Here is a 118,950-nt window from a genome sequence, read left to right as displayed (position 1 = left end):
AGGTTTACTCTGGATAAAAAAATAATGTGATTTTGAAGCGGATAAAAAATGAATTTGAAATGATGCTCCATAGTAATGATGAACATCTTATAGCTATGTTTTTTTAAATGTTGTTATAGATATATCTGGAAAGTGAATATGTATGATCAATGGACAAGAAATTTTGCTTACAATATGTTAGAGCAATGGAAAAATGTGTGGATTAAAGGACTGAAATTCACATTGAATTATGTAACCTTAAAGAGAATTTTTATAAAATGATGTCCCTTTGTTATTTAATGCCAGATAAATTATCAAAAATGTATAAGGGTGTTCTGAATGTTTATTGGAAATACAGGTGTAAGGAGTTCATGCTTATTCATTTCTGAATAATGGCCTATTGGTTTGGTTTTACTTTATTCACAGGTAAATTCTATTTAATTCAGCAGGCTTTTTAAACAATGGAGTGATTATTGGAGCTATGTTTGCATGTATTCCAATGCCTATGCAAATAGGAGTCAAAACACAACTTTTAGATTCTTAGAAAAGGATTAAAAACAAAATGATTGTTTAGAATAGCTTTGATAATTAGAAATCAGCCATATTAGATTCTATTGATGTATGTTCTATTATGCTGGCTGTTTTAACTTTCTTTGGGGAAAAAGAGCTGTGGTGGCGCAGTAGTTAGAATGCAGTACTACAAGATACTTCTGCTGGCTACCTGCAATATGGAAGTTCTAGTCTCACTTGCTCGAGGTTGACTCAGCCTTACATCCTTCCGAGGTGGGTAAAATGAGGACCCAGATTGTTGGGAGCAATATGTTGACTCTGTAAACTGCTGAGAGAGGGTTGTAAAGTGCTGTGAATTAGTATATAAATCTGCTATTGCTAAATGATCAGGCATGTTAGTTTTTGAGACATTCCTTGCGATGCATTTTGCAAAAGACATCTCCATCCAGATGCAATGGATGATACCTGTAGGTTGCGAAGATCACAGTAAATGGAGTAAATGGATGCTATATCTGATGAACTACTACTTACTTCTCCTACTTGCAGCAGTTCCACAATGAATGAAGTAAATAGTACGAGAGAGTCCTTAGTACTCTCTGAGCTGGGTTGTTTTCTTGCAGACGTTTCATTACCAAACTAAGCAATATCATCAATGCCAGTAGTGGGTGGGATTTGCTCTATTTTACAGTGGCTTGCCCTGTCATTATTTATCAGAGTGATGTTGGTGGTCTCTTGATGAGGCTGTTGTTTATCTGGGTTGAGCAACCTAGCATTGAAGATCTGTAAAGATTCTCAGTCATCCAGGTCATGATTGTCCCAAAGGTGCTTTTTCAGGAGGCAACTGGACTTCCTTGTTTTTTTCTTTTGAAGTTTCACTTCTCATCCAAGAAGCTCCTTCAGCTCTGACAGGATAGTGAGGAATGGAAAGATTTGGAATGGATTTGAAATATTTCCATTCCCTACTATCCTGTCAAAAGTTGAAGAAGCTTCTTGGATGAGATGCGAAAAAGTGTTTTCTTTTTCTTCAAAAGAAAAAAAAAAACCAAGAAAGTCCAGTTTCCTCCCGGAAAAGCACCTTTGGGATAGCACTGAAGATGTTACCTAGCTGGGTAGGGTATAGGATCTGCCAGAAAAAAAGCACACTGGTGTCCCAGCCAGAATAACTATTCCATCCATGCTTTGCTGTTCAAGAGTGAGAGATTGTAACTGAAAAATTGAGGTCATTTGTACTGACCAGCAACATTTTAGGCTTCTGAAACGAATGAAAGTGCAATACTGTGCTGTGTAATTTTGTATGGAAGTATCCAGAGCTATAGAAAGTAGAACCAACGGTTCCACCACAAATGCGTGTATGACAAAAGCGCGTGTGACTAAACCGCGGTGACAAAACCGCGCCGTCAAAACCGTGGAGACAAATGAGCGCTGAAGCGCGCCAACAACAGCACGCCGACCGAAGCGCGCTGTAACATAACCCTAAACCTAACCCTAAACCTAACCCTAAACCTAACCCTAAACCTAACCCTAAACCTAACCCTAAACCTTACCTTAATTTAAATCGCGCTTCTGTCAGCGCGCTGTTGTCAGCGTGCTGTTGTCGGCACGCTGTTGTCGGCGCGCTGTTGTCGGCGCGCTTTTGACATCGCGGTTTTAGCGCCGCGGTTTTGTCGGCGCGCTTTTGGCGTTCGTGGTTATGTCGTGCCACGGAACCAACAGCTACCTAGATATTTTTTTTAAGAAAAACAAGTTCCAACTTAGCATCAGCTGAATGATTTTGGATCAGTCAGTCTCTCTCAGCTCCACCTACCTCATAGGCCTCTTTTATGGGGAAAATAGGAAGAGAAAGGAATATTGTTCATGTCTTCTGCCTTGAGTTACTTCAAAATTAGAAAGGCAGGATAAGAAATCAAACAAACAAATAAGATTCTATTTTGCATTTCAGCAATTGAAAACTGATTGTTGAACAGGCTAAACCAGGACTTTGTCACCTTTGACTTTGAATTGGGTGGCACTGCCCCAGAAAGATCCAGTCCATAACTTAGGGTTTCTCCTGGATTCATGACTCAAAAGATCAGCTGGCAGTTGTGGCTAGCAGAGCCTTTGTACAGCTTTGTTTGTGCACTAATTGCGGCCTTTCCTGGATCAGGATCCCCTGCACTCAGTTGTTCAATCCCTGTTGATCTCGCGATTGGACGATTATAATGCACACTCCATAGGGTTACCTTTGAAAAGCATTTAGAAACTACAGTTAATGCAAGTGTGGCAGCATGGGCAGTTTTGGGGTCCCCAAGAATGGCCCTTGTAACAGCACTGCACCACAAGCTGTATTGGTTGTTGGTCTGCTTTCTAGTGCAATTCAAAGTATTGATGATCGCTTTTAAAGCTCTTCATGGTCCAGGTTACTTGAGAGTCCATCTCACCCCACTGGGATTGGCCCATCCTACTCTTGCTGGCAGAGGAGGCATGCTGTAAGTCCCACAAGTCTGAGAATTCTGGCTGGACAAGCGTCCAGGGGGAGGGCCTTCTCTACTGTTGCTCCTGCCCTCGGGAATATCTTGCCTTTCAATGTGATGTTGGCCCCAACCCTCCTATCCTAAAAACGTGTCTCTGCCAGTTGGCTTGCAACCCCAATGGAGATAGTTGATCAAGTAACAACAGCTCCCACCTCCCCCATCTATGTTCCTGCCTTCTCCAAGTGTTCTTAGATGTTAATGTTTGATTTTAATTTCTATGTTTAATGTAAATGCATAGACATATTTTAATGATTGTAAGTTGCCCAGAGTTATCCTATAGTAAGATTGATAACCAATATTTTATAAACAAATAAATGTGTTTCTCTACATAGTAGTCCAGTTTATATATTTTAATTAAATCCTTTGAAGATATGCATTGGTGCTGAAGCCTAAAAGCTGGTACAACCTTAAATATGTATATGGGTCAATTTTTGAAATAGTACAAGACTATTAGTGGGCTTATCCCCAAATAAGAAATGATCGTGTCTATCCAAAAAACTGAACTATAAACCATGGGTAATAATCAGTGGCCTGTAACACTTATATTTCTATGATTTGTTAAAAAAAACCTACATTAAAACTTCATGTTATGATCTGATTCACATAATGTGCAAAAAATACATGAGCCAGCTATCTTAGAATGAGTGTCTTGTGCAAAATTAGAATCATTGGGTAAATCATGATTAGAGTACATAGGTAAACCATGGTTAACTTACAGAGTTCTGATTTAATTTTGCCTTAGTTTGTAAATCACCATTTACAAAGACAGCATAAGGATTTTAAAAAAATTAAATGCATGGGTTATTTGTCCCATATTAGCATAAAAAGGAAGATTTTGTATGAATCGGCAAATAATTTATTTTATTTTTATTTATTTATTTAGAATAGGAATAGAATAGAATAGAATAGAATAGAATTCTTCATTGGCCAAGTGTGATTGGACACACAAGGAATTGTCTTTGGTGCATATGCTCTCAGTGTACATAAAAGAAAAGAAAAAATACATTAATCAAAAATCATAAGTGATAGTCATAGGTTACTAATAAGCAATCAACTCATACTAGGAAACAAAACAATATAAATGGTAAAGATACAAACAACATGGTTAAAGTCATAAGTAGGAGGAGATAGATAATAGAAAGGATGAAAAGAATAATAGTAATATAGTCTTAGTAAATAGTTTTTCAGCGTAATGGGAAATAGTTGTTTAGCAGAGTGATGGCATTTGGGAAAAAACTGCCTTATGTCTAGTTGTTCTGGTGTGCAGTGCCCTACTAGAGGTTGAAAGAGGTCAGTACTATGTAAACTCAAATAATATTGTAATATAGTGATTGGCTTTAAAATAGAACATTGAAATATTGAATAACTACTTTAAAACAAATACGTATATTAATACTAGGATTTAATAAGTTAATGTAACAAATACCATTACTATTATTATTTATTTGTGTCCCAAAATGAACAATACCCAGATGCCACACTGTTCCTGTATTGATGTTGATGTATATTCTAAAAAAAATCCAAAAAACTTGGGGGAAAAAGATCCCAAGCTTTCTAATATGATGCCTTAATCACTAAACAAAACTGTTGTACAGATTTCCCTTGACTTATTATCACAACTGAGCCAAAATTCCAGTTGCTAAGCAAGATCTTAAGTGAGTTTTACCCCATTTTATGACCTTTCTTGCTATAGTTGTTAAGTGAATCACTGCACTTATTAAGTTAATTACACTATTGTAAAGTGAATTTGGCTTCCCTATTGAGTTGGTATGTTAGAAGGTTGCAAAAGGTGAGCATATGACCTGGGGCATTGCAACCATCATAAATGTGAGCCAGTTGCCAAGTGTCCAAAGTTTGATCACTTGACTGAATGAATGCCAAAATGGTCAAAAGTGTGCAAAACGGTCATAAGACTTTTTTTTTCACTCCCATCGTAACTTTGAATGGTCACTAAATGAAAGATTGCAAGTCAAGCACTATTTGTATTTATTGGAGCTGAATTTGATCTTAATCTGCTAATTGTAGTGTTGAAAGTGGGATGGGGGTATCAGTCTGCACCTTTCAAAGATTGTTTCTCAATTTTTAAATTTGAATATTCAAAATTTCAATATTATGGAAATATGTCAATGAAAATTCTAAGTCATCCAGGTGTCTGAAAGTTGAGTCAAATAGCAAAAAATCAAAAAAAGAAAAGTCCAGTTGCCATGATTCAACTTCCAGATATTATTGAAACATATTATTCCGATTCAGATGAGAATCCTTTTTAAAAAAATACTGTGTTCACTTAAATTTTGCCCTTGGGGGAATATTGAAGGTACATCTCTTACAAGATATTGCAAAAATAAATAAATCATGGAAGTCAGCTGGTGAAGTTTGCAATTTTATCTACTTGTGTAGAACCCCTTTTTGCCAGGGCTGCCATGGATACCTAAAAATAGAAGTTGTCACTTGTGTGATACATTGCGTGAACCTAATACCGTTTCTGTCATCTTTTATAGCTGGCAGGGGGAGCAATAACAAGGGATGTTCAGGAGGAAGTGGAATATGCAGGTGCCTCATTTGCGTGTGCAGGTGAATGCCTACGCATGACCCTCTCTCACCCCGCACATGGCGGATTCTATCAATTGGCACAGGCAATTAGATCGCCTGCGAACAGAACTGTTCAAGATCGTAACCCCTCAGTTTCGCATGGCATTCCGGGATCCGTCGTTCTCATACGGGCCCATCCGTGGCACATCCGGTACTACATCTCCCATCATACCGTGCGCTCTACTTCCTAGTCGATCCGAGGATCTCTGGTAGTTATAGTACTCTCCCTCCATACTTTGCTAAAGAGCCACGCCAATCGCAACTACACTTCCCAGAATGCTTGTCGGCCTCTCTTGTCCCACCCTTCTCGGTTACCCTCCCCGCCGTAAGGCCGATAGGAGTAAAATGGCTGCTACAGAGGCCGGGCCCGAACATTTTCGACGGCGATCGCCGCGCCTCCTGGTTTTGTGCTGAGGTGGGCGGGCGGAGGGGCCTAGTTTCCCGGTGGAGCCGGGTAATTACGGAAAGGATTTGGGAGGCGTGTTGGGAGAAGAGCAGATCTGATGATCGGAGCTGGGGGTGTAGAAAGCGCCATTGTAGGAGAGGGAGAGGTTGGGTGTACGCAGTGCAGGAGCGAGCACTAGAAGGGTATGAGGCATTTTGGGGTGACGCAGGAGAAGGTTGTGGGGTGAACCGTTAGTTAAGATGGGGGAGGGGAGGAAAAGATTGGGGGAAAGCCAGGACTGATCAGGAGATCATCTCACCTGGAAGTGGAGGTAGGGCACATACCGTAGTAAGAGGGAGGGGAAGCCTTTGGTGGGCTCCCTGATTTTTGGGGGTATCTCATTTCGAAATGTGGAGAGGAAGAAAATGGTAAATGGAGTGGGAGGTTGGTGTTTATGATTTTTGGGACTTGCATATCTCTGGGACAGGTCCCATTGATCATATCACCGTTTATCTGGGAAGGAAGGGGGCATGAAAGGGGAACATACCCCTTAATTTTGTGGTATGTGTTTGGTATGGAGGACAAGCTGGATTTGGGGCCTGTTGGTCTGAAGGAGGTGGGTGGGTGGGTGGATGCCTTTAATCCCTCAAACAATGAGATTTGATTGGGAGCAGGGATGGGTAACCAGAAGCCTCCATATTTATAGAAATTGTAATTTAAAATATATATAGAGAGAATAAGCCAAATTACTATGTGTGGTTGAATAACTTTTGGCAGAATTCTTGCTATGGCATTTGCCAGGGCAGAGATTGTGGCAAGAAGGGGATTAGGATACAATATGGCCATAGAAGAGAATAATGCTGAGCACAGGAAGCTGCCTGGCATAAATCAGATTGTTTAATTTGTATGATTTATTTTTGGCTGAGGTTTTCAGGTCCTCAGCAGCCTATCTATCATACTTTTTCCCAGATAAGCATGAGATTAAGTAAAAGATCTTCTGTATGCACAATGTTGCTATGGTTAATATAATAAATTATATGAAGAAATGAGGTGCAGCTCTGGTCAAAGATACTTCTGATATCTGAGAGTTGTATTAGTACAGGAGGTTTAGTAATGAAGTATCAAATTATTGATAACTTAAAAACTGTCAGGTTGAAAGCGATCGGAAAACCTAAAATGCTGATCAATATAAAGTATTGTTAATAGGTGACAGAGAGTCTTATTAAATGGTTGGAATAACATATCTTGAACAAGGTGAGATCAGAATACTGGAATTCCAATAAGCACTGAATACAATGGGCAGATTTATGTGTGATCTTAGCTTGAAATGCAGAAAAATGGAGGATCAAGATTTGGAAAGGGTAAAAGATAATAGGAAATGTTCCCTGGAGGATCTTAAAGAAATAATACAGAGCAATGCGGGAATGAATTTTTAGAAATAAATAAACTGTAAATTAAGGAGTTGGATAACTGACTTGCTAGGTATATAAAATAAACATGGTTTGAAGCTTCTTATATAGACCTTCTGTCATAGGATGAAAGTCTGGCAAAGCTCTACACATCTGCCAGATAACTGGTTCATTAAACATAAAGAATTGAGAAATAAAAAACCTATTTGGAGCTAGTATATTTTTCCTCATTAAAGGTGAGAAAGTCAAGCTTGAATATCTTCATAATTCAGAGATTCAAGAAAAATATTTTGCTCTCTAAGAATTCAATTTTGAAGCTGTTCTCTACCAGGGATACCACAACTTCTTGGGCTTTACTCCTATTATTTTCAGAGGGCTTTCCTACTATACTATGAAAATTGACGTTCAATTTTCTAGAGGCATCTTTTTAAAAGAGCAGTGGACCAAGCCTTGAAAAAACAATTGGGGACGAAATGGACAAATATTGGGAAGTTAAGTGCAATTGCAGGATTTATAAAAATAGAGAAAATGCCTTACATAAAAGAGTGGTATAGCAGAGGAAAATTTGTTGGATGGATAGTTACAATGGGAAAGGATTTAGTACCTTTTGATATAGATGTTGTAATATGAAAAATTAATCAAGAGACCATGAGCATTGAAATTTAACCTCACTGTTCATAAAAGCAAAAGCTGTTTCCCTTAATATATTTTATTTGATTGTTGTCTGTTTAATCAGTTCTGTTCTAGCAGCTTACCATGACATCAGATTCAAGTCAGTTGCTCTGAATCTCCACTGAGATCCTATCTCAGTAGTCTTATATATAAGACAATGGATACTTACTTCACTCATTATGGCAAGGGCACACAACTTATCTTAAAGACCACCAAAATTTTGCATAGAATGGTGAGGGCCATACTTCAAAGGTGGGTATTTGTTTTGAGATGGAAGTTCAGGTGCTGAATAATAGAAGGCTATCCTTTTTTCCATAGGTACCTGCTTTACAAAGCTAGGGCTTGTATATAAACAAGCAGTTTTAAATAAGTTTCCCTGCTTTGGCTAAGTCTGAAATAATTGTCTGGTTTAAAGTTGCCAATGAGGTAAGCGTTTGATACTCTTTCCTAGTGATTTTCAACCACTTTGTTTGGAAAACAATTAGAAATACCTAATTAAGGATACATTTTTAAGGGACCAATAATTATTTTATAATTTCATGTTCCTTATTGCTTTCATATTTATGAACAATCTAGATCCTGTTTTGAATGATGGGTTTCAGGCAAGTTTTTGGGAAACTTCTGGGAGCTGGTTTGAAGTTCAAATATCTAAATGTACCTTGTGCAAAATTGAGTAGTGGCTTTCCCTCAGTACAAATAGAAATAAAAATACAAATAGAAGAACTCCTTATAATACCGGTACTTAAATCTGGACTCTCATTAATCCCTTGTTCCTCTCAGCTTCTAGGATTTGTATCGCTGCAGACATGGAAGAGGAAAATCAGCGCTCACCAGTCAGGGAGGGTTCTGCACATAGTGGTGAGAAGCCAGCCAGTGAACCTTCCCTTGATTCGGATTGGGACCAATCAGGCACCCTGTGTATTGGCCACGTTATCATTTTGGTAATAGCCGCTCTAATTATTAAGAGATTATGGGATGGCATGATGGATGGGGTGTTTCTTACTGTTGCAGCATAACAAACTCATAGTGACAGGGAAAGGGAACAAAAGAAACTGGTTCATATTAGAGCAGTGCACAGGGTAATTTTGTTCAAAATTAATTTGTACTGCTGCTGGTACAGACAACATGGTGTTCTTTATATTATGTAGTCACAGGTCTTTTAAATTCTGCAATAAACATGACTATTCCTTGTACTGTTGATTGTAAGTATTATCTAAGTGTCTACAAACAACTTCATTTATAAAACATTTATTTCTTAGATTGTGACATGACAGTAAAGTATTCTAGCACTGGAAAAAGATGCAGTAAACTAGAAAATGCCATGACAGGAAGCCGTCATATCTCCTTATCATCTTAGAAAATCTATGCATCATCTTTCATTTTTTATCACAAATTAAAAGACTGTTCTGCATTTGAGAGTTAGTAAAAAATGAACTTGATATGATGCCTTATTTTGTTCCTTTTAGCATTGCAATTGCAGCATCAGGTATACCCCAATAGTAATTTTTAAGCCTCCTAAAAATTGAAAAGCAAACATCAAGTTGTACAAAATATTTGGGGAAAACAACCTTATATTTCTTATCTCAAAGCTTAAGACTTTTTTGAATCTAAGATTTTCAAGGAATCAGATGACACTTCATTGCTTCAGATGACACTTCATTGCTGCAATAGTTAATCAATATTAAACAGTTTGTCTCATGCAGCATCTTAACATATTGCCTAGATTATCAAAAAGGAACAAATCTAGAGTTACTTATTTAAAATCCATTGAAACAATGAATTTTTCAATAAAAAATAAACACATTTGAACAAAAGGAAATGGAATTTTGTTAATCATGCTGAAAATTAATTGATTTCAATTGGCTGTCTCTCTAAATTTCAATCATGATCCAGTCAAATAGGTAGAATGTTTTCCTTTTTCTACAGTATTTTATTAAATACTTATATTAAAAATAGATGAGAAATAAATAGCTAGAATTATACAAATCTAAAAGCTAAAGCATAGGTGTAAGTATAGATAGATAAACAGGATGGTTTCTTAGTATTTTTCTGTTCTTGAAAACAGCACTTCAAGGTATTAAAGCAAGAACAGAGCAGCATGAGCTATTAATCAGACTTTCAGTTCTCAAAGTAATATGTTATTTTTGATCATTTATTTTACTAAATGTAGGTGCTACAGTCTGATGATTGTTTTGTCCATGGTAAATTAAACAGTAATAAATAATTCCTAAAATTTTAACAATTTTAAGTTAATATGACTCCACCATTGAAGGACATGTTGATAACTCAAATCTAAAATGTTAAAAAAAAGCCAATTTTCAAAAAAGAAATAATTACTCTGGTAACCAGTCTGATTCCAAAAGGAAACACTATTCCATAGTGTTGCTGCCATGTCTGAGAAGTTGGATTTTCATTAGGTAATTATAAATTGAATGTGTGATTACACTGTAAAATTCAAAATGTTTTAATAAACACTCCTCTAAGAATACCAACAATAGCTAAATAGCAGTATCATTTCTATTGCATCTTAGTAGGTTATCATAGTGTTTATTCTTTAAAGTAGGTTAACTGGGAAGGATACCAATCATAATCATCCAGTGACTTGATGGTAATTCAAATTTCTCTTGCTTTATTTTATTTTCAGTTTTTGAACCAGCATGCAAGAGAATCTCTCTGAATATTTTGTAATAATTGGATTCTTAAATGTTTACGTGATTTCATCACTGTTTAGATTTTATTGAAATACATGTGAATAATTAAATGCAGATTTGCTACATGCCACCTACCCAAGGTAATTTTAAAATAGACATAAACATTGTGCTGCTTTCTTCACATTGGGTTTCAACTCCCAGCAATCCTTGCCATTTTAAAAAAAGGATATATGGAGGGCACCATGTTGCCCATCTCAGCTTTTCCTGCTCCTGAGGATAATCATTTGAGTTTCTTTAATATAGTAGAAAAAGCTTCATAAGCTCAGTGGGATATATCCTGAGTATACTGAGAGATGTTTTGTTTTTAATAATATATCTGTTCTGTACCTAAAACATACTAAATTTTGACTAAGTTCAAAAGAATTTGTGAAGTCCGTATGGCTCTTCTCCCAGCTTTGTATCGATTTGTGTTCTCTAAATAAGCAACCCAATTACTGATGGGGCTTCCAAAGCAATGTAGAATGGGCCTTTTTTGATATATGGTAAATAATGATTTATCTTTTTAATACTAATTTTTATTAATGTTTACAGATACATAGCTAAAAAAACCAATACAAACTAAATAATAATAATAATAATAATAACAATAACAATAATAATAATAGAAAAAGAAAAAAGTAGAGAGAAGAAATAGTAAAAAATATATATTAAGAAATGACTTTTCCCCTTGGTCATGACAAGTCAAGCAATCTCTGTAACTTATTACTTTCTCTCATTCTATAAAAGCTTAACCTTGATCACTAATTCAACTTAATATTCTTTCCTATGTTTTTAACAGTTTCGATTTTTAATTCTTCTAAACAGCATCCTAGAACTTGATTTCCTTTCATTTTCTCTTAGTTGTTTTTCAGAAATTTCTTCAAAACTTTAACATCTCTCTTTTGTAAATCCAAAATAAGAAAGTTATTCAAGTCATCCTTCTGGTTTGTTGTTTATAACCCCTTTTAATTATTAAGTTAGTCTGCTTCATTTGCAAATCCAGTGTAGCATCTTTATGTCATTATAATAATTTACTGTTACTTTGTAACTGCATATTTCCTTTTTTTTTTCTTTACTCAGCTCAAGTGTGTATTTTTCTAATATTTTAAAAAATACAGCAACTGCCTCTTATGCAGGAAAAGAAATTTTGGAACAAAATCTCACTATACACTGTGTTACTTGGCTATCAATCTGTGTCTTGCTGTTACTTTCCCAATTTAAAGAATTTTATCACAGTTAAATTGGATTAGTTTTCAGGTTTTTTTATGATCAAAGATTATTAGAACTAGAAATGGGCTCCTGGTTTTAACTGTATTAAAATAAAGTTTCAATGCATGTCTGAAATATTTGCTTCCAGGGAGATGTTTCCTGGAAATAAACTCCATTTTAAAAATTAACTTTTAACTAAACTTTTTAGGAACCTGTCCTGAACAAAATGTGACCATGTTGCAAGTACTTTTAAGTGTATCCAATTCAGTGGGCTCAAAACACAAAAGAGCCAGTGCAACACGCCCCTAATCAACACACACACACAGAGGTATTATTATTCACTATTACTCCATTCTTCCCCATTGCTGCTACTACTCCAACTACTACTCATAAGTACAGGTGATCCTTGACTTACAACTATTCAATTAGTGACCATTTGAAGTTACAATAGCACTGAAAAAAAGTAATCGATGATAGTTATGATTGTTGCAACATACCCATGGTCATTTAATCAAAATTTGGATGTTTGGCAACTTGCTCATAGAGCAAGAGATGGCAAACCTATTTGGCACCAAGTACCAAAAAGGGAGTGCGCATGTGCACGCTTGTCTGGGCCACAACCTGGAAGACGAGTGCCCAGGATGCATCCGTGCACCTGAAAATAATGGGCTCCTGTTTCCAGCATGCACATATGCACCGGCCAGCTAGTCTTCTGGGTTTCTGGCACACATGCACATGCGGTGATCAACTGTCCAGCATGCATGCACACGCAAGAAAATGGAAGAGCAGCTCTTCCAGTTTTCACATTGCTGCATGCACAAAAGCCAGTTGATCGTCACATGCACATGTGTGCCAGAAACCCAGAAGAGGAACGGGCAATGCTGCACGTACCAGGTGATATCGCTCCGGTCATGTGTTGCCATAGGTTTGCCATCACAGTCCTAGAGTCATGTGATCACGTTTTGTGATATTCTGACAGGCAAAATAAATGGGGAAGCCAGATTCATTTAACAACCATATTACTAGTTTGACACTGCCGTGATTCATTTAACAGCTGACAATAAAAGTTTTAAAATGGAGCAAAATTCATTTAACAACTGTTTCACTTAGCGATGGAAATTTGAGGCTCAGCTGGGGTTGAAGTCAATTTGGGGTTTTACTGCTAAAGAAAATTCTCTTTCTGGTTGTTTTATTCATAAACACACCTCTCCCCCCACTCCCCCAACATACCATCACACCAGCTTCAATTTTTATAGTCAGCGTTGTCCTGCTGGCTGTGTAGAGGTCTTAAAGAGACAGAATGAAAGCAACACAGGTGCTGGCTCTTTTCTGAACAGGCTGCCCTCTCACAGTCCTCTAAGCCGCTTTCACTTTATCTTCCAAAGAAAACAGACTATCTTGGCATAAGAGTGCTTGTGCTAAAAAGAATACCAAAAGGAACAGACCTGAAATCTTGAAGCAGTAGAGTAGATCAAGTGGGCAATTTTATATCTTGGTTAGGCATAAAATGCAGTTCAAAATTAAATCAATAGTATTAAAGCAGATTTTTACTGCAACTGTCATGGCTACTAGAATTTTCGTTCATTTTTGTGCTGAACAGAACATATGGAGTAGATTAGAATATAGAACATAAACCATGGAATAACAGAGTTGGAAAGGACCTTGGAGATCTTCTAGTCCAACCCCCTGCTCAAGCCGGAGACCCTATACCTTTCAGACAAATGGTTGTCTAGTCTCTTCTTAAAAGTGTCCAGTGATGGGGTACCTACAGTTTCTGAAGGCAAACCATTCCACTGGTTGATTGTTCTCATTGTTATAAATTTTTTCCTTAGTTCTAGATTGCTTTCTCCTTGATTAGTTTTCATGCGTTGTTTCTTGTCTTGCCTTATGGTGCTTTGGAAAATATATTGACCTTAATCTTTGTGGCAGTTCCTTAGACATTGGAACACTGCTCTCATGTCTACCTAGTCCTTCTTTTCACTAGACTAAACATACCCAATTCCTGCCACCGTTCTTCATATATACTTTAATCTCCAGCCCCCTAATCATCCTTGTTTTTCTTTGCACTCTTTCCAGAGTCTCAACATCTATTTTATATTGTGATCAAAACTGAATGCAGTATTCCAAGTGTGGTCTTACTAAAACTTTGTAATGTGGCACTAATACTTCATGTGATCTTGATTCTATCCCTCTAGTAATGCAGCCTAGGATTGCATTGGCTTTTTGGGCTGCTTCTATACCCTGTTCGCTCATATTTAAGGGATTGCTGGTAGGATTCAAAGATCCCTTTCACAATTACTGGTATTGCGCCAAGTTTCACATAGTCTATACCTATACAATTGTTTTTTTCTTGCCTAAGTATAAAACCTTACTTTTTTCTACATTGAATTTCCTTTTGTTAGTAGGGCCCAGCATTCAAGTCTTGTCGAGATCCATCTGGATTTTGAGCCTATCTTCTGGTGTGTTGGCTATTCCTGCCAGCCTAATGTCCTCTGCAAATTTGTTGAGTTCCCCTTTTATTCCCTCATCTAGATTGTTTATGAAGATATTGAAGAGTGCTGTGCCAAAAATGGAACTTTGGGGTATCCTACTGCTTACTTCCCTCCATGAGGATGTAGTTCCATTAAGGACTACACATTGAAAACAGTATGTCAGCCAACAGTTACAAGTCCATCTGGTGGTGGTGCTGTCTATCCCACATTTTTCTAACTTACCAAGAATTAGGTTGTGGTCTACTTTGTCAAATGCCTTACTAAAATCTAAGTATACTATATGCACAGCATTTCATTGATCCACTAATATAGTCACGTTGTCAAAGAATGAAATAAGATTTGTTTGGCATGATCTGTTTTTGACAAGCCCATGTTGGCTTCCAGTTATAACTTTGTTTACTTCTAGGTGTTTGCAGATTTATTGCTTGATTATCTTTTCCAAGATCTTCCCAGGTATTGATGTCAGGCTGATTGGTCTGTAATTTCTTGGATCTGTTCCCACCACCCCCTCATTTTTGAAGATGGATACCACATCAGCTGTTTTTCATTTCTGTTGAGTTGTAAAAGGTCCAGGTCTGATTAAAGATTGAAGATAAACTAAAAAAATTTTTTTGGATAAGCCCTAGTTGTCTGAGCAAAATTCCTATCACCTAAAATGAATATTAATTTACAAGTCTGACTTTAATACAGATAGTCCTTGACTTAACAACATTTGTTTAGTGACTATTCAAAGTTAAAAGGACGTGGTGGGTCAGCAGCTAAGATGCTGAGCTTGTTGATCAGAAAGTTCGGCGGTTCGAATCCCTAGCGCTTTGAAGCGGAGTGAGCTTCAAAGTTACAACTGCATTAAAAAAGGTGACTTAGGACTGGTTTTCACATGACTGTTAGAGTGTCCCCATGTTCACATCATCAAAATTTGGGCACTTGGCAACTGGCATATATTTATGACAGTTGAACTATCCCAGCGTCATGGGATCATCATTTGTAACCTTTTCGGCTTTCTCCCGACAAGCAAATTGGGAAAGCCAGATACTCTTAACAATCGTATGATTCACTGAACAGTGATTCACTTAACAACTGTGGCAAAAAAGTTATAAAATGGGGCAAAACTCACTTAAATGTTTTGCTTAGCAAATAGAAATGTTCGTCTCAATTGTTATTGTAAGTTAAGGACTACACGTAGAAGAATTTAACTTCATTAGATTATGTAAATTGTGATAATGTTCCATTCCTTATAATACATATGTAAATTTCAGTTCTGGTAGTTTCTTGCAATACAGTAGCTGATGTTTGTTTTATAATTGTGTAAAGAGAACCTTAGGAATGAAAATGAAAATTACTTGTTTATGCCTTTTATTTATTTTGTGTGGTGGGTGTATAAGATGTTTGTCCCTTTGCATTTGTGTCTCACACAATTCTTCCTTGTAGAAGTGCTTAGTAATCACTATAAAATATGTTGATTATATTTAATTGATCTTTTGGCAATTGCCATGTTTGATATTTCACAGTAACTGATAACTGTCTCTGTCTCCTGTCTTCACAGAAAGCTTTGCAGCAGGCTGTGGGCAGCGGCTTAGCAGGGGAACTGAAAGATCCAGCTAGTGAGAAAGGTACTAGAAACTAGAATGGCAGGGTGATATCAGCATCAGAATTGTTTACCTACATCATTAGACTATCTATAGAAGGCCATAAAGTTAGCGCTGTATCTGCCATAAACTGTCAGACCCTAGAAGGAAGTGCATATCTTTTAGGCAACCCAAAGTCACTTTTTTTGTGAAATGAGCAGTTATGTAAATTGGTTTAATAATTCAATCTTTCAAATTAAAATGTTTTCTCAATTACTGTATTACCTTAGATATTTTTAAAAAAATGTTTGATTTGTATCTGCATTTCTCAGTTTTTTCAGAATGCTTTCCTCATACCACCCAAATACAAAACAATCAAAATAGTAAATCCAGAATGCAGAACTGTTGTCCTCCAAATATGCTGGATTTCAGTTCTTAGCAATCCCATCACGCATGGCCATTGATGAAGAATGTGGATACTATGTATCTCTGGTGTAAAGGTGGATAATTTCTTTGCATGAAAGCCAATATATGAAGGGTTTGAGAAAAAATCTGCCTGGCTGAGACATGCAGCAGCTCTATATAGGTAGTCCTCAACTTACGATCATTTGTTTAGTGACCATTAGAAGTTATAATGTCACTAAAGACAATGATTTATTACCTTTTTCACATTGTATTAGCATCTCCATGGTCACATGATAAAAATTTGGACACTTGCAATTGGCATGTATTTATGACTTGTTGCAGTGTCCCGGAGTCATGTGATCACCTTTTGTGACTTTCTGACAAGTAAAATAGCAATAGGGAAGCCAGAAACACTTAAGAGCTGGGCCATGAACGGTCTTAAAGTAGGACAAAACTCAACAACTCTCTTTTTCAGTAACAGAAATTTTGTGGTCATAAGTTGAGGACTACCTGTAGTCATTTTTATAACATTTTCCCAACATGCTCAAAGCTTTCACCATCTGTCACTTTGCCATTCTTACATAAAACAGATACTACTTTTTCCTTATTACAGATAGCAAATTGAGAGATAACATCTTATTTCAGGCCATTCAAGCAAATTTGTGACTGCATGGATTTGGTGGGTCTCAATATACTGGTTATAGTTTTAATGGTGACTTAAAGGTCATTGAAAAATTAAGTGTAACTAATTTGTTGTTAAGCAATCTTGGTATATACATTCTTTTTAAGAAACCAAAAAGAAGGTACTTGTGCATACCTGAAGCCAGCTGATTCATGCACTATCAATTGATATTCTTAATATGCAGGCACTATTTAAAATTACATATTATATGAAGTCAGTTGTATTATGACATACTATAGTCCAGTGGTCCCCAACCTTTCCAGCTCTGTGAACTGGCAGCAATGGCGGGGGGGGGGGGTGTTTACACGCCGCTGGTGCAAATGGAGCCTTCCGCACTTGCTTGTCACTTGTGCGGCCTGGTTGCCAACAGGCTGCAGACCGGTAACTCTTCCACGGATCAGGGGTTTGGGACCCTTGCTATAGTTGGTTACAAAATGTACACACTTTGTTTTCATTTCCAAATGCAGAATGCAAGTGCACAAGTCAAAGTAAATGGTGTTGGAATTCTAGATCTGAAGGTTTTGGAGGAAGCTGGCTGGGAACTGGGGACTCTGCCTTGGCCTATGATAGAAATGGTCCAATGGGTGAGGTATGTGGCAATCTCGTATGATTATTCATATTATGATGTGGAACATATTGATAAAACAAACATATCTAATTGAAGAGCTTTACAAGTACCAGTCATTGTAATAGATTACAGATATCCCTGATTCGACTATAGATTTCCTTGACAAACAACCATTAGTTTAACAACCATTCAAAATTATAATGGTGCTGAAAATAAAAAAAACGTATTCTTCAAAGCAACTCTGTGGTTTTGTGATCAAAATTTGGGCACCTGCCAACCAACATAGATCCATGGTAGTTGCAATGTATTGGGGTCACATGATTGCCATTTGTTACTTTCCCAGGAGGTTTGTGGCAAACAAGGCCAGAAGGGAAAGCCAGATTTGCTTAACCACCATATAGCAATAGTACTTTGACTTACCGTATGTTTTGGGAATATAAAACGCACCGGAGTATAAGACGCACCAAGGTTTTGAAGAGGAACATTTTTTTAAAAAGGGTTTTGCACTCTGCAAACCTCCCAAAACTGTTCCCCCCCCCCCAAAAAAAGGCATGAATATCCTTTAGGGAGCTTGCAGTGCTCCTGGGGGGGGGGGCAAAAACGAGCAAAAAATGGGCCATTTTTCACGAAAAGGGGCTTGTTTTGCGTAAAAAAGGGGACATGGTTAGCCTTTAAGAAGCTTATAGAGTGCTCCAGGGGGGGGGGGAATTGAGCAAAAAATGAGCCATTTTGGGGAGGTTTGCAGAGTGCAAAAATGGGCCGTTTTTTGCTCATTTCTGCCCTCACCAGCCCCCAGGAGCTCTCTCAAAGCTTCCTAGAAGCTATGCATGGCCATTTTGATGAAGGGGGAGAGGGTTTCAGTAGGCAAAAAATGCTGTATTCAATATATAAGAAGCACCCAGATTTTCAGCATCTTTTTTTGAGGGGAAAAGATGCGTTTTATACTCCGAAAAATACAGTATATACTACTTCACAGAGCTTTACAGCCTTCTTTAAGCGGTTTACAGAGTCAGCTTATTGCCCCCAACAATCTGGGTCCTCATTTTACCCACCTCGGAAGGATGGAAGGCTGAGTTAACCTTGAGGCTGGTGAGATTTGAACTGACAAACTGCTGGCAGCCAGTGATCAGCAGAAGTAGCCTGCAGTACTGCACTCTACTGCCTAGAATACAGTGCCACCGCAGCTAATGTCATTCACTTAATGACCATGGTGATTTGCTTAATGAGTGCGATAAAAAGTCATAGTACCGATGCCACTCACTTAATAACTGTTATCATTTGGTGACAGAGCTCCAATGCCAATTGTGGTTGTAAGTCAAGGACTACCTATACAGGCACATCCATGCAAGTTTCATTTTCCAAGTCATTTCTTTTGAATACTGGACTTGTTTTCTTTGGGTGGAAGGCTTCATTGTATACAATACAATATGCAGGTGTACTATGGTGATAATAGACTAATTTGGTTTTTTCACATCCCCTTCTTTTTCACCATAGAGAGGATATAGGGGGCTCTGGTTTATTTTTGTGCTGATGATGCCAATTTCTGTTCTTTCAGGTTTTTCAGGCTCCTCCTCCTGGTATAATGCCTACCTTTGCTGGAATATTGAATTATCTGGACTGGTCATATCATATGCCCCGGGAAGTCGAGAGCTCCATAGATGCCCAGGCGGTTTAGTAAGTGGGAATCTTCTCAAGCTGCGATCTTGCAAGAGATGAAGTGCATGATGCCACTGAAACTATGAGATGAACTATGACATCTTGGAAATTTAATCTGCTTTCAGAAACTCCAATAAACTGCCTGGAGGGCTATGGTACCATTTAAAGGGCTATTGCTGATCAGACATTTAAAAATGTAATAAATTAAACATGTTGATATGATGGAGTCACCTCCCCCCCCAAACAGATGGACTGGAATTCCCATTATCTCAGCCTGTGGGTCTTATCTGTCCCATCCGTCTGTATCCCATTATGGAGTTATAATCTGACACATCAGGTCAATACAGTCACAGGTTGGGAATAGACTGTAATAGAATAACAATGCTTACTAAATAAATTCAGAAATGTGTGTTATATAAATCAAAGGGCCATTTCGGAATTATTCTAAAAAGTAATACTGAAGAAATGGAATGGCAATCCTGACTGTATTCTACAGGCCCTTAAAGATCTGGCTCACTGACATTTTGGGCTGAGGTGCTTGGAGCTTCTGCTGGATGCATGATGTTTGTTTTATGCCATCTGTTAAAAGGTTTATGTTTATATTGTAATTTTTAATATCTCTTTGTTTTTCAAATCTGCTGGAATCAGGGAGTGCCTAAATAAAACAAATAAGTAATAGCCCTTGATATCAATAAGTGATTTTCTGTATCGGTAATAAGGGTTTGAATGGAACCTGGAACCGTACCTGCCGTATTGTACAGGTAGTCTCAAGATATGACCAGTCACTTAATGGCAGTTCAAAGTTATGACAGACCTTCCCAAACCTACATATAATCCCTTTCAAAGTTATGGCTGCTGCAGTGGCCCTGTAGTCATTTGCCTTATGACTGACTCACTCCAGCCACCCACTTTCCCCCCATCCCGCCCTATTGAGATCTCACAGCGATTGGGCCTGTTCCCTGTGCCTCTTGGAAGCAGCTGCCATTTTCAGAGTGCTGATAGTTCCTAGTGGAAAGGAAATGAGTTGCTGCTTTTAAAGCTTTCTACCCTGATCAGCTGATGGTTGGGAGGCTGCAAAACTCTTCTGGTTCTTGGGAGGCTTTGGTGAACCGGCTAACTGCACGTAAAGGCAGCAGCTTCAGGAGGAGCTTCCCAAAATAATTCCCTCCCCTACAAACCAACATTTCTTCAGTAAGAAAAAGGAAAAAAAAACTTGGGGGCAGCCTTGTTGCTCTTCCCCTTCCGTTTGTACCCTTCAATCTCTGCCCTCCAATCTGTAAGTTACTTATCTTGGTGGGTGACAACACATGCAGCAAATGGCCAGCTGCAGCAGAAGGTGAGTCCTTGAAAAGCTGTTTTTCTGCTTACCTGACTCCCTTTAGAACCTCGCTAGGACTCCTCTAAATCAGGGTGCATGTTTTGTGTTCTAGCTGCTGAACTGAACACTGAAAGCAAAATTACATAACTTGCAGACTTTGCCACCCTCCTTCCAGACATACAGTAAATTCAGCAAATTAGGTGGTTAAAAGGGGTTGAGGCAGACTAGAGAGAGGCCCAGTTCAAAGTATGGTTTCATTGCCCAAATACAGAGGCTTGTTTGGAAGCCTCTTTGGCTCTGGAACATGGTGTTGGGGTCTAATTTAGCTGATCTCTTCCTCCCTGTTAGGCTGCTTTTGCTGCTTGTCTGCCTCCTTTATGAACCCAGCTGCCCACCCACCCCATAAGGTACCCTATAACCTACTTAACAACCTGCATGTCAGTGTAATGGGGGCATCAGAGAGAGCAGAGAACACGGTTGTTAATCAAGACTATCTCACTTAACAGCCACCCCCACTTGTGACTAACAGACCGATTCCATTTTAGTTGTAGTGGAATACTACCTGCACTGTGATCTTAGGAAATTCAACCAAGGTGGAAAACCTGTTGAAGCACCTCCTAGTTATGCTGAGATGCATAACCAACATTATTCTTCACATGTACTAGAGGATTTAAAAATCCTCTATGGAAGTTGCTCAAAATTTAATGCTTTCCAAGTTTCAGAATTTCTGACTTTTGGCTAGGCTAGCAATTGCTTATGAAACATCTGGGTCAGGGCTGTGTTCTGGCTGCTGCTACTGCCGGTTTGCTCAGGGACGCACGGCACCCATGTGCCCGCTTGATGTGTGCTATGCACACATACACAGTAGTAAAGAAAAAAAAAACCAAGATGGCAGCTTTGAGAGAACCAGTTCGGGGATGTGGCAGGCCAAGTTACTATCCACTCGGCTGAACCGGTCCGAACTAGTAGAAACCCACATCTGATTTGGGTTGTTTTTTCCCTGGAAGGTGTTGATTATTAGGTTAAGAACGGGTGAAATCCCCCCGGTTCAGCCGAACTGGTAGGGATGATTGTCCCTGGTTCTGCAAACTGGTAGTAAAAAAAAGCTTCCGAGGATCACACGGCTCAGTTGTGAACCGTGCAATTGTGGGAAGCTTTCTCCCTACTTTTTAAAGCATTTTTTCCCTGCCTATTCGCTCGAACTAGCAGAGAAAAATGCTTTAAAAAGTGAAAAAAGTTGACCATACCCACCCAGTCACACTGGTTAAGAACTTGGGTATTGTGCCAGGTTTTGGTTATGAAGATTTAGTATCGTTTTAGAATTGGGGACCATGGTTGCATCCTAGTCACTGCAAGAGAAATACTTGAGGCAACTGCTTCTGAAAAGAGATGTTGATTTGCTGGATTGACTCCCATGTTCTGATGGAAAGTAATTTAGGTTGCAATTGCTTGCTTTCAATTGGTTTTTATGATCACAACCTTTATAAATCACTATTAAATAATTTATGTATCTGATACAACACCAGTTAGAAGAAAAGCCAAGAGAAACTGGTTAGAAAATCTGAGGTCAGGACCAGATTTTTAAAAATCTATTTGTATCCTGCCTTTATTATTTTTACACTTCTCAAGACAGTAAACATACCCAACACACCTTCCTCCAATTTTCACCACAACAACCTTGTGAGGTGAACTGGGCTGAGGGAGGTTAACTGGCCCAAGGTCACTCAGATGGTTTTCATGGCTAAGGCAGGACTCAAATTAATGGTCTCCCCATTTTTAGCCTGGTGTCTTAAGTAGTAGACCAAACTATGTCTCACCACTTAAGAGTAAACTGTTCTTTTGTAATATTGTTCTTGTTTGGTAGCAACAACAACATGCTCTAAAGCAATGTTCTTAAATGTTGGCATCTTTAAAATATGTGGGCTTCCACTCCCATGTTTGCCAGGGAATTCTGGGAATGGAAGGCCACACATATTAAAGATGTTATCTTTGAAAAACACTGGTTTCAAAGCCCAGTAAAGAAGAGCAATTACCTGATACACAGATCTGGATTTGAATTTCACAAGATGCTCAGGGAAGACCCTCTCCTGTAAACAGCACAAGGTAGCTAGAAGACTGACATAAATCTGCCTTATTACTTCGTTGGTGAATTTCTGATTTTGCCATTTGTTGACTTTAGATGCTCATTGTATCTTCACTCGAGCAGCTTCAATTGCCTCTTGCTTTCTTGCATCTCAAGAAGCTGGAGATTTCAGCCAGTTATTATATCTATGTGTTCCAGGATGCTGTTGGTTGCAAATCCTAATCCTGAAGGCATACGTAATGAGGAAGGAGATAGATTTTAAGTACACAAGGTCAAAATATCTTATTTGACCTGTAGAGGTCAGTGGAGATGTAGCTGTAAATTGATCCAGCTCTTCAATGAAGTTTATAAAATGCCACTCTTGGTAACTTTGTGCAGAGTAGGGCATAAGTTCCTATTTGCTGATTAGGCACTATCCTTAGGCTTCTATGTTTGCTAGGATCTTAAGTTATATAGGGTTTCTACTTTTTTGAAACTTTAATATAAAGACTAGAAAGCAAGAGACTCTGAGTTCAAGTCCTGCCTTAGCCATGAAAGTTAGCTGGGTGACCTTGGGCCCGTTACTCTCTTTCAGCCCACCCACGTCACAGGGTTGTGGTGCAGAAAAGAGAAAGAGGAAGTTATGCTAGGAATGTTATGGCCTTGAGTTGTTTGTAAAAATAATAAAAGTGGGCTATGAATAAATAAAATAAACACGGGCTCTCTGAAAGGACAAATAGAAGGAATGTCCTAATTTTCTTTATTTCTCAACAGTGGAGATGAAGATATAGAGGAAGTGGAGCTGGTGGCTGAAGTGCGACTGGAGGACATCGGTGCACTCTCAGGCATCTCCAGAAGGAACCTGTCCTGGAGGAGACAAAAGGCTGGTGGGTGGGCTTGCCTGTGTGTGCATATGCAAATGAGGATAGAAATGCAGGTAGCCCTTGACTTACGACCGGTTGTTTACCAACCATTCAAACCACCCCAGGAGTACATATGATGCAGTTCCAACGTTCTCATGACCACCTTCACTTCCTCTCGTGTGGCTGTATTTTGGATGCTGAGCAAGCGGCCCATATTTTTGGTCACTTGCAGTGTCCTGTGGTCACATTTCCACATTTTACAACATTAATTTAATTTCAGTTTTTGGGAAAACTGGTCCATGGCAAACCATTGGCTCATTTTATGACCATTTGTTTTATGACTGTCGCAGTTGCTTAATGAATGCCCCCCCCCCCAAATAAAAATGTATAGTGACCTGCTTTATGACTGTCATGACTTAGACTGTGTTGGGTAGACTCTATTATGGTTATAAGTAAAGGACTACCAGTAAGGACAAAAAAGGAAGGGAGGAATCTTCAGGCCTTCTGTTCATGCTCATTTTGTTGATCTGGCGCCAACAATTTTATATTATGGCCAGGGAAACTGGGCTGGCAAGCCTAGATGTTAGACAAAAAAAGTGTTAATCTTTTAGTCCCTTTCTCCAGTTGAGAGCTGTGTATGTTTTGATATAAGGAGCTAAATTTTCAAATACAGGTAGTCCTTAACTTACAATCACAATTGAACCAAAATTTCCATTGCTAAGGAAGTCAGGTATTAAGTGAGTTCTGTTCCATTTTATGACCTTTATTACCACAGTTAAGTGAATCACTGCAGTTATAACTTAGTAATACAGTTGTTAAGTGAAACTGGTTTCCCTATTGACTCTGCTTGTCACAGGGTCGGAAAAGTGACCACAAAACCTCGAGACACTGCAACTATCAAAAATACACGCCAGTTACTAAACATCTTAATTTTGATTATGTGACCACAGGGATGCTGCAATGGTTGTAAGGGTGAAAAATGGTCATGTCACTATTTTAATGTTATAACTTCAAATGGTCACTAGATGAATAATTGTAAGTCAAGGACTAACTGTACATTTAGTCCAGATTTTTTCTTTTACATGAGGAATCTTCCAGAAATATTCAAGATGTGTCCTGTCCCTGATCCCTCAAATTTCCCTGCCTGCCAGCCTAGAATCTGAAACTACTTCTGCTGGTGAGAGCCTGTACAGTAACATTAAGTCCTAGTGCTGCATAATCCAAGAACTGGTTTGTAAGAAATTAGATCTAGGCTGTTTAGGAGCAGCTTGTATAATGGACTAATAGAACACAACAACCTTCACCAATGTGGTGCCTTTCAGTACTGTTAGACTTAATAATGTTTGAGAAACAAGTTATAAGAGTTAATTTATCTTATAATGCAGATTTCTTTGTAAAAATGAATTTGGTGTGTTTCTGATAACTTCATTTGCTTTTACAGCTTGCCTTGGATCATCTTCCCCCTGCTGGAGAGGAAGTAGAGCCTCCCAAATTGGTCACCCTTCAGTTTCAGAGCAACCCTATGTTCTAGACCCACATGGAATTCTGCCTGTGCATAGAACAGACAGGGCTACTTGGACTTCTGATTTAGAGAGAAGCAAGGTTTTGCAGTCCCCTAAAGCAGACAGGACTTCTTCACCCTGTTTGGCCATGACTTTGGGAATTGGCATGGGAGTCTCTACTGGGGGACAACAACGTCCACAAAGTACTGCTGGTCGAGAGTCTGAATCTCAACAACGGTCTCAGCCACCACCTGGTAGCTCCCTGGATAAGGCTGATTCCAGCACCTCTTCTTCATCCTCTTGCTCTTCATCCTCCTCTTCCATGTCCTGCCATCAAGGCCTGCCTGGTGAAGATGGTGGTTCTTCCAATCCCTGCCCCCCCATTCACTCCCCAGACTTAGATATTTATGACCCTTTCCACCCTACTGATGAAGATAATCTCAATGGTGATTTTGGCTTCGGGGATTCCCCCCGTAAAGAAGCAGAGGGTGGGCGGCATGACCAGAAGTACGATCCCTTCGATCCCACGGGCTCCAACCCCAGCTCCTCTATTAGTACTCCTTCACCAGAGGAGGAGGAGGAGGAGGAAGAGGAGGAGGAGGAGGAAGACGACGACCATGACCAGCAGCCCCCTGATATGTCACATAGCATCAGCCGCATTTCAGAAACATTGGCTGGAATATACGATGAAAACAGCTTGAGCCAAGATTTCCCAAGCTCAGAGAAAGGACAAGATGATTCAGAACCAGAACCAGAACCTAGCAGGGGCTATGAGACTGAGGCAACATGCCCTGCTGAGAGTTCTGAGGGCAAAGGGCTTTCTGGTGCTGATTCCACCCTGCCCGAGGAACTTCCCTCAGATCAGGGAGACTCTAAAGCTCCGGAACCATGCCGCCGGGTATTCGTGGTGGACTTGGCTCCCAAAGGATGCCTGGATGCTGAAGCCAAGACTCCACTGGAAGGGAAGGTGTCCTTAGAGGTGGTGACGGTTGGAAATGCGAAGCTGAGAGGTGGAGATAAAATGTCCAAAGGAGGTGGACATCCTCGGGCTGGGCGCAGATCATCAGTGGAATGGGATGGAAGTGGTGGCGGTGAATCAGAAATAGAAGAAGGCGAGATTGTCCAGCCAGAGGATGAGCGGTATAGTCCCATTCGATTGTTTCGAAGTAGATGCCGGCCAGCTGAGCCACGAACTCTCCGGGTGGTGGAAGGAGATGATTTCTTATCACTGCATGCAGACTCTGATGAGGAAGGAGCCTTGCAGATTGATTTTAATGAAAACCAGCCGGATCCACGTTGGAAAGGTGTGGATTTGAGACGGAAAATCCTAACCCAGCGGCGAGAACGCTATCAAGCTCCATCCCCTCTGCCTCCTCCACCACCTCCACCTGCCCCCAAACGCCCTGCCTCCAAAGCTCACTCTGGTTCTAGTTCAGGTTCATGTAAGAAATCAAAAAGAGAACGCAAAAGATCAAGAGAATGCAAGACATCGAAAACCAAGGAGACATATGGCTCTTCCTGGAACCCAAAGAAGAAATCAAAATCACGCTCAAAATCTAAAGAGCGTCGACATTCACACCACAGGACCTCAAGGTCCCGCTCACATCACCGAACGTCTCGCTCCTGGTCCCCTTCAATTAGCACCAGCCTATCTGCTGTTGGATCCTCACATACCTCAGCTGAACGGCACAAAAGCGGGCGGTCTAAGTCAAAGGAGAAACGCCGTGGCCATCGTTCTCGGTCACGGAGCAGTAGCCGTGCTCATCGAAGTAGGCACAAAGACAAACATCGTGGGGAAGGTGGCAGAAAGAAGAAGAAGCGCTCTCAGTCTCGCTCACGTGAGAAGCATCTCTCCCATCGGTTATCTAAGGACAAAGAGCGAGAGGTCCACCTTCTGGAGGAGCCCAAGCCTGAAAAAGCTTTGATGGAACGACGGAGAGATGCAAGAACTGTGGTGCCACCTTCAATCCAGGATCTCAATGACAACGATCTCTTCACTATCAAAAGGACCATTACTGTCAACCAGCAGGAGAAGATGGAGAGACTTTTGGAGACACCGGAAAGTGCTAAGAGAGAGGTGCTTTATGATTCTGAGGGCATGAGCTTTGATGCTTGCTTTTCAGATCGTGAGCCTGCTGAAGAATCCAAATCTAATGCAATGAGGCTAAATCCTAAGGAGGATGCCATTCCATCACGCAAAGATAAAAGGCCCGAGGAGGACATCAAACAAAAGATATGCAAGGAAAAGGAACGTAAAAGGGCCTATCTGGAGGACCGCCCAAGCGCCCGTGAGAAATACAAAAAAAAGCTGAGGGAGGGGCCTCCTACTTCAGAGCAGCAAGAACTGCCCAAGATAGAAAAAAAAGCCAGAGCTGACAGAGACAAAGCAGGGAAAAAGATCAAAGCTGGAAGTCACAAAGAAAGTAGCAAGCTGGGATCTGGTCGGAAAGTGAAGCTCCAGTCCAAGGTAGCTGTGTTGATCCGGGAAGGGGTGAGTAGCACAACATCAGTCAAGGAAATGGGTTCTATTGGTGTAAAGTTCAGCAGAGACAAGGAGAGCCGCTCACCATTCCTCAAGTCAGAGGAGAAGGTGTTAATGGTTGGGGCACCAGCAGCAGGCCAAGGTGAAATAACTGATGTCAAAGAACAAGGCTTCAAGCCCAAAAAAATGAAAGGACTAAAAACTAAAATGGGGGTGAAGAAACTGAAAGGCATCAAGCCCAAGGGTGCCTCAGAACCCAAGAAAAAGAAGAAACTCAAAGTGAAGACTGGGCTGAAGAAATCCAAGGCTGATAGCTGCAGTCAGGGTGCAATCAGCCCTTTGAGGGTCAAGGAGGAGCCTTCATGGTCTGGGTCGGAAAAATCGGGGGGTACAGCCAAACCACCAAGTCCTCAGCCCTTGGCCCCAGGCCAGGAACTCACACCTGATTCCCAGACAGTAGACAGCAGCTGTAAGACACCCGACGTCTCCTTCCTTCCCGAGGATCCCCCTGTTGAGCAGCCCAGGGTGCCAGCTGATGAGCCGGAAGCAGACAGTTTGTCTGAACCCAAAGAGGAGCAGCTACTGCCGCAGCCACTCCATCAGCCCCGTAGTTTGCCCCAACCCCCTGCTCCCATGTCATGGAATCTGCAGGGGGGAGTAGACTGCACTAGTGGTGTATTGGCATGTAGGTATCACGGTGGTGGTGTGTTTGTGTGTATGTGTTTATGTTGGGGGAGATTCTGTTACGTAAGGTTTTGTGGGGGGCGATTTCAATTTATTGCAGGTCAATTTGCAGTTTGCAAATCTGAGACCAAGTTAGGTGTTCCAAAAACAACATTCCTTTTTTTTAAAAAGGAGATTTATTTTGTGGGATTTATTTGGATTTATACTTAGAGATTATGAAAAGGCTGATTGATCAGATTCAATTCAGGCTTGGGTAGCTCAGATATTTTTTGCTATTGATTGTGATCAAGTGTTTTTTGCTATCTGGAAAATCCCTGCAATAAAAGCTTAGGAATTCGCACTGGGAACTCCGTTAACAACATGAATTACAAAAAACAAGCTGAAGAAGGAGAAAGTTAATAAATACTTCTTCTTTCCTCTTACCAGAAGTTCCAGATCCTTTATAACACTTTTTGTTACAAGTACTGAGTGCCCTTTTTAGAATGTAGTTTTGACAATCACTAATGTAGAAATGATGAGTACTGAGCTCTCCCTGTTGGAAACTGACTTAAGAAATAGTTGTTTTTTGATTGCAGAATAGTATGATCCTTATTAAGGTTTAACTCTTCGTGAAGTATGATATTCAGAGGATCCCCCAGTATCCTTAATGGGATCTTGAAACCTCAATTAAATTGACAGACTGTCATGCTGGGAAGAGGGTGGTTAATAGGGATACACAGCACTTTGAATGCAAACATGCTTCACAGAGTTGTGGGCACCTTTTCCTGGGCTTGCATGTTATTTGTGTAATCCCACCCCCACCCCCACCCCCACACAAAAGCCACGAGAGTTAAGGAAGCACACCCATGCCTGCTCCAAAGCAACTTTTTTGCATGCTGTTGATATAGTTTTAATTCAGGCATGTATTCTTTTAGGATCATGCAGCTAAACATGATTTTATTAAAAGATACAGATTTTTTAAGAGGGAAAAAAATTGTATGCTGATAAGTGTGGTGTCTGTTCTCCATTTTCTTTAAAGCATCTTTTTAACTTTGGATTCAAAGTATTGTATATCCTTAGCTTTTAATTTTTACAAGTGTTTCGGTTTTGCTTTCCAAGCTGAAAATAGGGCAAATTAAAGTGCAGTGTCTGAGATGTGGTGCTTGTGGCAATGGGCTGTAAACAGATTTAATAAATAAAATAATAGAATGCCCTGCCTTGGCTGTGATTTGTATTGCAAAATGTAGTTGGAGGTGGAGCATTAGGCACTTGATTATCTGTTTCCCACTCCCATGCTTTGGAAACTTTGTCTAAGACTCTTGTTTCTTACTTAGTGACTGCCCTGCTCTTCAAGATGGAAGAGGCCAATCTTGCAAGCCGGGCAAAAGCCCAGGAGCTCATTCAAGCAACCAATCAGGTAATAACACCAATTCTGAAGTTTGAATTATTGGGTATGAATTTTGAATGGCTTGGTTGCAAAATGCGTTCACAGCAGGTAGCAGGTTTTTTTGGGGGGAGGTGGGGGTGTTGTTCTCAACTTTCAAATTCTTGAAAGACCAGGCTCCAGCAATTCTCCTTGAAAACTTGATAAGGTTAATTAGAAATTGCTGTGCTGGAAACCTTGACAAAAATGGGTGTGAGATTCTCAAGGATGTGTAACTTCATCTTGACACAAACAAGGCTGGCACTGGGAGGAGGGGGGGGAGACAGGGGCAGCTTCAAAGCCCAAAATACAGTGTACCGCAATTCCCTGTACAAGCAAACCTGTTTGATGTCTGGCAACAAGGTTGTCCTCGTTATGGAGAACATCTGGTTATCTTATCTTACCTTTAATGCTTTTTTCCCCCTGGTTCTCATGGCTGCAGGGAAAGTTTAGAAACCTGTGGGTAGGTAGGAGGGGGGCTTTTTCCCTTAGAACCTAGATGAAATGAGCCTTGGCATTGATCCACCGCTCAGGGATCAGAGCTGTTTTTATCTAGAATAACAATTTCCCCCCACTTTCTAAGCTGGCCACATGATGAACTCTGTAGCTTCAACATGTTTTCTGAAACTTAAGAGAAAAACTTTTATGTGATTTGAAAAATCTTCCTTTTGAAACCAACATGCATCCAATTAGATTAATAACCTATTTTAAAATATAATAAATGCACTATTGAAATAGCCCTCCAAATCTTGGTGGTTTCTAGGTGTGTTGAATTCCAAATTCTGTCATTAGATTTGCAAACCAGTCTTTTTGCAGGATACTGACTGCACAAGATTGATGTCAGGTACATTTTACTTTGAACTAAAAGAGTAGCTTTCCTTTCCAGATAAACATGTGAGGCACTGTGCTAGAATTTCTTCTTGTAATTACATGGCATTCAGGAGCGATTTCACAATTAAATTCTCAGAATTTTGTCACAGAAGTGACAAAATATACATTCCTTTTCTCTTTCCCCTGAAGTCAGAGCTATGGTCAGAATTTGATATTAACAGCTACATGGAAGGAAGGAAAGGACTCCCTACAGATTTTATTCTGCTGATCATTGCCGATCAGTTCGGAGACTACAACTGGTCCAGAATGCAGCTGCGCGAGCGATACTTGAAGCGTGTCCGGAGACCGATGGGAAGCCAGTGCAGCTCACGGAGGATAGATGTAACATGGGTGTACCTAGGTACACCCATGTTATATCTATCCTCCGTGAGCTGCACTGGCTTCCCATCGGTCTCCGGACACGCTTCAAGGTGCTGGTCATTACCTATAAAGCCCTTTATGGCCTAGGACCTGGATATCTCCGTGACCGCTTCCTGCAACATACCTCTCAGTGCCCAATAAGATCGCACAGGGCGGGCCTTCTCCGGGTACCATCAGCCACACAATGCCGTCTGGCGGCCCCCCGGGGGAGAGCCTTCTCTGTTGCTGCCCCGGCCCTTTGGAACGAGCTACCCCTTGAGATCCGGACCCTTCCCACTCTCCTGGCCTTCCATAAGTCTGTTAAGACCTGCTGTTTCGGCAGGCCTGGGGCTGTTGAGCTTGACTGAACGTCAGCCCCATTATAACTGAGTGCATGTTGTGTTTTCCTGTTTTAAATTGTATTGTTTTGTGTTTTTAATATTTTTAATATTTTAATTGTTTTTATGTAAGCTGCCCGGAGTCCTTCGGGATTGGGCGGCATACAAATCTATTCAAATTCAAATAGGGGGTGACACTGATCTTTGTTTTGAGGCCATTTAGCCAGCGCTCTCTTATAACTTTTCTGCGTTCATGTGGATAACATGACATTACAGAATATTGTTACCTTTGCCATCGAAGTCGACCGTTGACTTTCCTGAACGGTCCTTCTATGTGTGCTGCGAGGGGAATCCAAGCATGGGTTAACTTTGTCCATTAGCCTAGAGACTGAGTTATGTAAATTGGTGACCACGCCTCCTCTGACTGGATGGGTCAGTTTTGTACGAAGTCAGCCATTTAATGATGTATAACAAGAACAATAACAATGATGGCCGTAGCCCAAACAGTACACAAACATGTCAGAAACCAAAGTCACAAACTAGGTAAAGTCAGTCATAGTCAAGTCACAAGTCAATGAAGAGTCAGTCAATGTAAAAAGTCACGACAACCCTGACCAGCCGAAGCTGCGGGCGGGTTTGGATTCCCCTCGCAGCACACATAGAAGGACCGTTCAGGTAAGTCAACAGTCGTTCTCCTGTGTGCTGCTTGGGGAATCCAAGCATGGGACATGCCAAAGCAATTAAGATCCAGGGCGGAAGCTAGGTTGGCCAGGGTCTCCCGCGGGGGGGAGCACCTGTTGCAACACACACTGCCCAAAGGAAGCCTCAGCCGAGGCATACACATCAACCTTGTAATGTCTGATGAATGGCGATGGCGAAGACCAGGTAGCCGCTCTACAGATTTCTTCCACTGAAGCTTGCGTGGCCCAGGCCACCGTGATGGCCGCACTCCTGGTAGAATGAGGAGTGATGCGCCTGGGTACCTGTCAAGATTGGGAGTCATAAGCAAGAGCGATGCACGCCTTCAACCATCGACCTATCGTATGGGAAGAAACCTTCTGCCCCATGGATGATGGCTGAAAAGACACAAAAAGCACTTCCGACCGTCTGAAAGATGCTGTGCATTTCACGTAGCCCCGAAGAACCCTGCGCACATCCAGGTGATGCCACTGGCGCTCCTGCGGATGAGAAGGGTTGGGACAAAAGTCCGGGAGGACGAGTTCCTGAGCCCTGTGGAACAACGTGTTGACTTTTGGTAGAAAGGCCAGGTCCAAACGAAGAACAACTCTGTTGGAATGGAATATACAGAGGTCTGCCCGAACTGACAATGCCGCCAATTCTGAAACCCGCCTGGTTGATGTAATAGCCACCAAGAACACAGTCTTAAGAGTCAGTAGTCGAAGACTGATGGAAGTAATAGGTTCGAATGGAGAAGCCATAAGCGCTCTGAGTACTAAAGTCAAATCCCATGTAGGGTAGCGGTGCACTGTCGGAGGCCGGATGTTGGCCGCTCCTTTCAGGAAAGCCTTGACTTGCGAATGTTGGGACAAGGAACGACCCTGACCTCCCCCAATCACCGTGACCTGCCCGCGGAGCGTATTGGGTGCCAAACCTTTGGTAAGTCCAGATTGCAGGAAGTCCAACACTCGGGGCACCGAATCTTGGAGAGGATCCGCCCCAGTCCGGCGGCACCACCTGCAGAAGGCCTGCCAGGTAGCCTCGTAAATTCGAGTGGTGGAGGGGCGACGAGCTGCTTGAATTGTGTCGAAGACCTCGCTGGAATAATGAAGGTCAGTCAGGATAGTCCGCTCATGTGCCACACGGCTAATTGTAGCAACTGGGGGTTCGGATGTATGAGGACCCCTTGGTTGAACCGGATCTGATCGTCCAGAATCCTCCACGGGCGCGAGATCGACAGGTGCACCAGGTCGGCATACCAGGCTCGCCGGGACCACATCGGATTCACCAAGAGGACCTCCGCTCGTTCCGACAGTATCTTCTGGATGACCGCCGGAATCACTGGTAGAGGCGGGAAGGCGTAGAGAAGGCCGGCTGGCCACGGGGTGCGCAAGGCATCCACTCCCTCCGCTCCGGGAGTCACGTACCTGGAGTAGAACCGGGGCAGTTGCGCATTGTGGGGCTGCGCAAACAAGTCCACTTCTGGATGGCCGAACCGGCGGGAGAGCTACTGGAAGAGGTCGGGGTGGAGCTGCCACTCCGCATGATCCACTGTGGCTCTGCTCAGCCAATCCGCCTGGACGTTGGAGTCGCCCGAGATGTGCTCCGCCCGAAGGGACAACAGTCTGGATTCCGCCCAGTGATGCAATTTCTCTGCCTCCAGCATGAGGGCCCTGGAATGTGTGCCCCCTTGGCGGTTGACATTTGCCTTGGAGGCCACATTGTCGGTCAAGATCAGAACGTGTTTGTGAGTCACAATGTCCTGGAATTCTCGTAGGGCCAGACAGATGGTCCGCAACTATAGCCAATTGATTCTGTTGGACAGCTCCCGGTCCGACCAACGACCCTGCGCCACCCGATCCAGGGCATGGCTGCCCCATCCGAATAGGCTGGCATCCGTCGTAATCTGGATGCGGTCTGGCTCCTTGAACGGGCACCCCTTGAGGATCTTGGAAGACGCCCACCACTGAAATGATCTGAGGGGCTTGGGTGGAAGACGGACCTTGAGTTGTGAATGACTGGTGTGGGACCTCTGATAGGGAAGCAGAAACCATTGGAGTGGTCATGCATGAAACCTGGCCCAGGGAACGATGTCGATGCAAGAAATCATCTTCCCTAACAGTTGAGAGAGTAGGGCCAGGGGCACAAGCCGTAAGGCTGACACCTGAGATGCCAGCCGCTGGATGCCCTGTCGCCTCTCCAGGGACAGGAAAACTTCACAGGTGATGGAATTGATGATGGTCCCTAAGTGAAGCAGCGATGTAGTTGGCTGCAGATGGCTCTTGGGAAGATTCAGCACGAACCCGTGCCTCCGCAGGGAATCCATTGTTACTTGAAGATCCCATAGGGCTTGTTCCCGGGACGGTGACAGGACCAAGATGTCGTCTAAATAACAATTCACTCTCACCGGAACTGAGCGAAGTGAGGCCGCCACCACCGCAAGGAGCTTGGTAAAGGTGGGGGGGGGGGCGACGAAACACCGAAAGGCAAGGCCCAGTATTAGAAATGATGGCCCGCAAAGTGGAAGCGTAGAAAACGTTGATGCGCCAGGTGAATGGGCACATGGAGGTACGCCTCCTTGATGTCGACTGATGTCATCATGTCGCCTTGGCGGATGGATGCCAGAATGCTCTTTAAGAACTGCATTTTGAACCTCTGATACTTGATGTACCAATTGAATCTTTTCAGATCTAGAATGGCCCGCCATCCTCCTGAATTTTGGGGGACCAGAAACATAATGTAGTAAAACCCTTGGCCTTCCTGCCCTTTGGGAACCTGTTCTATGGCATTGATGGAGATGAGATGATGTATTTCGGCTTCCATGAGGCGCCGCTTTACTGAGCATCCGGGCACGGGACACCTGATGAACCGTCTTGGGGGGATGGAGAGAAATTCCAGGGTGAGGCCCAGCCTCACCACCTGAAGGGCCCAGACATCGGACGTGGTTTCCGCCCACTGATGAGCGAAGGCCAGAAGACGCCTGCCCACTGGCTCCCCCCCCCTTGGGAGTCACCGGTACCTCAGAAAGGTTCCCCGAGCCACGAGGATCTCCTGTTGGAGATCCATCTGGTGCTGTTTGGCGCCCCCTATCTCTGCCCCCCCACGGTCCTGGTCCTTGTTCTGCGACTGGTGAAAACCCCTGTTGTAATGGGGAATGAAGGGGGCCGCTGTGTATCCAGAGTAGCCTCCCCGAAAGGACTGGTATCTGTTATATGGCTGCTGCCTTCTGGTATTGCGCACCCCCAAGGAGGGGAGAACCTTGCGTTTGTCCCTGGTCTCTATGAGTATGGGGTCAAGAACGGATCCAAATAAGGGCCCGCCCTTGAAGGGCGTGGACACCAGGCGCCATTTAGACTTAATGTCGGCTGCCAATGGCGGTGCCACAAGAGGCGACGAGATGCCACATTGGACACCACAGCACGAGAAGCAAACTTGGCAGCATTGAGCGTGGCATCCGCTGAAAACTCTAAAGCAGCCATAATTTTAGTAACGTCCTGGTGAAGACGCACTTCATCAGGGGCCAGTCTCTCCTGCAACTGCTTAAGCCAGAGCACAGAAGTTCTATTAAAGAACGATGCTGCAGTAGCAGCACGTAAGACCCAGGCCGCAGCCTGGTGGGTCTTACGAATAACTGTCTCAGCCTTACGGTCTTCAGCCTTCAGACCTTCAGAGATTTCAGACGGAATCAGCCAGGGGAAGCTAGGGCTGCTACTGGCTGATCCACAGTCGGAAATTGCAAAATGCCTTCCAAGTCAGGGGTGGAAGTGTACAGCTTCCTGTCCCCATTACTGGGCGGGGTAACCGCAGTTGTCTGGTCCCATTGCTTCTGAATGAGATCCATGAAAAGCTTTGGGGAAGGAATCACTTCCTGCAATGAAACTGGTTCAGCAAAGAGGCGCTCAGTAGTGTCCAGGCCTACAGCAGAACTGTCTTTGGGAGCTACCTCTCCCATATGAGTAGTGGCCTTAGCTTTAAATAATAAGGACTTGAAGAGTGTAGGCTTAAACAGACTAGAGGAATTGGGCTGATCAAAGATCAGGCCCTCATCATCAGAGAATTCCCTATCTATCAACTACCCTTCCTCCACCAAGGCCGAATCCTCACTATAAGTAGAGGGAAGGGATGAAGAGGGCCCTGCCTGCAAATCAGGAAGATCCCTTTGTGGGGCTGGGAGAGAGGGCCCACCCTGGGTGCTAACAACCACCGGGGCCTGATTCCTACGAAACAGCTCAGCATCCACCCCCCTGGATATAGCTGCAGATATCATTTGGTAAAGGTCTGGGGATAGGCCCTGGACATCACCTTCCATAGGCCTTAGGCTTGCAGCAGTGGGAGTAAATGTTGCAGAAGGCCCAGCACGTGGCATAGAGTAGGCCGGAACAGCCTGGGCTCGGGCATTACTGTGGGGAGTTGGATCCCCAACCCCCCTGTCCCAGTTTCAGAGATAGCAGGTAAGGAACGATCAGGTGGCCTGTTGGCTGTGGAGCTGGCGAAATGCGCTGAGGTAATAGCGTGGGGGGGGGAACTCTACCCTCCCCAGAGGCTTTAGATGTTGCCTTAGATTTATCCTTCTTCTTGTGATCCTTATCCGGAGCCCCGGAGGTCTCCCTGGGCCTCTGACTGGTGGCCCTAGAGGCGGCTCTGCCAGGCCTTGAACTAACCCCCGCTTGGACAGCACTCTGATTATCAGTAGAGGGCTCAACTGTACCTCCCAAAGAAGAATGATCAGCCATTGCAATGAATTGAGATGCGCAAAGACTCAAAAGGCACAAAGCACAGTGTTCACTGTAAGGCAAACAGACCGCGTGGTCAGCAAAGGCAGCAGTGAAACAACTTCTCCCTAAGACCCACAAAGCCGAAGTGAGGGAAGTGGGAGGGCCGATGAATCAGTAACTGCGAGGGGAGGCAACGCCCGATCTCAGCAGCGCCTGTGCAAAAAAATGGCCCCAACATGGCGCCCGACTATCAAGCTCCAAATTCAAATTGCAAGCAGCGAAGCAACTGCCGTCCGAGAACCCCAAAGTGGGAAACAATGCAGCAGCAGCCGCCGGCACTTTCCCAGTGCGATCAGCGGTCCGCAGAGGACAAACCGCGCCGCAAACGGCGGGTGACTCCCAGCGGCAAGAGAAAAAGCCGTGCCACGAACGGTGGGCATCTCAAAGGCTCTTAAGGCGGCGGGGGCTCTTAAATTCCATCGTCGGTGCCAGCCGAAGCCTTGCGCTGCGAAATGAAGACCGAGCCCAAACAGAAAACAAAGCGTTTGCCACCCAGCCGCCTGCAAAGGCTCCAACCACCTGCGGGTAAAACTTAGACCCAAACGGCTCCAAATGCTAGTTACATACCTGAGCAACAACAGCGAGCACAGATGGACCTGGCAGGCAGCGAACTGCCGCCTTTCCCATCGCAAAGCTGAATCCTCCACTAGGTCAATCGATCTTGCAAGGAAATCCAACATGAAGTATAAATTTGTCTCAGTAGTCTGGAGAAGAATTGGTATACGTCTCTTCTGGCTGGACTGAGTTAAAAAACTGACCCATCCAGTCAGAGGAGGCGTGGTCACCAATTTACATAACTCACTTTCTAGGCTAATGGACAAAGTTAACCCATGCTTGGATTCCCCAAGCAGCACATAGGAGAAGGTAATTATCTACTAGTACTTTTTGAATTGCTAGGTGGGCAGGAGCATAAGTACATGAGTGTTAGGAGGAATTTTCAAACAAAGGACTCCATATTAAGAGTGAGATTTCTTAAACAACCCGGAAGTATTTTATCAGGATGAGGATGCAACATCTGATATCCTTCACCCTTGACCATATTAGCAGCTGATAGGAATTGCACTAGCAACATTTGGAGGACTGCTGATTCTCCCTTCCCTTCCCTCAATTTCAATATTAAAAGAAATGTCAACTCTGCTGACTAATTCTGCAATACCCAATTGTACCCAATGGGATCTTCTTGCGTACCCACAGAAGGAAACTGACATGTCATTGTCACTTTTTTGTACATAGGCAAGTAGACTTATTTATCTGGGAGTTTCAATTTTGAAGTAATGAGATTATAATACTCTGCTCCACAGTATAAAAAATATAAAACATGGAATGTGTTACAGTAATTCTGCAGCAGGCTAAGAATGTTATCTGTCTTAATCCCAAAACAAGCCATTTCAAGCATGTTTTGTTTATTCTCTTATTCCAGATCTTGACCCACACCAAGCCCTCAGCTTCCTTAGCTCCTCCTCAGCCACCAGCACCACCTACTCATCCGCCTGCCTCACATCTATCTGTCCCACCCATTTCCTACCATTTGCAAGGATCAATGCCTCTAGGAGGTTGTGGTTCAACTCCTGGCACCCCTACGGGGGGATTGCCAGGAACTTTGAGCCAGGCTTCAGCAGGTCCTCCTTCTGCTGGCATTTTTGCTTCTTCCTCTGGCACCGATTTGGGCAGTACCAGTTCTGAAGGGCGTGGAGACAGTGATAAGGTAAAAGTCTTTGGAGTGATCTTTTCATACTTATTCTGCAGCTCAGTTAAGAACTCTATTACTTCTCTGTGTCTAGGCTGGGGGGGGGGAATGGGCAGCTGGGCAGTGATTGCTTTGTTGCTAGAATCTGTTCTATCGGAAGGGCACAATGTGAGGCTTCACAGCAGCATGTTTCTCCACCTTCCCTCATAGGCTTGCTTGTAGCTTCCAGAATCCCAAAAAGGATTTTCAGGGTGATTGAAGGGAAAAATTATTAAATACATGGACATTAATTATGGACACATTTAGTTTTCAGATGAGTTAAATTTAGTTTTTGTCCATGTTTTCTCCAAGACTCATTAATTTTTTCCCCTAGACCAGTGATGGTGAATCTTTGAGAGACTGAATGCCCAAACTGCAACCCAAAACCCACTTATTTATCACGAAGTGTCAACATGGCAATTTAACCTGATTAATAAGGTTTTACTACCTAAAATAATGATAAACGCAAAGTTCAGCTAATTGTTCTAAAAATACGTGCTAAATACACTTTTATGCCCTTTCATTCTTTTCCTGCTTTTGAAATATTATATTTAGCAACAATAAAAAAGAAAAACTTTTGTAATATCATTTCTTTTTCTCTCTTTCCCTCCCTCTTTCTCTTCCACCCTCTCTTCCCCCTTTTTTCTCTTTCTCTGCCTCACTGTTTCTCTTTTTCCCTCCCCTTGTGTTTCTCTCTCTCCCTCCCTTTTTCCCTCTTTTTCTCCCTTTTCTCTCTTTCCATCCCTTCCTTCCTCTTTCCCTCCCTCCCTCTTTCTCTCTTTCCTTCCTTCCTTCCTCTTTCTCCTCTTTCCCTCCTTCCACTTTCCCTCTCCTTCTTTTCCTCCCCTTCTCTTTCTCTTTCCCTCCCTTTCTCTTTCTCTTTCCCTCCCTTCCTCTGTTCCCCTTCTTTCCCTTCCTTTTTCTTTCTTTCTTTTCTCCTTTCTTTTTCTCTCTCTCCCTCTGTTCCTCTATCTTTCCCTCCCTCTCTTTCCCTCCCTTTCTCTTTCCCTCCCTTTCTCTTTATCTCTTTCTTTCTCCCCTTTCTTTCTCTTCCCCCCTTCCTCTTTCCCTCTCTTTCCATCCCTCTCTCTTCTTCTCTATCAGTGTTTCTCCCTATCTTCCCCCCTTCCTTTCTCTTTCCTTCCTTCCTCCTTCTCTGTTTCTCTCTTTCCCTCCCTTCCTCTATTTCCCCTTTGTGTTTCCTTCCCTCCCACTCTCTGTTTCTATCTCTCTCTTTCCCTGTTTCTCTTTCCCTACCTTCCTTTCTCTTTCCCTCCCTCTTTCCCTCTCTTTCTCTTTCCCCTCTTTCTCTCACTCTTCCCCTTCCTTCCTCTCTTTCTCTCTCTCTTTACCTTCCTCTCTCTCACCCCTGCGGGGGAGGAGAAGGAATCCTTGAACTGGTGCTGGGTGGTGGGAACCTGATGTCCGGAGCCCAGAAGCAGCACGCCCATGCTCAGCTGGTCACTGGAGAGCTGAAGACCAGCTGGACAGTGGGGAGGCGGGGCATCCCAACATAGGCAGCTCTGCAGGAAAAGCAACTGACACGTGGGAGGCGAAAGTGAAACCACAACGATGCTGGCTCACATTGTAGCTCCGTGTCGTAATGGGCTTCAGGAGGTGAATGGGACCCCATCTCCTCATTGTGAAGTGCACTAAATTTCACTGTGCTGCACAAGGGGCAGGCCATGGAGGCAGCAAAAGCAAATGCACCATGATGGAGGCTGTTCTGCACATTTTTTTTAGTCCTGCAAACAATGGTGAGAATCGTGATGTAGAAAGACAGAGAGCTGGGCTGGCAATGGCGCATGTGTCCACATGGACGGCTCTGAGTGTTACCTCTGGCACGCGTATCATAGGTTCGCCACTACTGCTCTAGACCCTACTGCACTTAGCCTGAGAAAAGTGATTCATCCCTGCACTTGATACCACTGCCTCTGTTTGCAAGGGGTCTCTGGAATCATAATCACAAAACTATATTTACAAGAGGTCAGATGGTCACCAGACTTCTTGGAACAAAGAAAACCATGTCCCTGTTTTCCAACTGGTCAACTTTGTAACCTTGCTACCAAGGACTGACAAACTTGATCATCATAAACCAGTGGTGTGAACCTATGGAAAGAGAGAGAAACAGAGAGAGGGAGGGAGGGAGGGAAAGAGAGAGAGGGAGAAAGGGGGGAAAGAGAAAGCGGGAGGGAGGGAAAGAGAGAAACAGAGGGGGAGGGAAAAAGAGAGAGAGAAACAGGCAGAGAGAAAGAAAGGGAAAGAGAAAGAAGGGAAAGAGAAATGATATTGCAAAAATTTGTCAGTGTTGCTAAATGTAATATTTCAAAAGCAGGAAAAAAATGAATGCATAGAAGTGCATTTAGCATGTATTTTTAGAACAATTAGTTGAACTCTGTTGTTTATCATTATTTTAGGTAGTGAAACCTCAGTATTCAGGTTAAATTGCCGTGTTGGCACTTTGCGATAAATGGGTTTTGGATTGCAGTTTGGGCACTCAGTCTCTTAAAACATTTGCCATCACTGTCCTAAACGTATTTCCTGCTTTGCTGTCATGTTGTCTTGCTTATTTCTCCTACACTGACTTCCTTTGAACGCCTTGCCTGTGTTCCCTGCAGTATCTGAAAAAGCTTCACACCCAAGAGCGAGCCGTGGAGGAAGTCAAGCTGGCCATCAAGCCCTACTACCAGAAGAAGGAGATCACCAAGGAAGAATACAAAGACATTCTGCGCAAGGCTGTCCACAAGGTAAAGCAGTGGCGCCATAGAAGAAGGAAACAAGAGCAAAAATGTGAGAAAGCAGAGATGGCAGAGTATTATGGAAATCACTTTCTCTTCTTCCTTCTCCTCCTCCTCCTCCTCCTCCACCCTTTTAGATCTGCCACAGCAAGAGTGGTGAAATCAACCCTGTCAAGGTGAATAACTTAGTGAAGGCCTATGTGCAGAGATACAAGTACTTTCGAAAACATGGACGGAAGATGGATGAAGAGCAAAGGCCTCCCAAGGAAACGGGGGGACCGGACAAATCTGGCTTGCCCATGCCCCCGCTCTGATCTCCACTGAAGGAAATGAATCACAGCAGCCCTTCTTTATGCAAATTGGCTTGGCTGAGCTCCCCAGCCCTTTCCCCATCACTGTATGGGGAGAGTGGAAAGGGGGTTGGAGCGATACATTTTGTTTTGGAAGGGTGGCACTTGTAGAGTACAGTTCTTGTGCATCTGCTACCTGCCCTGGAAATCTCTTCCCTTGCCTTTCCTAAACACTTCCACAGATTTGGCTACAAAATTGACTTGCGTTTTGCTCTGTAAATACCGATGGCAGAGAATGGGGCTAATTTTAAGTTTCATCACTCTCGAGCACCCAGGATAGCAATGGGTGGATGTTATTCCTCTGACACACCTAGTTTTTACTCATTTAGCATGTTTTTAATTTGATGGTGTTATCTTAGCCCTCTCTCGTCAACGGTCATGAAATGGCAGCACCACGGTTGACGTACAGATGGCAGTTTCCTGTCATACGGGACAGGCAAACACCCCTTATTTTCTGCTTCCAATTGTAAGTTTGTCTGTCATACTCTTTCCCACCCTGTTTATCTTCATAAAACTGCATTTAGCCATCTAAACTGGGCGGTGTGTCCTTGATCTTTTAGCAATGTGGTTCTATTTCTTTCACAAGGCAAGTGGATTGCATTTCTAACTATTATTATGAGGGTGTTTTCTTCTCCAAAGGATACCTTTTTGATGGCTACTGAGTAGACATTAACTTATTTGAGGACTGTTAATTTCTCCCCTATCTTATAGAAGGACTTGGCATGCTTTTCAGGCTTTAAGTGCCACTATGCTATTTCATGTGAGATTTCAGACATCAATTTTTCTTAGGTTTAAAAGTGCTAAAAATCCCATGTAGTGTTACGTAATAATAGAGGGGGTTTCGGAGGGATTTTAATTTAAACAAGCTGGCACAGACACATAATGAAATCTTAGCATAGCTCTCCATTTTGCCAACTATAGAGACAGATCAGGTTTCTGTTGAGATGTCAACCCAAAATAACAGATAAATCCGAGGCACCCAAAATTGTCTGGGTGAAAGGTAGATTTACATTAATTTGATGCTAATTTTATAACATCTGTAGCAATTCACATCACTTGCATAATGTTAAGCTATTTGTCTCAATCAGTTTGAGATAAAAGCATGCAAATGATGTAAATGGCAATGATGTATTCATATTTAACGAAATGTTGAGGATAATATTCCTTTCCAAGTTGGGGCATTAAAATGATTTTTATGTATTTGGAGGGTAAGTAACTGCCATCTTGTGGGTGATGTGGGTAATGCATTGGTAATCCAGGTATTTAATTTTAAATAGCACTCAGATTTGTATTTTTAGCTGTTCATGGAAATACTTTACTAGAGGCACCTAAGTTCTCCATAGTAAAATCCTGTGTCTGCGTGGTGTAGTCCAAAGTCTATGCTTGTCTGAAAATAGAAGTAGTTCAGTAGAAAGAAACTCAAATTGTGAACAGAAAGGAAAATAAAACCAATAAAGGTGAAAAGTAACTTGAGAAGTGAAAAGGGTAATAACTGCAGTGCGCAACTAGACCTGTGATAGAGTAGGCAAACATTAGGACAAAAAGGTAAGGGCAGTTCAACCGGAAAATTGGTGAGCTTACCATGGCATCTGGGTCTGCTTGCTAGAAATCATTGGACTCTGAACAGTCACTTTGGAGTTGCTTCATTTCTGAAGGTCCCATTTTGAATAGGATTCAACCAGGTTGCCCATAAAGCCACTTTTATTTGTAATATTAAGAATTTACATACCAAAGAAATATATCTACAGGAATTAGGGTAACTAGATATCTAATGAAATGATAAGGGTGGCTGAGGTTTTGTAAATATGGGTTAAGAATGTGGGGAAAACATCCTGGCAAATTGCAGGGTGGTTTGTTTTCGTTTACAGATTTGGCCCAAGTGCATAAGAAGCGTTAAGAATCTTAGTCAAAATTACAATAAATATTTTCTGAAAGGGGATTCAAATCTTGAGATGGAAAACTGGGAAATTTCTTGTATCCATCTTCAAGCTGTGCAATAATACATCTATATTGTACATCTATATTTACAACTGGTGAGAAAAAAAGTTCTGAATAATGTTCTTATCCTGCTCAAACATACATTCTTGCTTGGATGATTTCATCTGTTGGGGAAGTCAGGGAGACTAAGTGAAATGGCAGAGGGACTGACTTGTGGAAGAGGACTACTGGAAGAAATGCCTCGTAAAGCTGTTGAGAAAAGGGATACTTTGAAGGGTACTATGGATATATGAACATAAACAATCATGTTGCTTTGCCAATTTGGATCAGACATTTGCAGCACTTACAAGGAATGGCAAGAAATTTGGGGTTTTTAGAACAGGAAACATAAAACTTGGGAAGTGAACATAGAAGAAACATACACATTAGTGGTCCAGGTGCTTTACCAAGATTATATGATGGATTATCCTGCAGAATTTGATTGGCAAAAGATTGGTATGGATAAAAAAAAAATTCAGAATGTTTAATGTTTGGAATTTACTTCTGCAAGATAGATGCCTTAAATCTCCAGGGTTGGGAAGTATGATGCAGTTATTCGGTCTAATAGAACTGCTGTCCCCATACTTTTTTACTGTTTCTACTTGTTAGTAACTCTTGCTCCTCCCTTTAAAATTATGATGGGTTAGAGGTTGAAGCTAGGTAGAGACCAGTCTTTCCCTCAAATTTAATTTACAATTAACTATATTTATTGTACAATAAATTTTATAGAGCGCCACTGCTGTAGTGATTAGGGTGCTAATCTAGAAACCAGGAGCCCGCAAGTTCTAAACCTGCCTTATTACACCCAACCGTGTGACCTTTGGGCCAGTCATTCTCTCAACCCTTAGGAGGAAATGGTAAACCATTTCTGAAATCTTGCCAAAAAACCTGCAGAAATGTATCCAGTCAGTCAGCAGGAGGAAACATTGACACTTAAAAAAAACAAAAGCAATGGACATGTATAACCTGGTACATGCATATATTCATTCTTTTACATAGCTGGGTAGATTGCTTTGTGTTATGGGAATCTGATCATAGATATGTCCAAACAAGCTAAGAAGCTTTAAGATAATTTTATCCATTCCTGTGGTTAATTTACAAATCCTGGCCTGTTAAGGTGCATTCAACCATATTTTTAAATTTATGCATAACATGTTTTCTTCATGGCTTAGTGATGTGCCAAGTGGAGTGACTGTTCTTCAGTCACAGATTAAGCTAGGATTCTTGGCAATGTGTAAATGCACATTTCCTATGCAAATGCAGAATTAAGAACTAACCAGGAAGAGCTTTACTGCAGTTCTCAATCTTCCAGATGCAATCAACTTTAATTCCCATAATCTCTAAATGACATGGGTCCCTGGGCTATGTATTCTGGAAGATGAAGTTAAACACAACTGGAGGATGCCATATCAAAATTAAGCAATGAATAATAATAGAATAATTATACTTTGAAATAGTATTAATTTGAATTGAGAAAGGCAGTCCCCACCCATCCTTCCATGAAAATCTGAAGATCTGGCTGGCTGGTTGGGACCCAATGGAGTTCCACACTGGAGGTGGCTACTGGACTAATAGCTGACACAATCTCCTCCCCCTCCCCTGTGCATCCTGCTTCCTCCCTGCCCATCTTTTAATTCATATTGCTGCACTTCATTGTTTTACAATAGTTATATTTAAATTTGTTTTATAATGTTATGGTCTATTGTTGTAAACCACCCAGAGTAGCCCTACAGCCACATGGGCGGCAAATTAATCATAAATAAATTTTAGAAGGAAGCAAAACGAAAATTCCAAACATAGGAATGCATCTGGGATATCAAACTCTATTTCATCGAGGGATGCATCAGGATTGTGTTTGACCTTGCAGGGCCAGGGTTGGGCACGGCTAGCTCGACATCAGTTGTGTAGGGGATGCTTGTGGCCTGAGTGCTCTGCCAGAGAAAACAGGCTCCTGAGCTCTGTTTTTGGCTGCAAAGGCTTCTTGCAACCATCTGCCAGCAAAAATGGAGCTCTGTTTTCACTGGCAGAGGCACTGCGGCTGGTCCTTTGCTGTTTCCATGGTAGCCCCACAGGCCAGATCTAAGCACCCCATGGGCCACAAGCGGCCCACAGGCCTTGAGTTTGACACCCGTGAAATACACTGAACAGGAAACGGCTAATTAGAACAGGTAGGCAATAGGACCTTCAAACACATTGGACTATGGAATCCGACAATCTTGGGATTGTAATACACAGTTTCCAATATAGATGAGAAAGTAGTATCAAGTTGAGAAGCAAATGGCAAGAGTAACAAGAGGATTAAATACTGATTTTTGGTAAGACTTGATAAGGGCTCAAATAATAATGGAGCTAAACATTACTAGTTTGACAAAATTCCAACAAACAAACCCCTAAGTCTTTAAGTGCCAAACTGCTGGGGATTTTTTTTAAAAAAAACCAAAATTGTATAAAACAGACAAAACAGTAAAAAAGGCGATTGAAGTGTCCATATGTCTAGATTATTTAAATCAGATGGGTAATTTGATTTGTTTAATATTAAAACTTGTCTGTACCTAAGTAAAAAAATGAGGAAATCAGCATATCAAGATAATACAAAGCAATTTTTATTAGACCAAACAAGACAAAACTTTTTAACATTCTAGAGCAGTGTTTTTCAACCACTGTGCCGCGGCACACTAGTGTGCCGTGACATAGTATAAGGTGTGCCGTGGGAAAAACACTTTATAGGTGGCGCAGTGGTTAAATGCAGCACTGCAGGCTGCTTCAGCTGACTGCTAGTCTGCAGTTTGGCGGTTCAAATCTCACCGGCTCAGGGTTGACTCAGCCTTCCATCCTTCCGAGGTGGGTAAAATGAGGACCCGGATTGTTGTTGCGGGCAATATGCTGACTCTGTAAACCGCTTAGAGAGGGCTGAAAGCCCTATGAAGCGGTATATAAGTCTAACTGCTATTGCTAACTGCTATAGTCAATATAGGCACAGAGTTAAATTTTTTTAACATTTTCTAATGGTGGTGTGCCTCGTGAATTTTTTCATGAAAAAAGTGTGCCTTTGCACAAAAAAGGTTGAAAAACACTGTTCTAGAAAGAATGTAGGCCCCAAACCAGAGGGCTGGCAGGAGGACGGAAACATATTAATGCAAAAAATCCAACAGAATTCTAGGCCACATTTCAGTTCTCGGTTTTCACCTTTTCACAGGAAAGACAAAATGTCATTCTGCTTTAGAATAGAAGAATTCAAAAGTAGTTGAATACCGGTGAACACCTGGTACAGTGCAGTATAACTAGTTTCTAAACTGTATCCATTTTTTCTTCCCATTTTCGCAGCTGTTGCAAAAGTTGTTGATGTTCTAGAGAATCTGAAATCCTTAAGTCTGGTTCATTACCATTTAATGATGATGCCCCATGACTTTTGCCCAGTTCACAAAGAGTTTCTAAAATCTTAGGAATTACCTAGGTATAAAAGTGGGAGAAGGGAGGGGAGAATGGGAGAGAGAGAGAACATAAAACTGCTGCTTATAATCAATTATTAAAATTTTGTTCATCTCTACTAAATCATAAAGGTGGTTATTTCTGAAATCTGCAGTGTGAAATCTCATCTTGATGTGCACACGTTGAACCATGGCTTGCTGAATAAGTCAAAAGGAGTTAGTGTCATACAACATTCTAGTTTAATTATGTGCCGTATGTGGCCCTCCAACCTTTGGGTAAGCCCTTCAGAGATTCCCCAAAGGCACTGTTTCAGAAATGTTACATTGTTTTCTGAACGTAAACATTTGGATTCTAAATTTTAATGTGACAGGAGAAAATATTAAATGTAAAATCCTTGGCAAACTAACAAGGCATAAACTTCTGTGGTAGCCAGTAAACTATAGGTTAGAATTGTTGTATTTGGGTAGCATATTAAGCCATGAATTAGAAATATATTCTGCTTTAATATGTCTGGATGTAGCTACTCTAAAAGTCCAGCTTCTGTGACTTTTGTGACTTGAAGAATGGGGAATTTTTGGCTTGCTAGAATCTGTTTTTCAGTTTGCTTCAATCCCAACCAAACAGTTAATGCTCAAGGATGGGAGATTGTCAACATTCAGAAGGCTACTGGGTCACCACCCTGTTTACTTCCCCGTTTAGATCTATGCAACAACTGTTGTGGTCTTTGAAGAAATTTTGTTTACTTTTGGATTTCCTTAGAAAGATAGAAGGGATTCATAAATAAGTAACCAAGAGGAGAGGGAAAATTCCCAATCAGAATGTAGGAATGAATAACATGAAAAAGAGGAGAGATTTAAAGAAAGGCTTCTTCATTAGCAGCCAAAAGAACAGGGCTGTTTTGGAAACATTTGGAAAGCAACAATCTTTTCTGAAACTTGTTTTAATTTATCCTTACAAAGAGAATCCTTTCTCTTTCACAGTTTTGCTTATAGCTGAGAAAAAGTCAGACCTGCTTCTTCCATCCTAACAAAACTTGTCATGAGCATTAAGGGCAGAATGGAAAAGGAGATTTGGGGTTTATATACAGTACATGTCTACTGTGTTGTGTAAATCAAGCCATCTTGCACTTCTTAGGCTATGGGTGAAGAAATTATACCTCAGTATATGAAATATGTGAAGACAATTTACGTGGTTGCTAAGAATCAACGCAGATACATAATTACAATGTGTGAATCAGATCATTGAATCAGTTGATAGTAAGCAGTAAATAGCCACATACAGAAACAGTTGTTTTCTTCCTGCTCAGATGACGAGAGAAAACATTTTCACTGTAGAACTAATATTGGCAAAAACAAAAACTCTGAAGTGATATCTTTGCTTATTGAAAAGCATATCTCTAAATCAATTTCAATTGCACAGGTTTTATTTATTTATTCTGTTCGTGTCCTTTATATTTATCAAGTGCTCAATCCAGCAAACAACAATCACAATAATTTGAACCATCATAACGAAAACCGTTAATAGTTAAATTTTGGCTAAAAAGTGTGTTAATTTGCCAAGGTGGAGGTGCTAAATGCAATTCCCAGCACAGAATATTTCCTAGCTCTTACTACTGAAGTCTGCTACTTTTAAATTAAATTATAGGAAATGTGGTTTATGTCACATCATTTTGGGTTTACGTGTCCAATTTATTTTACAGCTGCACATAAAAATATTTCCTTGGGAGACAAGGAGAATGAGAAAAGCATACTGGGAAAATGAACATATATACTGTACATCTAACAAACTGTACGACAAGAACTTACTTGTACAATGATCAGTTTTTTCTTCCAGACACAATTGGAGTCAGGCCATTCTTCCCCAAAGCATAACCACCAAGTGTAATTAGGACAACCTTTGCGCCCTTCGATGTACCCAATCAAATCTGAGGGAAGAAAGAGACGGGTGGGTGGAATTTTTTTCTTGTATTTAGTTACCACAAGAAAATATAATACCTATTCCCCAATTAGTGGATGCATATGGTGAGAAAACTGTGCCTCTACTACCAAGGATGCCTCAAGTTTAACAAAAGGGGAGCAATGAAATCCCCAAAATTTAGAATCAATATACAGGTAGACCTCAATTTACAGCTATTTGTTTAGTGACCATTTGAAGCACTGAAAAAAGTGACATGACCATTTTTGATACTTAAGACCACTGGAGCATGCCCATGGTCATGTGATCAAAATTAGGGTGCCTGGCAACTGGCATGTATTTATAACCCTTGTATTGTCCCGGGATCATGTGACCCCATTTGTAATTTTTCCAGCCATGCCAAGTCAATAGGAGAAATCAGATTCTCAGAATGATTGCACAGTTCGCTTAACAATTACAGTGATTCCCAAGGATAGTCCAGACATTCCACCTTTTAGCCTGGGGGGTGAAATCATACACCCCTCAGAGAGGGCCCGCAATTTGGGTGTCCTCCTGGACCCGCAGCTAACGTTAGAACACCATCTGTCAGCTGTGACCAAGGGGGCTTTTGCCCAGGTTCGCCTGGTGCACCAGTTGTGGCCCTACCTGGATCGGGAGGCACTTTGAATGGTCACTCATGCCCTCGTCACCACAAGGCTGGATTACTGTAATGCGCTCTACATGGGGCTGCCCCTGAAGAGTGTTCGAAGACTACAATTGGTCCAGAATGCAGCCGCATGAGTGATACTGGGTGTACCTAGATACACCCATGTTACACCCATCCTCTGCGAGCTGCACTGGCTTCCTATTGGTCTCAGAACGCGCTTCAAGGTGCTAGTCATTACTTTTAAAGCCCTACATGGTTTTAGGACCTGGCTACCTGAGAGACCGCCTCCTGCCACATACCTCCCAATGACCAACAAGATCTCACAAGTTGGGCCTCCTCTGGGTGCCGTCGACCAGACAATGCCGGCCGGCGGCCCCCCGGGGGAGGGCCTTCTCTGTAGCTGCACCGGCCCTATGGAACGATCTACCCATAGAGATCCAGACCCTCACCACTCTCCCGGCCTTCCGAAAAGCCACCAAGACCTGGCTGTTCCGGCAGGCCTGGGGCTGTTGATCAATGTCCAGCCCCACTTAGACAGAATGGATGGTATGTAATTTTAACAACTGTTATTTTTACCTTTAATTTTTTTAATGCTTTTTATCTTGTCTGTAAGCCCCCCAGAGTCCCAAGGGAGTGGGCGGCATACAAATTTTATTAAATTTCAAATTTGATTCATCTAACAACTGGGGCAAAATAGGTTGTAAAATGGAGTCAAACTGCCTTAGTTAGCAATAAAATATTTGGGCTCCATTGTAGTCCTAAGTCAAAGACAACCTATAATGGCCATTTTGCAAGTTTTAATTTAATGAAAATTTATGGATTCTCATATAGTTCAATTACATACGGACCATACATCTAGAAAAAGCATGGCAAAAACAAGGACACGTTGTAAATCAGATGTAGACGGCCTGAATAAGTCCCCTAAGCAATCATAAAAACCCATAATGGCTCTTCTTAGTGTGTGAACCATAATTGAAATGTTATGCACAAATATAGCCTGGTTGCATATCTGTGTGTACAAAGGGAGAAAATGGGAAACCCCACTCTCACATAACACATTAACTACACTAAAAGGTACAACATACATAGCTCCATTGAAAAAGAATTTCCAGATGTTTAAGCTGGTTTCAGAAAGGATTGTGGCTCTAGTGACTACTTCAAATCTACACTGGATCATGGGAAAATCTCAAGAATATCAAAAGATCATCTACATCTGCTTTATTGACTATAAAAAAATCCTTCAATTGTATTGATTACAGCAAGCTGTGGAGAGTCCTAAAAGACCTGAGAGTGTTAACACATCTGGTCAAGTTGTGTGCAGTCATTGTACCCAATTCAGAAAGCCACTATATGGAAATCTTGATTGTTTCACGTCAGAAAATGGAAGATAGCAAGGTTGCATTCTTTTAGATTTCTTATTCAACCTGTATGTCAAAAGGGATCATAAAGAAGCTGGAAAGATTGGAGGAAAATCAATAATCTTCAATATGTTGATGACACACTCAGAAATCAAAGAAAGCCTGAAACATCTAATCAAAAGACTCTTCCTGAATCAGAATTTCTTCTGTTAAATAAGATGGTTAATAAATGAATTGCACCCAACTTTATAACCTCTTTTGCCATGACTGTTAAACGCTTGCGGTTGTTAAATGGCCATTAAGCTTCCCCCATAGACTTTGCTTGCTGGAAGAAAATTGGGAAGGTCACAAATGGCATTCAGATGACCCCCCAGGAGATTGCAACTGTTGTAAATTCATGCCTGTTGCCAAGCACCTGAATTTTGATCACATGACTGTGGGAATGTGGTGTTGTAAAGCGAAGACTGGTTATAAGTAACTTTTTTTCAGTGCCATTTAACTTTGAATGGTCACTACTGATACATGAATGATTATAAGTCGATTATCTGTAGTGATTTTAAATTAAATTCAGGTTTCTGAAAGTTTGGGCTGGATTGCATCTTGAAAGCACGTGTATTTTTCAAGAGAGGGAGGGAATAGAGAAGATGCTTGTATCCTATTATTTAGGCAGAATGTTTTTCTTCTAAGTGAGGGCTGTCAAGCTTGATTTTATTGAGGTCTGCATCAGGGTTGTGTTTAACCTCAAGGGGTGGTGGGGAGCCATGGCCAGGGAGGGCATGGCCAGCTCGTCTTCACTCATGCCGGGGGCACCTGTGGTGCCCTGAATTCTCTGCCAGCAAAAACAGGCTCCCGAGCTCTGTTTTTGGCTGCGACCGCCTCTTGCAACCCTCTGCCCTCCCGAGCTCCATTTTCAGATAAGACAGCCTCCTGCAAACTCCGCCAGTGAAAATGGAGCTCAGACGAGCTGCTCACAGCCCTCACAAGCTCCAGTTTTCGCTGCGCCAGCCTCCTACTACCTTCTGTCAGTGAAAACAGCTCACGAGGCTGAACACTCTGTTTTCGCAGGAGGGCAAAGGTCTGTTTTCTCTGGTAGAGGCACTGCCGGCAGGTCCGCTGTTTCCAGGGCAGTCCTGTGGGCCAGATCAAAATACCCCATGGGCTGGATTCAACCCGCAGGACTTGTTTGACACCCCCGCTCTAAGTTGATTTCCCTGTCTGGTTGCAGGAGGCGATCAGAAGTACCATGTTCTAACCCAGGGGCGTCAAAGTCGATTTCACTGAAGGCTGCATCAGGGTTGTGTTTGACCTTGAGGGCCAGGATGAGTGTGGTCAGGGTGGGTGTGCCCAGCCCGACATAACTTGTGTTGGAGCATCTGTGGTGGCCTGAGTACTTTGCGAGCGAAAACTGACTCCTGAACTCAGTTTCTGGCTATGACGGCCTCCATAACCTTCTGCTAGTGAAAATGAAGCTCTCCGCAGCCCTGATGAGTTCTGTTTTCAGCTGAAATGGTCTCCTGCAACCCTCTGCCAGCAAAAATGGAGCTCAGGAAGGCCGCATGTGGCCCTTGCGAGCTCTGTTTTTGCTGGCAGAGGCATTATGAGCCGGTCCTTCACTGTTTCCAGGGGGGCCGTGTGGGCCAGATCTAAGTTCCGTGCGAGCCAGATCCGGCCCCTGGGCCTTGAGTTTGACACTTCTCTTCTAACCTGTCCTACCAGTGCAATGTCAGTTTTTGACTGCTGTTTGAGCAACATGGATTATATGCCATCAAGTCAGGCTTTACAACCACACAAATCACTCCATGACATGCTATATACTGTATTTTTCAGAGTATAAGATGCACTGGAGTATAAGACACACCAAGATTTTGAAGAGGTAAATTTTTTAAAAAGTTTTTGTGCCCCTCTCCCCAGGCCCTCCAGAGGACTCTGCAGGCCTCCCAAACCCTCTGAAAAGTGAGGCATGCAGAGAGTTTGGGAGGCCTGCAAAGTGTTTCTGGGGGCTGTGGAGGGCAAAGACATGATGTGTGGGGGCTTGATCATTCTAAAGGGTAAGGTTTTTATCAATCTCAAATCCACTTTTTTCTACCCCTCCCCAGGGCAGGGCAGGACTAAACATATCTCTCTGCACTTTATTTTTTTCCCCTCTGACTGGCGACCACACAGAGCCGCTTGGTCCAAGGAGAGGCAGTCGGCTCGCTTCTTCTCTTCAGTGAGGAGAGAGACACGTGGGGCTGCTGAACCACCGCTGCTGCGCTCGACTGAGAACGACCCATTGGGTGAGGAGGGGTGGGGATCCCTTTCATTTGGATTAATGGTTCCTCGTGGTGGTTCCTGAGCCACAAAAGGTAAGCCCAAAGAAGATGAGGCAAGGCTGCCTCCTTGAACAAACGGGCTTGTTCACAGCCCTTTTCGCAACCCCGCTTCCTTAGTCTCAGTGCAAAAGCAGGTGCCAGGCACCCAGCTACCATATCTCTTTGCTGCATGACAGATCCGGGCAGGTTGGAGGTGGGGATGGAGGAAGAGAAAAGGGATAGATTGGGAAGTTAAAAACCTGGAATGGGATACCATCAAGCTCCTGAGATCACTTCGCTGCCACCCCAAAATGCTGTTACTGCGATCTTTGCCGCCTGGAATTGCCAGAGAAGGGGCAGGTGAGGTGGGTTCTGCAGAGATCACTATAACAGCATTTTTGGGTGGCAGGGCAGTGATCCAAAACCAAAGCCTTTGAATCAAGCTTGATTGTACCCCATTCCAGGTTTTTAACTTCCTGATCTAGTTTCTAGAGAAATCTCTGAGGCACCTCTCATTTGCAGGAGGAGGAGGAGGGCGGCATATACAAAAGCCTCTTGAGTAACTGGGAAAGAAAGGCATGCTTTTCGAGCGGCGGTTTTCTGCAGGTTCCAAGCACGGCTTTCTTTCCCAGTTACTCAGAGGCTTTTGTATATGCCGCCCTCCTCCTCATCCTGCAAATTGGAGGTGCCTCAGAGACGCTAGATTTCTCTGGACTCTAGATCGGGAAGTTAAAAACCTGGAATGGGGTACAATCAAGCCTGATTCAAAGCCTTCTTTGAACTCCTGAGCTAAGCCTCCTGAGTTGAGCCTCCTAAACTGTGGGAAGCGGCTGCCAGTGATGCCCTCAGGGCGATGAAGTTGCAAGTGGAGATAGTTCAACCCTCTCAGGAGCTGCCAAGCCTTTGCCGCCCTTCTAACACCCTTGAGGATCGCGGAGGCAAGCATTTTCAGGTGGCGGATCCCCTCCCTGATTCCAAAAACGGTGCATGCGGAAGGTGCTGCCACCTAAAAGCTCTTTCCTCCATGATCCTCACGTTTCAGGTGGCGGATCTGGCCAGGGGAAAAGAGAAAGTGTATCTGCAGTGGGAGGAGGCTCAGCGGCTGTCAGAGGGACAGCAAGCATTTGGCAGCTCCTGAGGGGGCTTTCAATGCAATTCCCTGGGCTGCTTTGGGAATCAGGCTCCATGTGGAAGTGAGGATCCCCACTGACTGGAACCACCCGAAAATCTGACGCACAGACTAGGTGGACGGGGCTACATTCAGAGTATAAGACGCACCCAGATTTTCACCCTCTTTTTTGGGCAAAAAGGTGCATCTTATACTCAGAAAAATACGGTATATTATTTTAGATTTAATTAATAGGTGCATACCAGGCTCCCTTTTAGTAGAAAAAGCTCAATGAAGCCTTGGATAAATGTTTACTGGTTACTTTAGAATAAGTAGAATTAACAGACATCTAAACAAGCGTTCTTAGGATTCAGATAAAAATCACCTTAGCATACCTGATACGAAAAGCTGCAGATTGAAGATGGGAACAAACTGTTCCTTCGGTAGCTTTCCATGCTCTACGCGATCTCCTGGAATTTCAGATTGGCTCCAGTAGACATGGCAAACACCTTTGCGCATGCCACACAGTTGGTTTCCTATGATACGGAGAAGCACACCTGGAGCTACTCCTTTGAGAAGACGACATGTGTACTCTGCTTGCAGCTTATCATTCAAAATGGTGGGGTCAGGAAATGATACATCCGCCAAATCATGATAATTTCCATGGACACCAGGCGGCACGAAGCATAGGCCTCGGTTGTTCTCTTTATTGATCACTTCATGTAAGACCTGACGACCCCGATAAAAAGTCCGAACCTCAAAATCTGTCTCTAAAAAGAAGGAAATCCAAATTTTCAGGGTAGAGACAGTACTTTTTATTAGTTCACCCACCCACTCCATTTCAAACTTTTACTGCTGTAAATTACCACTAATACAGTACACTTGTGCCAAAGAATATGTGATTCTAAATTACAATTTCCAGCACTATTCAGTACTATCTATGCTGGTAGGTTAGTTCAGCCACATCTATAGAGCCACAGGTTTTCCAGTTTCTTAAGAAACCAAGATTCTCTTACCAAGTTTTTAACTATATCCTGCAGTAGTTATTTCCTCTAGATTCAGGAAACTTACCAAACGGAGTTGTTGTCAGTTGTTCCAATTGTGCGTTCATGGCAATGGGTTGATACAATTCTAAATTGGATGGTGGGTTTTCACAGCCAATAATATTTTCTGCTGCCATTCCTGAATGTGGAGCTTTACAGAACAATATATATATATATTAAGAACCTAAAACTGATGGGTTTCATTTAAGAAACTAAAATGTGGAGATTTGGAAGTGGAGGAACAACAATTTCTGCATCATTATTTGGCAGTTAGCTCTCCCACCTCCATCACCTAAGGCCTTGTCTCAATATAATTTCTGTATCAGTTTGTCCACTCTAGGCATTTTATGAAGCTGCATCTCATGGCAGGTTACACTTTTTTATTTTAAAAAAAATTGGGCAGGAAAATGCTGATAGATTCCTTCTGATTTAATGGGTCTAGGATTTAAATCTTGAGATAGCAAGCAGATTTTGATCTAATGGAACAGAAGCTTGAAAGATTGTCTCTGACTATCACAATCCTCAAACATTCTTCACTAGAATGGCAATCCAATCTCCAAAGCAATTCTTGTCCTCCTTTCAAATGTCATTCATTTTTCTCAGTAATTTAGAAAACAAGGACAATTAATATTACATGAAAATGGAGACTTATGCATCCAATCATTATTCCTCCTAAAAGATGAATTCTTTGTATTTCATGTTGTTGTTGTTGTTGTTGTTATTTTATTTCTACAATATCTAGATGGCACGTGATGCCTAGATAATAGGGACTTGGTTCACACAGCATTAAAACATAAAATGTAGTTTTCAAAGCTCAAGATTGAGTTTATTGTCTGTGAAACAGTATGATTCATTTGGTTACTGCTCTGTGTGAATGGAACTTCTCTGACCACAAGACAACCAAGAATTTCCCCTAGATTCAGGAAGCTTACCAAATTCATTGGTTCCCTCGATTTGTTGCAATAGAGTCAATGGTGTTGTAGAATCATCCGGAACCAATTTGGATGGAGTTTGAAACCACATTGGATAGTCTTCTATGGCTAAAAGTGAAGTATTATAGAAACAGAGAGACATTAACGAAAACTTCATACCGAAACAAGGAATGATTTCAATATTTTTATTCTTCTAACATTTAATTGATACAATATATAAAGGTTATTTTACATCACTTCGGCACTTTAAAAACTATTATTAAAATCAAGTCAGAAATTAAGAAAAAAGGACAATATAAGGATCATTAGTCAAAATAATGATTTCTAGCTATAGTCTGTGACTTCTGACCACGATTGAGCCCCAAAAGTCTGTTGCTAAGTGAGATGGTTGTTAAATGAGTTTTGCCCCATTTTATATCTCGTCTTGTCACAGTTGTTAAGTTAGTACTGGTAACAAGGTGTAAAGTAAATCTGGTTTCCCCATTGACCTTATTTGTCAGGTTGCAAAAGGTGAACACATGACCCTGGGACACTGCAATGGTCATTAATAGAGCCAGTTGCCAAGCTTTATCAGGTGAATCTTGGGAGGACTGCAGCAGTCATTAGCATGAACTATGATGTCATTTTTTTGTAACTTTCAATGATCACTAAACGAATGATTGTAAGCCGAGAGCTAATGTGAAGCAGTCTGAAGTTTACTGTGAAGTTTCCGCTGTTCGCCCATGAAGCCAATGTTGAGAAAAGACAGGAGACAAATTTTCTCGGGATGGAGCGACCCAGATGAAAACCTGAGAGCCCCTTTTATTGAGACAGGACAAAGGCAGGAGGAGCAATAGCATGTGGTTAAAAACAGCCTGTAAAAGTACAATTTCTAATCTACTGCTCAGGAAAGTTCTCTCTATATATGGTCAAATCCTGGGCGTCATTGGTAGGGCACATCTCAGAATGTTATGTTATGCATTATCAGGATGTTATGGCTTTCTCGGAGTTTGTTTTCTCCTGTGTGATTCAGCTTGACTCCGCAAGCCCCAGTATGAACTAGGCCATGAAGGACACACACCTACACAAGGAACTATATTACAACAGTTTACCTTATATTGTAGAGCTTAAAAATCTTACGTTAAGAGAATCCCAAATACTGGATAGAATATAGCGGAAGTCTATGTGCAAAATTATAATTCATAAATGATTCTCATGTTAATGTCAAATTTTAAAAATAAAATTATTTTGACATTAATGCATACACCCAATAATCCTTGGTTTGTCTGGCTACCAAAGAAGGAACTGAGTCACTTCCACTATTTTCCAATGGAAAGTATAAAATGTACTAGTGAGTGTTGTCACAAATAAAGCCAGTTCGGTATTTTTCTTAGGAACGTAATGCTTAGATATGCTGGTGAGAAAGAAAAGTCAATATTTAAAATTTGTTTCATTTTTTGGTGAACAATCTGCCAAAATTGCTGGGCTTTATGACACTGCTTTCAAATATGGAAGAATTCTCCAACCAATTATTAATTTTTCATCTTTTTTTTAACCTTAAGGTTATTTATTTTAGCGATCAACTTAGGAATAAAATACCAATAAAATATCATGTGCGGTAAAGGTTCTCCTCACACCTATGTGCTAGTCATTCCCGACTCTAGGGGGCAGTGCTCATCTCCATTTCAAAGCCGAAGAGCTAGTGCTGTCCGAAGACGTCTCTGTGGTCATGTGGCTGGCATGACTAAATGCCAAAGGCGCACGGAATGCTGTTACCTTTCCACCAAAGGTGGTTCCTATTTTTCTATTTTTCTACTTGCATTTTTACATGCTTTTGAACTGCTAGGTTGGCAGAAGCTGGGACAAGTAACGGGAGTTACGCAGCACTAGGGATTCGAACCGCCAATCTTTCTGATTGACAAGCTCAGCGACTTAGCCACCGCATCCCTAAAAATCTCATACTAATTTTCTAAATTTGTCTTCTATTGATGATCCCATTGTTTCCTTTTAATTTAGATTCTGGGTGCTTTTAAACATAGAAGTTCAATTTATTCTATTTCTGAATCACATTTCAGTGACTATTTTATATGTACGCTCCAACAGATGTTTTTTGTTTTGTATTATAAACATTTAAAAATGTTATCTTTCACCATTGTGAAAAATTGATATTTAATAAGATCCTTTTGATTTTTGTCACTCACCATCAGCTGAAGCGAAACAATCCAAGGTACTCAGCACATTCTCCTGTGTTTCATCCTGAAGAACAGGATGAAAGATCAAAAAAAGCATCTAGTCTTGAAGGCATGTCAAACTTATTGGCTTGCTTGAGCCACACTGATTGATGAGGAATTGTCATGGGCCATGTATAAAATATATAGTAATAGTTAATATATACAAACGCTCATCATAATGTGAAAAATTTATAATCTTATGAGGCTGCATTACTAGCTCTCTAGGACCACATGCAGCCCATGAGCCACAGTGGGACACACCTTGCCTTCCCCTCTCCACCCAGAGTGAAAAAAAAAGTTCTTTTTTTTTTCATTTCACTATTCAAGCATATAAGCTATGTTGGGAACAGTTTCCCAGGATAGAAATGTAGCACATATCAATAAGCACTGTCACTTAGTGTTAAGCACAAGAAATACAAAGAAAGGCTTTTGAAAAGCTGTTGGAAACAAGGGGAAAAGTGGGACTGAATTAAATCTTTAAAGATATAAGAAGATACTACAACTTCATTCTGCAGGGGTAAATATGCTATACTGAGTATTTGGAAAGATCCAGCAAAGGAAAGGAACCTGACTATCGAGTGAGACAGAAGAGGACTTACCAGACTAAACGATGAACTCATTCCCGGTGACCTCCTACTTTCAGCTGGAATCAATGGTGCAGGAATAACCTCCACAGCTGGATTATTTAGGTCTGAGTAAGAAAATAATAAGCAAGTATTCTTTCACTCTGACTCACATTTCCCCCCTTTTTAAATTATATTGTCCTTGGTAGATGCTAAGCTTTCTGAAGTTAATTCCTTACTGGCAATATTAAAGTTGATTTTATAGACTTTGTGAGGATCTTCAGGGTCAGTGCTATTATCCTCCACCATCTCAATACCATCTTTTCGGTTCAGAGCAGCGCGGAAGTTCCTCTTCCAGTCTGAAGGAGTCCGAGGATCTGTTTCTGGCTTGTAAAGGTGTCTAGCAATGGCCCAGTCCTACGCAGAAAGGCAACAGTATAGTCTGCAATCACCATGCCTGGTTTCCCTTCCTTCATGTTCCCCATCAAGCTAGCATATGGCAGAGTTCATCCAACAGACTACAATCTGACTTGCTTCTGTCTCGACTTAGTGCATTTTGTAAATCCAGCCACTACAATTTATAAGACATGGTTATGGTTTATGGCTTAGCATCAGAGGTGGTATTCATCAGATTCTGACCAGTTCTGGAGAACCGGTCGTGGAAATTTTGAGTAGTCCTCAAAGATGTATCAGGGACCAGGGAAACCTGAGTACTCCTCCTCCCTTAAGCATGAAAGCTAGCTGGTTGAGTTTGGGCCAGTTATTTTCTTTCAGACCTGTGTTTCCTGATCTAGTCTACCTCACAGAACTGACATATCTGTCCATAAAATCACTAGGAATCAAGACTGACTTAAAGCTCACCACCACAATACAGAATAATTCAGAGAGCCATCAGGAAAAAAAAATGAACTTCACCAAGTGAAGAATGACAGTTTGTTCTAGAATTAAGGCACCAGGCTAGAAAGGAAGAGGCCATGAGTTCAAGTTCTGCCTAGGCCATGAAAGCCAGCTGGATGACCTTGGGCCAGTCACTCTCTCCGAGCCCAACTCACCTTATGAGCCAAACAAGTTGACAAAAAAAGCCAAAAAAGCCAATTCAGTCCTGGGTTGAATCAACAGAGGAATAGCATGAAGATCAAGAGAAGTAATAATAATGTTTTATCCAGCAATAATGGGGCCACACATGGAATACTACATCTAGTTATGGTCACCATGATACCAAAAATATGTTGATACCCTGGAAAATGTGCAGAGAAGAGCAACAAGGATGATAAAGACTCAGGAAGCTAAATCAAATGATGAACAATTGAAGGAGATAGGTATGTCTAACCCAGGGGTGGGTTTCTCGCCCCGTTTCAACCGGTTCGGTTGGAACGAGGCCGGCGGTGTCCACGCGCGGGGCGCATGCATGCGTACTAGCGTCTGTGCGATGCTCCAGGTGCTCCTGGAGGATCGCGCAGGCGCTGTATGCGTCCTGCGCATGCGTGGAAGCGCAGAATTCATCAAAACCAGGTAAGGAGTGGGTGCGGGCGTGCGCGCGCGCGAGCCCTTCACCATTCCCGGAAGTTACTTACTTCCGGGTTCGGCGACCAACCGGTTCGCAGGGACCGCCGCGAACCGGTTGAAACCCACCCCTGGTCTAACCTAAGTACTAACCTAACTCTAAGCTATGGAAGAAAAGAATTAGGAGAGAGGTGATAATTCTCTTCCAGTACTTGAAGGGCTTTCTAAGAGAAGAGAGGAGAGGAGAGGAGAGGAGAGGAGAAGAAGGGGTTGATTTATTCTCCAAAGCACCAGAGGGCAGGACAAGAAGTGATGGGTGGGAAAATTATTAAAGAGAGTTCCAAATCTTGATGTAAGGAGAAATTTTCTGACAATGAGAACAATTAATCATCTCTTCCACATGATATGTGACACACATGCAACAGGGGAAGAAATCTCCACAAGCTTACCTCAAAGATCTGAAAATCCCTTGGGTTAATGCTCTGTCGTGACGCATGCTTCCATGGTATTCGGAAAAGTGTTTTTTCTGAGTTGAGCCAAGACACACCTGGATATCTCTGGTTGTCCAATTGCTCTATTAGCCAGGGCACAATGAGAGGCTTCTGAGTACCCATTGGAGATATACAGATGTGCTGTCAGTTCAAATCTGTGGGGGGGAAACAGAATCATAAACACAATTCACTGGGGAAATGTAGAAAAATGTTCTTCATGCATGGAGAAAACTTTTGGCATGCAATATCCTGAATTCTTAACCGTGGGGTTCTTGGCGGTCTCTGAGCTTGGTGGTTTTCATGCAGAAATTTCAAGAACAAACTATGTAACATAATCAGGGATATGTACAGGTATGCACTGATGTTACCGTTGGAAGAAATCTCTTTATTATCCATTAGCTCCCGACAGTCTCTATGGGCTTCTACCCTCAGACAAATGTGTGTGCTGGCCAGGACCTGTCTGGTAGCTGGTTTGGCTGGGAGTCCCTTTGTTGGTTACCAAATTGTTGGAAGAAATTTCCCTGGTTTGTTCCCAGCTGGGAAGCAGTCACCCATGCTGAGAAGAAATGACACAGAAGCAAACTGCCAGAAAGCAGGGTTCTTTAATTCAGGAAGACAAGAAAGGTAGTGACACTGCTCCAGTGTTCCTGGCTTGTAAGCAGATTGGGGAGGGGGGAGACAAACCCGTGCTTTCCTATACTTGATTTTCCATTGAAGCTCCTATAGCAGTGATGGTTAACCTTTTCTGGACCGAGTGCCCAAAGTGCGTGTGAATACACGTGTGCATACCCAAACCCCAAAATGCAATGCCCCCTGCATGCAACCCACCCTCTATGCATGCGCACACCCTCATACGTGTCCTGGCCACTGTGCATGCATGGCAGAGACCTGAAGACCAGCTGGCCGTGGGAGGCATGTGCCCATGCGTGCAGAGCTGAACTGGGGGGGATGGCTGGCTGGCATGTCATCAGAGAGGGCATGCACTGTGTGTCACCTCTGGCACGCATACCATAGGTTCGCCATCACAATTCTATAGTTTGATGGGTTTTGATGTGTGCCTTTGGTTAAAGTGACTGCTCTGGATCCTGTCTTCCTGCTTTAATGGGTTAATCCTGTCCCTTTGTCTTTCCAATCCTGGGGGTTAATCTTATCAGGGGGCAGGAAAAAGGGAATTTGATGGAGAGTTTATTTTTAACCTAATTCCTTAAGTATTTTCAGAATCTGACTTTATTTCTAGTAAATAACAAAATAACAAAAAAGCCAACACCTTCTAGGCTGCATAAACAGAGGGATAGAATCAAGATCAGAGAAGTGTTAACACCACTTTATAATGCCTTGGTAAGGCCACACTTGGAATACTGCATTCAGTTTTGGTTGCCAGTTTTGGTTGTAGAAAAGATGTGGAGACTCTAGAAAGAGTGCAGAGAAGAACAACAAAGATGATTAGGGAACTGGAGACTAAAACATAGGAAGAACGGTTGCAGGAACTGGGTATGTCTAGTTTAATGAAAAGAAGGACTAGGAATGACATGACAGTAGTGTTCCAATATTTCAGAGACTGCCCCAAAGAAGAGGGAGTCAAACTATTCTCGAAAGTACCCAAGGGCAGGACAAGAAGCAATGGGTGGAAACTGATCAAGGAGAGAAGCAACTTAGAACTGAGGAAAAATTTCCTGACAGAACAATTAATCAGTGGAACAGCTTGCCTCCAGAAGTTGTGAATGCCCCAACACTGGAAGTCTTTAAGAAGATGTTGGGTAGCCATTTGTCTGAAATGGTATAGAGTTTCCTGCCTAAGCAGGGAGTTGGACTAGAAGACCTTCAAGGTCCCTTCCATCTCTGCTATTCTAAAAAAAAATTCTAGCTACGGCTGAAAAGGCTATTTTTATTTCCTGCACTGTTTCAGAGGTTCTGGCATTGTCTTCTTTGGGGTGCACTTCCCATATTACTTATTAGGGTAATGAAATGGCTGCAAAAATATCACCAAACTTGGAGAGCATCAAGGACCCCACAGTTCAACTCTAAATTACAATTATTCTCTTCTATTGCTTGCAATCCCTTGCCATGAACGACTACTTCCCCAATCTGCAGCTGTCCAGATGACAGAACCTTCCAGAATTTCATTGTCATTTCATTGAGCTGTGGTCCAAATACATAGAGGACAATTGTTTGTGAAACGTTCTAAGCAGCAGCGAATTTAGGCTGCTCCCCTACTCCTAAACAAGACGCTGATCCTCTTGCAAATAGCCTTTTCTCATTCACAACATTGTCTGGACATCTGAACAACGAACTTTCTCATCCGTAGTTCCATTATCTTGAAATAAAAAAAAAAGATGGAATAGTTGCACAAACCCTGTTGGCAACCTTCGACAGCTTCTCATCTGGGGAGGATTTACTTCGGAGTAAACCTCAGATTACTCTGTAAATTTTGGAAAGATAACTTATTATTTGGTGGGCCTCGCGTATTTTGATTTTGGATATGGAAGGTGGAGAGTACTTGCGAGAGACTTCGGCTATCATCGGGGTAAAGACAACTTGAGCACCTGCCCGAACTCCGACCGCCCCCTCCCCAATCAGAGTACCTACCTCTTTCTCTACAGGATCTCTGCTTTGATCGACCGATTAAAACAAAAACAAAAACAGGTTACAAGCTCCCCTCTCCCGGTGTCACACATTTAGTTTCGATTTCCTGGCTCAGAAATCTTCAACTGGACACGCCTCTACTTTTTCTCTCTCTGTGATGCCCTAGCAGTACATAGACAGCAGTATAGAGCTAGTATAGGAATTAAGAACTGTCTCCTTTAAGAAACTACCTCATGGGAAATGTAGGCAGATACTGCCATATGGGAAATGTAGTTCCATGGCATGTGATCATATCTGTGTTCCTGATTGGCCACTGGAGCATTCTGCCTGCCTGCAAAGTTTATAGCCGGTCAGTTTAAAAGTCTTTGTGAAGTCTTTGTGATCCCGTATAAGTAGTGTTTGTATCTGCTCTCAGCATGAGAGTGAAGGATCATCTTTTTACACCACGTAATGGAACAGATTATAGCAAGTATCTTAACACTGAACTGTAAGTTTTGCTATTAAGAATGCCTGATAATAAACTTGATCAGAATAAGATTCCTAAGCGTGGAGTTAACTGCATGCCCCAAGCAAGCCTACAATGCTTGAGGCAGAACACTCTCCATAGATCTAAAGACCCCTCCCATCAGGGAGGCAGTTTTAATTTTCTTTTCCTTTTTTCTTTTAGGTAAGCAATATTTCGGTAGCTAGCCTAATGACAAGAATCCAAGAAATCATGCTGATTGCAGCTGACAGAGACCTGGATAAAGTCATTTCCCAGTGCCAGTTTGGGGAAAGCTGTGAGAAGTTGCTGAGGGATTTTAGAGGAGGGGATGGGCTTCTAGAATAACCTCAGTTGTGAAAAAGGGTGCACAATGCTGCTAATTTTCTTCCCGAAGGAATCCATCAACGAATAGTCATCTCTACAACCCCGCAAGGAACGGTACTATTGTACTAAAAAGAGAGTCCTGGACCACTTTTTTTGCCTTTTATGATATATTATTATAAAGAAGCCTAAGGCATGTCCTCTCTTTAATGCCCTCTGGCTGTATTGCTGGAATGATGTACTGTATATTTAACCAAGCAGGCTGAGGCATTGCAACACAGAAGTCCAAGGCATCTAATGGGCATCAGAGTGGGCAGCTAAAAGCAGAGCATGTGCAAGGAATAATACTGGTTAGTTCCTATGCTCATTTGAATAGCCTCAAAAGAACAGCTACTGGCAACCTCTATTGGGATGCTTTCATTTTCATGAAAGATGCTCCCAGCTCCAGAATTCAGCAGGTGTCATTGTAATAGAGCTGGGAATGACTTGGATGAAGTCCCCACTTTCTAGTAGCAGGTCCTTGTCCAAGGAAACAGCAATTTTCTTAGTTCCTTCCATCCTATCTGTTCCCCCAATTACACAGTGGCTGTGTTCTTATAGTTAATCTTCAATTTATGGGTACAATTGGGACTAGAATTTCCATTGCTAAGCAAGGCAGTTATTAAGTAAGGCATGCCTAATTGTACAACTTTTTTTGGGTCACTGTTATTAAGCAAATCTGGCATTTCTTATTGATGCTGCTTTGCCCGAAGTTCACTGAGAAGATCACAAATGGTTATATGACCCAGAACATTACAAACATTGTAAGTACATGCAGGTTGCCAAGTGCCTGAATTTTGGTCACATGACCATGGGGATGTCGTGATGGTCTTAACGGCGAGGACTGGTATGTCACATTTTGTCAGTACTGTTGTCATTTCGGTTATAAATGAATTATAAGTCAAAGAATACTTGTAATCCAGTTAGGCTAAACAGTACTCATTTATGGGTTTTTTTGTGAATCTTGCCAATTGTAAATGTCTATGGAGATCCTCAGTCCAATTGCCTTTTGAAAAGCAACTTGGGACTTGCCAATTGTACTTTATTCAGGAAAAAAAAGTGAGTGTGCTGTGTGCATACAGAAACTGGCTTTATGCATAAGATTAAATCATAATATATTTAACATGCTTGAGGTTTAATGTACTATGTTAACTCAGTTATGTTTATGTCTTTGTATCATGTTTGAAACCTGCCAGTTGTGGTTTACTCTGTACATAGTCCTAAATTTACAACAGATTGTTTGGTGACCATTCAGTTACAACAGCACTGAAAAAGGTGAAATGACAAGTTTCCACATTTACGACCATTGGTCACATGATCAAAATTCAGGTGCTTGGCAATTAACTCATATTTATGATGGTTGCAATGTCCTGGGGTCACATGATCCCCTTTTGTGACCTTCTGACAAGCAAGGTCAATGGGGAAGGCAGATTCACTTCACAACAATTTGACTAATTTAACAATTGCAATGATTCATTTAACAACTGTGGCAAGAAAAGGTCATAAAATGGAGCAAACTCACTTAAATTAACAAATTTAGCAATTTTGGGCTCAATTGTCATGGGTCGAGGATTACCTATATTAGCAAAATCAGTGCAGTGTTTGAACCCACAAGTAAGACAGAAAGACTCAAAAATAAAAATGTTGACATCTTTTACTCACTAGTTCTTGATGAACTATATTAATCATTCTTAGTTTACTCCAACCTTGTGCTTGATTATAAACATGTCAGAAGTCACCAGTAAGTGGGAACTGTCTATTCATCACAAAATGAGTTTAGGCATCTCTCAATATTTACTCAAGCTTTGCTTGCTGCAGTGATTGTGTAAGCCCATTGTATGCTTTGATGATGCTCAAGCTCCTCCTTTTTCTGCACATGTATTATATGCTTTAAAAAAAATGTGATCCCTGTTTCAACTTGAGAAATGCTGATTTAGTGATTTATGTGAACATACAGTACCAAGGTATTAACCTGAGGTGATATACTGTAGAGCAGATACAATCTCACCCCCAGGCCGCAGCCCAGTGCTGGGCCACGGCCCACTCGGAATTGGGACATGGAAGTAGTGGGCAAATGTACATGTGTCCACGAAGCTGCATTTGTGAAAGCAGTGCATGCATGCACATGAAACCATCCATTCTCCCCCACCACAGCTGTCACCTCCACGGTCCACTGAGCCGGAAAAGTTGAGGACTGCTACTGTAGAGAAATACAACTGATGAACAAATAAAAACACTAGCAGTCATATTCCCAATTCATGCTGAGAATAAATTGTGTTTTCCCAACTGACAAGTCATCGTTTAACCATGATTTATAGAATTGATTAATCCATATTTACTGCTTGTATTTATATATCATGCTTAACTTGGTTACAAGTAGTCCTCGATTGGCAACTAAATTGGCATAAGAATTTCTGTTTTAAGCATGGCGATTGTTATGTGAGTCATGCCTGATTTTATTATTTTTTTGCCATAGTTATTAAGTGAATCACAACGTCATTGTATTTCCCCATTGACTTTGCTTGTCTGAAGAAAGCTGGGAAGCTTGCAAAGGGCAATCACATAACTCTGGGATACTGCATATGTCCTAAACACATGCTGGTTGCCAAGAGCTTGAATTTTGATCATATGATTGTGGGTGTGATGCAGTGTTCCTAAGTATGAGGACCAGTTGTAAGGCACCTTTTTCAATGATGTTTAACTTCAAACAATCACTAAGGGTATAAGTCAAGGTTTATCTTACTCTCCAATTCTGAGTTTATACAATATACTGAGCCAATTAGAAAAAATGGACTATTTTCATACAATTGAAAGAAACTCCAATGCTCTGAGAGAAATTGAGACAGTTGAGTCATGCCTGAAAGTTGAGTCATGCTCACATTTTCCTTCTAAGCAGCTTCTATAAAGGTGGCCGTAATTTTAGTGTTTAGAGTTCAATCACCAAAGCCATTTAACTCATATTTGTTGCTAAAGAATAGATGTGTTTTGTAGCTAAGGTTACATTTGTCACTAGGAAAGGCATTCTAATTATTATGAAGACTGATTGGTTTGTGTTGTGTTATGACAGAGATTGTTTAGTAGCTGCTGAATCCCCTTAATAAATGCTGGTATGGAAACCTCACTGAGGCTTAATAAAGTATGGCCTTCCAAACTTTATTTACTTTCCAGAAAAGCCGGAAGACAAGGCAGTGCCAGTTGGGGAGGATCATATTGGATGGAGGATCATATTGGAGGTGGTTGGCTAATTAAGTTCAATGCCACCTCCTCTCCCCCCCCCCCCCCGGTCTATCTAGTGGCCTTCTTTGTCATGTTGCCTCTATGATAATGTTTTTATCTGCTATATTATAATGGACATTTTAAATGTTTTTTCATATAAGTCGCCCAGAGGCATTGGATATGAGATGGGCAGCAAATAAATTTAATCAGCAAATAAAGCAAGCAAACAAACAAATGTCCTTATTTCTAAGAATCAACACCAATTTGATGCAACTGAATTTTCTCTGAAATTCCTTATAATTTCTTCAGTTTTATTCTTTTAAAATGTTTTTTTGTCATATGTCCGACACTGCATCTATTTTTGTACAAACTACAGTACATTGGGGAATTTAGTCTTCAAATGTAGGTATACCACCTTGAAACTAAGAGTTCAAGACAAACTGGTTTTAACTATCCCCAAGTCCCTCTTCGGGGTAAATTTGTTCACTGTTTGTATTGCATGCATTTGCATGTGCATATTGTACAATACCTTATTTTTGCTTGTATTAAAATCATTCTACAGGATCCAGTCAAACCTGTTTCTGTTTTTCTAATTACTGCGTTTCAGAAAAGACAGAGTTGATTAGGAAAAGTTTCCTTTTTAAACAAAGATAAAATGATCAAAGGTTGGAAATAAATCTTATCATACCAGGCTGCAAATATTCATATTGCTAATAGCAAAGGTGTAAAGATATATTGTGTGCCCTTAGTATATACTGCTGTTGTCCAGATTTTTGCAACCTAGGGTAGGTCTGCTTGAAGAAAAGAACTTCGCCTTTGCAAGGCTAAGTAATCTTGATAATGTAGAATTGTTTTATTATCTTGCTTACGAATGCTAACTTTCCTAGGCAGTTAATAAACAATTAGATTTGAAATTAAACTTCATTAGATACATTGAATACCCAGAGTTTGGCCTGCTTTCCATTTTGGCTTACGTGTGCTCATATCTCAGGTTTAAAAAGAGCAAACTGAAGAAAACCACAAATTGGGCTTTTCCTATTATTGGAAGAGTCAACTGAAAATGCTACTAAGATAGTAATAATATTTTCTAAACTTTTATCATGCATTGTTAAAGGAAATATGTTTCATCCTAGTTCTGTGTTGCAAGATGGATGAGCAGGGTTATTTCACTTGGTTTTATGTATGCTTCTATCCTCAACTGTTCAGTATTGGAGATAGCCAGGCACAAAACATGGATATAACCTCTATTTAATTAATAACTGAAGCAGTAGCCATTCCACTTTTATTAGAATTATGAATTATTAATATCCACGGAATCTGTTCTTTTCTATAAACTTTATTTTAGAATTCCAGCTATGTTCCTCATCTGTTTATATCAGTTTCTCACTATTGCCTGGTCAGACCAGCTGGCTAGGTTCAAAAAGTCTAAAGAACAGTCACTGGCTGAATTATTGTGATTACAAAGAGGAAGTCCATCTGTTGTGTGCTTTGTTTTTAAAAATATTTCTAAAGAAGGGAAGAATACTTTCAACAGCCAGATCAGCTAAAAGCTTTCTTTGTCAGACATCAAGCAAAGCAGATTAAGGACTGAAAACCATCCAAAATATCAGAAACAATTCTCATCCAATGTGTCAGCCTTTTGAAGTAGTTTAGACAAGAAGCACAAACCTTTTGCATGACTGTTAACGTAGGTTATGGCTCTTCCTCTTGTCTCCCAAGGTCATTTCCACTGGCCATTAACATGCAGTGGATTTTTTATAAAAATAGATGGTTGCACTGTTTCACTCTGTAAAAGAGGTTTGCCCCATAACTAAGCTACTACGTATTTCCTCTTGCTCTGTTTGTTTCAAGCCTGCCTGTAGAGACCAAGAAAATGGAAGCTGTAAATTGTCCTGTAGCTGATAGTCTTAGACTTGCTTTAAAAGTTGGATGCCTGCTGTCAAGGAAGTAGCATCAAAAAGTATAGGGAGTGGGGATTAACTGGTCTTCTCCCTTCTTTTAATTGTAAGAACAGATCCCATTCCATTAGGAAGCAATAGTGGACAGGGCTGTGAATATATATCAGGCTGACTCTGGCTTTGACAGCATTCTAAGAGTAATTAATAAATGGAGCCAGAGGGAACTTGCTTGAGGAGAATTAGAATGTGTGAGAAAGAGACAGAGAGAGATTATGTTAATGCAATTTGCACTATAATTTTCTTGTGTTTCAGAAGAAACACCTGGTAGGAAACCACTGCCACTTTTGAGCAATTATGGTTAAAAGGGCTCTAGGGAATCAAAAGATTAATGCCATTTCTTTGTCTAATTCTGGTTTCCTTCAGTCAAAACAGTGAAAATATGAGAACAATACTTGTAAATGTATAGTTTATAATTATACTTAGAATATCTTCTCTATTATGGGAATGAGAGAGTACTATTATATTGCAAAGCAATTTAACAGTGATCATTCACATTGACCCTGACTTGATCAAAATGTACACTATTCATAAAATAATTCTTTAGTGTGCAAATTGAGTATGACAGGAAATATATGAAAATATAAGAACAACGAAATGGAATTAGATTGAACAAAATCATTCAAAATGTACATTGTTATTATTCTAGGCATTCAACTAGCAGACTCATCTCTGATCCTATAGAGTATAAAATCTGTGGTTTTTTTTACTAGTCTGAAGACACTTGGCTTTATCTTATATCAAGGAAGAATGTTCTGGTTTTTGTCTTAAGTCAAATATAAGAAAATTTATTGAAAAGACAATATTGTACAACATTATGCAAGAAGTCCGTTTCATCCACTCCAGTAGGAAACGTTTTCTTAGCCATAGTATAAAGAGAATAAGTTAGCATTAATGTAAATATATAACAGGATACTATTAAAAAAGAGAGAGCTTAGAGGGGTTCATTAGATTCATGGGTATTAGGTTTAGAACAAAAATGCTATATCGTTCTAAGTATTTAGAAACATTATTAGTATATAGCAGCAGAGGGTGCTGATGTCCATCATTTGTTGATGGCCTTGATTGTTTTATTAATGGAGAACCATGGATTGCTCTTATTGAGCCAAGGTGGCGCAGTGGTTAAATGCAGCACTGCAGGCTACTGCTAGATCAGCAGGTCAGCGGTTCAAATCTCACCGGCTCAGGGTTGACTCAGCCTTCCATCCTTCTGAGGTGGGTAAAATGAGGACCCAGATTGTTGGGGGCAATATGCTGACTCTCTGTAAACCGCTTAGAGAGGCCTGAAAGGCCTATGAAGCGGTATATAAGTCTACTGCTATGTTGCTTTTAAAGCAAATTGTATTTAGTCCACAATGTCTGATTGGGGAATCCTCATATTTGCTTTTCCTTTCCATGTCACCATTTTTTCTGTGATTTCATATCAAGAAATACTGCAGCGAAGATATGCATTGAAAATTAGGGGTCTTTTAATATTTCAGAATCATTGATATATCAGGGCAGATGTGATTTGTCAATCATACTTTTGTTGTTGTTGTTTCCCAAATTGTTATAGCATATAAGATGATTCAATTTAGGCTCAATCCCCTTACAAGAGAATAATGAAAAGCTGGTAAAGCCAAGTTATAGAGAACATTTTTGGGAAGTGGGTGGGCAGGTTGGAGTTTCCATACCGAAAGAAAAAAGGAATTGCACATTAGAAGAAACTTGCCTAATTTTACAAGCATCTAGGTATGTCTGGAAACCAAAAAATAATTACCTAAAGATTTTCATTTTTAGATGAGAAGTGAAAGCAGAGAAAGCAGTGGCCTCCAAAATAGTACAGGCTCTTCAGCATTTCAGTACTATAATTGGAGAAAAACAATCTTGACACATATTTTATATGCATTCAGTAAACAGGGTGAGAAAAACTCAATTAGTTTTGGATATTCTTCTACCTATGTGTGAGTTAGTAATCTTCCTTCCTCTATTTTACATTTCCAGAGGGACTGGTTGAAATATTTTGTCAACTAGAAGGTTGGCAATACTGAAATGAATATATTTGTATTAGGAAGATTGGTCAAATGATTTGGAATAAGATAATATGACACATGAGAGGGCTCAAATACCAATATTAAAAAAGAAGCATGGATTATTTTGGCGGCCAAGATACAGATTACAGGAATACCATGGAATTTCATAGAATTCCATTTCCATTTATTATCTTTGTAGGGGTTTCAACTCTCTTAGTGTTATAGACTCATGTGGATGTATGCTACATTTTACAGCTTAATATCTTAACAGAAGATTCTATATTCAGTCCAGTTATCATAATTGATCAAAAAGGAGAAAATGGGATTAAAACTTAGTTTTGTTTTAATAATTTTAAATAATCAGGACCTCATTCTTCGCCATGTTCATTAATTCACTCTAGGAACCTGTTTTTTTTTAAAAAGAAAAGAAAAAAGAAGGCAGTTTTAGTTGTGAAAATGAAGTGAAATTGTAACATACATATTATATGTAAGAAATAATGCCCAATTCATACATCATACTATACCTTATGTTTTAAGCATAGTTTATTGAAAAACCAAATTAGCTGAGCTTACACATAAACTCTAAATCAGTTTAAACATCTATGTCTTGTTCTGACACTAAACCAAAATGAAACAAATCCCATTTATAGTTTCATATGATATGTGGAGTAAGAACCGGTAGGACCTTCAATCACGACCGTAATCCATTCCAGGACTTCAGTTGGTCATGACTGGAAGCAAGACTGACTGCGCATGCGCGCGCACACACACAAAAAGGTGCAGAAGTGGAAATTACTGTGGCTGTGTTTGATCGCCACCCATCATGTGTTTGTAAATAGAGTGAACTCATACTTCTATCTCTGTTCAATATTTATTATGATTAGAAAAATGTCATTTTATTTAGATAACATAATTTCCAGAAAATAAATGGGATAAAGTGGAGATCTTGGAGACATAAAGAAAAAGCACAGCTAATATATTGTTCTTGTTTTGGGAATAACACATGCTTGACTAGAAACTCCTCCCGTAAATTAAATATTTTGCCTATATTCAGGCCTTGTCAATTCCAGATCCTTTCCTTAGTTCCTCCTATAGCTTCAACAATTTGTCATGCTTCTAGGGGAAAATGGGCATTATAGTATAGTGTATCTGGAAAGTAAAAGGATCTTGCTTGAAATGAATTTAGTCTTGGACTGGTTATCAGAATAGAAAAAAAATAAGTTTAGTGAAATAGCTTGCTTTGCCATTGAAAAGATCTAACATTAGGCTTTGGTTTGGAGAGGTTTTTCTTCAGAAAGCTCCATAATTGATAGCCACACAATAAATGCTGTCACTCCTCTGCCTTAAAAAAAGGTAAATTTCAACTGAGGAAGCAAGTTGTTGAGTTCCTACCTTTCTACCTGTTGAATGACTGATTGTCACAAGATTTTCAAAAACGTGGGGAAGTTCTGATATGTAGAAGGAAAAGCAGCATTTTGTTATGAGGCAGAGGAATAGCTATTGCAAAGTACTGTAGTAACCAGGAAATAGCTACCTCTGTGGTTTTTGGTTTGGTGCTGTTTATACTGTTTCCTTTTTCGACTCTAGGTTTAGCACACATAGGAGACAGTCTTAAACTCTATTAGGCGGTCTCTTCCAAGCATCTTAAATTATAATCCTATACTTCTTAGCCATTGGGTGTGCAATCTGGGAGTAATGGGAGGTAAGAGTGAAATATATCTGGAGTAGATTGGGAAGGTTTTGTAGGGAACATGCAAAAGTACAGGAGCTCTCATCTACTCCGAGGCAAAGTTCAAGGGAGTTTTCCCGCTTCTACGTAGACGCAAGGCAGCTTTTCTAAATCTGCCTCTTCTTAACTCGGCCGAACTGGCTGAGGATGATAGGTACTAGACTTGGAAAGTTCAAGGTTGAAACACTCAAAGGGAGGCTGTGCCGTTATGGTCCCGGTTCTCAGCTTATTTTTAAGCCTCACTACCCGACCCGCGAAATCTTGGCGCTGAACCCCACCCACCCCCTCGCCGCCACCCGTCTGGCGTCGCCGCCTTCCACCTCCCCCCTCCCTTTTGTGTGTGTGCGCGCGGTCCCCCGCTCGTGCTGACGAGGAAGAAGGCGGGGGAGGCGCGCGCGCGCAAAAGAGAGTGGCTTGCCGCGCCCCTTCCCTTCTCAGTTGCAACCAGCCATTGCCGGGGTGGCTTCCTGCTTACTCGCCTCCCCTCCTTTCCGTTGCTGCCTTTGCAGAACCTTCCCGAGGGCGCAGTTTTCGAGGTAGCGGTGGCGGCAGTGGCAGCAGCAGCATTCACATACATACAGACCCTTCCCTTCCCACCTCGCTTCGGTCGCCATGAATCCCAGCTGCGCCCGCTGCGGCAAAATCGTCTACCCAACCGAGAAGGTGAACTGCCTCGACAAGGTGGGTGCCGTGAAGAGAAGGCGCGAGCCCCGCGGGGGGCGGGGGGGGGGCTAGTGGCTTTTGAGGGAATGCCTGTGAGGAACTGAAGCGGAGGTTGCGAAGCCGAGGAAGTCGGTGGGGGGGGGGAGACGAGGAGCAGCGGCAGTTGGCAGCCCGGAGGGGAGACCGTTGTGGCTGCTGGTTGCCCGGGTGGGGTGTGTGTGTGTGCGTGTGTGAAGGGAGAGCGTTCGCGGGGGACGGTTGGGGTGGAGCGGGGCCGAGATGTCAAGGGCGGGATGGTCGTGTGCGTGGAAGGGGAAGGGAAGGCGGGCCAGTTGGAGGAGAGGGATAGGCAAGGCTCCGAAGGGGTGGCTTGCCGGAAGGGGAGAGCAGGCCAGGCTGAGGGAAGGAAGCGTGTGGAAAGCACAAAGAGGGCATTTTAGAGAGTGGCCATCGGGGAGTGGTTGAAGGAACAGGACGTGGGAGGATATAAGGTACAAGGTATAGCCTGAACAAAAGGCGGGCTGCGTAGAGGAGGGAATGGGGGAGCGGGGAGGAACCCAGCGCTTCCTAGATGTGGTGGAGCTGAAGCAGTCTTTCTGGGTGTGGAGTGGCAAATCTCCTGGTGGACCTGAATTACGGTACATGTGCTTTTTGGCAACTTAATGGTTGTGGGGACAATATAAAGTATGGGGTATCACCTGTAGAATGGCGGTTGGTGACACGTTGAAAGCTTGATACTTTGGAGGAGGGGAGGTGGTATTGGTAGCTGTTAAGGTTCAGATTCTGCTTGTCATGGATTTATACAGAAAAGTCAATTTGGAACCGAATCTAAGAGAGAAGTATGAAGAGAATTTGAGAAGCCTGCTGATCTCTAGCGACAGGTGTGCCTTACTGCTAATAGAGTAGGCCTGCAAAGAAAGTATGAAATATATTCAACAGTTATGTTATTAGAAGTGTATTTTAGGAAAGATGGAGTGGTAAAGAAAACTAACAGGATTTATATTTTCAACTTCTCAAAATTATGGATTAAGTTGACACCAGTTTGAACTGGGAAATATTGCATAAAGACATTGTGGATTTAGGGAAAGAATATTAAAAGCAGGACAAGCTATTGCTAAGTAATTAATACGTTTGACATTGTTATGGTGGTTATAAATATAGCATCTATAACGTAAAGACTTCTCACTTTATAGTTTTGCAGTAATATAACTTCAATAAAATAAATTATGCAAATAGCCAAACCTAAGGCTTAGAAAAGCTTTGTTTTTAATTTTTCTTAATATATTGTTACCTTGCCTAGAAAGCATCTGCTTGCTTATTACTGTATTTTTATCAAATTACCTGCCCATTTTTTTTAAAAAAAGAGGAATTACAAAATGATTTTATCAAATTATTTCCAGCAAACAAATGAAGTAAAGGTTATATAGAACAGCTGATTTTGATATTGAAGACATTCCAGTTCTTATTTGTCAAAATATACAGGCATTTGAGCCACGTTTTCAATTGTGTGTTTAAGCAAATGTTATTACTTTAAATAGTTTTCTAAAGTATTTTAAAAGTGGCTTTAAATGAAGCAGCTATCAAGAGAAGCTTTCTACCACTGTTTGCTAAAATTAAAAAACAACTTTGTGTATCAATAGCTAAAAAGATGAACAAATTAGCCATCTGTTTTATATTAGATTCTATTCCCTTGCCACTTCCCTTTGGATTGGTGATTAATTCAGTGTTATAGAGTTTATAAGAACAGATCCTTTAAAAAATGACTATTTTGCTGTTTTAAAAAATCCTGAGTGAAGTATTGTACGGACTTTGCTGTGTATCATGTTTATAATTACAAAGACTTTATATGCCTTGCTCATCTTATTACATATTGGCTTTAAAAGTTTTTGACTTTTTAGATTCATAGTTGATGTGGCAACTTTGTTTCCCCACTTAATATCCTTTATTAAGGGGAGGAGATTTCTGTCATAAACTGCAACTACTAATTATATACTACTGAAATAGTGATGGAGCTAAATCTTAATGAATTTTGAGTTAGATTTATCTGATGTACAGATAGAAGTAGGGAACTACAGATTTATCACTTTTGCAGTAGACCTTCCTTAAACAGCTTACACTCACAAGTTATAAGGCAGGCCTATCAAACTGGCAGCCCATGGGCTGGATACATCACATGCAGGCCACGCCCACCCTGTCTCCACAAAGGCAGAAAACGTCATGATACATCACGATCCGGCCCATGATGCAATCGAATTTGATCCCTGTGTTATAAGGGCTAATTCATGATTAGAAATGAATCTATATGCTGTTGAAGACATTTAGTGGTAATTAAGAGGAAGGGGAAGGTTACACCAATTACACAAGTGACATTTTTCACTGCACTGCAATAATATTTTTTCTATTTATAATATAAACATGAAAATTATGTCTGAATGTGCCATATGCTAATAGATTTGTGTGACACAACCTGAACATTATGTTTAGAATCATTGTTTTTTTTTCAAGTTCTATTTTGGTATTAAAAGAATGCAAAAACTATGACATAAAAGTACATTTGGTCAGTTTCCAAAGGTCCAATCTGTGATTTAAAAACAATGGGTAAGCATTGAAATTTTATTGCGTGTAATATTTAACAATCAGTAATGGCGAACCTTTTCGGCACTGAGTGCCCAAACTGGAGCACTTGTGCATGCTTGTGCATGTGTGCATGCCAAAGCACCAGAGCACTGAACACCAATTGGCCAGTGCACGCATTCTAACATTCTGGCTATTTTTTGGGCTGCTTTTCAAGCTGTTTTCAGGCCATTTTGGGGCGCATATTCAGGCTGTTTTTGGGGCCGTTTTTCGGCCTGAAAACCAGCCTGTTTTTTTAACCAGAAGAGCAGCTGGTGATGGCACGTGTACCCACAGAGAGGGCTCTCTGTGCCACAGGTTCACCATCACAGAGTTAAATTGTTATGGTTGTCACTCTTCAACAATTGTGGGTGCGCTTGCAAAGATTAACAGTAAAACAATATATTAGTATTAACAAAATATGACCATGCATTACACCAGGGACATATATCTTCCATTCAGGATAATACCTCTCCCATGTGAGGTGCCCTGCACCGCGTTTTCTGTCTGGAAGGCCTTCTGCAGCACTTTGCTGGCCAAAAAGGGGTGCATTTTGGCTGGCAGAGGGCTACAGGAGGCTATCCAGGCTGACAACGGAGCATAGGGGGGCGTGCACATGTTTTAATGACAATTAAAAGTAACGCATTTTATTATTTTAGAATTCAAGGAAAACTATCAAATAATATATGAAGTAAAATCAAAGTTTCTCAAGAGTATCTGTACCCATATGGATCTCTTTATTGACAGATTCCATGTAATTTGTTTTCTTTCATCAAGGACAAACAGCAGCTTTCTAAACAAGACTATCAAGCAAGAATTGGTACACTACTATTTAATGATCAAGAACAATAGTTAGATTTGCTACTCTTCTGAACACCCACAATCAGTGATAATTGCAAAGTATCCTGGAGTCAGCTAATAATATGGGAATTCACCACACCCAATTTTTAAATACAGCCTAGATGACAAGAGCACATAATGACTCATCAGTATTAGAAGTCTGCCTCATTTTATTGCCTAGAGCAACATATTTGTACCTTTACATGAGTCTGAAACCCAATTCCTCATATAGTTCATTTTTATATTTTTTTAATTTTCAATGAACATTTGACATAACCACAACCAGGACCTCTTTAATTTATACCCATATATAACTGTATGTTTTCAATCAGCAAACAAATGCAGGGCAACTGGAAGTCTCAAATAAGTCTTAAAAACCGAAGCCTTCTTACCCTCATAATTTGCACAATTTGAGTGACTGCAAATTGAAATTTCATCTCAAATATAAAGTACATGGCAAATTTGAATACTGTTATCAGATAATAAATCATTCACAATAATATGTAACAAAATATTGTAGCTACCAATAAAATTGGGCAAATACATTTTTCATATAGCAATCTTTCAACTTAAAAAGTGGTATGTGACACAGGCCAGGTTCACACTAAAATTTGCTTCAAATTAATAACCATCTTTCATCCATTGTTTTAAAAATGATTTGTGTCCCAGAATTGTGGTATTCCATTGCTGGAGATTTTGAAGACAAAATTAGACAGCCCCTGTGGTTTAGGGCCTCCTGATTGAGCAAGGCGTTGGACTGGAAAATTTTCAAGACCTCTTACAACAGTTATTCTGTTACTTATTCTGAGATGAAGAGGGACCAAAGAATGTTGTAACACTGAATGTGGCCACTGTAGAAACTATGACTAGTGCCTAACAAAAAGGAAAGCGACGAACAATCATATATAATCATAGCTTTGACGGGTTTTTCATTATTTAATTAACCTAGTATTTACATAATACATGAATGATGTGCCCCCTCTCAAAAATTATGTTCTAGGATCTTTATAGCGTTTAAGATCAAAGAAATGACTGAGATGCTTAGCTTCCATGTTACGGTTTAATGCAATTTCGGTTTAGGCAGTTAAGCAAAAATAAATAAATATTATTTTAGTACATGGGCTCCCCAGTTCATCTTCTATTGTAAATTCAGGTAGTCCTCAACTTTCAACCACACATGGGACTGGAATTTCCATCCTAAATCATATCATTATTAAGCAAGTCATTATATGACCAGTCCTGATTTTATGATAATTTTTACTAAATTAAGTGAATCTTCTGATCATTAATTGAATACAATTTCCTCAGTTGATGTCGCTTATTGGAAACCATTAGGAAAGTTGCAGATGACCACAGAATCCTGCAATCAGTTGTAATTGCAAACCAGTCACCTAGTGTCCAAATCAGTGGTGTGATGGTTGTAACTTGTAAAAGATCCATTGCAAATCACTTTTCCCAAGGCCATCATAAGGTTGAACAAATGGTTGTAAATTGAAGATTACCTGTATATTCTTTCCACTATCAGAATAGTTGCAGGTGACAATTCAGTGCTACGTTTTCTCAGTTCAGAAATTTCTGTGCCTATTTCAGAAAACATGAAATCTTCCACTTAGAAATGCTAACATAAACTAACTCTGCTCTTAATCTTGATAATAAAATAGCTCTTTCAAACCAATGGGAAACTTGGTTTTCTTAAATATCAGAAGAGTATTTCTATTGTAAGATCACATAAAATAACTTCCATTTGGGTTAATACAGTTAATAAGTTTAATAGTTACAAACTAGTTATTTTAAGAACTTACTAGTATTTTACTAACTAAATAAAATACATGTTTTTCTGGACTTGTTCAGTTTTTGTTTACAAAAAAAGTTTTGTTACATTTGAGCAACATAAAGTTCTTACAGTGAGCATCTATCTAAAAAATCCATCAGGAATGTATGACTGGTACAAAGATATGTTATCTTTGGATATACATTCTTTAGTTAATTAATCCACTTGAAATGTTTCTTATATTTCCACAGTACTGGCATAAAGCATGTTTTCATTGCGAAGTCTGCAAGATGACTCTCAACATGAAAAACTACAAGGGCTATGAGAAGAAGCCATACTGCAATGCGTAAGTATGCTTTTCAGAGTTTTGTTCTCATAATTTTAGAGATGCACAAATCAAAACTATTTTGTAAGGAACTATAACATTTATAGATCTTTGTTGAGATCTTAAACCATTTGCAGATAAACAATATGAAGAAAAAAACTGATTGAAGAATGTACTCATGGCATTCTTAGTCCTATGCAGTGCATTTTAAGTTTTCTAAATTTCTAAAATGAACTGTGTTAAGCTTTCTATTTCTTTATCAATATGAAATTAATGACAATAATATATTAAATGACAGTGATACCAGCATGACATGTCTTGCTAAATAAAAAAAAACTGGTGTCACTGTTGGTTAATAAGTTTGTAACAAAATATAAAAGGAACATTTGTGGTTTCACTAAAAGAAAAAAAATCAGAAATAATTCCTTAGCAATAATCTAATTGCTGAGAGATTTGAGACTGAGGAACAACTGTGATAAAGCAGAGTGGTAATCACAGAAGGAAGAAGAGCTGCATATTTAAACATGCTTTGGAAAGTAATAACCAAGTTACTGCAAGGGAAATTTTAGTCAGCAGTAAGGAACAGAGAATGTTTTCTGAGAAATAGCCTTATTAAAAAGAGAAACTGAGGGCAAGTTACAATTAGAATGAACTTTTTAAATGAAGAGCAGTTATGTATAAATTTAAGCAGAAATATGTAGCATGAAAAGCATAGCTGCTAATTGGGCAATAATATAAATTGCAATTACTGTTTCCTCAGATCTTGGTCTTCTGGTGGCATTGTTTATTTGGGTTGCCATAATATCTTCTAAATATATATTTTAAAATAGGTGAACAGGTGTTCTGGATGGTGCTGAGCCCATGTTCCAAGTACTCGGAAATAGCCTTTGGAGATAGGCTTGGAAGGATTGTATAGTTGTATGGTGTATTACAGATAATAAAAGCTCCTTAATAAGTTTTTCATTTGGTAAAAATATTATTAGTTGATTTCCTAAGTAAATTTCTTAATATTGTAATCTAATTTAGGATGATATTTTTAAATTTCAATATAAGAAAGGCTTTCTGTTTATATCACTGCTACATATATAACATGTTGTATGTATGTATAAGTAAGGGAAGCATGAGTAATTTCAGTGATATTGATCTGCTTTGGAAATGAAAACATAATTATTTAAAAATAGGAAGACAAAAATTAAAGTTAGCTGTGGTAAATTTTCAGAATTCACATAAAAACTAATGAAATGTTTGCCTGAAATCACTGGACCACTTCTGCTATTTGGATTCGTTTAAACAAAAAGAAAAAAGATTTAAAATAATATTTAATATTAGCAACTTCTGTAAGGCTGTTTTCAAAGTAAGAAGAATGTAGTCATCCTCTGCTAGTAGTACTATGAACTGCACATTCATATCTGTGTGTGTTAGAGTACAGAATGTTCCTTATTGGGAATGGTCGTTTTGAATGTTCCATTACTTGTACAACAAAATAAAATACATGTCAGACTTGGGACAAAATGAGATATTTTATTCCAGATTATTTTGAATGTTCAAATATGCCATAGTTAAATTCTCTAAATCCACCAAACCATGGTGAATATATATTTGCCAATAAAATAGCAGTTATGGGTTACATTTCTGCTGCTGGATCCCTGTGGAGCTACTGAAGAAAGAAAGTCTTAGGTAAGAAAATTTATTAGGATAATAAATTAAATTCATTACTATTTGCCCAGTAAATAAATTGAATGCTGGGTATGTATGTATGTATGTGCTTGTTTGTTTGTTTGTTTTTGCTCTGTGAAGTTAGGGTTAAGGATTTGTGTTGTAATAACTATTATCCTATGTGTAATTAAATTGAAATATTTTGCCTCTATAGTAGAGGAAAAGAAAGTTGGTTCAATAACTGAAATGAAACACTGAATTGGTGCTGCTACCACAGGTATATTGATTCACTCAATTGGTATTTACGGTAGAAATTTAACATACATACATAAATGAATGTTTTGGTCACTGATGTTACCAGCATTTCTATTTCAGACTAGGTCATAGATGCTTTATAGCAATAGGTCCAAAAATTGAAGAGGTTCCAAATGTACAAACTTCATAGATTATCACATTGATTCTGTACAATGAAACCATATGTCAGTAATGCTGCAACCAACTAAAAATTGCCAGTAAAATCCAAAAATGGCATCTGAGATGCTTTAGGAACATTTGCAGAACGGACCAGTTTTTCACCCAAGCAAGCTACTTAAGAGAACATAACCCCATGAAAGAACATTCATTGCAGGACACCATGGAAAATCTGGATAAAGCAAATTGTAACTGGTTTAGCCCATTGCAAGCTGGTTTTGAATCAAGCCAAAAGAACTGTTTACTGTTTATTAGGATTTGTATGCCGCCCACTCTCGAGGGCGGCTTACAGATGAAGGCAGGAAGGGGGAACATATAAAAATTAAAAAACAGACATTAAAATTTCACAACATTCATATAGCTTAGAATGGGGCTGGATAAATCAACAGCCCCAGGCCTGCCGGAACAGCCAGGTCTTAATCGCTTTGCGGAAGGCCAAAAGGGTAGTAAGGGTCCGGATCTCCACGGGGAGATCGTTCCATAGGGCCGGAGCAGCTACAGAGAAGTAACGACTAGCACCTTGAAGCGTGTCCGGAGACCAATGGGAAGCCAGTGCAGCTTGCGGAGGATAGGTGTAATGTGGGTGTACCTAGGTATACCCACTATCGCTCGCGTGGCTGCATTCTGGACTAAGTGGAGTCTTCGAACACTCTTCAAGGGCAGCCCCATGTAGAGCGCGTTACAGTAATCCAGTCTTGAGGTGACGAGGGCGTGAGTGACCATCCGAAGGGCCTCCTGGTCCAGATAGGGTCGCAACTGATGCACCAGGCGAACCTGGGCAAAGCCCCCCCCTGGTCACAGCTGACAAGTGATGTTCTAACGTCAGCTGCGGATCCAGGAGGACTCCCAAATTGCGAGCCCTCTCTGAGGGGCGTATGGTTTCACCCCCCAGGCTAAGAGATGGAATAGTTGGACCATCCTTGTGAGGGAGCATCAATAGCCACTCAGTCTTGTCGGGATTGAGTGCAAGCTTGTTTGCTCCCATCCAGACCCTGACAGCCTCCAGGCACTGGCGCATCACTTCTTCGCTGAGTTGGCACGGGGCGGACAGATACAGTTGAGAACAGCAACGGACAAAGTACTTCGGCAAAGCATTGTATCAAATGCCTTTGTCTATGTAGCATCATATCATATTGTCTTACTGTGTGGTTTGGATATTATTTTGATTATTATTACTTCCTATTTTGGCTAGGAAGGCTATGCAGAGTGGTGAGGATAGCAGAAAGCATTATTGGAAGTTCATTTCCTATTCATCTCTTAGCTTATAAGCAATGCTTGACCAGTGCCCGCAGTTCAGGTAGTCCTTGAAGTACAATAGTGCATTTAGTAACTATTCAAAATTACAATGGCATTGAAAAATATGACTTACGACTGCTTTTTACAGTTACACCTTTGCATCATCCCCATGATCATGTGATCAACTGGTTTGTATTTATAACTATTGCTGAGTCCCAAGGTCATGTGATCACCATTTCTGACTTTCTCACAAGCAGAGACAATGGTGTAACACTAAACAACTGTGTTACTAACTTACCAGCTGCAGCGATTCACTTAACAACTGTAACAAGAAAGGTTGTAAAATGGGGCAAAACTCACTTAACAAATGTCTAACTTAACAGATATTTTGGGCTCAATTTTGTTCATAAGTTGATGATTACCTGGAGTCCCTTAAAAATCACATTTGCGTAACCATGGTGATTTGCTTAATGACTGCAATAAAAGTTGTTGTGAAATTGGATCTGACTGGACTTAAGCTGACAACAATGTACAATAGAAGTTGTAGTCTCAGTTGTGGTCATAGGTTCCACAGCATATATATTCCAGTAGAACATTTTAAATGAACCTTCTTTTTTCTGGTCTCAACAAAACATTTTTATTTAAGATACTGTTTGCTTCAGAATTATATTATGACCAGACTTTAATCATGTGACAAACCAATTCCAACCCCCAGGAATAAGAAAATTTGGATAAAAAATTTGGCCTCTGAAAAATTATTGAAATTATAGCATTTGCTTTATTTATTAAATTATATTACATATCTACAATATCTATAGGCTCTAGGATACTTTTTGCTACTCATGCCTCATACTTGGGTTTAAAATGTTCTTTGTCTAAACTACTGAATTCAAATGTAAAACCTCAAATGCTAGTTTTAGTATATAGTATATTTTATAGTATATAAAATATATTATGGCAGAGCATATTCATGGTTTGACATAATATTGTGGGGGTGAACTGCAACTATGTTCAAAGTTGCTTACAAGGTTCTCTTTTCTAAACAATCTCCATAAAATCTGGAATTGAACAATGAATGTCCTATCTTTTGGGAAGGTTTGAAGAAGAAAAAGGGCTACGTTTATACTGGCAGAAACAAATGTGCTTCTTCAAATATGCTTCATACAGACTTTCTTCTGTCCATTTTCTGGATTTGTGCCCAGTTTTAAGTTTATTTCTTAATGAGAGCAATACAATGAAAGCTGTGCTTCCTCTCTACTGTCATGGTGTCATATAGTAAGTTGAACATAACTTTCCAATGGGAGCTGTTGCTTTTTATGCCCTCTGAGTTTTTTCCTCATTGGTGGTGTAGGGTGAAGGGGGCACATTTAGTGCAATCTCAAGGATTTACTTCATAGTCTCTTCTGTCAACAGTGCAAATTGCCACATGTCCTTGGATTTAGAAAACTGATCACAGTTGTTGCTGAAGACAGAACAAAAAACTGATTTAAAGTGGAAATAACTGGACATGAGGCATCATTTCCTATTGTTAAAGCTGTTATATAATGGAACAGATTCTCCCAGGATATAGACTTTGTTTTGCTGGAACAGAGATTGAATAGATATAGTAATTCATTATTATAGAATCTGTCAGGGATTATATAATAATGGCTTATTATACTGATAGGGCAACTCCATCTAATCCAACTGATTAGATCAGTGGGTCTCAGACTTGTGTTCCATGGGTAATATATGGTCCTACTTCACAAGGACAGAGGCACAGTGGTAAAGAATGACATTGGTACCACAAAAGGCTGGTAAAAGGGTGCAGCAGCTGCTTACTGAACTTGGCTTCAGGTCCTCCATTAGTCAAGGAAGTGGAAATGATGATTGAGAAGATGGCTATGGTGGTCCTCCCTCATTAGTCCATTGCAGCTAGGCTAGGGCTTCACCTCTTATAGTTTCTCCTTCTCGTAGCCTGAGAGCAGATATATTCTGGTCCCTTGTTGACATGACATCCCATGGCTGTGGGGTAAATGCTTGAGAGTTGGTGATACGTTCTATGGGATTTGTTTCTGAGCATACATGTATAGGTAGTCTTTGACTTATAAACCACAATTGAGTCCAACATTTCTGTTGCTAAGTGCGGAATTTGTTAAGTGAACTTTGTCCCATTTTACAATCTTTTTTGCCACAGTTGTTAAGTGAATCACTGTAGTTGTTAAGTTAGTGACAAAGTTGCTAACTGAATCTGACTTTCCTTTTGACTTTGTTTGTCAGAAGATCACAAAATGTGATCATATGACCCCGGCATACAGCAAGTGTCATAAATATGAACCAGTTGCCAAGTATCTGAATTTTGATCATGTGATCATGAGGATACTGCAATTTCATAAGTAAGAAAAATTGTCATGTCATTTTTTTCAGTGCTGTTGTAACTTTGAACAGTCACTAAACAAACTGTTGTAAGTTGAGGACTACCTGTATTAGTGGATTACATTCTTGTGTTCAGTGAATTCACTGACTGAGTTTCCTTTAAAATTCAGATTTACCACTACCTTTAGGTGCTTGGAGGTTGACAATTTTGGAAAAGAGGCATAAGTGGAATGAACGGAGATTTGATGTGGCACTTTTTAAAAATAAAAAAATATAATGGAGTGGGTTTTTTTTGCAAGTTTCTTTCTTGAGAGAGTTCACTACTTCTTCAAGAATGCTCCTACTAGTTGAAAGTGGATTTACTGTATTCTTTGGACTATATGACGCATCAAGATTTTGAAAAGGAAAAAAAGGAAAAAATTGTTTTTGCCCTGCCTGGAGCACTTTTCAGGCCTCCTACACCCTCTGCACGTCCCATTCTTATGAAAACCAGGCCAATTTTCATGAAAAATGGGCCCATTTTTGGCCTCCCCAACCCCCTATTCATCCTGTTTTTGCCCTCCCCAGCGCCTAGGAGTACTGTGCAGGCCTCCCAAACCCTCTGTGCATCCTGTTTTGGCAAAAAATGGTCCCATTTTTAGTAAAAACAGGGTGCACGGGGCGGGGTTTCACGAGGCCAAAAATGGCCACATTTGGTGTATAAGACCCACCAACATTTTCACCCTCTTGGGGGGGGGCAGTTTGCTTTTATCCCTCAAAAGTTGGATCTTTGTTAAGATTGTTACTGGCTAATAATTGCGGTTGGGGTTGGGGTTGACTTCATCTCAGAATGTGGAGTTGAATAATGGTGGAAATATTGCCAGATCAATGACCAGAATGCAGTTCTGAAGAGATATTTCTATTTTATAGAATATTTTTTTAAAAAATAAATAAATAAATTTGGTGGCACGCCATGATGGTGATCATTTTCTTAATTTTCAAGTTATAAGAGAGTTTTTTTGTTGCAGTCTTTAGTATCACAATCTTTAAGCTGGCCCTTGTGTGGCACTCTGGTGATTTGAATTTGAGATTTCTGCACTAGTAAATATCAGGTTACTTCAAATCTTAAATAGAAAAAGTTGGTTTTCTTGGTGGTATTCAGTAAATTATACCTTAGGCATAGAAATAGATGGTTTTATTTCCAAACAGCAAAAAGTGATAATATTGATTAAAATTATTTGAATAGGAGATAGTTAGGAGAAGATGTCTTGCATGTAACCCATTGAGTCAGGTCTCTTTATTTCATTAATGTGCAGTATTAACAGGCAGGAAGCAAGTAACCTTGTTGTAAAGCTATTTCCTCTGCCCTCCCTTATCCTGGGAGGAAGACATACTGTTCCTTTTTACAAAACAACTATTTTAAAACGGTAAAATATATTTTGTTTTTATTGGGATCTGAAAAGTTGGAATAGTGCTCTTGGTTGATTAAAGCTGTGATATCCTTTTCTAGCATTCTAGGAAGAAATCAATGTGTGTGTATGTGTGTTTGTAGGTGTATGATAATGAAACAACTAAGTGTTCATTTAAATTATGAGTTTGGCCTTTATATACAGCTGGGAAATATGCAACGGAATTGAATATTGTGGAAGTTTAGAGAAATATCTTATATTTTAAACATTGGGGGAAAATGATACCTAATGTTTTATTGCCAAGCACTGTTCATTGGTACATATAGCAGTTCTGTTTTTATATGAATAGCACTGTTTTTTTTAATTTGAATCCTTGTTGTATCATTAATACAATGACATTTTTGTGCTTTTGTGTATGATATTCTGGAGTTATCCCATTGTGATTTCTACAAGTATAACTGCAAAAGGCTATATCCGTAATGATGTGTGCTGGCCAGCTGATTTTTGGCCTTCCAGAGGGCCTGGGGAGGCCATTTTCATCTTCCCCCGACTTAAGGAAAACCTTCTGAGCCTGGGGAGGGTGAAAAACAGCCTCCTCCACCCCGCCCTCCAGAAGCTGGAAACAGATCATTTCTGAACTTCTGGTAGACCCATTGGGCCCATTTTTCACCCTCCCCATGCTCTGGAGGCTTTCCTGGAGCCTGGGGAGGGAGAAAACGGCTTCCCCTGTTCCCAGAGGAAATACCAAGCTCATTTTGGAGGAAAGCAGGATGGCACACATGTGGGAGGCTTGGTTGTGCGCACATGCACATGTGGGTGTGTACTTTGCATTATGGGTGCCAGCACATGCATTTTTGGCACCCTACACCAAAAAGGTTAGCCATCTCTGGGCTATATAATTTTAAAAAATTATTTGATCCATATATGCTGAGAAACCATAATCTTAACCATTTGTTTTGGGATTATGTCTACATAAATCTAAACAGTTACTTTTCTAAGTACTTTTAGAAAAGTACTTTTAAAGAATGAAAAGTTAGAACAAGTATTGAGATTCAATTCCCAATGGGACTTTTCTTTCTATTTCTCCCTGTTGTATTGAGCACTTGTCTATTCTGTATCAGGTAAACCTTTCATTTAAATGTGTTTCTTTCTCTTCCCCCCCCCCCCCATTCTGAATTTCAAGGAAGTTTCTCATTAATATAGAAAATGTAAATCCATTTCTTGTGTGGAAGGTAAAAGGAAAGTATATTGAAAAAATGTTTTTTTCAGAAAAAAGGTTGGGAAAGAAAATTTTTCATTTTTATGTGATAACTAAAGGTATTGGACAGGAGACTGTGAAGGACTAAGAAAGAAGGCAGTATTAAAGAACTTCTAATAATGTTGCCAACAAACTACTTGAATTGGACTAGGCAATCAACAGGAAACAAAATTGTCTCAAAGGTTTCTCCCCCGCCCCCCCAAAATAACCCCAGATATAAGATGATAGAATGAGAAGGGATTTGAAGAAAATTATAAATATGGAAGATGGGAGTAATGTTTCTTGATGTACTAGAAATTCTATGGAGCAAAATAATTGAATTGCTTTTGTGAACTGTGAACTTATTGCAGTTTCATGATAGAAGCCTGGAATAATGGGTATATGACAACTTTCTGCTTCTTATATTTCTGCTAGCAAGAAACTAATCGAGATCTGTTCCCTGTGCTAGATTTCTTTTTTGTCTCTTGCTGTTTTGTCTCACAGCAGTTGCAGTAGCAATTTAAATTTCCAGGATTGGTTCTAAAATACTTTTGGAAAGCTAAACATTAGCAATTGTTTTATTTGAGAAGCCAAGAAAAAAAAGTAAAAATTATGAAAAAAGGAGGATTCATTAGGTTGCTAGACAATCACTGGCAGCTTTCTGACTGCAAAAGATCAGCTTGTTTTGTCTAAGTTCAATATTCAATGGCCTAAAACTCAATTAGACCAAATTTGGATTTAAATAGTGACCTGAAATCCGGGTCCCACGATGTGAGTAATTTGAATATTAGCTGTATATATAAGTATGTACTCATTTTTGGGGAAAAATAAAAATGTCTTTTATCAGGTACCCTGTTTTTATTCCTTGCAGTTCGTTATAGACTTCCTTGCAAGGAATTAAAGTTTGAGGTATCAATATCTTTATGGTACAGAATTAATTAAATCAAATAGAAAATGAAATTCAGACAAATTTTGTTTCAAATTCAAATTGTTTTGCTGCACTTAATGGGAGAAGTTACTTCTTTATGCTGCAAACACTTTTAAGATAAAAGACCTGGTATTGGCATTAATTGTGCCAGGAAATATGATATAATACCTCCATAGTTGGTGGCTTTGGAACTTTTCAAAAGAGCTCTGAAAGGACATTAGACAATCTCTTTCATAGATTCTGAGTAATAATTACATTTTTCTAGACAGTTAACTATCCTGATTAACTCAAGATCTGCTCCCAGCTTTATCCACCCTGAATAAACATTAGAAATGTGCATGTTGGTTCTTCTGTATCTCCTTTAATTTTGAGCACAATAGATAAATGCCCATACTGATTATTTTGAAGCATGAACCTATTGATGTTATTGGGATAAGTGTTTTTGGTAGAAGATTTTTTTTGGCTTTTCACCACAGGTTTGATTATTAGTTTGATGCATTAACTTTGCATTATATCATTTAGTCTAAATATGGTTTTATGACTTGGATTATTTATTTATGTATTATTTTATTGATTTAATTTATGTAGCCTATTTCAGCTAGTGGGTTTATTATTATATTAGTTTTTTTACTTAGAATATTATCATGTTTTGCAGTAACCTTACAACTGGTATTAGCAAGCCCATTTACCATCTTTATCCTCTAGGCATAGCATTGAATAACTATAATTTATACTTCAATGTCTATTAGTTGCCACAGTTTATTTTTCTGCTTTCTGTCTCTCTGATTTTTTAAATCTTTGAGTCTCAGCAGGTGTCTCAGTGACACCTGCTTGGAACCAATTCTGACTGGAACAGTCTATAAATCCTATAAATATAAATACATATTGACGTCAGCTATTTTCTTAGAACAAAGAATTTAAACAGTGGAGGTTGTTATTCACTGAATGGAGACTAATTGTCAACAATATACAGAGCATTTCATAGTCCAAGAAAGCAAAAGTTAGCTCATAGATGGAGGGAGTTAAAGTTCTATTACTTTTCTGTTTTATACCAGGACATAGAGATTATTCATTCATAAAACCTGATGATACTATACTCAAAAACCTCACAGGCATTTTTCACTGGTTTAGCTACAAGTTGTTATGCTCATTTTTTGTCATTATTGGGTAAATTGAATCAAATAAATAAATAAGTGTTTATTTTATATTAGTTGTAAAACATACATTTAAGACAGGATGAGTTAGGGAGAAAATTGGAAATAGTAATGGAAAGATAAGGAATAGGTAAGGAAGCAAGAAGAGACTGGGAGAAGTGTAGAAACTACATTAGAATTGATTGTTGCCTGATTTAGACAACTGGAAAAGAAAGTTCAAATTTTGCACAAGGACAACAAAAACTTACACAAAATAATATGCACATGTAAGTTACTTTGGGGGGGGGCGGTAAAACAACTGCTTTTCTGCACCTGAAATTTTGTTCATTTATTGTTTAATTTATTAGGGCTTGTTTTCAAGCTTGACCTTACAACATTGGGTTAGAAGTTTGTTTGTTCGTTAAAGTAATTCTAAACAATTTTATAGTGCTTGTGGGCATATCCTTCTGACCTACTTAATTGTTTACAGCGCCTTAAAAGAATATCTTTTTTATTTTTTTGTAAACTTATCATAGTTTTAATTGGCCATCGGTAATAACCGTGATCATCTAATTCTGATTAATAAGGAACTAATTTTCTTCAAATCACTGTTGTTATGAGCTGTCTCTTTTCATGCCGCATGCATACACCATTTTGGCACTGTCATAAGTCATAGAACAAAGATATGCACAAAATAAATCAAGCTATAACATGCTCTTGTGCAGAATGCGAGAAAGCCCCCTGCTTCCTTCAACTACTCTGGACTTTCTGGATTTTCCCAGAATCTGTCTGTTGCAGAGCCATCTGCTGAGAACTATTTGGCTCTCCCTGAACTCGCACTTTAACAATTTTGCGCTACTTTTATTCTTCTTATTTCCTTCTTTTTTTTCTCCCTTTTCCTTCTATCTTTAGTATGTTGAGTATATGGGATTGTATGTAAGTGTGTGAGTGACCCACTTTTATTGTTATTACTGTTGCATTTGTGTATTTTAATAATTACGTGGGGACTGGTTGTGTGAGTGTCTGAGTATGCTTGGCTCGGAGGACCTGCTAGGGAAGGCGGGGGGTACCGGGGTGGTTGGGGGGACTACGGCCACGGGAGTGGGTCGGAACATTGCGGTCGTGACAGGGAGAGGCAGATACGGCGGGGACCTTAGGGCTAGCCATTACCGGGGAAGGAGGGTTCGCTACATTACAGAGATCCCTCCTTCCGGCCCTTTGAGTCCCACTCCAAGACCAGATGGCGCGAGTAGCCAGGACCCTGGTCTCAGGCTGCTGTTGCTAAATGCCAGGTCTGTTATCCACAAGGCTCCCCTCGTCCGGGACTTAATTGTTGACGAGAGGGCAGACCTGGCATGTATTACTGAAACCTGGCTGGGCACAGAAGGAGGAGTCCCCCTTGTAGAGATGTGCCCAGAGGGATTTCAGGTGCTTCATCAGCCGAGAGCCCAGGGAAGGGGTGGCGGTGTGGCTATTGTTATCCGGGAGTCTCTGTTACCTCGTAGGGTCCCTGCTCCGGAGTTTGTCGGGTGTGAGTGCCTGCTGATAAAGTTGGACCTCAAGGGTCAAGTGGGTTTGCTGCTAACGTACCTGCCTCCCAACTGCGTTGCAGCATCCCTCCCCTCGCTCCTCGAGTCAGTAGCTGAGCTGGCAGTTGAGTTCCCCAGGCTTATAGTTCTGGGGGACTTCAATTTGCCATCGCTCGGTGAACGCTCTGATGGGGCGCAGGAGTTCATGGCTTCCATGACAGCCATGGGCTTGACCCAGGTAATTCGGGGCCCAACCCATGCAGCGGGTCACATGCTCGACCTCGTATTCCTCTCGGAGCAGTGGATGTGTGATCTTGGTCTGAGGGGTAATGAGATCATACCCCTGTCGTGGTCAGACCACTGCCTACTGAGGCTTGACTTCCGGAGGCCAAACCCCCACCGTAGGGAGGAGGAACCGACCAGGTGGTTCCGCCCCAGGCGACTTATGGACCCGTTGAGGTTCCAGACGGAGCTTGGGGTCATTCCTGATACTCTCGCCCACAGTTCGGCGGAGACTCTGGTTGCCGCCTGGCATTCGGCGGCGTCGGAGTCCCTTGATCGGATTGCGCCACTACGGCCCCTCCGGGTCAGTGGATCCCAGAGGCCTCCTTGGTTCACCGAGGAGCTCCGGGAGAAGAAACGCCGGAGGAGATGCCTAGAGCACCTGTGGAGGTCCGATAAGTCCGAGGTGAACCGAGCACTTCTGACTACCTGCACCAAGGACTATGTTCGGGCATTAAGAACTGCCAAAAGATCATACATCTCTGCCTTGGTTGCGTCCGCCGAGTCACGCCCAGCCGCCCTGTTTAGGATAACCCGCTCCCTCCTTAATAGGAGGGATGCGGGAGACCCCTTGCAGGGTAGGGCTGAGGACTATGCTCAATTCTTGGCGGACAGAATAGCTCGGTTTCGGTCGGACTTGGACTCCACCGCAGTAGATCCAGCCGAGACACAGGAGGACTACTTGGCAAATCACCTCTGGGTTGAGTTCCAGGATGTTGCCTCTGGGGATGTGGACAAGGCCATTCGAGCTGTAAGTGCCTCCACCTGCATTCTGGACCCGTGTCCCTCCTGGCTGGTTGCCAACAGCAGGGAGGTGACACATGGCTGGATCCAGGCGGTCGTGACCGCCTCCCTTCGGGAGGGGCACTTCCCCGCCGTACTTAAAACGGCGGTGGTGAGACCCCTCCTGAAGAAACCATCCTTGGATCCAGCCATTTTAAACAACTTTCGTCCTGTCTCCAACCTCCCCTTTATCGGGAAGGTTGTTGAGAAGGTGGTGGCCTTCCAGCTTCAACGGGCCTTGGAGGAAGCTAGTTATCTTGACCCCTTCCAGTCTGGCTTCAGACCTGGTTACAGCACAGAAACCGCTTTGGTCGCATTGACCGATGATCTCTGGAGGGCCAGAGATGGAGGCTATGCGTCCATCCTGGTTCTCCTTGACCTCTCAGCGGCTTTCGATACCATCGACCATGGTATCCTTCTGCGACGACTGCGGGAGGTGGGAGTGGGAGGCACTGTTCTGCAGTGGTTCTCCTCCTACCTCTCGGACAGGTCGCAGTCGGTGTTGGTCGGGGGGCAGAGATCGTCCCTGAGGCCCCTAACATGTGGGGTGCCCCAGGGTTCGGTCTTATCCCCCCTACTATTTAACATATACATGAAACCGCTGGGTGAGATCATTCGGAGGCACGGGATAAAATACCACCAATATGCGGACGATACGCAACTGTATCTGTCCGCCCTGTGCCAACTCAATGAAGCGGTGGACGTGATGAACCAGGGTCTAGAGGCCGTTAGGAACTGGATAAGCGCTAACAAACTGGTACTCAACCCGGACAAGACCGAGTGGCTGTTGTGTTTCCCTCCCAACAATTTGGCTAATGTACCAACTCTTAGGCTGGGGGGTCAAATTTTATACCCCTCAGATAGGGTCCGCAACTTAGGAGTCCTCCTGGACCCACAGCTGACTTTTGACTACCAGCTGTCAGCTGTGACCAGGGGGGCATTTGCCCAGGTTCGCCTGGTCCACCAGTTGCGACCCTACCTAGATCGGGAGGCTCTCGCAACAGTCACTCGAGCCCTTGTGATCTCTAGGCTGGAATACTGCAATGGGCTCTACATGGGGTTGCCCTTGAAGTGCATCCGGCGACTACAGTTAGTCCAGAATGCAGCCGCGCGAGTGATAGTGGGCGCACCGCGGTTCGCCCACGTTACACCCATCCTCCGCGAGCTGCACTGGCTACCTGTCGGTCTCCGGGTGCGCTTCAGGGTACTGATGACCACCTTTAAAGCACTCCATGGTAGTGGATCTGGGTACTTGAGAGACCGCCTCCTGCCGATTACCTCCCTTCGACCAATTCGATCGCACAGACTGGGCCTCCTCCGAATTCCATCTGCCAGTCAATGTCGACTGGCGACTACACGGAGGAGAGCCTTTTCTGTTGCAGCTCTGACCCTGTGGAACGATCTCCCCGTTGAGATTCGTACCCTCACCACCATCCAGACCTTCCGCGCAGCCCTCAAGATCTGGCTCTCCCAGCAGGCCTGGGGATAGGTTTCCAAGTTACCCGCCCGAGTGTTGATTGCTGAACGAAAGTTGTGTTTTATTATTTTTTCTTTGTTCACATTTTGTTTTGTCTTTTGATACTGCACCCCCCTCCCTTGTGATTGTAAGCCGCCCTGAGTCCCCTCAGGGAAAAGGGCGGCCTATAAATTTTAATAAATGAAATGAAATGAAATGAAATGAGAATCCTTCCAGTTGCTTCATTTATTAGCAGATTGGTATCTTATGCATCCATCAAAATAGAATCCTATACAAAAGAACACATGGCTGATGTTGAGCAATGGTACAAAATTTAGTACACTACATATCTGATTTCAGTAATAAGGATTGAAATTTTATGAAAGCTGAATTTTTGATTGCATTTAAGTGTTTAGAGTTATTTTTTAAATAGATTAAAGCTGAGATTTTCAAATTTAAATTTTGACTATTTTTGTAATCTTTCAGGAACCGAAAATAACATCAATAAATTGTAAATACTCTTACTATGATGGATAGAAGTAACTTTAATTACTAATAAATGCTCATAATTCGTTCAGAAGCCAAAAGGTGAAGGAAACCTAGAAAGAGGAGTAGTTAGTACCGTTTCCTTAGATAGTTATTGGCTAGTTCAGATTAAGATTAGACACTGTTAATTCTGCTTTATTTATTTATTTATTTTGCAGACATTATCCAAAGCAGTCCTTCACTATGGTGGCTGATACTCCAGAGAACCTGCGCCTTAAGCAGCAGAGTGAACTTCAGAGTCAAGTAAGGCTTTTAACTGTTTGTTCTCATTATGCAGGTTGCTGTATGTTAGCAATTGCATTCCTCCAAACTATACTCAAAGAAGATTTTAGTGAAGAAGTCAATATCATAAAAGAGAGCATGGCTTGATGCTTAAAAATCAAAGCTGCTTTACTTTCCCCTTATTACCAGAAGAAAAGTATGGAAATGAAATAAAATATAAGCTGTTAACTCTACAAGAGATAACACTTATAATGCAACACATGAAAGATAGTATCTTAAAAGTAGCTCAGGAATCCAGAGCATGAAAGTACAATTGTGAAAGTCCTTATATACCTACTAAGAGTGAGAAGGATGAATCAAGGTATAAACATGGCAGATAGTTAAGTTATGAAGAAGTAGGGTGATATGTGTAGAGATAGCATAGAGTAATAGGATTGAGAAGATTCAACCTGAAAGAGGAATTCCTTTATTCAGCATTGAGGACTGTACCTTGTGGATTCTCAAGAGCAGCAATAGTTGAAGCTTTAACTCCATCAATCCTTTGCCTGAATCTCAATTATAAAGGTGTAGAGTCATACCATATTGCACAGAGCAAAACTACATAAAGAATTGTAAAATGTTTTTGCATACTAGGAAAGCAAAGTATGCATTTGAATGCAGAAATAAGTTTCTTATAGTATTAATAAAATCAAATTTTATTCCTAAATCATCATACAAAATTTACCTGGGTGTTGTTCGGTACTAGGCCTTAGCAAGCCAAACCATCTGTATTATATATTATTTTGCAATAAAGATAAGAATGCATGTTGAAATCTGCATATCAAATAATAAATGGTTACATTCAAAGGCTAGTAGAATACAGTAATCCTTAATTTATCGCTACCATTGGGAATAGAATGGAAATTTTGTCGTAGTTGGGTCCAGTTATAAAGTGTGACCAGACCTGATTTTACAACTGTTTTCACTATGTTCTTAAGGAATCACATTATTATTAAGTGACTCCAGCTTCCCCAATTGACTGTTTTTGTTAGAAACCAATTGGAAAAGTCATATATCGTGACTGTAGGGTTTTGCAATTGAATTTCCAAAAGGAAGAAAGAAAAACAAGTAGTGAAAAGCCCCAAGGAGAGCACGCAGGGCTTTCTGAGAGAGTGAGAAGAGACACAGAGTCAGGGAGAGAGAGAAATACAGAGAGACAGAAACACACCCACACAGGGAGACTGGCTGATGGGTGAGTGTCTTTGGTGAGGGCTGAATCAAGTCGAATCTCTCTCTTTTGCTCTCTTGCTGCCTGACTGGCAGGAAATGGCGGGCGGCTACTTCCAGGTTTGCTTTCCGCCTCAAGAGAGAAAGAGTTGTCAGGGTTGAGTGGGACAGGGAATGGGCTCCAGGAGGAGGAGGAGGGGATGCAGTCGCCCCCATTGTGAAGCATGCTTTTGAAAGAGGTGAGATTGGGGAAGGCAGAGGCAACAGAAAGCGGTGTGTTTCAAAGGCAGAGAACAGCATCCCTCTGTGAGAGGCAGCCCATGCCTCTCCACCATCCAACTTGCCAATGGGGGCGCTTCTGCTGGGTCGTCTCCTCCCTCTCAGCTGTTGTGCTCAGCGGGGGGAGCACTTCCCCACGCCCCCCTCTTTTTCTTGGCCCCACCGACAAGGAAGAGGAAGGCCAGGCTTGTGGGGATGGCCCCACCCTGACAAGATCTGCCCCTGCCATTCTCTCTCAGCCCTCTTTGCTGGCAGCAACAGCAAATGTACCACAACGAAGGCAGAGTGCTGTTGCCCCGCAGGGGTCCTTCGCTCCCGCACCAATCTCGTACTGCTACTGCCCCGACAGGACAATGGCTCTTTCATCCCTCTGCCATGACAGGGTGGCAGGGAGACGCAGCAGAGGGCCCAAAGGCTCTAGAGGGCTCCAGAGCAGCAGGTTGTTGATTCCCAGCCTAGGACATTGTAACTTTAATTGAACAGCCATAAGCTGAGGACTACCTGTATTCCTCTTATCAAATTTACTGCAGAAATTAGGGAAATTATTGTCTTTCATTGTTAAATGCAAGTAGCTGTCTCATACCAAAGTAATTGCCAATATACTTATTTTTTCCCCCCAAACCTCCCACTGATGGGTTCTATGAGCTAGGTAGAACTTTTTCACAAAACCCTCATTTCCTCCTTTAGAGTGTGCTAACAATGAGAGAACTTTGCTCGGTGAGGAGGAGGAAGGAGACGTTATAAAGCAAATAGATTCAATGGAAATTTCTTTTTTTCAGTGCATTGATCCCTACAGTAATGGAATAATATTCTACAAGTTCTAACAACATGCTACTACCCTATTTCCCTGACAATAAGACCTCCCTGAATAATAAGCCCTCCCTGAAAATATTACAACACAGCAGCAAGCATGAGGTGACCACTCTCGCTGCCTCCTGCACCTCAAAAATAATAAGACCAAGCGCTTATTTCAGGGGGTCAAAAGAAAATAAGATCCTGTCTTATTTTGGGGGAAACATGATATAACTCAAAGGTCTTTATATAGGTCATAGTTACTTCACTTATTGTTTTTTTATCAATCTTCAATCATTAATCATTTTGCCATTAATAACTTTCTCTGATTTAAAAGAACACTTAAAAGTGGCTGGCCGTAGAACTTGTAATTATAGGCTTGTTAACATGCATTATCCTATATGCATTTCTTGCTCTGTTTTTCTAGTGTCCCTTTCATATAAAACTTCCTTATTTTTTCCCTTGTTCCCCTATCCCCTTTGTTCTAAATGTAAACCCAGACTTATAAGCTGAAACTTGGTAAATGATTAGACAAAGTCATTGATGCTTAAGCTCCTAATTATGATTTGAAGTTTGATGCTCTTTGCCAGCATAAATTCATTGATGGAGATAATTGCAAGTCAGAAAACAACTATATATATATATATATAGGGGTAACAGGAAGCACCAGGGAAGGTTTATATATATATATATATAAATTATATATATATAAACCTTCCCTGGTGCTTCCTGTTACCCCTAGCTTGCTTTTGGTTATTTTTTTCTCCAAGGTATGTGAATAACCCTCAACTAAACAATGAGAAGTCATATTCTTTTATTAAGTATGCAGTACATATGTGGGCCATGAAGACAGCAGAACAATGAGTAAAGTCCACTTTCTTTTGCTTATCCCTGTGCTAGCTAAATAAATAAATAAAGTTTTATCATAGTTCACTTATGTTATTTATCAATTATTTCTCTCCAGTTCTTCTCCTTTAAACTTGCCTTATAATCATATTAGATATTCCATAATGTTTATTTTGTTTCAAAATTGGATTTCATGTCCCACAAGCCTGGTTGCTAATGTTGATTTAACTCTGGGAGAATACATGTTCTTGATCATTGTTTGCAATCTCATGGAAATATTTTTATTTTTCATAAGTGCTCTGCTCTTAATATGTTAAATCTCATATAGAACTGATTTCAGTAAAGTCTGAACTCAAGTTCCTCTTGCTGAGTGTTCTCACTGCAGATCCAGGGTGTGAGTATTATGACAAGCAACCATATTTTTCTGGGGATGCTTCCTTGTTCAAATATGACTTGTGTACTACCTGATTTGATCAGTGGCCAGTGCTGGTTTTTAATAGGAAAATTAATGCAAGTCGCTGTTATCTTAAGATAATTGATTTTATTTCCATTTCCTCTGTCCAGTTGTGGTGGCTGAAGGAATTAATGATTCAAGTAAATGGTATCTTGGAGGAAAACATTTGAAGAACTCACAAAGTTATTCAAACTTCTCTTTATATAGTCAGAATCTAAGCTTAATGAGAATTGTTTTTTATATTATTAATTATTATTATTATGTGGTTAATCTTTGGTGAGATTCACAGCCTTTGGAAGCTAGTTGGTAGCTAGCTCAACAGCTTGAGTCCTAACCAAGGACCTAGGAACTGTTAAGGTAACACTGGAGGATATAAGCTATTCCAAGAAGGGTGATTTTTTTGTAGAATCAGATAAATTTAGAATTTCCAAATAGCGAGATAGCCCTTTAGGTATTGCTCCAAGGGCTGCAATTACAATTGGGACAACACACAATTTCTTTTTCTACAGTCGCAAACTTCGTACTTTGTTATTTTTTCTTGCTGCTTCAATTTGTGCATCACGAGGTATTGCAATGTCAATGAACCAAACTTATTTATTTTCACCTATTATTATTATGTCAGGTGTGTTGTAAGACAGGTGCCTGTCAGTCTGAATTCTGAAATCCCACAAGATCTTGACTTTTTCATTCTCTAGAACCTTCTCAACCTGATGTTCCCAGTGGTTTTTGCTGTACTCAAATCCAAACTTCTGGCACAACTTCCAGTGAATGATATACTTTATTCATTAAACATGAAACTCAGCCAACTGAACATTCAAAAATGCATCACAAATACCAGTGACTGGTGCTAATGGTTGATACGGTGTGATGCCAGCATCCTACATATCAACCAAGTACCTTCTTAAAATATAAGATGTTCTGAGTAGCGCAGTTTTTTCCAGTTCCACTGCAATTGCAGGAAGCTGCAATTTGTTGATGTATCTTGTAAAATTCTTGGACATGGTGCCAAGTGCCCCAATGACAATGGGTATCACTGTTGCATGCTTCATCCATAATCGTGTAGTTTCGATGGCCAGGTCGCGATATTTCATTATTTTTTCTAGTTCTTTGTCTGTGACTCTGGCATCTCCTGGAACTACAATATCAATAAACTGTACGGCTCTCTACAACTGTGATATCTGGCAAGTTGTGCTCCAAGTGACAATCTGTTTGTATTTGAAAGTCCCACAAGATCTTCACCTTCTCATTTTCTATAACTTTTTCCACTTTATGTTCCCATGACTTTCTGGTTACAGGTAAATCATATTTTTTACATAATGACCAGTGGATTAATTTAGCAACTTGGTCATGTCTAGCTTTGTAATCAGTTTGTGCGATTTTGCTGCATTCACATATTAAATGTGAAACAGTTTTGACTTTGTTATTATAAAGTAATAACAAAGTTTGAGTTTGAGTTTTAAGGTTTTAAAGTTTGAGTTTTAAGGCAGTTTGAGTTGTCAGTGGATTTTTGTATTTTCGTTTTCCTGGCATTAGTTTGTAGTGCTTGTTCTTGAGCAGCCAGTATTAAGCCTTCCATTTCTTTCTTGATACATCACATTTTCCTTCAATGTTTTTTAAGTGCTGTCCATGCAAAGCTTTGGTTTTCCATCTATTTAATCTGTCATCCAGCTGTTTTTCCTTATATTCTGCCTTTGTTTTTGTTGTTTTTATGCTGTTCTCTGTTTTCACAGCCTGCAGCAATTTTTCTGGGCTTTGGTTCACATAATCATTGTTGCACAGGAGAGTCTTCATCCTTTATGTTCGTTTCTTCCACTGGCTGGTCAATTTGTTCAAGTGTTGGAGCAATTTCTTCAGCTTGTTCATCTTTAGCCAATATTTCTAGATGTTGCATTTCCACTTCTGTGAAAACTTTATTACGGGTGATGAAGCACCTTTGATCCATTAATCTTTGTTCAGTTATGTCACTTTCCGGGTGTTGTTCCTTTCACAGTTGCATCATTCTTTTTTAAAATCCCCTGGCTGTTGATTCTGCCTGGTAAGTAATATTTGAGGATTTGTCTATTTTCTTTGGTTGTCCAAGTTTTGCTGCTGTTGCTGCTGCTTCCTCCTTCTCCTCCTCCTCCTCCTATTATTATTATTATTATTATTATTATTATTATTATTATTATTATTATTATTATTATTTACTTTATTCATTAAACATGAAACTCAGTCAACTGAACATTCAAAAACATATCAGAAATCCCATTGACTGGTGCTAATGATTTAAACAGGTTGCTGCCAGTGTCCTAGGTATCAACCAAGTACCTTCTTAAGCTGTACGATATTCCCAGTAGCAAAGTTTTTTGTAGTTCCGCTGGATGTATTTTGATGTATTGATGTATTTTATAAAATTCTTGGACATGGTACAAAGTGCCCTGATTAATGGGTATCACTGTATTTTTATTTGTTATTATTGTTGTTATTTTGCTGTTACATTTATTTAGTGCTTAATAAACATTGTGTTGTCTGTCTTATTTTGTTTGCTTATATTCCTAATTTTAACTCCTTTTTTCCAGCCATTGATAAAATAAATCCCATGTTTGATAGTATTCCATATCTTCCTTCTGTTTAATCTTCAAAACAAGTCTGTCCATTTCTGCACAGTCCAATATCTCCTTAAAATGGTATTTCTTCATTTTCCCAATGCAGAAATACAATCCTTGCTGCTGTTAATATATTCAATATTAAATGTACACTTCGTTTATCAATTTTTTCTGATACCATACCTAATTTAAAAAGTTCAGGTTTAAGATCTACATGTTTTCCTAACATCTTTTCTAACCATATGCGTATTTTTGCCCAAACTTGTTTTGCTTTAACACAAGTCCATCACAGATGTTAATACGTGCCAGATCTTTGGTTACATTTCCAATATTTACTAGACATATTTTTGAACATTTTGGCTAACCTAGCAGCTGGTAAATGCCATCTATAAAATATTTTATATAAGTTTTCTTAATACGAAGTTGCCAATGTTAATTTAAAATTTCTTTCCCATATATTTTGCCATTTCTCTAGTTCTATATTATGACCAAAGTTTTTTGACTACTGTATCATTGTTTTATCTTCCATTTTCAAATTAAGTAGAAAGTTATAGTTTCTTAATCATTTTTTCATTATAGTTCAACAATATCTGATAGAATATTGTAAGTTCTTCATAAAACTTAAGTGAGAATTGTTGAAAGTGCTTATTCATTTTGTAGGTAAGTATTTACATAATTAGCAAATTCATTACAACTTTTTTCCTAAACAACAGAAATACGAAATCCCATAAAACAATTCACATTATCTCCCACCAACCTCACCCCTCACTAGACTGCTTTTGTTTGTATTATCTTTGTGCTTTTATTTTCCATTGCTGTACTCAGCCAGTTTTTCATGGCTGCTTCCTCATATTTTTGTTTGATCTGAAAGGTAGATGCTAAATGGTTTTCTCTTTCACAATGTTTTGTTATATAATGACTGTATTTTTAGATTGTTTTGAATTTGGAAATACACAGTATACTAGTGATATACAGGACAAATTGTTGAGATCAAGTATCATTTTACCAAAGTAGCATCAACACCTAACTATAATTTCAGTGCTTGTTTTGGTGCAAAAAAACATATATATTTTAATAAGAAATTCAGGATATAAAATTGGGAGGGTTTAGAATCTAAATACTGGTAATATGTTATTCCATGTGGTGGCTCCTAAAGCTGTTATTGGACCTTTTCTTTAATATCAGGAACTGAAATAACAATGCTGAGGGCTCCTACTACATATTTCTGACAGTTTTGCTTCTTTATTTTGAGTAGCTGAGAAGGCGTAACTAGTTCCGATAGCTTGCCAAAAACACACAATTATCTTCTATGTAAGTAAACAAGTCCTCCAGCTGGATTAATTTTAACGCCTGCAGCCCACATATGACTGTAAAATAAGAACATTTATTTCCTGTGGTTTTGGTTTACTAAACGTGGAAAACTGCAGTTTGGAGGAGAGAAAATAGGAAATAATTTCAGGCTAAACAGCACCTGAAACTTGAGAATTCTATATTTGTTCTTCTGTAAGAGAGAACGTCCAATTTTAAGTACCTATCCATTTTTGTAACAATATAAAAAGAATCCTATAGTAGTGCTTAAGAGTTCGTGAATCTTTTTGAATTTTCAATATTTCTGCATAAATATTACCCTAAAGTGTGATATGTAACTCACACTAGCCCTAAACTAGATAAAGAGAGCACAAATACATGAGTCAAAACCACCGTAGTTGTTCATGTATTTATTAAGGAAAATGATCCAAAGCTATTTGTGTGTTGCAAAGGTATGTGAACATATAGGATTATTTGAAGGGGAAGTTAAAGTCAGATGTTTTAATCATTGTGAAGATAATCAAATATGGGTGTGAGAGATCTTGCCTTGAATTCTCAGTAATCTCTATCAAAGTATGATCTTTACAACACGGGTATGTTGGAAGTGTGTAATGGCTTGAACTAAGATTTATCAGGGATAACCCCTGCCCCCCAAAATCCCTTGTTGATACTCACAGGCTGGAAAACACATTCCAGCCTGGAGCCTACTTTCTTCCAATTGAAGGGACTGCCTTGCCTTTAACTCCCCCCAAGTGCCCTTTCCCCTGTAGTGCCCTTTTCGCTACTGGCATCCTGCCTTATTTGGAGTGTGGCTGTGGGACTGCTTGCTTTGCTGTAGCTCAGGGGATTCTTGATGCATTGTCGCTCTGAAGCCCTGAGCATAGTGTGAAGCTACAACCAGTCCTAGAAGTTTCATCCTTCTCAATCTGGCCCAGCAACATAATGCAGATCTTCTGTTCACTAGGAAATCTTAACACTGGCGGGAAGCTGCCTCATTTTGGGAAGTCCCAATGTAGTCCAGCTGATTTTGCCATCTTTTATTCCAAGGCTTCTGCTGCCCTATACTCCCTACAGTATGGGATGAGTCCAGATATGGATATATATTTTATCCCCAACCCCACCCTGCTTTTATAGCAAAACTTCGAATTAGAATGTCAGCTTTCCAAATATCATCCAAAATTAAATCAGGAAACGTTACATTGAAAAGATTGGAGGCAATGGCCTATGAAACTAATTAAAACATGTCTAGTATGTGGTGTTTTTTTTACTTCTTTTGCTTTCCTTAGGGTTAAATTGCAGGAAATCATTATTGTTTCCATCATGTTTTTTAAGTGTGAATCATTTTTTTCATATGACTAAGAATCATATTTGCTTTTTTAATGAAACTTAAGATGGTCTAAATCCTGGATTGAATTTGCATACTGGTGTCAAGATGTTTGTTCCCGAGTATTCCAATGTATTTTAAAATTGGAGTAAAATTTGGGAATCCTGATTTAAAAATGGGAGGTTTGATAGACTCCTACAGCTTTGTAGCTGAAAATGCTATGAAGAGAAGAAATGGAGGAAAGAATTCACTACATAACTGTTTGTTCGCTGGTGAATTGAATTACCTCACTGAGGGATTGATGGCGGCTGTCCCCGCCCTTTTGACTTCCCCCAGTTAGTCCCATTTTTCTTTTCAGCATTACACTCCCTCCATCCTCCTTTTAACAGCTTATAATAGCCCAGCATTGAGCAAGACATGGGAAAGAGCTACCCAGCTTGCCTGACTCACTTATGTCTAGCCTTCCACAAGCATAAGAGTTGAGTCGATTCCAGCTGAGTGCCCATAAAAGGACAAAGAAAACTGAAAGCCAGCCTTGTCTGAGTATTTCCTCTGCTTGCTTGCAACAGACTTGTTGCTTCATCCTCTGCACCAGAGAAATGTCTCCCTTTTTCTATATAGTTTGTGTAACTTCAATAAGGATTATATTTCTTTGTTATTATTTTTTTATTAGTATAGTAGCTTATTTCCAATGTGCTTCCATAATCTTGTCTGTAACAGTCAAAATTTGGGAAATTTCAATTCCCATATTAAAACATGGGACAAAGGAAACCATGAATTTAATACTTGGAACAAAAATATGAAGGAGTAGAATGTCTTATGAAATACCTTCAGAAGATATTTCATTGATAATAACTCATTAGTTAATCAGAGTAATAGTTTTCTTATTAACAACATTGTATATCTGTTGTCAGTTACATCATCATAATTTTTGTTTGCTACAAGTATGATGAACTTTAAGTTTATGATTATAATGAAAGATACATAAGATATCTGCAGATAAACAAAAGCACCAAAGGGTATATGTTTCTACTTTCCTGTTACTAGCTGTTGTAATGACTTACAGAAGTTGCTTGTCGTGTATGGTAAACTAGATACACCTTAGGTTTAACCTTTTTGCCTAAAAGCATGGGGAGAGCAGGGGGGTCATGTGCGGGTATGCCCACACCCATAATGATATGCACATGATCCCCATGTGCATGCTCGCACAAACCCCACCCTTCTCCCCCAGTTTTGGTCTGTGACTCGTTTTTTGCCCTCCCTATGCTCCAGAGGCTTTCTAGGAACCTGGGGAGGAGAAAAACGGCCTCCCCCATCCACCAGAGGCACTCCCTAGGCTTTTCACTGTCTCCCAGATTGCGTTGGGGGCAAGTTGAACAGGCTGCTCTTGGAAGTGGCGGCTGTGGCCAATGGGCTTGGCCCTGGGCTCTCTCTCCATCTGCTCGAGAAACAGAGCCCAGGGAGGAAGATAATAGCTGTTTAGAGGCAAAAGACCCAGCGCCTTCCACTCACACACTCGGCAGCCGTGTCCGCTGCTCCCTGCCGTGTCCGGAAGCAACAAAGGTAAGCACTTCTCTCAGTGAGGTGGCCGTGCTTGTGTGGTCCTGGCCTGAAGTCTCGTGCCCCCTTGCCACAACTGATCTGTGAGGGTGCCTTTAGACTTGCGGCTTTCTCGGCGCCGCTGCAAACCGGGCAGGGACAGTGCCCCCCTCCCAATGCCCATGCCTTCCACTTGCAGCAGCATCCACACTTGACAGGGCGGGGTGGTTGCGAGTCTTTGGACCCAGAGTGAGCCAGCACGGCCACCACACTGAGAGGAGCACTAGCCTCTGTTGCCTCTGAAGGTGGTGGGGAGTGGCTACTGTGAGTGGAAGGCGCTGGGCATTGGGGCCACCATCCCTGCCCAGTTTGCAGCAGTGCCAAGAAAATTGCAAGCCTAAAGGCTCCCTCACTCCGGCATGCAAGCTGGGATCTCCTTGACCCGATGGGCGCCAACTGCTCCAATGGAGCCCCTCGGCCCACTCTTTCAAAAGCCAGGCGGGGCATAAAGGTACTGCGGACCTCTGCCGTGCCACGATGGGTAACCGTGACCCTCTAGTTAAGCAAGCGACCCCCAGGAGCAGGGTGGCGGGTGGAGGAAGAAATCTTCCACCATCTTCGTGCATGCACAAAGATGCCCACTCTTTCTTCTTGCTGGCCAACCAGAGCCGAAAAGTGCTTTGTCCTTATGTTTTCATCCAGCTCCTTGAGAGCCATGATCATGCTGGCGATCTGGACGGCCGCTGCCTCCTAGTTTGGGAGCCAGCTGGGCTGAGCTGGGCAGAGGCAATAGTAGCAGTGGAGTCCGGTGCTTGGGGAGGGCAAAGTTAGCGCACTCCCATCCGCACCTACCACCTCCACCAGCTAAGGGCAGCGGACTCAGCTACATCCCATATGAGCCGAGGCTGCGAGGAGCTCCCCGCATTTACCAGAGGGACTAGCCTTCGCCCCTCTGGTAACCCCCGCCCGCCTTCAAGCCAGCCTGCATGGGCTCTCTGGTCTCTGCTAAGATCAGCTTCTTTCCTGTCCTCTGGCATTGTCTGTTCATACCCAGAGATGAATTGGGGTTGTTCTTGCCCTCTGGCAACAGTTCCACCTTCCCCCTCCTCAAGCCCGGCAAGGAAGCCCACACTTCCTGCCAAATCCACCCAAGGAAGGAGAGATAGATCTGAGCTCAGATGAGCTGCCTCTTTCTGAGCTAGAAGAAGCAGTTAAGGGCCAGAGACTGCGACGCTCCCCGGCACGACCAAGAAAATAAAGCTCCTTTTCTCAGGGAGTGTGGGGTGGAGTTTAAGGCTAACCCAGAAGGGGTGGCAGCCTGGTGCTTGCTACTTCTTCTGGCATTGGGGAGACGAACCTCAACTGAATCGGGCTTTCTCTCTCCTTCCTTGGGTGGATCTGGCGGGAGGAGCAGGTTTCCTTGCCATGCTTGAGAAGACGGAGCTGTTGCCCGAGGATGAGAGCAACCCCAGCCGCCTCTGGGTTAGGGTGGAGTCACCTTGAGCCTCCCTCTCTCGGTCTCCTTGGGGGGAATCTTTCTTGGGGCAGGACCGAAGAAAAGGCACAGCTCTACTCCTGTGGCTCCTGCCCAGCGCTCTCTCTTCCCTCTCCCCTTTGCCTCCCCATACTTGCTTACCCGTCCCAGAGAGCTTGAGCTACGCCTCCCTCTGACTCGGCTGCCTTCCTGAGCGAACTCTTCCATCCTTGGCTGTTGCAAAGCGCAACCCAACACGCAAACTGGAAATCTGTTCCCAAACTTTTGGTTTGCGTGTTGTGTTGTTTTTTGCCTTACAGAGGCTTCACGGAAGCCTCCAGAGGGCGAAAAATGGCTGAAAATGAAAGCCGGTCAGTTGGCCAGCACACACATGCATGCTGGACCTGACAGGGCAACGCCTCGAGTGTCCTGGCAAATGTGCCATAGGTTCGCCATCACAGCCTTAGGGCTATATCACTTAAATCCTTTTCTTTGTTAAATTTTAATGCCTTGATATGCTTTGATTTAGAGAAGTGTATATTTTTCCCCCTGGTTTGATGAAATCATTTAGCACTAAATGCTGTTCTGGCTGGCAGGCACAAAGTATTGAATATAAGAGGTTACGCTATTTTTGGAGTATTTTTTCTGAGTGCTGGGCATCTCTCGCTATAAGAAAGTTTGGAATATGAACCCTTAAACATGGATTGAAACTCTGCTGATTACAGATACCAGATTAGTGAATTTTGTTTTGAGATAAATATATCTGGAGGAAAATAACTTATTTTTAGGTACGTGTGGTTTAGGTTAATGGCAACAAATGATTTACTGATAGGAAGACAAAATGTGAGTTTTCTAAGTTTCCTAAAATTCCTCAGGAGGTAAAACTGAAAAGAAATAGGAGTATAAAGAGAAATTGGATAAAATAGTATGAACTGATAACAGATGGTTATAGTTTTTTTGATATTGTGCAAATGATGAATGCTTGCAACATTTGATTTGCATATTTCTAAAAATACTGATATCCCTATGTCAAATAATCATAATATTGCCCCCTGTTTACAATAGTAAAGTTTAGATTTTTTAATCCAATCCAAGCTTTCATTTTTCCTGCTCTATCTGTCCTATTATGGAAAAAGTTACAATAACACGTTTAGAAACATAAAATACTTTTCTGACATCTTTCACTAAAACTTGTTCATATTGGAGCTGCTTTTTCATTGCTTCCAGATTCTAGATACCCTAATATGTAGAAGTTTCTTTATCTCTTGTTAAAATTTCTCTTTTGAGTTTGGTTTCTTAAACTTTTTCTTCTTCTATTCAGTCATGACCAATGGAGATTGCCTTGAATAGGTCCTGTAGTTTTCTTGGCAAGATTTTTCAGAAGTGGTTTGCTATTGCCTCCTTCCTAAAGATGAGTGAAAGTGATTGGCTCAAGGCCAGCCAGCTTGTTTCATGCCTAAGGCAGAAATAAGAGTTCATAGTCTTCTGGTTTCTAGTTTGATGCCTTAACCACTATGCTAAACTGGCTCTCAAACTGGTATTAGTCGTCTGTATTGACATGCACTCCTATCAGTTTCACAGTTTAGATTTAGAAAACTGTATGCAGCTGTGAATGTGTTTTTGCTGTCTGTGAGAACAAGGCTTTCTGTCTGTTTCTCTTCCCTTCCCTTTGCTGGCTCCACAGAGAGCAATAGCAAATCTGTTTGCAGTCATCAGAGAGTTGCTCTGTACACTGATATAGTTTTTTAGGTAAAAAAATAAATAAATTGGCATTCATCTGTGTATGTTTTGATTTTCCTAATATTCTGGACAGATGTCTTGAGGAAAATCTGCAACTCACCAGAATAGAAGCACTATTTACTTTAGAATATCTTATGATATACTAATGTGGGAAAAATTTGCTTATTGGGTGATTTTCCCTTTTACAGGCATATATGGCATTGTAGCCTAGTTACTGACTAAGAATGTCCTAAGCTCAGCTTCTAGGGACAGAGTGATTCTTTGTGTGTGTGTATGAATTTCCTCTTCAAATTGGATTCATACACATAGATTTTAAACATATGAATGTATCCGAGTATGGGAAAATTACATCTGTCAAGAACCTTGATTTTAATGTGTCTGATCTCTGTAAATATAATTCAGTGTGTCTCTTAACTTTAATTTGTCAAATTGCAGTGTTAAATCCATTTTCAAAATGAATGTATGTACAGTTCTCTTCTACATGAACTTGTTGAAAGAAAGTAACAGTTTATTTAACAAAATGGATACATTCAAGGCCAAGGGGAACTGGTTAAGAAACCCTTTGATTTGAATGTATTTCCTTATCAATCTTCTTACTAAGCCATGTTAATTTACAAGAAAGCAGAATACAATATGCTGCTTTTGTAAACAGGTTTGTATCTATTTGCCATAATAAAAATGTTTAGCAGTTTCAGCAGATGGTAGCATTTGACTGACCTTTCCTGGGCTCAATATTAATCACTGTCTGGAATGGTTCATTGGGAAGCTTTCAAAGAGAAGTTTAAAATGCATCCTGAAAGATTTTAAAACTACATGTAGTCCTTGACTTATGACCACAGTTAGGATCAGAATTTCTGTCACTCGGTAATGTGGTCATAAAGTTCAACATCACTTGACTGCATTGCTTAGCAATGGCTGTCTCAACAATCCCCATTGTGAATAGGTTGCTAGCCAAGGACTCACTCCAATCCAAGCCATTTCAGCCTTGGTTCATCCCAGCTCTGAGCCTAAGTTCTCCTAAGGTAAGGGACTGTGTAGTGCAGAAGGCCCAAAAAGCATAGATGGGGAGGATAATATGTGGGTGAAGGGATTGATCATAGGTAGGAATGGGCTGTCAAGCACCTGTATTTTGATCAAGTGACTGAAGGAGCATTTCAATCTCAAGAGTCACCATGTGGTGAGATGTGTGACAACAAATGAAATAATAAATAAACTTTTGTAACTCTGGGGTCTTAACATAAATCCTTTTGTTCAGTGCCCCAATAAGTTTGAACAATTGCTAAATGAAGGGTTGGTCATAAGTCGAGAACTACCCGTATTTTTATTTTCATAAGGAACATTGCTTAGTTCATGGCTTATTAATTTTAAACATTTAGCAATTTAATTTTATTATTTTAGATTTTTTAAAAGTGTTTTAATCTTTTTAAAGATTAATAAGCATGGTAGTTTTAATCAGACATGTCCAACCTTCAGCTCTGGACAAATGTGGCCCCACAAGATTGTAAATTTTAACATTATTATATAATTTATATACATTAAGAGCTGTTGTGGTGCACTGGTAAGAATGCAGTATTGCAGGCTATTTCTGCTGACTGCTGGCTGCCAGCAGTTTGGCAGTTTGAATCTTACCACCTCATGGTTGACTCAGCCTTCCATCATTTTGAGGTTGGTAAAATGAGTATCCAGATAGTTGGGGGCAATATGCTGACTCTGTAGAGGGCTGTAAAAGCACTATGAAGTGGTACGTAAGTCTAAGTGCTATTGTTATTGCTATTAATTATATTTTATAATTTCCACATGACCCAGGACAATTTCTCTTTACTCAATGAGGCCTACACAAGCCAAAAGGTTGAACAATCATAATTTAAATTTAAGATTGAAGTCTTTTTTCCAATTTGAATCATGATATGAACTTTGACTCTTAAAAGCTGCACATCAATGCCATAGATATGACACAATCTATAATTAAGGATACATTTTTCTGAATTGGGTGACTTCTGAATCCATAACATTGACTTGCTGGGTTTGAACCTAAGCCTGATCTTCCCCATCTACTTCCTATCAGCCTGTAGGCATGAGGTCAGCACTTTATATCTGTTATAACATATAAAGCCATTAATTCAAACTAGGAATTTCACATAATATTTAGAACTTTTTGAATTCAAGTATTAGCCATTGCAGATAGTTTCAGGAAGTATTTCTAATGGCAATTTCAGTCCCACAATAATAATCATTTTTAACATTTAGGTGGGGTTATAGATTAGAATTCATATACAGTTAGGCTGGCATTATATAAATAATGTCTGTTTCTTCATTCTCATACACAGGTCCGCTATAAGGAGGAATTTGAAAAGAATAAAGGGAAAGGCTTTAGTGTGGTGGCCGACACACCTGAACTACAGCGAATCAAAAAAACTCAAGATCAAATCAGCAATGTAAGCTGCCCAGCACATTTCATCTTCTGTCTTTGCGTTTCAGATATTTATTTTCCTTTGTCAGCTTCATTTGTTCTTTTCTTAAAACATCTTGATTGCAGATACTTGAATTTTGTCATTAAGGCAGTACTGTGGATACTTATTTATAAAGTCCAAATAGTGCAAATACATTCCTGTTCATCTAACATTTTTCCAAGCCTCTGGGCTAAACTGGATTGAACTGTTATCATCAAACTAGAACATGTCTTCATACATTCCATTGCAACCCTGGGAGTTCTGTAGCATAGACAATTGGAGTGAAGAGGGAACTAAAGAAAGAAAAATCAAAACAAAAAAGCAATTACCTAATTTCAAATTTGCAAGTGGAATAGAGGGCATGGGAATGGAATCCCCAAGGGATTCAGTTTATTCTGCATGACATCCCCAAATCTTGAGATTGGGGAATGACAGAATTCCTCATTCACAAGAATGACTTCATGAATTGAAATCAAAGGCATCAAGTTCCTCTTGTAAAAATAAGTAATGGCTAACTAATATTTATCTGATATCCTCAGAAAAATAACGAGGGAGGGAGCAATAGCAATAGCAGTAGACTTATATACCGCTTCATAGGCCTTTCAGGCCTCTCTAAGCGGTTTACAGAGAGTCAGCATATTGCCCCCAACAATCTGGGTCCTCATTTTACCCACCTCGGAAGGATGGAAGGCTGAGTCAACCCTGAGCCGGTGAGATTTGAACCGCTGACCTGCTGATCTAGCAGTAGCCTGCAGTGCTGCTTTTAACCACTGCGCCACCTTGGCTCTGGGATGGATAGAAAGTCAGTCAGTCAGCTAGTCAATCAATCAGTCTGGCTAGGAAAGGCAGCTTAATGGGTGAAAGAAAGGGGGAGTTAATTACACTCCACAATATTGTATAGGAATGAACCAGTTCTCAGTTTCCATCTTCTGGTTCATAACCTCTATTACAATAATTCATCAAGTGCAGAGATAGGTTAAAGATAATTATTTTAAGGAGGAAACCAGTGTTTATGGAAAATGAGTTGACTATTTATATATCATGATTCTGGGGTTTATGTTCTGGAATTGCCCAAGACTATCTGTTGGAATTTGATAAGCAATTGCTAAACATTATAATATATTTTCTGATGAATATTGAGTAGAGAATAACATAAATAACACAAATAACTTGGTGTGTTAAACTTTTGATAAACAAATATAGAATTAGTAAAAAAGGAAAAATTGATTAACATTTTAGTACTATCCCTACTCAGCAGAAACCCAATTCCTGAGACTCAGTCCGTCAACTATTTGTATATTCATCTGCGACTTTCAGTGGAAGTTCACAAACCAATTGCAATTACTGAATTTTCATTAAGATAGTGAAAACAAAAGTGCATGACATAATAAAGGTCAGCAAGGAGTCAGGAAAATTTCTACTAATGATGTGGCAAATACATTATAAGCTTTCTCATTTGTCTTTGTGCTCTTGCTGATAGTATCTTTTCCTTCTTTTGTAGATCAAATACCATGAGGAATTTGAGAAGAGCAAGATGGGTTCTCCTGCAGGGGAGGGAGGTGAGCTGGAACGCCGTAATTCCCAAGAAGGTGCCAATTACAGGAGACCAGTTGAACAGCCGCCTCCATCACATCAACAACCTCATCATGCCCAGCCAAGTAACCCTGGTAATGAGCAGGAGGAAATAGAGATTGCTGGCAATCCCATCAATGTATTCACATGAATATAAGTATCAATTTGTTCTGCAATAATTTCATCTTGCACAAATAAGATTTGTTGACCTTGTGTTTTATGAAGCAATATAATGTATAGTTATTATTTATTTCTTACAATGTAATCTAAGGAACTCATGCTGGGATACAGCCTCATTTTATTTAATTTACCTGTGAGATAGATTGAGCTGAAAAAAGTTACTATTAATAATTGAAGGGGTATTTAAATCTGAGTCTTCCTAATCCTAACCTTGTTAGTATTATATCACATCAGAATTCTGTTGTTAGAAGAATCATAACATACATGGGTGAAATGTGTGGGGTGGGGCCTGTGTTAAAAGAAAAGCAGAGTGACAGGGGGAAATGTAACATAACTGGAAAGACTATGCTAGTTGATGCAAAACAAGCCATTCTACTCCCACATTTTATTCATCTGATATTAAAAGGCAAGAATTTTATTGTAGATGAAGGCTGCCAATATTGTGTGCAAAGCTGGAGTGATCATTTGTAATATTAGGCAAAATAAACAGTTGTAGTCATTCAAAATATGAAAATAGTAGGACTAATAATTGTAAGAAAAGATGTTGGTAATAGTTTCCATTTTCATATAAACTATATTCTGCTCAGTTAATCTGTTCAGTTTTATTATAATCACTGACCAGTATTCAAATTCATACATAGACCATGAAGAGCCAATAAAAAATTCAAATAAAATTAAGGCTTAAAACTATTAATTTTTAATAAGCGCACAAATTGCTCCATTTGTTTACAAATAATTCCCCAAAATCATGATATGAGGCTCAAAAAACAGCCAGAGGGAATTTTGCAGCATGGCGGGTAATGTCATTCCACAAATAAACAGCACAAATTATTTAATATTGCAGGAGTTTTAAAAACATAATGACAAATAGAAACAAAGATGAAAGCAAATTCCTTTAATAGATTTTGTTGTCTCAAGGTAGCTTTTCAACTTGTGAATGTGACATCTCAGAGAACATTTTCATCAGGAATTTTGCATTGATGATTATCCAGTGCAGATTCAAGTTCTAATCAATGGTTAACAATGTCTTTGTGTCCGTCTGCCCCCCCCCCCCCCAATTCTAGTTTATCATCAGCAGCCATCACAACAACCAGCCTCTCAGTCCTATGGCTTTAAGGAACCAGCAGCACCAGTGTCAATACAGCGTAGTGCCCCAAGTGGAGGAGGAGTAAGTATGATCCTTCATATACAATATCTTGTAAATATTTCAGATTTTTATTCTGAAATAAGTAGTCTTAACTCTTAACTACCATCCAATGATGTGGTCTATCTCCAAAGTTTAGGTGAAGACAGGAGGAAAGGTACTTTCATGTCAGAGTATATATTAAGCAAACTTACTTTAATTGCAGCAATTAATGTACATTATTGGAAAGGAATAATTTTGCAAGTCTAATCTCTGCATGTGAAGCTACAGAAGGCAGCTCAAAATACTGTGATATTTAGCCTCCAGCTGTCTATTGATTCTCTTATTTTAGCTGAATCTTAAACTTATGGTTCCTTCTTTTTTAACCCTTGTTCAGTTAGAAAAGTCTCAGATAATAAGGAAAACTTTTAATTCAAGTTTCATTCAGTTCATGCTGATCTGCAGAACAATGGAGCACAGTTCATCTGTAAACCAAACAGTAAGACCAAAGTTTCTCCAAAATGGATAGTGTGTAGCATTTCTAGGTGTTGTGCCTGTTCTTTTTAATTTTTTATATTTCAGTTTTGTAAACAGTAATACAGGAAATAACAATTTTAAGTATAATATATAAAACAACATGAATTCTGCTTGCATGTAATAATAGGGGGGTTATCATAAGAGTTAGCATTTACCAGAACAAACCAGAAATGCTATTTGGGATGGGAGCTAATAGGAGCCAAATGTTTACATCTCTCTTTTCACACTTTTCAATAGGTTGCTGGAGCAATGGAAAAAGGAGGCATAGCATTGGAACTGCACAATATTCTTTTTCCCACTGTCAGATTGTTTCTAAACAATCAGTTAAGCAGCAAACATTAGAGAATGTGGAGCAGGAAGACTTAAAAATCCTTTGCTGCAATCTGCAGCAACTTATAGCACTGGGGGGAGGGGACAGAACTATAGAGGAAGACATAGAACATATTAAAATTTCCTGGAATAAGTGGCTACCCCGGCAGATAATTATGTGATTTTTATTTAGCCTATAGGTTGGGTGCCTTCCTATCTTTTATCTCTGAGAGACATGCATTTACCACTAATTCCACTTTGTTGTTGATATGCTTTCATGCTTGGACATAATAATGTAAAAAACAGTGAGTTGTATGATAAGGGTGTAGTGAGCAACAGGAGAATGTAGAAACCTTAGGAAACAAGGGGATCTTGTTAATTTGTAGTTTGTAAGATGCCTAGCAAGAAAAAGTGATACTCTTTCTTTTTTGCTTGGTTTTCATTTTCTGCAAAAAACAACAACAACAAAACCCCAACCTTTCCTAATAGTGGGAAATTCAGATTATTTGTTAACAAGGGTGGACAGAGAAATAAACTCTTCTATCAGCCTCTATCTGTAGACGCTTAACCATACACCCTGAACTTTCTTGAAGCTCCTGGGTTGCACAAATATTACCAAATAAAATTCATTGAACCTAAATATATAAATCATTTTGTGTGTGTGTGTGTGTGTATGTACACACACGCACGCACACACACCACAGTTTTGGAAATATCCATTTCTGAGCATTGATTTATACTTTACTTCCTTCTCTTCCCCTTCTCCCAGAAACGGTTCCGTGCAGTCTATGATTACAGTGCAGCCGATGAAGATGAGGTCTCCTTCCAGGATGGTGATACCATAATCAATGTGCAGCAAATTGACGATGGCTGGATGTATGGCACCGTTGAACGGACCGGTGACACAGGCATGCTTCCAGCTAACTATGTGGAGGCTATATGAGCTCTGTTGTAGTGCTACCCTGAAAGCCAGCAGGGCAAGGGCTCTTTGGGGTTTTTGTTCCCTTATTACTTCTTTGCTCTATCTTGTTACCCATCATTTATTATGTTATGAATCTTTGAAATGGTCATCTTTTTCTCTACCAATTTAGCCTTGATTTGGAGGCATACGAACTTGGGAGGGGTATCATGTAATTGCCCTTCCATCCTTTTCCTCAGCCTTCATGGAACATAGCACTGTGCCCTTCTCCCTCTTCCTGGAGCTGTATTTTTTAGAATTGATACTTAATTAAATAAATCCTACTTCAATTGCTACATGGATTGGGAAGTAGTGTGGGAAGGTTTAAAAGATGTTTATTTGGCTGGTGGGGAAGGAGGGGAATGTCACACTTTCAGTAACTTGGGGAAAATCTGAGCAATTTACTGAAAAAAATTATCAGGATCTCTGCAATGTTGACTCTTGCTCATTTATTCTATCTAACTTTCTGTGAATTTTAAAATATCCATTTGAAAGAAATGAAAGTATTTGTCAAAAGGTTTTTGTGGACTCAAAGCAGTGAGCATATATATAGTCTATATGGAAGGTATGGATGCTGCAGCAGTTTCTAACATAAAGGTACTCTGTACAGATGGAATAGTTTAGCACAACAATCCTCAATCTTTGCAGACCGGTAGGGATGGGCAAGGGATAGGAAATCATTACGCGCAAGTGGTTAGTGAACACGTGTGCGCAGCCCCATTTGTACGAGTGGCGGGCACATGTGCCTGCTGCTCAAATGGAGCTGCGCCATACTCATGCAAATATAGCTGTGCATGCACATTTGCCCACCACTTCCATGGCCCGGTTCCGAACGAGTTAAGGCCCGGTAGTGGGCCAGGGATTGGGACCCCTGGTTTAGCAGGCTTGATTAGCGTTGCCTCTTAGATGCCATGACTCAGTCAGAGTAGATTTCTAGTTCGTTCCGATATGTGGCTTGATTGGACAGCAGTCAGAAGAATGCTCATGAAGAGTTGCCACTAGACCATTTAACCTGCCTATCTCGAAGATGTCAAGAAAATTCAGTTGCCTTTTTCAAAGCACTTTTGAAACAACTATGATCAGGATAGAGGCTCCTTTTTCCCGACTTCTAACTCTTGTTGGTATTTAATGTGTGGAAATAGGCAAATTCCCCAAATTTCCCTGTATCAGCCCTAGCAAAAAGAATCACACTTTCTACAGAGGTGCTATCTTTGGGACCACATTTTTGTTTTTCATAAGTTTCTGTTCAAAGTAAATTCTTGTATGAGGGATTTTTTTTTAACTAGGACTCAAAATCTTGTCAGCTAGTAGGCAGATTAAGAAACATCTCCCTCTTTCCTTTGTGTGCCATTTGAGCCAAGCAATGTTTACAGTCTATCCTCTTTTCCACTGTTTCTCCCTGATAGACCTGATCCTTCGGCGGTCATCAGGGGAACAAAAAGTCCTTTCACTAGAAATATTCCACTTTCTCCTCCTTTGCTGTCAGGTTGACAGTTTCTTTGCTGTGTGGGATAAAATCATGGACCAAAATCAAATTTCTTATAGAAGTTTGCTATTAAAAAATATCAGGGAACTGCTACAAAACTGGAAGTTTATGTTGCTTGGATAATAAGATTGAATCACAAAGGCAAGAGGATTACTGAAAGTGTGAAATTCTTAGATCATTTATTGAGTAGAAATTGCTTTCTCTTATTTTTAAAGCTTTCCCAAGACTCACCCCCTGCTCAGCAAAAGTACAACCTGCTCCCTGTCACATAGCAGAAAGTATCCTGAAAGCTGATATTTGTAACATTTAAATATGCTACAGTTATCAAAGGCACATTCTTTCTGGCTTTGTTCTTGTTACCTCCACTGTAAAGGATCAATATGATAAATTCTTACTACTTTAAATTTTTTTGACGTTCCAGAGCTGATTGATATTGTTTTTTGATCATTGCTTCCCCCCCCCCCTTGCATAGAGGAGGCATGGTAAAGGGCTGGCATTATCTCTGTATTATTTCCACTTATTTCCAATTATATTGTTTCTGGGACTTTTTTCCTTAACTTTCTTTGCACTACAAAGCATATACAGTTAAGAATAAAAAGCAACCATCTCTTACAAGGGGTGCAAGCAAGGGTATTCATTAAGCAAGAATTAAGGAGAACCTTTTACCTCAGTGTATAGTTCCTCCAAATTTAAGTAAAGGGATGTTCCAGTATTTTACTCTGGTCTTGTATCTTTCATAGTTAACATGTTTGCTGGTTTGATTTGAGCTCGTTGCCTCATAACATTAAGAAGCTCTTATACATTATTCCAATCAATGTAGAAATATTTATCAAATTATCAAGTCATTCTTTTCGTGTTGTAGAAGCACAAACATTTTAGAGTCTTATTTCTTAAAAATCCTAGTCTGTGTTTTTCCCTTAAATGCTTGCACTAGTGAAAAAGGTGTTCAAGGAAGGAGTGTCTATTTCCTCATACCATAGTATAATTCCATGAACTCTGTTGGAGCCACTAGAGAGGCCAGTGAGAATGGTGGCAGGCTTTCCTGTCAGAGGCAATTTGTAGAGGACTGTAGGTGTCCAGGGACCACTTACTCTTGGGGTGAGTTTTTAAAGGGTGTCCAGAGGAATGATTGATGAGATCATCACATCCTTGGTGCTAAGATGTAAGCACAAGCTAAAAAAAGCAGCTGTTTTTCTGACTGATGAGAATTAGGCAAAATCGTGTGGACAATCCTGCAGAGGCTATCTTTTCATGAGGAAGATACAAAGTGACATAATGTGAATAAATATTTTTAGAGGACCAAATAAAATTACAATAAAATAGCTCATCTTTAAAAAATGTCTTCTAGCTTTTTCACCCCTTCCTTGAAATAAATGGTTTGTCATTGCTTGATTTATTTTCCCTCGCCTTCTTTGAATTATGCACTTTTATCTTTGATTTTTTCCAATATCTGAAAAGCACCTAAACCTGTATTTAAATAAATAAATGAAAAAAGAGAAAGAACAGCTAAAATGCATCTCTGTAGCCATTGTTATTCACATCATGTCTTCTGTACATCTTAGATTTTCAAACTAGACTTCAATGTCTAAATTAATGACTTTAATTATTTGTTTTGAACTATATTTTGGGGTTTTCATTTGTTCTCTTTGTCTATTTCTTCACTGTGGGCTTACATACCCTCTTAAAATCATTTGTCCTTTTTCAATGGGACCATAGAATCAAATGTAGTGCCAGTTCTTTTCTGGTTTATGCCAATTTAAAAATAAAAATATAATTTGTACCTGCTGATTGTTTTGTTCTTCATTTTATGGAATTACATTCTCTCCCTCCCTTCCCTCTCTTCAATGGTATCAATAAAAGAAAAAAAAGTTATTTTTAGAGCTATAGATCTAACTAAGCCAGTTTTAGAGTAAACTTGATTACATTGTGGTATCGTTTGTAACACTGACAAATGGTTATGTGAACAAGAGTTTGATGGTTTGGCTGTTAATGTTTATTTATTAATCAAATTTGTGTTGCTACTTATCTCAAAAAACCACTCTGAGCAGCATACAACAATCCATAAATAGACTATTTCAAAC

General features: G+C 40.6%; 3 protein-coding genes across 9 annotated transcripts; 2 read left to right on the top strand and 1 right to left on the bottom strand.

Annotated features, from left to right (window-relative positions):
- Positions 1 to 5,876: 5,876 nt before the first annotated feature.
- Positions 5,877 to 42,830, top strand: SCAF1 (SR-related CTD associated factor 1). 6 transcript variants are annotated; one of them, XM_087713649.1, is made up of 12 exons: positions 5,877 to 6,003; positions 8,373 to 8,480; positions 8,835 to 8,995; positions 15,989 to 16,055; positions 17,565 to 17,686; positions 19,221 to 19,339; positions 23,476 to 23,588; positions 25,006 to 28,233; positions 29,546 to 29,628; positions 38,076 to 38,360; positions 41,000 to 41,128; positions 41,257 to 42,830. In XM_087713649.1, exons 3-12 carry the CDS (start codon positions 8,861 to 8,863, stop codon positions 41,431 to 41,433), a joined length of 4,458 nt encoding a protein of 1,485 aa, XP_087569775.1. In that variant the 5' UTR covers positions 5,877 to 6,003; positions 8,373 to 8,480; positions 8,835 to 8,860; the 3' UTR covers positions 41,434 to 42,830. The 6 variants fall into 6 exon arrangements, with proteins under 6 accessions (XP_087569775.1, XP_087569779.1, XP_013921210.1 ...); XM_087713652.1 differs by having other exon boundaries at positions 5,931 to 6,042; XM_087713653.1 differs by lacking the exon at positions 8,373 to 8,480 and having other exon boundaries at positions 5,908 to 6,003.
- Positions 42,831 to 45,920: 3,090 nt separating this feature from the next.
- IRF3 (interferon regulatory factor 3) lies at positions 45,921 to 63,631 on the bottom strand. 2 transcript variants are annotated; one of them, XM_014071885.2, is made up of 10 exons: positions 63,521 to 63,631; positions 60,893 to 61,089; positions 59,180 to 59,357; positions 58,977 to 59,068; positions 58,348 to 58,402; positions 56,168 to 56,275; positions 55,264 to 55,386; positions 54,588 to 54,962; positions 48,681 to 48,799; positions 45,923 to 46,896 (listed from the first exon to the last, which is right to left on the bottom strand). In XM_014071885.2, exons 2-10 carry the CDS (start codon positions 61,055 to 61,057, stop codon positions 46,735 to 46,737), a joined length of 1,377 nt encoding a protein of 458 aa, XP_013927360.1. In that variant the 5' UTR covers positions 61,058 to 61,089; positions 63,521 to 63,631; the 3' UTR covers positions 45,923 to 46,734. The 2 variants fall into 2 exon arrangements, with proteins under 2 accessions (XP_087569780.1, XP_013927360.1); XM_087713654.1 differs by lacking the exon at positions 55,264 to 55,386 and having other exon boundaries at positions 45,921 to 46,896.
- Positions 63,632 to 73,680: 10,049 nt separating this feature from the next.
- Positions 73,681 to 118,654, top strand: LASP1 (LIM and SH3 protein 1). The gene is made up of 7 exons (XM_087713647.1): positions 73,681 to 73,954; positions 79,412 to 79,506; positions 94,644 to 94,728; positions 110,582 to 110,689; positions 112,206 to 112,371; positions 113,521 to 113,624; positions 115,195 to 118,654. Exons 1-7 carry the CDS (start codon positions 73,886 to 73,888, stop codon positions 115,366 to 115,368), a joined length of 801 nt encoding a protein of 266 aa, XP_087569773.1. The 5' UTR covers positions 73,681 to 73,885; the 3' UTR covers positions 115,369 to 118,654.
- Positions 118,655 to 118,950: the final 296 nt, after the last annotated feature.

Source organism: Thamnophis sirtalis, unplaced genomic scaffold, assembly GCF_051295495.1.
Source record: "Thamnophis sirtalis isolate CommonGarterSnake01/CBP01778 unplaced genomic scaffold, rThaSir2_p1.2 scaffold_4, whole genome shotgun sequence".
NCBI lineage: Eukaryota > Metazoa > Chordata > Lepidosauria > Squamata > Natricidae > Thamnophis > Thamnophis sirtalis.
This window is presented reverse-complemented; position numbering and strand designations above follow the sequence as displayed.

Bases quoted from the DNA above. Each gene is read 5' to 3' on its own strand.
- LASP1 (XM_087713647.1), top strand. From the start codon at position 73,886: ATGAATCCCAGCTGCGCCCGCTGCGGCAAAATCGTCTACCCAACCGAG. The intron at 73,955-79,411 runs GTGGGTGCCGTG...ATATTTCCACAG, and splicing joins AGGTGAACTGCCTCGACAAG to TACTGGCATAAAGCATGTTT. The intron at 94,729-110,581 runs GTAAGGCTTTTA...TCTCATACACAG, and splicing joins AGAGTGAACTTCAGAGTCAA to GTCCGCTATAAGGAGGAATT.
- IRF3 (XM_014071885.2), bottom strand. From the start codon at position 61,057: ATGGGTACTCAGAAGCCTCTCATTGTGCCCTGGCTAATAGAGCAATTG. The intron at 58,403-58,976 runs GTAAGTCCTCTT...CCTGTTCTTCAG, and splicing joins TGAGTTCATCGTTTAGTCTG to GATGAAACACAGGAGAATGT. The intron at 54,963-55,263 runs GTAAGTTTCCTG...CCTTCTTTTTAG, and splicing joins ACTGACAACAACTCCGTTTG to AGACAGATTTTGAGGTTCGG.
- SCAF1 (XM_087713649.1), top strand. From the start codon at position 8,861: ATGGAAGAGGAAAATCAGCGCTCACCAGTCAGGGAGGGTTCTGCACAT. The intron at 16,056-17,564 runs GTACTAGAAACT...TTCCAAATGCAG, and splicing joins AGATCCAGCTAGTGAGAAAG to AATGCAAGTGCACAAGTCAA. The intron at 29,629-38,075 runs GTAATAACACCA...CTCTTATTCCAG, and splicing joins TCATTCAAGCAACCAATCAG to ATCTTGACCCACACCAAGCC.